The 144179-nt window shown below is 40.2% G+C and overlaps 1 long non-coding RNA gene across 1 annotated transcript; it reads right to left on the bottom strand.

Moving 5' to 3' along the window:
• Nucleotides 1–25006: 25006 nt before the first annotated feature.
• LOC143363599 (uncharacterized) lies at nt 25007–98200 on the bottom strand. Its single transcript, XR_013083855.1, has 3 exons — nt 98173–98200; nt 26620–26773; nt 25007–25470 (listed from the first exon to the last, which is right to left on the bottom strand). It is a non-coding gene; the product is annotated as an uncharacterized LOC143363599 (long non-coding RNA).
• Nucleotides 98201–144179: the final 45979 nt, after the last annotated feature.

Below are 144179 nucleotides of genomic sequence, written 5' to 3'. Positions count from 1 at the left end.
AAGGTGGATAACTCACAGACGCACCTGATGCGAGACCAGGGAGCTGCTAGGATACGGAAGAACCCAATGCGAAATCAGGGTTCCGCTAGGATGGTATAATTTTCGTGGACGCACCCAATGCGAAACCGGGGAGCCACTAGGTTGGAGAAATCTTCGTTGAATTGAATCTAAGATTAGTAAGCCTCGTAACTTATATATAATTTAATGGATACAATCCGAGCGGTAAGATTGTATCATGTGGGAACGTTCAATTATTAGATTAGGATATCAGGCAATAATTAAAGGTTGTAGATTACGCGAGTTAACAAACAAGACAAATATATTCTGATTTGGAATAGTTACAAGTGTGATTGTTTGTGTCGCGAGTGGATGTAGTAAGTGTACAATTAGAGAAATTGTTACCTAATGATGCACGGTGTTGACGCACTGGCAATGCGGGGTTAGATAGCGATTGTTGAATGCCAAATAGAATATATACCGAACTGACGGAATCTATAAGGTTACGTTTTGATTCGAAAGGGACTTTAACCCGATCTCACTAGACTTGACGCGACGTGACTGCACGAGTACTGAACCGCGTCTGAATCTTGACTGAACCGCTTCTCGACTAACCAAAGAGGATGAAAATGCATGGGTTTATATACCCTAAAAATGAGAGGGGAATGTATCTGTTTTATTTTGCGGTCGCATACTCGTATTTGTCGTTTCTAGTGAGTTTAAGGTTTGCAGCTGGATCTTTTGTTTATAGGGGTAAAACGAAGGGTTAGCCAGGATGTTTCCTATCAAAGACTATCTTGACAAAACATTCCAGAAGGGGATGTTTTGAAGATTTCCATATTAGGAAATCGTACGGTGCTGTTACTGAATCATGCTTCGTGCCAGCTGCGTCCAGCCGGAGTACAATTATTAAACAAGGGGCCTGTTGGGACGCTTTTCGTTCTCAGAAAAAGAGATTAGAACTTCTAATCGAAATGAACGTGGAGAAACGTCTCCATACGTAACATCATATTCGAACGATTTCTTTGAAGCTATACAAATTTTGATTTCATAATCATTCCGGAAGGCAGATATTTCCTACTCAAGAAATGGGTAGTATAGGCGAAGGCTCCTTGCCAATGTAATTTTTCCAGTCGTTTGTCTTCATGAGAGCCGTCGGGACACGCGAGAAAGGGCGTTTACGGCAACAGAATGAGCTCGAAGGAAAATCCTTTTTCCGCATTATGCTCGCAACCACTCAAACTAGGGCAAGGGAGCCAAGTACTGTGGGGGTGCCAATTACCGTGCCTATATTAATAATATTTATTTTTAAAGCATAATGAATATAGGTATATATTAACTAATTTTAATGAAAAAATTTAATATTTTGTTTTAATATTCATGATGCTTTCGAAATAAGTATAATTAATATCGGCACAGTAATTGGCACCCCCACAGTAATTGGCTCCCTTAACCTGTGCGTTGACATTTTGTCGAGTGTTTATACTCGTTGGAACGAACACAGGAACTTCGTTTCCTCGTCTCGCGGAATTATAAACTTTCTTGGGGAAGTATATTTTAGTATCGCCTCTCGACACACGTAGCAAAATTATCAATGAAAACCTTTTTCAACATTTCATTCGCTTGTTTCGTTACAGTTATTTACAATCGATTCGTGCTGTATCAATCGTGTATGTCAGTTTACTTCGTCTTTACTGGTCCGCTTCATTGTGGGCTGACTATACACGGTATAAGGGTCTCTTCATACTTGCCGGAACCGGAGGGTTTTACGTACGGACTATAGGTCCAAATGCCATGTTACCGATTTTCTGTCGAAGCTCGAGCGCCTTCGTTCCGGCCATTGGACTATTCCCAGAGACCGCCGTCGTCCGGCGGCAGAACAAGCGGCTGATCATTACCACATGGCCTTTCGAGACCGCGTTGACAGTTCCCTGCTGTGCGTGACACAAAAAAAAAAAGGTTTCTCGGGGCTCTACAGGTCCTTAGGTAAACTATCGGTATCTCTCCTCTAGAACATTATGGAAATAGGAATGGTTCCTACCTCTTCGTGAAACAGCATCACACATCCTTATATATTAACGTAAATTATACATATATTGTAAAAACGAGAATAGTTGTTTTTTTTTTATAGGAAGTATTCACGTTAGGAAGGGGATCATGCCTTGTGAATTCGATCATTTTTGGGGGACTATGTCTCGACTTTTGATGACATTGAAATGTATTGTGGTCCAAATGAAACTGGAAGAAATCCGAAACAATACACCCAAAAGTGTCCGATATCGCGTGTAATGACTCAATCACATGGTAACTTGTAGAATAAGAAGAATTAATTCCACATAAAAATTGCATCGTTTTGTCTTACGACACGAAAAAATGTACATGGAAACTTCTGAATTCTTGTCCATAATGACCTAAAAATGATTAGATGGAAGGTTCACTGGCAGGAATGCTATGGCGTATCTATATCTTGTCCAATGAGACGAGACAGTAGACGTAAACATAGGCGCTCGAGTGCGACAGAGTTGAAGTTACCCTTGCAAGACGATTAGCAAAGGACGCACGCTGGGTGCTTCACTGCCTCGGTCCCGTTGGTCAGAGCATAGGTACGAATGCGCGGCCGATTGGATCAGAGTGCAAGGGACAGGCCTCGTTTCACACGTACTTTCGGCTATAGTCGAGATTATGGCTACAGCGGTCACATATACTATGTAGCGTGTGACGTCGAAGCCAAAACACTAGGACTACGGGCGCGGCTGATATGGGCATTGGCGGACCTAACGATAGACCCCCAAAAATGGTGGCACTTAAAAAATGGCGAAATTAAAATGGTTTTTTTTTGGTTTTTATTGCGTCGTAAGACCTTACGAACGACGCGACAAGCGTGCGACCAAGGCCAGGTATAACAATTCCCATTGACGACGTACCGACCATTGACGTCATAAATCAAAAATCCTTCCGAATGTACCTACCACTTTCGTAATTTTTAAGCCAGCTAAAAGCAGCATATGCTGAACCTTGTTCACCGTTAACGTACTCAGATTTATAACCGTAGATGCTTGCGAACCAAATGTTGTACGTATATTTCCACTTTTCCAATTTTCCACTATTCCCACCACCTTTCGTACACACCTTGCAACCAATGAATTCTAATCATTTTAAATTTGTTCTCCGGAGTTTTGGCTTATAATCACTTATAAGATATAAGATATAATTTAACAATGCTAAAATTGATTTGTGAAGCTGATTTTCATCGTTCCATCGTTAAATTAGATTATAGTTTGAACCACTACTTCTTAACATTACAACTTAGATGAACAATATTCTTTTCTCTACTTCGAACATGGATTGTGTGCGGATGCTGTCGTGGCATCGGCGGCCGATGCCACGCGGTCTGTGCCAGGTGGCGGCCGCCGGTGCCAGGCGAGTCTGTGTCAGGCGGCAGAAAACGGATGCCCAACGGCTTGCCCAGCTCTCGGCGGATGCATAGGCATCCCCGGGGTGTAGAGGGGAGTAAACTGTTCGGGAGTTAGGTAGCGAACCCCCGCTGTGTGCGGGTCTTAGCTTTTGTTGCGAGCATCTCGAGCGCCTTCTCAGGTTGCTTTTTATGGTTCCGGTGCGTCTGGATTAGAAAATCGTGGTAGTATCCATACTAACGTTCGCTTCCGGCAAGTATGAAGAGACCCTAATGCAGATGTTACATTAAATGTTTCGACGCAACAATATTTCCAGTGTTCCAGTGAATTATGCAACGCTCATCGGCGAAATCCGATATTTGAGCTCGCAATGCCAAACAATTCTACCAAACTTAACATGCAGGTAGGTAAAAAGTAAAATACCGTCGAGTATAACGCGGTACGTGAATTACATGGAAATTCGTATCTGCTCAGCATTGGGCCACTCTCAATAACAAGGTGCTTCAGTTTCACGATTATTGAAATATCCTTGAAATGTAAATATATAATGAACTAAAATATGATGAAACAAGGTCAATTAATAAGTTCAAGAGCTACCTTGGGAACGAATTGTAAATTTGCAACGATATACTATGGAACTAAATACACGGAATTTCGACAGCGGCGTAAAGCGGCGGCAAGGCCGCCACAGCACCTAAATTTTCACAGAAAAACAAACTTAAAAGTCGAGACCTGTACTTTTTTCTTCACAATTACGACCAATAGCAACTTAAAAAAAATTATTTATGCATTACTCAGTAAATTAATCCTTCTAACACTTAGAACAAATTCAAGCAGTTTGGTCCAATTTTAAAAAAGTTATTTGTTTTAAAATGGTCTACAGGATTAACGTAATGGTCTTTTAACCCTTTGAGCGCTGAGTTGCCAGACGTTGAGCGTGCGCCGCACAGTGGGCAATTTGGACAAAATCGGATTCAAAAGCAAGGAACTTTCGATAGGAATGAGGTAGAGCGATGAAATTTTTTTTAAATGAAAGCTGCAACTTTGTAGAATATGGGAAAAATAGAGAGATTGTGGTACGAACGTTTTTTAACCTCGAGAAAATTGACCACTGTGTGCCGCGTGCCGCACAATGGGCAATTTAGACGAAATCGGATTCAAAATCAAAGAACTTTCCCATATTCTATTTTCCATATCCTATTTTTCCCATATTCTACAAAGTTGCAGCTTTCATTTAAAAAAAATTTCATCGCTCTACCTCATTCCTATCGAAAGAAATGGACGGTCGTCCGAATGGTTTCGTGAGAACGCATATGTGGGTTTATAGCCAAAACGAATGGTTATGTGAAAACGCATATGTGGGTTCATAGCCAAAAACGAATGGTTGTGTGAGAACCCATATATGGGTTCATAGCGCTCAAAGGGTTAATGGTTCTACAGGATTGCAATACGAAATGAGGTAATTTTTTCGGTGAAAAATAGGATTCATAAAGTGTTGATTTATAAATGATTGTTCTAAACACAATTTTTTATAAATCTCGTTAATTTCGCCGTTTTCGAATGTCATGGATATTTAAGAAGCAATATACATTCAATAAAAATCAATATGAGCAAGTTGCTTTTATATCAAATGAACAGCTAATTCCTCGATCTGGACCACTGTGCGACGCGACGCTACGCGGGACGTGACGATAGTATTATATAACAGCATCGTGATTTATGAAAAAATAATATTAATTCAATATTTCTATTGTATGTATTACATGTTGGCTCGTTTGTAGATTGTATGGACATAACAAACAAATAAATAAAAACATTCAACAATAGATACCAGAAACATGAAAATTTATCAATATATCATACAATATCGATTTGAGTCTTGTCGTACACGACCTCCCTTAGCAGAGTATCGTAAGAAACTAAGCTATCATAGACAACTTCCTAAGACCACACCCACATCCGAGCCTTCTTTATTCCAAAATATTGTAACAAGATCTAGAACTGTCTGATACACAGAACTGTCTGATACACCGAACTGCCTAGTACACCGAGCTGTCTAGAACTATCGAGAACCGAATTCCTTCAAACACCGAGCTGTTTAGAAGTTACCGAAGGCAAGCCGAGTCTTGCATTTAGAAATAAAGACTAGTTCTCCGGAGTTTGAAATTACACTCATTCGCCGTTAAACCTTACCCAGTCGCGAGCCGACTCTCCCCAATTCCGGGATCGACGCGACACCACAATAACTATTGAAAAAGTAATAAGAATGTAAGGATAGATCGAAATGTGCAAGATCACGAGAGTCAATGATTTTGAGTCGCAATCAAAGTACTGAGAATGACTCGGATAGCGAAGCAGCAGCAGCATGCTCGGATAGCATTTTGTTGAGTTTATTCATTTTATCCACTAGTATTATAATTTGTGTGGGATCAGGACCCCCAGACCAAAAGTATGTAGGAGATCGGGAAGAACGGGAGGGTTCCGTGGGTGAGCGCGTTAGTCGATCGGCTACCACCAGTGAGGTCGCGGGTTCGATTCCCGGCGGCGGTGCCCTCATTTTTCCCGAGATCCTACAATTGGTGTCAGAAGTGGGATTGGGGGAACACCGATCGCCGCACGAGGTGGCGCTGTGAGTTTCTAAGTTGTTACGACGAGTTGTGTTTGGTGGCTCTGTGTATGGCCACAGCACAAAAAAAAAAAAAGACGATGAGACGACGCTGTGACGGACATTCGAGGGCGAATGTCGTTGCAGGATGGCCGAGTGTGGGATCAGGACCCCCAGACCAAAAGTATGTAGGAGATCGGGAAGAACGGGAGGGTTCCGTGGGTGAGCGCGTTAGTCGATCGGCTACCACCAGTGAGGTCGCGGGTTCGATTCCCGGCGGCGGTGCCCTCGTTTTTTCCGAGATCCTACATTTGTTTAAGTATTTGTTTAAGTAAGTATTTGTTTGTTATTATTGTTAATTTTACATATGGTTCATTTATTATTAATTTTGTTCTAAACTTGTTAGTTTTTAAAAATAAATTTGTTAATTTTTAATAATAAATTTTTTTTTCTAAAAATTATTTTTTTTTTGTTAAAATTATTAACTATATTGGTAAATATAATTGTCTGTAAAAAATTTCCTCTATATATACAATAACCAAACTACGAGAAGTGCCGAAAACAGGCCGTTTGTCCGCACTGTGCAGCGGGTCAAAAATGACTCCGGCACAGCACTCGGAGAGTATTGTTATATGTCGAGGATATGATAGGAATGATGTTTGTCCTATCATAAAGCACAGCGTTAGTGAATAAGGAACTTTCTTTAATATAAAAACTTGATATATATATATATAACACAGGTATGTCCTGCCTAAACCGACTCTTGTGTCGAACTTATTACACGTACCAGGTATGTCCTGCCCAAACCGATTCTTTTATCGAACTGAACTTTGGGTGGACGTGCAGCTAACGTCTTCCCCACTCTAGTCTCGTGTCGATCGTCATTTTTCCTCCGATCGTCATTTCGACATATGACGCACACTCCATTAGGCTTTTTTATAAGTTGTTACATTGTAACAGCCAAAGCGACGCCGCGTCTACGCCCCGACATTCCCGGATGTGAGTTTTACTCACAATGTGACTACATTATTTCAACATTATAGTCTCGTAATAGTCGTAATTGAGTTTCGAACGTTATTCTTCCGTTATTGTGAGAAAGGACATTTTTAAGAATTTATTCGAGATAAATCGATGGATCGATTTGAGGTTTGTTCCAGTAGAAACGCACTATCTTGGTGACTGGTTACAAAAGTTGTCGGAGTTGTACGGAAATAAATATGGCTCATAAATTAATTTTTGCAATCATAAGCCTTCGGAAAATTTATTCTAATCCATTTCATTCTGGTCTTATTACAAAGAGTATACATTGTTGATTGTTTTAAAAAATGGTCGCAATTGTATGTAAACAAATATGGCCGAAAAATTTATTTCCGTATTAAATAGGTACTTCCTCTTTACTTGCTCTTAAAAATTTGATTTTATCGATACACCTGGTTTATTATTTTTTTTAAATTGTCCCAAATGTATATAAACAAACAAGGTCCAAAAATTTATCTTCCTTCTATGTCTGCCGCTGTTTTACCGATTTCTTTCTAATCGATTTCTGCTTCATCAAACGTGGCGTACCTACCATCTGTTGATTGATAGAAAAAACTTTTTCCGCGAGAGCCACAGCACAACAGTAGCTGGTAATCAAGGACAAAGAAAAATTCCCAAACATACACATGAACCGCGCAACAGAAATCCGCCATTATTCTCCCGGCACGTAATGTTTCCCAGCGTTCGTAGGATACACTACCACAAAGCGTACGGACGGAATAACAAACTCCCCGGGAATTTCTTTATCATACGCAACGAAGACAGAGCGATATATATATGTAAAGAGAATATACACTCTTTAAATTTAGCGCGCTTACGCTCCGCGCGCGCTTCTATGACAACGGCTAAATGTCGCGTCAAACATTAAATGAATAGATTAGAGAGAGATAGAGGAATTACAAGAGAGAACACGTGCTAGGATAAAGATAGTCAGTGGTTACAAACAATATAGGTGATTAAAGGAGAGACGGATAATCGACCTTAATTGTCGTTTCTCTTATTTACAGGTAACTTGTACATTCTGTATATATTGTAAATAGTAATATCGGTTATAATACAAAAACTCTTATTTACAGAGAAACTGATTTGGTTTATTAATTCTGACGATCCCAGTCTCCTATATAAACAAAGATATTATATATATATATATTTTCTTAACAAATATACAGCTCAAGCAGCCTCGATCTTACGGCGTGATCGAGTTTCGCGCGATCTCGCAAGATTTCGCTGCTCCCGAGACCCGTTTCTTGAAAGGGAGTGCTGTCGCATCAGCGACCGGAAAATACAGAGCGAAGATTTCGATTTCCGTGGAATCTCGGTCACTAAAAACAGAAGAGACCTTAGCGTCGCGGCCTCTTAGGATCGGAACTTGACATATTATGTATTTCTGCCCGTCTGATCACGAAATGGTGTATTTTGCAATACATCGCCGAGGAAACCTCGAATACTCGTCGCGGAATTGTTTCTCGTAAGAAGTTCCCAATCGCGGTGATGGGGGGCAACTTTTGGTGCAGAGGGTCTGCCATTTTGGTTCACGTTTCGACTCGGAGTATATTACATTTTATGCAGGATCGAAAAGGGACGAGATTCTCTTAATGCTTCGTATATTACCTGTTATTCTGCAGTCAGTGTTTCATGTTTTTAAAATTTTTATTTATTCATTTTATTTATTCATTTTATTTATTTTTGCCGCTATTATCTAACAGTTAAAACAATTCATCTATAATCTTCAAAATGAGAAACACGTTCTATGTATTTTGCTGTCGGTAAATGTATAAATTTTTTTAAGGTGGTAACAATATTGTTTGTAATTATAGATAACTATATTAACGTATTTAATTATTTTTGACGGACGTGTCCCGAATTAATAATGAATCGAAAATAAATTATGGAAGGTAGGAAACTGTCTTACAACAACAACTCCTTTGCAATACTTGCTTTAACTACTGTAACGATGTAAAGGAAACTATTGACTTAGTTTCCAGAAGTCTATTGACTTCTTCTGTGTTAAATTTCGAGCGTAAAATAATTTAAGATGCCAGAAGACTTTACGGAACTCTCCGCGCTATAAAGTTCGAGAGTTAATACTACAGACCGTAAGGTTTCACAAACTTATGTTTCCCAGACGCCGGATTAATCGTACTCTGTTCTACTTACTTCAATATCCACCAAACGAGAGAGGTTGGTAGGCCAAGTCCTTTAAAAATTCTCACTGTCTTAAAATCTATGTCGGTGATAAATAAATAAAATCATTTATTCAACCTTATGTTTGCGTAGCTCTAAGCACACATTTAATGTAACACAAACACGATAGGACATAAGAACAATCCGATAGTTGAGTTACCAATCCACCTTATCATCACACGCACCTTCCCGCTAAACACCTCACACTAAACCGCGCGACGACGATCGGTAGTACGTCATCGCGTCCAGCGATCCCCACTCCGAGCGTTAATGCCTCCTACCCCACCATTCATTCATGCCCTGACTCACCCTCGCTCCATTGACCCACTCCGCACCGCACTCCTGACCAACAGGAATAAATCACATGGAGGACGCCCCACAGTGGGCCAAAAGCGCCAAAACGTCGCCAAAATAGGAAGGAGTACTTCAATTTAGTTCAAAATTGATACTCATAGGTTTCTCGGGTCGCTGATTATAAATCTGATGTCAAAATTACAAAAACCAAAATGGCGGATTCAATATGGCGGATGCGTAACCAAAAAAATTATTGGACTTTCTTAAAAATTGGTATTCCTATATTTTTTGGGCCGGCGAATATGAATCTGATGTCAAAATTACAAAAACCAAAATGGCGGATTCAATATGGCGGATGCGTAACCAAAAAAATGATTGGTCTTCCTTCAAAATTAGTATTCTCATATTTTTCGGGCTGGCGAATATGAATCTGATGTTAAAATTGCAAAAAACAAAATGGCAGATTCGATATGGCGGATGCGTAACCAAAAAAATTATTGGACTTTCTCGAAAATTAGTATTCCCATATTTTTCGGGCCGACGAATATGAATCTGATGTCAAAATTGTAAAAAAAAAACAAAATGGCGGATTCAATATCGCGGATGCGTAAAAAAATGATTGGACTTTATGGAAAATTAGTATTCCCACATTTTTCGGGCCGGCGAATATGAATCTGATGTCAAAATTACAAAAAACAAAAATAAAATTTTTTTTAAACAATAAAAAAATTATTGTTTCAAAAGAAATTGTTGTATCAGAAAACTCTATAAGTGGAACCATACAATGCTTATTTAACAAATTTTATTATAACTTCTAAATTTCTTGAGGAAACATGCTTGTAACTAGTACCATGACTACCTCTGCGTCACAAAAATGGATCGCACTACGAAAGGGGCACTTTTGGGCAGCTACTTTTTCAAAATAATGTTAAATAATAGTATCTACTACAAGACTCGACAAGAATCTCCGTGGAATATTGTGGAATATACAACTTTTAGTATACATTTGTAAAATCTGTGCACTAAGTATTATCGTTCACATCATACATTCCAAACATTAATTAATATAACTCCAATGTTATTATTATGTATAGTATTTACTTCCAGGAACAGCATCCATCGTACACGCACAAAAATATATTCAATTTCCGTAAAACTGTAAGTTTGACACCTTTTTTTTCACAACGTAGTTCACCGCACGAAAACTGCGAGACGACTGTACGAGATATTTGTACTCCAACCATTTAGCAGGTATAGGTAGTAAGACCTTTTTACCTTCGGCTTCTTAACTTATACAGTCATTACCTGAGAATCCAATACGGCAAGAGCCATACCCCTAACGTGAAATTTATTTTTTGCATTTTGGCCACGTTTTGGCGCTTTTGGCCCACAGTGCGCCCGCCCGAATCACGCTGGCTCCTGTCGACCATCTTCGAGAGAGGGCCCAGTATCAGCCCGCCGAGCACCAGGAGAATCCTCTCCCACAGGACGAGCAGCGTCGACAACACCAAGCCTAAACGACACAGCCGGCGAGCGTCAGCCAAAGGGACTGCCTGAAGAGCGTCTGCCGAAGGGGTCTGGTCCGGTGAATGTCAGACATTAAATTACGCGCGTCCGAAAGTCTCATGTTCCGAGTCAGGCACGGTTATACTCGCCGTGTGGACTTAAAAGCTGAAATTATTATTAACGTCTTGTCCGCGATATATGCAATTCCGATGATATTTACGTGGGTAATGAACGATAGAAGTCTTCCCATAACAATTACATTAACGGAAAATTAGTGTAAATGTGATCCGAATTATATCGCGTTTGACATCATTTTAATCACAATAATGCCACAAATATATTGTTGAAAGTCTCATAAAAAAATAATTAATAATAAAGAAGTTAAATTTTTCATTTAAAGGCCTGCGCTCACGCGGGCTTTGATCTGTGCCGGCGGCCGCGACTCTCCGCGGTTCTTTCCTTCCCATACGCTGTCCTTCTCTGTGTTCGAAACTTTTATCGCTTGTTGGTTTTTATATTTGGTTTCATTTTAATCAGAAAAATGCCACGAATATGTTGGTAAAAGTTTCATAAAAACATAACGAAAAATAAAGAAGTTTTGATATTGGATTAGTAGTGGTCTTCTGGTCTCACACCGATATAGCCGACAATGTGTGGCACACTCCTCGGCGACGGCAGCTCTCGAGCTTCGCTGTCCGCTTCTCCGTGCAACATTATATCGGAGAAGGATATTCCTTTCGTTTGAACGTCAGTCGCGTTTGTATGTCATAGGTTTCTTATGACTTTCAAACGGTATGAATCTTAGGTTTCCAGCGTGCCCTGTGCATTTCAAATGGGACGCTCGGCGAGAACCACCGATTTCGTATCAGTGTCAGTAAAAAGAACGGCGGGACTGACATAAAACGACATTTCACTGTATTCGAGAGCCGAAGGCAGCTCCACCATTTATCTTACGGTGAATCCCGACAGATACTCGCTACGGAAGTGTATCTTTGATTTTCGACGTATGATTTTCAGCGTAACTTTGAGATTTATTCGAGGCTCGATGTAAGAAGATGATCTATTCAGTTTTTTTATTCGTGACGAGTATTTGGAATAGATGAAAATCACATGTTTCTTTTATTCGTATTTACAGAAAAATTGCGCCGAGGCAGCGTGGCCGGAGGTTCGAGGGAGACCGCGGGGTCTGGAACCTTCTAGACCCCTATTAACGCGTTATTGATAAAGTTAGCAACGAGTCCGTAAAAATACCGGTAGATTACCGCGGAGCAAGCACTCTTGCTGCACCTGTGGGAGAGGACGAGGTCCGCAGGGCCGCCCGTAGGATGGGAGAGTACGAAGCAATGATATCGGACGTTCAGCAGCCCAGGAGAGGACAGGGGTTGCACCTGGACGCCTCTCTGGATAAATGAGAGAGGACGGCCATGAAGGCCGGCTGCCGAATGGACATAAGAAAACAGGCGAAACGGAATCGTCGTCGTTTCCCCAGAGGGAGAGTACGGTTGAAATAAACCGGACGCCCCCGATGGTGATATCGCGTAGTATATAAAATCATTTCTTAAATAATTCGTTGCTAGTTAACACTCTCTCTCTCTCTCTCTCTCTCTCTCTCTCTCTCTCTCTCTTGCAAAAAATCTATTTTGTATAACAAACCAATCTCCCATCGATTGTAATCACATTTTGGAAAATATATCCTGTGTCCCCAGATTTTCCGATTCCTGTTATTCCTAAAGCATCTACCGTAATCCTTACGTTACAATTTCTATTAAACTGAAATAACATTTTGACATATGACATACGTATTCATTTGATTCTGTTCGAGATCATCGTAATGAGTCTGGTTTGTTATAGTGCACGGGGTTAAGAGTGCCTGTGTATTCATGGGAGTCGTATGTGAAGATTATGCAAGGTTTTCTTTTAAATTGTTCAGCTGGACAATTAAAAGGTACTGGTGAGCACCGTTCCGGAACATTCACCAGCCCTATATAAACTCAGTTTTCCTTGAAACTCGCCAGTATCAGAGTGTCTTCACCCCTGATGAAGCCAGCTGCAACGATGGCGAAACGTTGGGTACAAATTCCTTTTGGACACGGCTCTCTCCCGAAAGCCACTAATCATGTGTACATTCCAGGCCGTGAAAGCATCAAATCTACAATTATAATTTATTATTTCTCATTTCTCGAGAAATTTAAATCTAGGAAAATTCTTATGAATCTCATTTATTTTATAACATATAAATTCTTAAATTCTCTTAAATTCTTATATAAAACTTTAGAAAAACTGAATACTGAATCGAGTAATAAGTTTCTTGTTCTTATTAAAGAAGAAATATTTAAAAGAAGAGACAAGATTGTTGTATCCGTTATAAAATATCTGCATAATCCAGAATCTTTGCAAAAAGATTCAAAAGATACATTTTTTCAATTTAACATCCAAGGCAGAAATGTATAAAATGGCAAAACAGATTCTAAGCAAACTTTTTGGAAAATATAACAATGATTCTTATAAATATAGTGAAAAACTTTCAGATTCTCAGAATGAGAAACTATCATTGGAAAAACAGTTAGAATTAGAAATTGCAAATAGCTGTAGCGGCTAGCTGGGCGCCGGAAGATAAATCTTCAGCGCACCAGCACCAAGAAAGATTTATGGTTTACACAGCATAAGACGCTATTTGTGAGAAAACGTCTTTAACGTTTTTGGCCACTTAGCGGACAGATGTGTCCTTGTAGTTCCTACCGACGAACTCAATAGCGCAAGTGGACACCATAAATTTTGGGTAGTCGAAGGGTCTCCAGCCTAGAGTGTCCCAGCGACGCGTGCCTGGTTTCTATCACCCGGGAAAGCTGGGCCCGTTGACATAAGCCAGCAGTCACGTTCCTCGCAAGGACTTCCACCAATCAGCCGACAAGCATTTTTAAGAATATAAGGCAGAGACTACCGACGCGAGATGTTCAGTCACGAAGTCAGTCACGAGTCAACGCAGTCTCGATTCTCCGCCGAGTCACTTAGAGTCTAGTCGCAGTCCGGTCGCTGCTAAATCGTAGTCCAAGTTCAATCGCGAGTCGAAGCTAATCGCCGTTCTTGTTGAACCACTCCGGACGCTCTCGCGACATCACTCCATAATAAATAAACGACTCAGTCACGTACACCTGATTTGAACACTTATTCTAAGGCACCCGCCTTACATAACCCTGTTCCTTCATAGACTTCAAGAATTCAGTGTCAAGAGTGTAGCGACAGAAGAGAATAAATTTCGGACTCTAACAAAGGAATTCCAAATTTTTTAGTCCACTGAAAAAAGGACACCCAATCTTCAGCAACTTTTGGATGTTCTGTATACTATAAAGCCAACATGCACATAAAATAAAAGAAATTTCTCTACGGCTACAGATTTTGTTACAAAAAAAAACAAAACTTGTTTCACTTTATAAAAGTTTATACCGTATTAGTACCGTGACCATTGACCGGTTAAAGTCCGCCTATATCCTTGCGGAAGACGATGTCTCAGAGCCTGTCATTATACCGTGTTTAGATATACCTAGAGCAAACGTTGTTACGGAGGCACCGAATACGGAACATCGGGTTACCCGTTCTGGTAGGCGCGTACATTTTCCTGAGCGTTATCAAGCAGGCCTACGTTAGTTCGTATGCGTTTTAGACATGTTCATGTACATATATATCGTTCTTTCTTATTTTGTCTCTTTCCGCGTTCTTCTACAGGGTACATATTTCACGTAACTTGACCACCTTAAATATATCGCTTATATTGTATTGTTATGCCGCAGGAAGGGGTAAATGAAGAGAATCTTCGAATAAACTCCAAAGTCTTCCAGCAAAACTTAGGTTTACTTTGACTGACTGGTTACTTGTAACTTCTTCTTCTCTGTCTGCGCGCCCTTTCGCAGGGCCTTATGTAAGGATACATCTAACTATGGAAGTTTCGTGGGGAGTGGATGACGCTAGCCCTTAGAGATAGGGAATGACGTGGAAGTCGGAGTTTTCACAAGATTGGACTTTGGAATCTGTGTACCGGTGAGTAATTTGCCTTCGTCTAGTCTATGAGAAGGCCCGTGAGTCAGAATAGATCAGTATTAATGGCAGTCTCGCATAACAGTATGATAGAAAAAATATCAGTGGGAGAAAACATTCTGTTCGAAGGCGCCAATACTGTGATGGGCCGAATTTTTTCTCAAGGTCATTTTTTTCGAGATTTCAAGGCCACTGTATTTTCTTATAAATGGGGATGCATATTTTCACAACAACAGTCTTATAGCTTATAAAAAAACGAATCCAACGAGGTTCAATATGTTGACCTTCACGAGACCTTTAGCGAGGAAATTATGAAATGTTTGTCAGTAACTTCAGTACGCGTTCGGGGACGGTAAATGAAGGAATTTCAATTGGGTTTTTTTATATGGATTAAGTACACCGACTTGACTATTGTTACGTCTTTCCGTAGTGGGTTCTTTAATTTCGCAGGGAAAGGAATTTTGGCTTGTAGGAAAAATAATAGTTATTACTCTAAGATCTGTAAATATATAAGTATATTATAAAAAATAATGTTTTAAATTTACAATAATGAGAGTGTGTGTTATGTGTATGTGTGTTTTAAATTTAAGTATGAGTATGCGTGTGTGTGTGTGTGTGTGTAAAAGGGTGCGTTTTAGATTCTCGGGCGTTTCCAAGTTGGAACGTTACCGACCATCTAAGATATAAAATATACCGAGTTCGCACGACGAACGATTACCGAAAAAACGGGGAGAAGACGGGTGTTCAATAACCGATATCGTTTGCGGTGTGAATAGACGAACTAAGCGATCGGCGAAGCGCGTCGATCCACGCGCCCACTTCCCTCGTCACCCCGCGAGCAGCCGCCCACACGCGGCGTTCGCGGGGAACGGGGGGCACTGTCTGGGGACGGCGGCGCTCCGAACCGATCGATAGATCGATGTCAGTGTTTATTAGAATTGTGTACATGGTCTTTCTTGATGATTAACCACTTCCCGTGCCATTTAGCTCGACGAAATCCGGGCCCAAGCGATAGGGGTCAATGCGCGGTAAACAGACAAGAATGATGTTCGAAAACAGTTGCAATACTAGCCGAAATGTAAATACCTGTGATATAGTCATTTGTAAATCATTCCGCAAGTCGGACTCGTGATGTTTACGTTTGGAACGATTTTCAGTTCACGAGTCCTACTCATGATGTTTACGTTTGAGCCAAAATCTTCATCACGAGTCAGACTCGTTAAAGTACGGGAAGAAGTTAATAAATAAATAAATAGTTAGATAAAGATGAGGAGAATCTCTAACAGGGTGATATAGGATGTGGCGCTTGTTGCTCCAATAGAATAAAATATACAGGGTGGCCCACATAACTCTGAACAGCTCAATATCTCGAAAACTATGCCATCGATTTTAAAGTTCTTAGTCTTAAATTGCATGGAACTGAAGGGCCTTTCTGAATACATAAACGTGAAGTGGCCTCCCTTCCCCTTTAACGGAGGAGGGAAGGTACCTTTGTAATTTTAAATGGAACCCCCTATAAAATGTTACATATTTAGATTCTACCGGAACAAACAAGTCAATTTTGTCTGAAACATTTTTTTGTCAGATACTTCCATGATGAGATACAACAGATTGAAGTTTCGAGTTGTAGGTACTTGAAGCGCTCGGAAATAGCGTTATGGAATTATACGCGCTTGAGTCCTTTGCTTATTCATGAAGAAACACAAACAATAATATTTACAATTCTTGAGTTTGACTCACTTATCTATGAAAACGTTTTCAGTTTAGAGCTGTTATTCAAGCAGTAACATTGTGATTGTGGCTACTTTTGACACAGAGGTGAATATGTTATTAACGTTAGGTGAATGCTAAAAAAATTATCGGCGTGCAGCAGTGATGTTTTTTGAACGTTATGGGATCAAAAAATGTCATGCAACATTTCATAATTTAGAAAAGCGGCTCCGCGAGCACGGTGAATTGTGTAAAAAAAACTCGCAATAAACCTAAAGCTGTCACTAATGAAAATAATTGTGCCTGTATTCTTGCTGCAATTACATTAAATCCTCATATTAGTCAACGTACACTTGCACAAACATCACATATTAGTCGTTCATCAATTCAACGAATTTTGAAACGGCAAACGTATCATCCATATGACATGGTTTTATCACAAGAGCTTTCGATAGCAGATTACGATCACCGCGTAAGATTTTGTGAGTGGCTGCAGGGTGTTGCGGAAAATGACTTTTTGTGCAAAATACTTTTTTTCGATGAGGCCACTTTTATGAATTCAGGGCATGTAAATAGACATAATCTGCATTATTGGGCCGTGGAAAACCCAAATTGGATGCGATGTGTTCCCTTTCAACATCGATGGTCTTTAAATGTTTGGTGTGGCCTAATAGGAGATTTTGTGATTGGACCTTATTTTTTTCAAGAAACTGTAACATCTGCAAGTTATTGTGATTTCTTAAAAAATCATTTGCCTGCGCTTTTGGAAGATGTGCCACTGCACGTTAGAAGAGAAATGTGGTTCCAACAAGACGGCGCTCCTCCACATTTTGCAATCATCACCAGGCAATTTTTGAACGAAAAATTTGGGAACAAATGGATAGGTCGTGGGGGACCTCGTCAATGGCCTCCTCGATCCCCCGATCTAACACCATTAGATTTTTTCTTATGGGGATATGTAAAGGACAAAGTTATGTTTGAACCACCGACGACAAAAGAGGATATGAAACAAAGAATACGTAACGCTTGCGCTTCAGTGACTCCCGAAATGTTAAAAAATGTTAGAACAACTTTGATGTTTCGAGTAAATAAATGTTTACAAGCCCGTGGTGGACATTTTGAACATTTAATTTAAAGTACATTTAATTTCTTCACGAATAAGCAAAGGACTCAAGCGCGTATAATTCCATAACGCTATTTCCGAGCGCTTCAAGTACCTACAACTCGAAACTTCAAACTGTTATATCTCATCATGGAAGTATCTGACAAAAAAATGTTTCAGACAAAATTGACTTGTTTTTTCCGGTAGAATCTAAATATGTAACATTTTATAGGGGGTTCCATTTAAAATTACAAAGGTACCACCCCTCCCCCGTTAAAGGGGAAGGGAGGCCACTTCACGTTTATGTAGTCAGAAAGGCCCTTCAGTTCCATGCAATTTAAGACTAAGAACTTTAAAATCGATGGCATAGTTTTCGAGATATTGAGCTGTTCAGAGTTATGTGGGCCACCCTGTATAAAATATGGGCTGGAGGGCCCGGACAATCGGACGTGTGGAGGGCGTTAGCAGCGCCCTCCACTCCGAAAGACTTTCCGTCCGGGCCTGGCGATTCTGGCCCTCGAGCTCCAACTCCTCCTCGCGCGTGAGTTCCACCCCCGGCGGCGCCGCCTCGGTGGAGATGGTGCGTTACCCCCATATAACCCGCAAGGCCAGCCGCCGCCGCACTCTTTCTAAGAGTTTGCGGCTGGGCGTGCTGGCCTCGAGCGAGCGGTGCCATACGGGGGCATCACAAGGGCACCTGGGTTGTGTCTATCGAGACACGCTCGGGTTCGAGCCTAAGATCGCATCCCCTTGGTTTCGTGAGCGTACTGAGACCAAGGGGGTAATAAACCACGTTCGGCCCACTTGGGCCAGCCAGCACGCGGGCCACGCAGGCCAGAAATTTCGAAGGCCACTTAGGCCGAAAAACAGACGCACTGTTCCGAGGTCCTCAAAACGCGCATTTTTCGAGATTTCCCATTTTCGGCTGAGGAGGAGCTTCCACCTCCACCACGAGAAGAAAACCATCCTCCTACAGTCTAAGTGACGAATGGGGTGCTTTTTCCCCCAAAATTGGGCCTATGCCCACGAATTTCCTCGTTACACGAGTTGACGAGAGAGCGGACCTCGGAACAGCAAAATCAGAATCATCCGCGCATCTGAAGCATTCAGAACCCCCAGAACCATCGCGCATAACACACAGAATCACTCGCGCCTCTACACGATTTTTAAAACGCACATAGTCCGTCAATTTCCACACTGCGACCACTGTTACTAATTTAACCAATCACCTAAGGTTAATTCGGCAGGTGATAGTGCCGTGTATTGTTTACAAATAAACGAACATTGTTATAAAAACTCTCATTTATTAAACATACCGACACAAAACATTTCACTGACGTTACGAGCCGCGTGGCGACAAGTGCAAGGGTCAGAAACTTTTTCGGACTATCGCTTCAATATTGCAATCAGCTGTTTATAAATGGTCAATTGCCATTCCCAAAGGTTCAATACATTTCTGTACTGAGCCCAAATTTCGAATTTCTACCTCATCGGGGAGTAATTAACAATATTCGGCAGCTTGCCGCCGGTCGCGAGGCGTTCGAAACAAGCCTGACGTCACGAGCCGCGTGGCGACAAGTGCAAGGGTCAGAAACCTTTTAAAACTATCGCTTCAATATTGCAATGAGCAGCTTATAAATGGTCAATTGCCATTCCCAAAGGTTCAATACATGTCTGTACAGAGCCCAAATTTCGAATTTCTACCTCATCGGGGAGTAATTTACAATATTTGGCAGTATACATATCGTACTTACGTAAACGTGTACTATCGATCTGCATTATCGACCGTATTCTATCGCAACGTACGTGTTTGCCGCGGAGAGACCGTGGCGCTAGTAACCGGAACCGCAAAATTGTGCCTTTTTTTCTAGTCATTTTACGTCTTAAATAAGTAAGTAATCAATTAAAAATGCATACCACCGTGTTTGTACATGTCTTCGCTATGTCTGTATAGAGCCCTTTTTTCGATACGAACACTAAATCTCGCGAAATTAAGAGAATCTCTCAGCGGCAGCCATCTTGTGACGTCATACTTGCTTCAGAATTCGAATTTTCTGCCGAATATTGTTAATTACTCTGCGATGAGGTAGAAATTCGAAATTTGGGCTCTATACAGACATAAATTGGACTTTTAGGAAACACAAGTGACCACTTTTAAACTGCTCATTGCAATATTGAAGCGATAGTTTGGAAAGGTTTTGACCCATGCATAAGCATATGGATTTTAAACCCTGCCGGCCCCCTTAAATTGCGGCGAGAGGGTCCCGAAGAATCTCATAATTTTTTGCACAAAGTTAGTCCAATATCACACCTTGCCGGAACGATTAGTTCCAAATTGAAGCTTTACAAAGGATTTTATGTATTCCTCCATAAATAAAAAATGCGCGTAACATAAAGAGGATTCAGGTTAGTCCATATTAGTTAATGTTAAATAACTTCTTTTGAAAAATTTTTCTGCCAGTTATAGTTGAAGCCATTTGCAATAACCCGTATGATTTGTAGACCCCTAAGTATTCAATTAGAGTCGGAGTAATTGCATAACTATCGCACTGAAAACTGCTGAATTCCCAGGAGCTAAGAAATAGTTATTTACCATGCGTATATCTCCGTTTGCATTTGTTAAACAATAATTTTTTATTTATTTTCATTATTAGTTTTGATGAAAGGAAAATTGTTTAAATATAATTTTTCAAACTATTTTTAACTTTTAGGTATGTACTTTATATTTATGTTTCATACATGTAATGTTTTATGGGACACGTAAAATATAAATCCGAGATATCTTTTTGTATGTACCGTGTGCAAATATGGAATATCATAATTAAAATAATCACAATTCAAAAATAATATTAAACTTAAGTTATAATAATAATGGATAGGAAATCAAAGGGTCAAATCAAATCAAATGGAAAGGGTTATTAAATTGTTAATAGGTAAATGATAAACTTTTAGGCTGTTTGTGCAATACACCCTAAAGATGTTCCTACATCCTATTCACAAAAACATAAGCGAACAAAACGAAAAAAATAGAATATAAGGTTTAAGTAATAGAAAAGTTGTCTTGAATCTTTCAGAACGAGCCTCTCTGAATGATACTCTCTCAACTGAATGCCAATAGCAATTGCCTCCTACGAAATATAAACTTTTTCTGAATGTCGTGACAGGTAATGTTATACAATGTATACTCTATAATCTAAACTGTTTGTTAAAAGTGTTTAGAATCAGTTTCACGTTTCACAAACCTTCGACGATAGATATCTATAAATGTATGTAGCTGTACTATTAAAAAACTTGTATTGTGCGTTAACTTTCTTAAATAAAATAGTAAAAAAAAGAATTGTAGCGGTACGTGATTGGTATCGCAAGATGTTAGAGTTGACCGCCTACAGATGTTAGGGTCTAAGGTAATAAAACCTACCCTGACTTTTGCAGGATGGCAGAAATTATTTTATTTCCGAATGACTTTACGGGTGTAGAAAATGTAACTACCCCATCATAAACGTTGCCAGCCGAGTACCGCTGGGCCCACCGACCGCGCGGCACGCGCGGTCCCGACAAGACCTTTTTTCCAAACATTTGGCGACCACCTTTGCCAGTGACCATAAACAACAGATGCGGGATTTCCTACCTCTGCGAAGCATAGCTCCGCCTTCCTATCCTCGGAAAGGTAACGCCTTTCCGAAGATCAGGATATAAAGGGAGGAAATCCAGAAAATATACTTCTTGTACCTCTTGCACTTCTCGCGCTTCGTGTCTACGTACTTTGTCTGTCGGTCTCATTGTACATCGAACACGCGATTAAATAAACAGACTATCCTGTTAAATAAACTGACTCTGTTTTGTGGTAACATAACCACAAGAATTACCTCTTAAAATGGCCATATAAGTTACTTCTGATATAAACGTAAAATTATTGTTAAAATGTACATATTTCAAAAACATTTAAATATACACACAAAATCTATACATATACTGTAAGACGCGTCGCGAAATGAGATTCTTAAGACATTTGAACAACAATAATTTTCAAAGTGGTTTGAAGTGGGAAATGATTCTTGCATAATTATATAGGTAACAATATACTGAAAATGTTCCGATTGGTCCGTATGTGGAATTGTTTGGAACTTAGAAAATATGTCTTTCTGAATGTAAAAAATTTTACAAATGTTCACTTCTGCATTCAATATTATTTTTTAAATAGATTATTTACAGTAATCACTATCAAATGATATCATTTCCATCGCAAAAGTCTGCTCTTTAATTAAAACAAAAATCGAGAGAAAATATTAAATAGGATCGTCAGGACATAGGAGAGCGAATCGAAATCTCAACGAGTTAGTATCGAAAGAGAACATAGAGCCGCGAAAGTCTTTAAACGAACTTTTGAGTTTTAACTTAGCTTCTTACTTAGATCGTAATAAATAAGTAAAATATTAAAAGTGAGTGAAAAGCCAATAATAACGAAATATTTAGCCGAGACGCGAAAAATACGCGGTGCTTCGGGTAAAATCCCTCGGGAAGGGAGAATTTCAAGAAAAATCCGGAAAAAGAGACTGAGTAGAGTAGCGAATAAAAACACCATAAAACGGTCCGCAACTCGAACATTTTCACCGTGAAAAACCTGAAAAAGAAAAATAAAATTAGTATATACTTACGTGGAAAGACTCTTGCCATCGAATAAATCGGGAAACGAGTGCACAGAAATCCGCGCTTTTCGGGATAACCGCGTCACCCGGGAAGATAAAACCACCTAAAAGTAAAGAAAAAGAGAAAAAAGTTAAAAATTAGGAACAAAGTTAGAGAAGTTTACAAAGAAAAAGAAAAAATTAGTTCGCGATAAGAGACACCAAAAATATTGAATAGTGAAAAACACTGAACAGAGCTAGAGAGAGAAATAATAAATAGAAGTGGAACACTAGTGAATTATATCGAGAAAAAGAGTGAACTAGTTCGAGAAAAGGAATAAGCCGGAGAGTGCCTAGAGAGTGAGAGAGACAGAGAGAGACGGACTGGACTAGAAAACTTCCACCTGTAAAGATAATAAGAGAAGGGCTCCGCAACGTGAGGGGTCGGTCGAAAGATCTAAGAGAATAAAGGTAGGAAATATTAGAAAATTAAAGTGTCCAGACCGAGAGTGGGTATAAATAGGTACACGGTATATAAACACAGGAACACGTATAGTACGGATATCACGAAAAATAGTCCGATCACCGTGAAAATTTAGGACCTGCTATTTCCGAGGGTGGCGAGTAACAAGGGGTCGAAAAGGAGAAGTATTCTCCCCCTGAAAACTTTTTCGCGTTTCCCCCACCCGATTCCAAGATGTAGCAATAAGGAGAGTTATCTTAGGGAAATTCGTGAAACGGACCGGGGGAGAGTAAAGGGCTCGCCCATAGCTATCCAACGAGCCGCGGAACGTAAAAATCGGACAAAGTTTAATGTTGGCCTATATACCGAGTGTCCAAAGAATTTAGAATTTTAAAAAATTATGAGTACGTGGGTCGACTCGGTGGGGGATTCTAAGGGGTGTTTGTGATCTGGGGAACGAAGTTCCCCAAGACAAAAAAATTTTCAAACCCCCCCCCCCTATCCGAGATATCGATACCAACTAGGAGAAGGAGACGTTTTAGCGAAAAACTTTCAAAGGGACGAACGCCAGGCTCACCAAGGGCTATTCACTCCGAAAAGAAAAAGTGAGGGTTAATCATACCAAAACCCCCACTTCCCTCTTGTCAATTCCCCTAAAATCACAATTTTAGGCAATTTTCAAGCAATATTAGGCGTTTTCAAACGATTTTTTGGAGTTTTTATTCGTTTAGCGGCGTTCCCTGACGATTTTCGGAAAGCCAACTCAATTTTTGCGAACTTTTAAATCTTTTTAAATTTTTCCAAATGTTGTAATTGGTTCAGTACTAGTTAACACTGCGACAATTTTAGTTTTTAAGCTACTTTTTTCAGCAATTATTCTTGGGGATTTATAAATTAGAACTAGTTATACTGCTTTTGCAAAATTTTAGACTAAAATAATTATAAGAAATACCACGCGAAATAAGCGTCTCATGCAATTTTTACAGCTAAATATAATATAAGAGAATAGAACTCGAAATATATAGACTTAGGAATTTATATTAGGGCTTAGTTTTAGATTTTAGTCTTAGTATTATGTTTTATTATTCGGCAATAGTATAGGTACAATTAGATAATAAGTAAGAATATAATTTTTTAAGCGAAATTTATAAATTAATATAGGAGATACTTGCGGTACGCTAATTTTGATCAAAATTGTAAAATTTGAGATTTTAAATAGAGGCAAATACCTTTTAAAAAAAAAAAGGATCGTCAGGACATCGCATTAAAGAGAAGCAATTTTTGTGGTGATAAATCGTCCAAGTTTCAATGTTTATTGCAACTATAATATTTGTTAAATTGTACCAATTTCTTCATTTCCAAGGTCCATGGACGTTGTGAGAAATGATGTTCATTGATTAGATATCGATACCAGAAAGTTCGTTTTTAGACTAAATGTCACTTAATTTTCCGATCCGGGCAACTGTGCGGCGGTATATCACGGGTACTCGGGTAGTCGGGTAAATAAGATACTACCTGTAGCAGATACACGCGTATGAACTAGTAGCGGGAGTTTTTCAGGAATATCTCGATAATTATTAATTTGCGTCAAAAATGGGGGGAGGGGGTCCAAAAGTATAATCGAACAACATTTTTATATAAAACCTAAAAATTTACATACCTTTATCGAAGAACAGCTTCCGCTTTCGTCACCTGGATGATAGTTTTTAACTTACTTTCACTTTTCACAACTTCAACCGCCGACGGCTTAGGCAAGACTGACTCGCGAGTTTCAACAGCCGGATAACCTGACTAATTCAGTGAGGGAATTTTCGACGGGGCTTTTGCCCATGCGCGTCCGGCGCAGTAATGTACCTATATTGTGGCGAAAATAGAGGGGTACTATTATTAGTAGAAAAAAAAAACAAGACAAGCGTGTTACGTACTTTTGGTAAATTATTATTATCATTTAATTGGCATACACATGTTATGCATTCATTTTTCAAAGTCAAATCATACATTTTACGAAATTATACTTGGTGACTAAAGTACCCTATTTTAGCCAAACTTATATTTCACTGATGCTACAATCGTCGCACCTGCGTGAACAAATACGATCAATTTCCCATCAGTAGATCAACAAGGAAGCGAATCTTCTTCCAATATCTCTTTCTTTTTCCTTTCATGAATAAATATTTTTAATTAATATTTAAAAATTTTTTTTCATGAATAAATATTTTTTCCACCTCCGCACGATAGGATTTTTACTAGATGACTTTAAAAGCATATTTAAACTATTTTTAAATAATTTTACACGAAAACATTCTAGCTTACTGGCTTCATTACAGCTTTGTTTAACACTCTTTTACAACTCAATACCATCCATAGTACTATCCATATTTAAACAAGAACAGTTTTTTGCGACGATCATTGAAAAAACAAAAATGTTTCCACATTTCTGTCCTTTAGTACGTTGGTGATGTAGCGCCTCAAACAATGCTTCGTGTCATATTATCATTCACCTGAAACAAGTAAATATCATTGGAATTATATCATATTTGGTTTGAAAAATGGTTAAAAAAATAAAGAAGTTTTGTAATTGGATTAGTAGTGGTCTTCTGGTCTCACACCGATATACCCGACCGTGTTTGTTACACTCTTCGGGGGCGGCGCGGCGGCTCTCGAGCTTCGCTGTTCTTTTTTACGTGCAACATTGTACCAGGGAGAGAGAGAGAAAGAGGGAGCGAGGGAGAGAAGGGGGGGGGGGAGATTTTCTCTGTTTTCTTGTCCCTATCCGTCTATATGTCCCGTGTTTGGGACATTCAACGTGTAAGGTCATTTACGATTCTGGCGTACACTGTGTGATTCAAATGCAACGTTCGGTGAGAACCACCGATTTCGTCTAAATGTTCCTCGCCAGAATCGCGTAAGGGACTTATATCGAGAATTCCCTGTATTATCACCGTAACTGTTGCAATGGTCTCTATCGTAACTGTCCAAATTTTATCTGCACCACTGATCCCCTTGGAAGCATTTAGTCGAGCGGTAAACACGGTCTACGGTGCAGCAAAGGGCGAATATCGGCGAGACTCACACTAATGCAAGCAAGGCAAAAGATAATAATTTATCTAATTTTGTAATTTCTTTTATCAAACTTTTACCATCGAATTCGCCTTGTTTTTCTATTTCAAATGACACCAAACACGATTCAATTACGATTCTAATTACTCGTGTAATAGGCGATCAATGTTTCAGGCGCGGAAGATGTCGCCGAATGAAAAAGAGAGAGACGCCGAGAGTCGAATCGTCGAACGGCAGTCCCTCCTTATCTTTTAATCGCTCTCCTTCTCTACGTTCGGCACACTACAAAGAATGTAGCATCTCTACTAGAACTGTCGCTCGACAGACCCGACGATACGAAAGTTACGGGCAGACTACTGTAACACAATAACTGAAATCTGGGGCTCAAATACGGGCATACAGGGTCAATAAGTATGGGGATTGATTTTTTCCTGCCAACGGGAAGCTGTGGAAACCCGCTGGTAACTCTGTATTGATACAGCAAGGCCATATTTTGAAGATTATCAACCCAATGTAAATATATCTTCAATCATTTTTTTTTATGACTTCAGTCCCGATACTCATTGGACAGATATTAATCATTAGCTTGCCTTTTGTGACATTTATCCAGGATCTCTTGCGGCACAAGACGGGGAAACACCAAATATCCATTCTTCTCGTAAAACGCTCGTTGTTGCAACGACAGAGACTTATTCTCCCTCGTGAAACCCATGCTGTTGGATATTTTCAGCCATACGCGTCTGCCTGTTAACATACAGTTTGACAAATCAAAAGAAATTTTCAAGATAGACATGTTTGCAACACATGAAATAATCTTCATCTGTATGCATTTATGGCACATGGATATTTGTTCCTATCAATAAATGCAGAAAATGTATATTTTGTATAAATATACCTATGCATCATTAAATATACATATGCATTTTTTTCAAGTTTGAATATGTTGTAGTTTTTAGTAATCTATGAACTATGTTTAGTATCTATGAACTGTGTAGTTTTTAGTAATTTATATTGTAGATTTCGTTGATTTTACAGACAAGTAAAAGAAAGTGTCACTCTTTTTTTCATTAAATTATGTGACTAGAACTAACAAACCTATAAAAATAAGTTTTTAGGACCTTATAGTGATAACTAAACTGCGGATCTTTATGCATTTATGGCTTATGAAAATGTTTAAAAAATGCTATAAAATAAAATTCGATAGAATTTAGCATGATTTTCATTTGTTTTGGATGTACAGAGGCTGTTTCCATGAAAAGTAGTTTTTTATTTCATTTCATTTTCTGGAAATTTGTCTGCAAAAATTGGAAATTGAATAAACATCCGCAGTCTAGTGATAACATAAGAGTGTGTACTAAAAATGTTGTCATTTGAAAAAAATGTTTCTTTCACCATTTATTTTGCAATTGTTTCAAACAAATGCGATGTTTTCATGGCAGGAATATTCTTAAAAATTGAGGATTTGATTCTGAAAAAAGGAGGATATAGCCCAAAGTGTCTCCTTGGCAATTCTTTTTTTAAGAATTCAAATTATTTGAAGTGAATGCTGCACTTATGTTACCTCGTCCGGCCGCAGTTTCTACCGCCACCCGTCGGAGGCTGCATATCATGGTGCAGCGTTCATTTCAATAACTTTAATTTCGTCAATTTTAAACTGTCCGATGTTTCGGAAAAGGTCCTTGATCGTATTCTTCAAATTTTGAAGAATGTTCCTGCCACGAAAACATTGCATTTGTCTAAAACAATTGCAATAAATAAATGGTGAAGAAAACATTTTTTTTATTTCAAATGACAACGTTTTTAACGTACCGGACACTCTAAGACTGTGTGTGCATTTGAGAGTAAAACTGTCGCGAGTTACTCTCCAGAGTCAAATTCGTCAGTGTTTTATTATGCACGAAAGGAATAGCCCTCTCCGGTAGCAAATATTTCCGATGCTACCGGAGAGTGCCATTCCTTTCGTGCATAATAAAACACTGACGATTTGACTCTGGAGAATAAGTCGCGACAGTGTTACCCCTAAATTGGCACGCATCCTTAGAGTGTATGTAGACTAAAAATGTTGTCATTCGAAGAAAATGTTTCTCCACCGTTTATATTGCAATTGTTTGAAACAAATGTTCCTGCTTTCGTGGCAGGAGCATTTTTAAAAATTTAAGGGAAATGAGGAACTTTCTCATAAATTTCCGTAATTAAAGTTATTTCAAGTGAACGCTGCACCGTGACATACAGCTTCCGACGGCTGGCGCGCGGTAGAAGCAGCGGCCGGACAGTCTTACCTTATGTGCAGCGTTCACTTAAAATAATTTTAATTCTCATTAAAGGGTCAGTAATGGGGACACTTTGCCCTATCTCCCCATTCTTTTTCAAATTTTTAAGAATATTCCGGCCATGAAAATATTGCATCTATTTCAAACAATTGCGAAATGAATGGTGAAAAAAACATTTTTTTCAAATGACAACATTTTTAGTATACTCTCTTACGTTATCACTATAAGCTCCCAAAAACTCATCTTTGATCTTTGTCGATTTGTTAGTTCTAGCCGTATAATTTAATGAAAAAAGAGTGACACTTTCTTACTTTTCTGTAAAATCATGAAAATCCTTTGAGACTTGTTCATAGGTGACTACAATATATTCAAGTTTGAACAAAATGCGAAACATTGCTGCAACAAGAGTCCGATTTCGCGTGGAATGATCCTTATAAGAACAAGGTGAGAGCTTATCGTTTCATAGAGGACGAAATACAGAAAGTTTCTGATACAATCGAACGAATCAGTTCGAGGGAACGGCGAGAACGTCCGCGACGTCGGCCATTGTGGATGGAAATCATTTTCCTTAGCCTCCGCCGAGGAATAAAAAGTCATGTGCAGCTCTGAAGACGCAGGGAATCGAATCGCATAGTTATCGGATGCACCGGCCAGCCTCGTTTTCATAACTTACCTTGGCCGGGAAACCATGGCGTTGTGAAAACAATTAGTTAATGGAACGCGGGCGAAGTTTACAAGCTGTACTTTCCGACGGAGCGGGCACCTTTCGCGGCGTAGACTCTGTCGTAGAATCTATGAGGAGGCGTAAATTCCTCAATCGAGGGTGTTTCGACGACGCTACTCGGCGCGACCTTACGATCCTTTCGGATGATAAGGATGGTAAATATAAATTTGGAATTTAATGCTGCAAGGAGCAAACGGAACTATAGCGGCTGGTCCGCGTGTTGACGAGTTCCGGAGTCTAATCTCGATGTTGCCTTTGCGGGAGTTGCATTTAGACTAAAAGTTTTACCCCAACTCTCCATGCACTCGGGGTGCGTTGGCGTGGAGTGGGGGTATTCCATTTCGGGGTGGCAACGTCGCTGGATTTCGGCGGGCGAAATCACAGCTGTGGGCCCGATGTTCATCGGCCAGGGACCGTCGGATGGTCCCGCGATGCCACCTTTGTAGGTCCACGTTTTATGACAGTACGGTTGGCTGTTGAGGGCGCGAGGAAAATTCTAATGGGCAATTAAGAAAGGTTTCGTGAAGGCGACTTTCTCAAAAACAGCCCTAGAGGCCCGTGTCATAAAACGTGTATACCATCTGCACGCCAAATGTTGGGATGTGCCGATTTGTCAGTCGCGAGTAAAACTATTAAACTATTCTTGAAGGGATCGGTCCCTGGTCCCACCTTGAAATAGCGGTGCCGCGGATTTTCAAGGGGATCTTTTGTTTAACTCGCGGCTGAACATCCTCCCCCCGTTGAGAGACTCGCGATCAAAATAAATCTATATAGGATTAAAGATACGCTAGGTTTGAAGTACTAGAATGAACAAGTAAACTATCTTATGAGCTAAAGCTTAGCGATTACGATAAATTAGTTATTATCGGTTGAGGGATCGCGCGTTCTTGACGTCGATGTTGGATCCCGTGGTTCCTCCTCTGGCTGGTTCGGTAACGGTACAAGCCGTTTTACGCCCCGATCGAGTGTGGTTGTGGCTGTTCTCACTGTTGCAGCTCGAACTATGCCATCAGATCCGGGGTAGACCTTGATGACTCTCCCGAGTGGCCACTGCATCGGTGGTACGTTGTCCTCCCTCAAGAGCACGATGGTGCCCTCCTTGATGGGGTGTGTACCGCTGGACCATCTCGAACGACTCGTCATCTCGTTTAGGTACTCCTTGTACCATCGGTTCCAGAAATGCTGCTTTAGTTTCTGGATATGTTGCCAGGTTGAAAGTCTGTTTGATGGCACATCCCTGAAATCGCGCTCGCGCAGACTCGTTAACGAGTCGCCAATCAGGAAATGGCCAGGAGTTAGGACAAGGGTGTCATTTGGGTCTGATGAAATGGGAGTTAAAGGACGTGAATTTAGAACGGCTTCTATCTCAATAATTAAAGTGTTGAACACTTCAAATGTAAATCGTTCAGCACCTGCGATACGCCAGAAATGACGCTTGAATGATTTCACGGCCGCTTCCCAGATGCCGCCGAAGTGAGGTGTTAATGGAGGAATAAAATTCCACGTGATGGATCGGTCAGCAAGAAAGGTTTTGACCTTCTCGTTGTGGTCATCGGACTGCAAAAGTTCGCGGAGGTCTCGAAGCTTGTAACCGTACATTCCTCTTTTGACTGTGTTGATTGGATTTTTCCCTGTCCCGACGACTCAAGGGTTATTTATATTAAGACACGGGGGCCGGTTACTACCCCCAATTCCCTACGCGTGTAAATTCGCGAAGGAGATGGATTCGTGCCTCCAGGCACTGGAAAGCGGCGAGGTTTGGACGAGACAAATAAAGCTTGTAGACAAATTACTGGTAAAATTGGCAGTATATTCTTGGAAGAACTATTTTTGTTTTGACGAGCAATCTCTCCGGTATGCTCGGAGATGAGCTATTTGTTTACAGAACGACTCGTGATCTGTCCCGACGTACGGGGCAATAAATTCCTCAATGACGACGCGCTGAATACCGCGTAACGGTAATCCATACCGAGTTCTCGCAACACGTAAACACGCAATGTACGCCGTGTTACGACGCACGCAGTTCGCTCGCTTTGCCTCTACACCTGGTTCTTTTTTATGAACGATTCTAACGATTTGAATTTGTATCGCGCCTCACGATACGCGAATTCGTGACCTGTCTAACCAACCGTGCACTCGGCCGCGAATGCGTACGAGTAGTCCGGTTGGAGACACACACTAAAAACCCCTGGCACTCCACGCGACCGAGGAGTTTACTCTTCAGCACGATACGTGGCCTCCGAGCAATCTCCGTATCGGTAGCGGCAGAATGACAAGAATTGTGCACAGTCCGCTCGCTCTAATCCGACCCGTGTGCCTGACGCAGTGACGGTTGGACGACTCGTTTCGACCTCGTAACCGATCGAAGGCGAACCCGTCAGACCACCCAAGTATTTGTCCGAATTCTCGTACAAATAGCCCAAGTGGAGACACACACTAAAAACCCCTGGCACTCCACGCAACTAAGAAGTTTACTCTTCAGCACGATACGTGGCCTCCGAGCAATCTCCGTGTAAGCAGCGGCAGAATGACAAGGATTGTGCAAGGTTCGGTCGTATCGAATCGACCCGAAGGGAAATTATGAGTTCGTTCGAACAATCCGTATGCGTACGACGCACTGCACGATTGTGGACTTGTCAGACCATCCATACACTCGTCCGAATGCTCGTACGAGTGGTCTGGATGGAGACGCACACCAAGCCGTAGGTCACGCCACGCTACCAAGGACTACGCTCTTCAGCACGATCCGTGGCCTCCGAACGTGTTCCTGATTGATAGCGGCAGAATGATCACGACCATGCAAATCCTACCGAAGCAGTGATGGGCATTTCGAACAAGAACCCCGAAAGTTACGATGACGAAGTGTCCACTCGGTACCACGATTACGACGAAAGATTTATGAATTTTAAATAACCCGTGATAATTACACAGAACACAAACTGCGTCTTAATGCTCGGCAATGCCACAGCGCAGTTTGCACCTGTGACTCCTCGGTTTGAGGCGCGTACGTGTCGAGGATAGAACAGTCGGTTTGCCTGTTCTATCGGGTCGGTTTGACCCCTCGATCGCGTACCGTGTTTCGCCGACGGGACACTTCGCGAGACGCGTGCGGCTAGAACCGCTTCCAGATGTAGAGTGATCTATCTGCGGCACGCATCGACCTCCTTCGATCGGTATCGAGTGGGGATCGATGCGTGCGCATTACGACAAGAGTCGCGATATCTCGCGGTCCTTTTCTCCGTCCGAACTCGCGGGCTACGTCACGGAGCGTTATGGTGGGGTCGACATCGACGTTCGATCTATGGGGTGTATCAATATGTAACCTGTACGGTTACAAGCTCGTTGTTGGCGCCGACGAAATTGGTGCCATTGTCAGAGTAAATGTTAATACAATGACCTCGTCTAGCAATGAAACGACGTAGGGCTGCTATAAATGCTTCGGAGGTAAGATCGCTAACCAATTCTAGGTGAATGGCTTTTACTGAGAGGCAAACGAAAACTGCGACATATACTTTAATGTGGGTTCGACTTCGGTATCGTCGCTCCTTTATGAAAAAGGGACCGCAATAATCAACGCCGACGTTTGCAAATGGGCGTGAGTCGGTGACTCGAGCCTCAGGTAGGTCGCCCATCACGTATTGTGTTGGCGGCGGTTGGACACGGTAGCAGCGGACGCAGTTTCTGATGGTTTTCCCTACCTGACTCCGACCGTCGATGGGCCAATAACGGCGTCTAATCGCGTATAGGGTAGCCTGTGTACCAGCGTGTAATTGTATTCGATGCTCGTGTTCTATTATTAATGCCGTGATTCGAGCCTTTGGGAGGACGATGGGATGTTTTTGCGCGAATGGAATTCGCGAATTCTTCAGACGGCCTCCTACTCGCAGAATTCCGTCTTTGTCGATGAATGGGTTCAGTTGTTGCAGCTTACCCTTAACGCCTATTTCGCTTCTCGAGAGGCAGCGCAATTCTTCTGCAAAGTGTTGTCTTTGTATCAGTTTGATGATTACGTCGTGGGCGTATCTTAGTTCGGAGGATGTCAGACTTCCTTTGGTGGTGTTAGATCCTTTCCATCGGAGACAGCGCGCGATGATTCTTTGAAGCTTTCCCCATGAGGAGCAGTTGTCCAGAATCGTGGTGTCGCAAATTAATGCTTTGAGACAAATCGCGACCCTTTGTTCTGGGATTGTCTCTGGTTGAGGTAGTTCGGTAGTGGGCCAGAAAGATTCTTCTTCGTTGAGCCAAGTCGGACCGTGTTGCCAGATGGAAGGTTGAAGGAAGTCTTCTGGTGATTGACCTCGCGAGATAAGATCGGCCGGGTTGTCGGCAGTGGGTACGTGTCGCCAATCTGCGTTAGCTGTGCGCCTTTGAATTTCCGACACTCTGTTAGCCACGAAGGTTTTTAGAGTGTGTGGAGATGTCTTCACCCAATGGAGAACAATGGTGGAGTCGGTCCAATAGATGGTTTTATGTATTTCCACAGGTAGCGCTTGTTTTGCGGTCTCGACAAGAGAGGTTAGCAGAAGTGCTCCACATAATTCGAGTCGTGGTATTGAGATCGTTTTCAATGGGGCGACCTTGGATTTAGCGAACAAAAGAGTTGTCTCGGTGTGACCGCGTGAGTCGGTTGTACGCAGGTAGAGGCATGCTCCGTAGGCCTTTTCGCTTGCGTCACTAAAACCGTGTAGTTCGACTTTTCTTGGCGATTCAATGATTGTGCGTCGCGGGAACGTGATGTTGTTCAGCGCTGGCAATTTATTATAAAAACTTATCCATTCGGTATGGATATCCATTGGCAGCGACTCGTCCCAGTCAACCTTTATGGTCCAGATCCTTTGTAGTAGCATTTTTGCCGTAATAATTACTGGCCCGAGCAGCCCTAGTGGATCATATATCTTTGCTATTTCTGAGGTGATACTGCGTTTGGTCGAACGTGATGGTGGAGAGCAAGTTTCGACTGCGTACGTAATAGAGTCGTTTGAGGAATTCCAGACAATCCCTAAGGTTTTGAGAGTGGATGACTCTCCCAGGTATAATTTTTTGTTAATGGCCTGCTCGGGCAAGCCAGTCAGAAGAGTAAGGTCATTAGATGCCCATTGTCGTATTGTCAGTCTTGCGGTCTTGAGTATTTGTGTGAGGTCTTCGCGTAAGGATAATGCCTCTTCTATGGTCGATGTACCGGTCAGAACGTCATCCACGTAAAAGTCACGCAATAAAATCTTGCCGGCTTGAGGAAAGCGGTGGCCTTCGTCTCGACTGAGCTGTGTCAAACAGCGAATTGCAAGATATGGTGCAGCAGATAGTCCAAATGTCACAGTATTCAGCTCATAAGTTTTAATAGAACCCGTAGTATCGCGCCAGAGGATACGCTGAAATTTCCTGTCTTCCGGACGTACAAGGAACTGTCGGTACATCTTTTCAATGTCTCCCGTCAGTACGTATCGATGAATGCGGAATCTTAATAAAATGTGGAGTAGATCGTCTTGAATTTTTGGACCGGTGTGGAGAGCGTCATTTAATGCTATGCCTGAATTAGTCGTGGCAGAACCGTCGAAGACTACGCGGAGTTTGGTTGTGTCACTGGTGACCTTAACGACCCCGTGATGTGGTAGGTAATACCCCTCAGGTGACTGTTGTTCCTGTGGCAGTTCGCTCATGTGTCCGAGGTCAAGGTATTCTTGGATCACCGCGTGATACTCTTGCTTGAGTGCGGGTTCTCGTTGGAGTTTTCGCTCCAATGAATGGAGTCTTTTTTTTCGCTTGTACCTTGGAGTCTCCGAGACGCGACAATTTCTCGTTGAAAGGTAAAGCCACGACGTATCTGCCGTCACGATTCCGAACTGTGTGTTCTTGGAAATGGCTTTCGCAAATTATATCAGATTCAGACAGATGCTGTCTTTGTGGGCCTTCTTCAACCTCCCAGAAACGGGTGAGGTCGAATTGTAACGCGGTGGTCGCGTGGCAAAGTGTGCCATGAGCAGGAGAAGTGACTGGCGCGCTCCCCCCGATGACCCAACCGAGTTGCGATTTTTGAAGGTAGAGATCGGACTCATCTGGGCGTGACAAGACAATTTGGCCGACGCATAAGATTGAGAGGGCTGTTCCGGATCCTAATAACAAATCGATCGGTGCCGGTCGATGGAATTCCGGATCTGCAAGGTGCAGATTCGGCGGAATTTTTATTGTTCCGCGATCAATCTCTTGATCTGGAACGAAAGGCGCGATGTCGTTCACAATGAGGAACGTAAGCGAACGTTGGTAATTGCTTACTCGCGAAGCTATAGTAGCCTTCAGTGCGTGGGTTGCTACAGTGGTCATAGCGTTCAGAGAACCAATGGGAACCGAGCATTTCATCCGCGGGATGTTGATTTTTTGAGCAAGGCGTTCAGAAATTAAGTTAATCGATGCGCAAGTGTCGATTAATGCTCGACAATCTATCGGACGTTTATTTTTGTTGAAGATCTGGATTTGTGCCGTAACTAAAATTTCGTTTGTGATTGCGTTTATGGTGAACGCTCGATGGTAGCCCGTTCCGTTTTGTTCTCTGTGTCTTAGCCGTCATTCTGTATCGGATTGAGCGTTTATTGTTCCGCTTGTTGACGCTTGCTGCTCGAAGTGATGAAGCAACGTGTGGTGTCGTAGCTGACATATTCGGCATGAACCTCGATCGCAATTTTGCGCGCTATGCCCTGGGTGTAGGCAGTTGGTGCATAATTTGGCCCTTTCAACGGCGAACTTGCGTTTTTCGGGAGTCATTCCGCGGAATTTTTCGCAACCCCATGTGCTATGATCTCCGTAGCAGATCGGGCACTCCTTCGGTTGTGAATTTGGACGCGTTTCGTTAAAATTCGACGCGTTTTTTGATTTGTTATCGGCGGTCTGACGTGTTTTACTCGTTACGAAAGCGTGTGATCTGGCGGGTGGTCTTGTTGACTGCGGATGGCTTGTGAAGTTCGCGCTGGGGCGTGTCGATTGCGGATAGCTTGTAAAATTCGGTCTAGGGCGTAATGGCACCGCGGAGGCACTGGATGGTCCAGTTTGTGCGCAACTTGCGCGTTTCTCGAGAAAATCCAAGAGGTCCGTATACGACGGCATGTTTTTGCCTTTTATCGTTAGTTCCCAAAGCCATGCAGTGTCGCTGCTAACCTTGGATAATATCATTGATATTAAAGAGCCGTTACATCTTGTGAAGTCTTCTCCTAGATTTTTCAAGGCTCGTAGATGCTGGTTGACCGAGTTCACGAGATCGTCTAACGCCTCTGGAGTGTCCTTTACTAATCTCGGATAATCCCTAATTGCGTCGCAATGTTTTAAGATTATTCTCCGCGGACAATCGTACTTCTTTTTGAGCAGTTCTATTGCATCGTAATAATTCGCGTCTGTCGTGTTTAACGCGGAGATGCACTTCAACGCCTTTCCGTGTAAGGTTGAACGGAGGTACTGCAGTTTTTGCAACGGAGTCAGATTTTCATTCGAGTCAATCGTTGATTTGAATGTGTCGAAATATGATACCCAATCTTCGATGTTTCCGTCGAACGATGGCAACCGCATTTCTGGTAACTTGATTGCCATCGGAGCAGTTACCGATGTCGCGAGTGACTCGACTGTTCCGCGACGTTGGGGCAAAGTTGGTTGCGCCTTTTCTATTATTTTGTTGGCTCTGACAACTATCGCGTAGTACTCGTTTTGTATCTCGTATCGGCGAGGTTCCTGGTTTTCGTCTAATGCCTCTAGCTCGGATTGTATATCATCGAAACGCTTCCAAAATTCAATGAGACCGTTCAAATGCATTTTTATAAGATCTATGTCAGGTGGTTGTTCGGTATCGACGGAATCTAAGAATTTCGAGAATGCCGTAATCTGACCGATTACACTGCCGCGCTTACGCTTTAAAGTGCTGAGAGCCGTTGCTTGAGACAAGGATGGGTTTGTCATAGGCATTTTGTGATGAAGGAGATGTTTTGGGAGATTGACGAACGAAAAACGAGCCTACCTTTGATGCGCTGAATTCAGGATGGTGAACTGGTGTCAGACACCTGGCGTTGACCCAAATCGTCAATTGCTTGGCCCACAAACTGCGACCTTCCAGATGCTGGTTGGTCCAGCCCTTGGTAATCCGGGATACTGCAAGTTGTTGGGATGCTGGTTGGTCCAGACAGGATCTCCCGATTGCAGGTGTTGTCCCGTTGTAAACGATGCGCAAGGCTGCGTTGAATCACGTTCACAAAGTCTTTTGTCCACTGTAACTGTCACTCAGTGTCATTTATTTTTTTTTGGATCACACGGCACTGATGATCCGGCTCGAAGGACCAATGTAATTTCCGACGGAGCGGGCACCTTTCGCGGCGTAGACTCTGTCGTAGAATCTATGAGGAGGCGTAAATTCCTCAATCGAGGGTGTTTCGACGACGCTACTCGGCGCGACCTTACGATCCTTTCGGATGATAAGGATGGTAAATATAAATTTGGAATTTAATGCTGCAAGGAGCAAACGGAACTATAGCGGCTGGTCCGCGTGTTGACGAGTTCCGGAGTCTAATCTCGATGTTGCCTTTGCGGGAGTTGCATTTAGACTAAAAGTTTTACCCCAACTCTCCATGCACTCGGGGTGCGTTGGCGTGGAGTGGGGGTATTCCATTTCGGGGTGGCAACGTCGCTGGATTTCGGCGGGCGAAATCACAGCTGTGGGCCCGATGTTCATCGGCCAGGGACCGTCGGATGGTCCCGCGATGCCACCTTTGTAGGTCCACGTTTTATGACAGTACGGTTGGCTGTTGAGGGCGCGAGGAAAATTCTAATGGGCAATTAAGAAAGGTTTCGTGAAGGCGACTTTCTCAAAAACAGCCCTAGAGGCCCGTGTCATAAAACGTGTATACCATCTGCACGCCAAATGTTGGGATGTGCCGATTTGTCAGTCGCGAGTAAAACTATTAAACTATTCTTGAAGGGATCGGTCCCTGGTCCCACCTTGAAATAGCGGTGCCGCGGATTTTCAAGGGGATCTTTTGTTTAACTCGCGGCTGAACACAAGCTGATCGAGCAACGTTTAATAAAGTCAGAGAATTTTAAACTTTCGTCGCTTGCCCGGTTCGATCTATCGCTTGAAATTACCGGTCGAATAAACGGGGCTTTTAGGAGTTGTAACCCCCGACGAATTAGATCAGGTTAGATAAACGTGGAAGTTCGTGTCATCTATTAACCCTTAACACCCCAACGTGCTTCTGTATCATAACTGACCACTACTGTCCAAAATATGGCGAGTGTATAATCGATTAATAAAATGGCTTTTAGCAAACAAATAAGATCTATCGGTTTCTAGAAAATCGAAATATGCTCAAGTAGTATGCTCGACGATTATACGGTTCACACAGAATTACAGACGTATTTCGCGCGTCCTCGTATCTCCGGAAGATAAAAATGAATTTCTTCATCCCCTCAATCAAGAAAACCGCTTAGGATATCCTTCGTTTTTACGCGAACAAAGGTGGCTGCTTTGCGGGAAGTTTTTTGACGGGAAATTAGCGGAGATGTTGACACCGTTGTTGCTCGTACATCTTACTTTTTTGTAATAAGGAATGCCATTGTGCTTAAATAAAAAGAAAAATTAAAATCGACTTTTACGGATGTTGCACGCAATTTCGCGCAGGAAATAATTCCAAGATATAACGAAGATAGAAATGTTTCTGATCGGTATACGTTAGCGTACCGTTTTCATTATTTTCAACCGATCCGTCGGAAACTACCTTTAAGAAGTTCAGCTATCTTCTTTCCTGCAATAACCGCAAAGAAAATGATTATATCCGGCTTTTCAGATTGATTTCAATTATATCTACACTACAAAATTCAATAGAATTGAGTAGAATTTTTCTTGATTTTAGATCTACAAAGTTGCTACCACTGAAAATAAGATTTCGTGGGGTTTCTTAAAGTTTGACTACAGAAACTGAAAATTGCCCAAACATCCGCAGTCCACCGACAAGAATCACCCGCCATAATAAATAAAATATCTCGTTAAGCATCGCGTCCGTGATGAGAGGCAAAAAGCACATGAATTTTTCACGCCCCCCAAAATAGAAGGACTCGGCAGTTAAGGTCAAACGTCTCTCGTCGTTCTCATAAGGTCATCGAAGTTGAGATGAGTCGCAAGTGATCGAGGGCTGGTTTGTCGATCGCCGGACAATTTCTGAATTACCGAAATTTGGAAGTACAGTGAATTTTCGATATATGTCAACAACACGGGTCTTGCCAGTGTCATCACCATTGTTGCATTTCGATAAGAAACTTTCGATTCTTGTATCGAAAACCTTTATAGAAAATAAAATTGTTCTAAATAAATAATAAATTGATCGTAAAAAATAGAAACTAGATGAAAATGTGCCTGTCCTTTCAACAACTTTCATAAATTGAAAATAATATTCTCCAATTTTTCTAACACCTTCACAATTTAGCTTTCCAGTTTCCATTTTTCTATAAATGCACAAAATCCACAGCGAACAAAAATTAGAACTTAACGATGTTTGTTTATTGCCCGTTGTTCAATTCCATTTTTGACAATCCACTCTCGACAATCGCGTTCGATACGGTGTTCCACGGATTCCACGTCGCAATTAACACGGGCCGGAAGTCACCGCGCATAATTTTGCGTAAGGAGAGTTAGACGCTGTCAAATGGCGGAAGACGAACACTGCGGGCTTAATTGTGATCCTTATTGGGCCCACCGTGAAATATGGAACAAGAAGCGGATCGCGTGTAATTGTATGCGCCTCGTATTCGGGCGCACACGATCCCGGCCAACGGAATTACTATATAATACCCTGCGGGAATAATGATTCCCCTCTGTAACGCAAATTTTTCGAGCGGAGATTGAAACTCGAATTTTTACGGCTAATCAAGAAAGCCCGTCACGTGCGCGATTTCAACGGGAATATCTACATATGTCGGGTATGCAAACAAGAACTTTTTCATCCCATTTTTCCGTTTGTTTCAAACGCCAATGCAATTCGATGAATAAATATGAACTTCCCGGAGCAAGCGAAAAATCCCTCGGCGAAATAGTCAATCGAAGTTTTCTTGTGAGGTTTAAAGCAAACGCGAAGTATTCGTCAAACAATTTGATTATTTATTAAATTATTTCTTAATCTATTTAACAATCAGAATAATTATTGTTAGAATACGATAGAATTTCGTGGCTTGATTTCGAGAAATATTGTAATCGAATACCGTTGTCTGGCCCTCCGGAATTTTAATTAAAAATTCCGTAAAATTAACAGAGCTATGGCACGCGATCAGTTCATGCTCCTACGATACTCAGCACGACACGTAGAACGTAAAACGCGTTGTTTGGGACAATTCTAATTTCTTAAAATCTCTATTAACAGTTAGAATTTCTAACAACGATGATACTATTAAAATAAATTGTTTCATGGGATTTTCCGTAAAAATTGCTTTCTGTCGGAACGTTCACGATTCACAAGCTCAATTCACTGTTACAAAGGAAATCATGAAAAATATCAGGTCACTTTGAATTGTCACTTTTAGATAGACACAAGACGTCAGAAATGACGCTTTTATATCGACAATAACTATATTTTCCTGTCGAAGCAATTTTCTTTCGTTACGTCAACGGTATGACGAATCGCCCTAAAAGTTTCAATAGAATCGGTCGCACGGTCTCTGGGAAAGCAATTCCGAAAGATCAGCAAATTTCACAGTGTCCAACAATATCTTCTCCTGTCCCTTGCGGCACTATTTTATTTGATTCATCAAACGCTACGTCTGTATCACCTGTAACAGCTTTTTCACGATATGCCCAAAGAGAGACGGTTCACTCTATGACGTAGGTAGATTTTGCCTACAACCTTCAATTTTTAACGTTGAAATGATGATTTCACATCATTTTATACAAATATCGAGAACACGTTCAGTCAGATTTTCAACGATTTCGAGCGTATGTCCGAAGAAACAAAAAAATTAATTTATCCTCTAAAAATCTTCAGAAAATCTCATATTATATTATTTTATTAATTTTATACAAAAATATTATACAATAAATACGCCATTCTACTCTACTATAAAAATCAAAAATACAAGATAAAAATCCACAGTCTAGTTATTACATTATTCTCTGTTCATTAGAATTGTTGAAAGAAGGAATACATTTTTAGTTACCTTCTGTTCTCTGCAATTTTCAATAAAAAAAAAAAAAAATTGTAGAGAACAGAAGTCGATGTGTAATCATTGCAGAATATACTTTTTATAATAACTTTTATCATAACAATAAATTTTATATAACTTTTTCCTCCGTGAAAATGTTCTGCTCGGCTTCGTTAAGGAGTTATTAACGAAAAACGCGGGTCAATCAGAGCGCGGATACATTGAAAATTTAAAAAAATATTTATTTCAATTCTTCCGTAAATGACCATGGGATTTCGCGAGATTGGAAATAAAATAAAAATCACGTTCGCAACAAATGACGCGTTTATTTTATCGCGTTTCGTGTATAATCGCGTGGATGGTCTATTTGCCCGTTGGCCGGACATATCTGCGCTTATTAAAATCGAAAATTTAACAGATTACATGTTTACGGAGAGAGAAGAGTCATCGAGTCGTTCGGGCGAAATATTAATCAATATATTGCGAATTTTAATGCGAAAGAAATATCGCCTGCGTTCGTTGAAAAATACAGAGACCAAATTTATTTCCCTTTTAAATCGTTTATGCGTTTCTAGATTTTCTAAATGCTTCTATACTGTTTTGCGTTTGATCCATCCATTTTTAACACGAATCTATAAAATCCTCGGTCTTGTTAATCATTGTTCGTTTAGCCTGGGATGAATAATCCTTCAAAATATAATTTTTTAAATTCGATGCTCTCAATGGGCTGATACAAAAACCTTTTAAATTCCACGAATTTGAATGTGAAGATATTTAATCTCCCGATCAAGAGCTTTCGACAGAACGTAACAAATCCGATTTTACCGTTTCCATTCGCGGGAATGGCCAGCAGGGACACGGTAGGAATCAGTGTTAGGTGTGGCCAATAATTTCATTGTTACGTTTTCAGCGCCGTAAGGAAAAAATCGGCTTGATACTCCGCGTTTTCCAGCTACACTGAAATTTTATCTTCGACTTTTCCTCGTTTTTCATTCTACATTACCCCCGGTTCTGCTTGGTAGCGTTCACGTTCGTGTCGGCCCCACCCCCTCTGCCCTTCGCCGTTGCGTCAGAGTAATAAGTTTCAGGAGCCACTGCTCGATCACTGGTCGTTCAATCGGCTGCGAAATATCGGAAATTGATACATGCTTCTCGTATGCTGATTTATTTTATTTCTGCCCCCATCGATTGGCTGCCTCGATTTTACAATCACTAAATAATATAAATCCGTTTCGAAGAGGATACGTTGAGCAACAGTATCCGCTTCGTATTTTCCGCATTTCTTCACAGGTGAGGAGAGGTGTTAGCTCCACTTTTGCCAGTTCCACTATCATAATTTTTCCAGCCACGAGGCTCAGGGACAAACAGTTTCTCTGGAAATAAAGCATCGCCTCCGGAAAGGGCAAATTTTTTCGTGCAACACAGGCACGCGCGGTTTGCTAGAGTCTTACACAGAATGTATGTCGCGGTGTGTACCACCCACGTGCTCTCAGCAAATACCACCCTTTTCTTCAGTGAGAACAGAAGCATCCCGGTGGTAACAATATCGCTACCCACTTGTGGTGTACCTTTTCATAATTCGTGCGAAAGTACGTATCGTCCCTTTGACAGCGAAACTGTATATACGTGACATCCTTTCTTCCCACCCCTGCGACCGTCAGAGATGAGAACCGCGCCAAGGGAAGAGAATTTAGGGGGAGAATTGCTTACGGCGTTTTTAATACGCCTGATCGCCATACGGTTGACCCCTCGTGTTTTTGTTCTCTTCTGGCTACGACTTATTCCTCGTCGGTCACTCGTGACTCCTATTTAATCTGTGAATCATTGGTAGGATGATAGAAAACATGATGATGGGCTAGAAATAGTTAACGCATTGGTTACCAGCGGTTGTTTTGGCAATAGACTTCATCATATGATATTGTTTAAGATGTCCTTTTTTAAAATGTGGTGTCATATACGGTCGGTAAAATATCGATAGAAAGAGAAATAATTACAGTAGAGCCTCGCTTCGTCGACCGTCATTTATTGCTAGAACTCCTCGTCCCTTTCATACTCACAAGGGAACGTAATCAGATGCGAAAATCCGATTTTGATGAAACTTGTGGGAGCTTATAGTTCTTTGAAAAATATTTCACACTTGTTTTTTTTTATCGGCAACCATCCACTTTGAAGGGGTGAAAACAGCCCTCAAAGTTGGCGGTCAAAACCATATTTTTGGAGATATCTCGGAAACCAGAGGTCGAAAAAATTTGAATTTTTTTTTAAATTGTGTGTTTTTCAATGGGAAATGTAGTCGCACAAGAAAATTTTAACAAAAGTTTGTTGTTTAAACAATATATTAAAAATTTGATTTTTTTTTGCGGCGCGCCGTAATTATAATTAGCACCGCGTCACGCTGCTACCTGCGCCACCTTCTTTCGCTACTAATAAAATAATAAACGACACATAACCCAGTGGTATTGTTTAAAATACTATACAGGTTTATACTAAATGCTTATATTTCGATAAAACCTGCCAGAATTCCTTCCTACGCACGCCAGGCGCAAGAATATCTTCCATTATGCATAATTATTGTTAAATGGCAAAAAAAAACATGTACCCCCTATTTTGGATCAAAGATCACACACCCAAGTTTACATTAAAATGAACTAACAATAAATAAGGGAAACTGAAAAAAAATCAAATTTTTAATATATTGTTTAAACAAAAAACTTTTGTTAAAATTTTCTTGCGCGACTACATTTCCCATTGAAAAACACACAATTTAAAAAAAATTCAAATTTATTCGACGTCTGGTTTCCGAGATATCTCAAAAAATATGGTTTTAACGCCCGAGTGTATGGTTGCTGATAAAAAAGCACGTGTCAAATTTCTTTCAAAGAACTATAAGCTCCCATAAGTCTCATCAAAATGGGATTTTCGCATCTGAATATGATCCCTTGCCAGTATCGCCAGATAAGGTGAGGCAGCACAAATTGACGGTAAAAAGTTACCCTCGGTCTGCCAGTACCGGATTAGTCAGATATAAAACCCGTCATGTTACCGGGGGCTAGAACTTTCTCGTGAACAATATTTTTTAGTGTTGGTGTTAATTTTTAAAACATAAACGCATGCTCTTCTGTGTAAAAAAAGAGATATTGTACATACATAGTACAAATTAAAAAGTACTAACATAGCTATATTTCAGATGTTAGTTTTATTTCGGTATGTATTTCAGACGTTAAAACCACGTCTTGAAAAAGACGTCTTTAGGGGAGTCGTATCGTCGTCATTTATTTCAATAATTCATCATAGATTTGAAGATACGAATTTTGGCCACGAACTCGGCCGAATTCGCCACTGTGCGATGGCTGGCAACTTGAGGTTGTACTCACACCCGATTCGGAGCTTTCGTTGACACATGTTTAGAAAGTTAGGGGTTTTTTCTGTGGACGATACCTTGTTCTTAAGGGATCTGGCCGCGGAGTGGGGATGGGCGAGGGTGTCTTCTAGGAGCGCGAGTGACTTCTCATTACTTATCGTGGAACCATCCGGAGACGTATTCGGCACTTTAAGTAATTTTGCGAGTGAATCGATCTGGGAGCAGGAGCAAGTGTGTGAAGTGAGAACAACATAATTCCACATCGTCATTCTTGTAATATTCGGACAAGTAAGTATTTTTATTGTTACTATTTGTTATCGTTCGTGTTTTTGCTTATGCTCTTCCGCTATATTTGTTACATTGATATAACTTCTCTTAATTTTCGTATATATCTCTTTAATTAATGTTTAAATTAGTATGTTTTCTTATAAACCATGCCACAGAAATTTTGACTGTATTTTTCAATTCTAGGCAAGGAAACAATGGAAACTGCAACGTGGACGGTGGTTCAGTTCATCGAAGATGGCAGCATGGAGGCAGTGCCAACAAAGTGGTTAGAGGGCGAAAATTGTTACTGGCCACCACTGCAACGGGGTCGTTTGATGACCGCAATAAGAAAAATGGAGGCCAGTAACAATTTATGGACCAAGTACAAGGTCAAGATTTTTAGAAACAGCACTTTCGGTAAGTTACAATTTGTTCAGGATTCAAGCGTTGGAATTCGGCGGCTATTGTCTCAACTGGCGACCGCTGTATCATACAGTTTTTGTCTCGTATGTCAACACGCGGCAAGAACGCGTGTCGCCGTTGCTCGACACCGCGTAGCAACAGTTTCGTCTCTCATTGGCCGAATTTCAACGCTCGAATCCTTCAAATCGAGACAAACAAGGATTATCCGATTCGGGAGCACCAATCACGGTGCTCCACATTCGATGGTCCTTGTTATTTAAGGCACCTGCGTGTGCCTTCTCACTCTCTTAATGTTCGTCACTCGCATCACGCTGCTTAACGCTCTTAACGTTCGTCTTCAGTCATATTTCTCGCGCTAGTTTGCTGCTCGCGCTCGTCTCGCTCAGGTCAGATTTCAAAATCTCTCGCTCGGAGACTCTCGCGATCTCGAACTGCTTGTTCGCAGTATTTTCTACAATCTTCCGCGCCGCGTTACGTGCATTCTGCCGCGCGTTGAAGATCTCCGTCGCCCGCGTTGAACATTTCCGTATCGCGGCGGCACGCGTTTCGTGCCGCTCAAGATTTCCGTTTCGCGTTCCGACGGCAGAAATCTGCACGCGCAAGATATCCGTCCATCCGCCGCACAGTGGGGTATTTGCACCAAAAAGCCGGAAAAAAGTCATTTTTTAAAACTTAGTGTAAACCATATTATTTTTGTTGTATAAGATAATGGAATATGTATAGAATACCGTACCATAACTGTTTTTTTCATTTATGCACTCACAAAAGAGTGTACTTCGTTAGAAGTTAGAAGATTTTATGGTAACAGCTTATTTCCTTTCTATTCGTTGAAGTATCATTTACTTACTAAAGATTTTCTAGTATTTGAAATAACTTTGTCTGATTTTTCACTTTTCTTATATTTTGAGAAAAGTATGTACTACACTTTAGTACAGTTGTGATTCCTTCTCCGTATATTTTTTAATAGTTATTAATATTTGATGATATTCAATAGATCAAGAATAGTTTTTCTAATTTCAAAACTTCATTAATCATTTTGTTATGGTTCAGGGTGAGTCCCGGTACTCTTTCTTGTGTCATTTCATTCCGTGAAGGTTTGTGATTAAAATCCAATAAAAATTTATTCCAGATTCGTCCAATTTTCGATTTTATAGACAATTTAGATAGAAGTGAACTCCGCCTTTTCTCTCTCCGCCTCGCGTCATTGTTGCAGCCGCGGACGCGGCCGGGTGCCCTTGAGGTGTAATATGCAACTCTCTTCTGTTTCTGTTAAATGTTTATAATGAAAAAAATGAAGTACGCAATAAACAGTGGAAGAAGGTTTTTGTTTTATGTCTTCAGTCAGTTACAGCAGTGTCTTCTGAGACAACACATTCGACAAACGATTCAAAGCATTTATAACTACGTATTACTATTTTCCGTTTTTCTCATATATATAAGTTTTGTTTCATATAGTTTTAGCAGTGTAGTATATTCATATTTAATTATACAGTTTAGCGTGTTGTATAGTGTATTATTGAAGAGTTTATTATATAGTTGTTTGTGTAATAGTAATATTAAGTGTATGTTAGATATATTTATCATATCTAATATTTCGTTTTGTAAACAAAGTCGTTGTATAAATTGTTTTATAATATTTGGTAAGTACGAACATATTTCACGCTTCGTCATATTAATTATTTTCTACATTTAGAATTTTTCTGTTATGTATTTATTAGCTATTAAAAGAGAATTCTTCAATGGAGACTACAGCGGGAAAATCTAAAATTAAGGTGATCACACGGACACAATTATTTAATTTAATGCAAGAACAGAGAAATTTAAACATGAATGAAAAACTACAATTTCTCGAAAGATTTTTGTTAAGCCAAAATAGTTATTCAGAAAGTGAACAACAACAGTTTAAGCATAAAATCTCATATTTAAAATCAGAATTCAAACGCAGATGGTTATTAGCCAAATACATAGAGGAGGTTTTCAAAATAAAGAATAGAAATTGGCTTGAAGGAACAGTGGAGATACCTATTGCAAAATCTCAAGTAGGACGACCAACAAAATCTTTCTCGGTATCATGTGAACGTGCCAAACGAAAGAAAACGGAAGAACTTCGAAAAAATGTAAGTTTAGAGAAATTGGTGTTCGCCACGGAAGTTAAACTACGATTGTCCGGCTTGCTGGATGCTGCAGTTATATTGAAAGAGATTGTAAAATCTCCTACGTTTGCAGCCAAATGCAGGAAACTTTTAAATAGTGAACATGAAGAAAGAAAACAGTTACCAAAATTAAAAGCTCTCTCAATTTTTGTGGAAGCAGGACTATCTAGGGATGACTATGATGTGATTAGAAGTAGTGACAAAAAATTATTCCCCTGCTATTCTATTATTCAAAACTTTAAAAAGGAATGCTATCCTCCTCCAGAATCCTATATTATAACCACGACTTGTGCAGAGGTAAACTTACAAAATTTATTAAACCATACGGCAGGCCGCTTATTACTGTATTTAAAAGAGGTAGTAAGTAATTTAAATGATAGCAATACATTTGAATTGATAAGTAAGTGGGGGTGTGACGGTTCACAGCAGTCGCTATATAAACAAAAATTTGAAAATAGCTCTGATACTGATGCGAGTATATTTCAATGTTCGTTAGTACCATTACAATTAATCAATTCCACTGATAAAAGTGTCGTCTGGAAAAATCCGGTACCATCATCCCCGAGATATTGCAGGCCAATAAGAATACGATTCGTGAAGGAAACTATTGATATTATAAATCAAGAAGTAAATTATATACAAACGAAGATAATGAACTTACAAGAAACGAAAATTCACGAAAATAACAAATCCATATCTGTCAAGCATAATTTGATATTTACTATGCTTGATGGTAAAATATGTAATGCTGTTACGAACACTTCTTCAACAATGAGATGCTACATTTGCGGAGCTACTGGTAGAGAATTAAATAATTTAACAATAAAAAACGAAGTGACTCCGAAATCACTAGAATTAGGTTTATCAATTTTACATGCTCGAATACGGTTATTTGAACATTTACTACATGTATCCTACAAACTACCAATCATGAAGTGGCAAGTGAGATCTGCAAATGAAAAATATATAGTCGAACAAAGAAGAAAAAAGATTCAAGAAGAATTTAAAAAAAAAATGAGCATTATTGTTGATATGCCAAAACCAGGTTTTGGCAACACAAACGATGGTAATTGTAGTCGAAGGTTTTTTATGGACCATAAGTTATCATCGGAAATAACAGGACTTGACGCAGAATTAATTTATAAATTTAAAGTAATATTAGAAGTAATATCAAGCGGCTATAAAATTGATACACAAAAATTTGCAACTTATACCACAGGGACAGCAGAAATGTACGTTCGATTATATGGGTGGTATCCCATGTCACCCACAACACACAAGATATTAATTCATGGACCACAAGTTGTAGGAAATGCAATTTTGCCTATTGGGCAATTATCAGAAGAAGCAGCCGAGGCGAGAAACAAACATTTTCGCCAGTATAGACAAAGTTATGCCAGAAAATGTTCCAGGGAGGCATGTAATCTGGATGTCATCAATAGGCTGTTACTCACTTCTGATCCCCTTTTATCAAGTTTAAGACAACCTCGAAGAAAAAAAACAATGGCGTTCCTGAAAGAAAGTTTGGATATATTTCTCCCTTTTGAGCCCATCACTTCTACAAATGAAAGCGAGACCGAAGAAATATCTGAAGAAGAAACTTCGAACGCATTGTCTGAAGAAAATTGATTGAAAAATGTTATTTATATATTTTCTTATTAAAATGTTATTTCTATATATATATATATATTCTGCATTACAATTATATTGTGCCTCATTTGAAAATGGTTTCCATGCAATAGTAATTTTTTCCGACTTTCCGGTGTAAATACCCCACTGTGCGCCGGCTCGCGATTCTCGATCGCGCTTTCTCTCTCTCGATCGTGCGCACCTCGCGACGTCCTCGTTCTCTAGCGATCGCGACGTTCTCGTTTTCTCTCTAGCGCTCGCGACGTTCTCGTTCTCTCCATCGCTCGCGAGTGACCGGCCGGTCGTGCCGCCTGTGATCGGTCTGCGATCAATAAAGTGCAGTTTAATATCAGCTCCCTCTCCCCCTCTCTCTCTCTCTCTCTCTCTCTCTCTCTCTCTCTCTCTCAACCTCTCACTGACCCATCCTGTGGATTCCTTTGCGCGCTCAACTCTGAGTGGTCCCGGCATGAGGCTGCTCCGACCGTCGGTCGACGCCGAAACACAATTATTATACACTCTAAATGTACAATTGAAATAATAACGCTTGTAACGCTTTCGTTTAATGCTTCTAGATGACTACACGAAGGCCAGAAACAAGGCAAAGGCCGCAGAGGAGACGAGCGATCTGCAATCGGAGGCAGAGTCACCATCGGAGAGAAGAAAGAGGCCAGCGTTTACATTAGAAGACAGTACCTCCTCTGACGAGGCAGCAGTTTTCTACCCTGCTCCAGATTTGAAAAAACAGAGGAACATAGGTATGTAAATTCAAAAGAAAGCACTCTATAAAACATTATATATTACATTCATAGTTATAAATCATTCTGGTTCTGTAATTAGTATATCTTTTTAATCAAAATATATTTTCTTTTCAGCCGCTTGTTCGCACTCTGTTGGCGAGGAATCGCAGGGAGAGGGACAAGAGGATGAGATACATTCCGATAAGCAGTGTAGTATTGGTAAGTTAAGAAAAATATTTTAGAGATAAATAAGTTCACTTTAAAACATATAATATCTAACAAACAATTAATAGGAGAGCAAACGGAAAATAATTGCTGCAAGGGGTGCCAAAAAAGAGATGGGATGTTAAAAACACTAATACTGCAGAACCATTTGACGAGAGTTCTGCTCACAAAAGTATTAGCAGAGATGCGTGCGCTGAAGGAGATAACACAAATCAATAACGCAGGAGGATCACGCAGCGTGTCGTTTCTGAACAAATTCCCGAATTTAAAATTCCCGCTAAAATCGTTAGAAGAGGTTAGAATTGGTTGAAGAAATTCTAAGCAATCCGGAGGAATTTGATTATGGAGTAAGTACAATTTACAGATGTAATAAATAAACTAAAAGTAATTGATCTTTCATTTCCAATTTGCTTTTTTATAGTTGAGTCCCTTTTTCTCTAGATCATTTACTATTTATACTCCCAGTTCCATTATCACAGGATTATGATCTGAGCTTAGTTCGTGTAAAACCAGCATTTCGGAGATGTCTCGTATGTTTTTGTTTATGGCAATGTCTATTGTGGATGGTGGTTGTCCATTAGTGGGATAGTGTGTGTGTTCATTGGGGAAGAGTATGCCGTTATTATTGTTTGCAATGTAATTATATATTTTTCTTCCACTGCTATTCAGATTTGTATTGTTCCAAGCTGGGTGTCTTGCATTAAGGTCTCCAATTATTAGAACTTTGTTCCCTGTTTTCAGTAGATCATCAATCTCTTTTATTTTAAAGTGGTTCGAGGGGTTATTATATGCTCCTATTATGTATGAAATTGTACGAAACGACTTTGCTCTCTTCGAAATGTTAGAAGAATGAATTTTCTGAAATAAAAGAATCTTTTATAAAAAAATTGCAATTGGTTGGAACCGAATTTTTAAAATTTTGCTATGCAAGTAATTTTCATTTTCTGTGTGTTTTCTCTCGTACAAAAGAACTTTTAGTATTTTCCCCGCAATTCTTTCGAAATTTCTTTTTCCCTTCGCGTAGTAAACTAATTCATCCAGAAAAATCTTACGGTTCGGTATGACGAACTGACTCTTTAGTAATTGAAAGAGCGTCTAAAGGAGTAATTTAATTATAATTTATCAAAGCGTAATTCGGTTCGCGATGATATCGGAAATACTCGAAAACTTTTGATAGCCGAAAAGATTATTCCTAATCGTGGGATGTTTTCCCGATATCGGAGCCCGGACTATGCCCCGAAAGAAATTCCGATAGTTATTATTCAATCAAACTTGCCGCAGATTTTTTCATTACAGATTTATTATTTTAGAATAGAATAGATTTATAGATTTTTTTTCCGTCTAACCGTTCAATCTATTTCGGTGCATAGTGTAATGGAATGCCCACTGCGTTGGAATTGCAAAATAAAAATTCGCCGAGATAAATTACAGCGGTTTTGCAACGGCCTGGTAGCTATATTATATTTTACAGGGAACACAGTTTTTAATTGAAGCAATTATATTCATCCTTAGACAGCTACATGTTATATAACTCCTCCATTTTGCAATTTTACGTAAAAACAAAAATATGAGAATAAAGCTAAAATGTTGCTTAATATTCTCTAAAAGAATGTCTTTTGTTTACAGTATCTTTGTACGCGAGAGAAAAATGTTAGATTCACTCGATTTTATGAGGTCTACAAGGTTGCATATACCCTTAAGTTAAAGAGAACTATTTTAGTGAGATTGATGGCAACAGTAATAGAGAACCAACACTTTGCATACTCACACCCGCGGTGAATAGGTCAGTGCTGATTACTGGCTGCAACTTTGTTAACCGTTGAGTGACTTAAACGCAGGTGCTCTGTCATCGAATCAACTCAAGTGCAACCTACATTGCCGATGGTCAACTAAAAATCGTTAAAATTGCTGCACAGAATACAAGACTGTTTGTAAATATTATATCAAGGACAAGTTATAAGTAGTTTGCAGCAAAAGACGAACACCTCGAGGGCCTGTCTCCATCTTTTACAACTGATAATCAGAAGCTACGGCAGCCGCGTGGCCTAGATGCATTTGTTATTCCGTCTTCGCTACATTGTACGGACTTGATGCTCACCTATAACACGCGCTAATAACCATAATTTAAACTTTACCTACTCATTTTTTCCATAAACGGATAAAACCCGGAGTGTGGTGATTGCTTTAGAAGTGACATCATTTGAAACATTATTTCAAATAAAATATTAGTTTATTTTATAATTATTTCAGATAATTGTGAAATTATTTTCCAAAATTATATCAGAAACATTTGAAACATTATTTCCAATAACATAATTAGTTATATATCATTTATTGTTCCCCTCAGGGTTACAATTCCCATTGCATCTCCTTCCTTTCCCCGCTCTTATCCTAACCTTAGCCTAACTTACCAATTACCTTACCACGCAAAACCGCACACAGCTTTATACACAAGCGAGAGAGAGAGAGAGAGAGAGAGAGAGATATCTTGTCGACTTTCCATAAAATAGGATAAAAGTAACAATATAAAAATAAAATAACCAACGCCAGAAATACAATAACTTAACCTACAATAAGTTACATTATGCAACAAAAAACAACAATTAAATATCAAAAGCTTATCACAGAAAAAATAATGATACACAGCATACCTGTCTTTTCTCTCTCTCTCTCACACACACACACCTCCGCCCCTTCCCTAACCTCATAGACCCCCTCTTCCACTCATATTCTCCCACCATTCGTCCACCTTCCTCAACCATTCCTCCCCTTCCCCCTCGACCCGAGCACTTTCCGCCACCAGCCCCTGCCATCCTCTTCCGTCATCCCCTCCCATACACATTTCCCATACGTGTTCAATAACATAATTAGTTTATTTTATAATTGTTTGAGATAATTGTGAAATTATTTTTCAAAATTATATCTGGTGCCCAGATTGTCGCGTTTGAGTATACTTTATACCGACCCTCTTTTGACATATTTGAAATAAAGAAATATAAATATTGAAATAATATAATACTTGAAATTGCTAATGTATCAAATGAATCAATACTATTTTTATCTGCAAACAGCAATATGGAAATAAAGGTGGGAAATAAATTATTTCGAATAGCTATTTCTTCTTTTAACTAAAATTTTTCCAGGTCTGCCTAAGGGTACGTATAGTGAGCTCAAAGTTTCGGGACGAATAACAGTGAAAAGAAAAATCATTAGCTTATGGCAGACGGTGGAAAAATGGAAGTGTCTTGATTCGAGAATTTCTGTTTCCCAAGGGCTTTGGTACAGTGATCCCAAAATTTGGGAATGAGTGATAACCAATGGTAAAATCATTAGCTTACGAAAACTGCGTTATTTTATATTTACGGACACTAGGTTGTTCGAATTGGGCAGGAAACGGCAGTAATCGGACACTTTCGAAAAGACGATAACACTCATTGGGCTTCAATTTTTTCGAGATTTTAAAATTAGTTTCTTAGCTGATGTAAACAATTTTTTTGAGAACTTTACGTCAACCGCGGAGAAAATTTGTTGTCACATTTTTTAATTTTGCACATCATGGGTGAAGCTGAACCCAAAGAAGGTACTATGGCCCTCAATGTCAGCCGAAGGGTGGCATTGAGGGGTGTCGACGACCCGGCGAGGAGGGGGTAATTCGGTAGAGTGAGGAAAAGGGCTCAAGACCGCTGTTATCCTTGTCTCGGTTGGGTAACGGCTCACCGGAGGTTCGCTGTCAGCCATATTTTCAGTTATAATGGGGTGAGCACCATTCCGATTAGCTACGTACACGGTAAACTGTCGCCGGCAGTTCCTCTATTTCTTCGGAGTTTCGTATTTCCTCGGAGCGCGTTGCCGCCGGGCATTCGAGTCGGCGATTTGTAACGAAAGCCATCTTAAACGAACATGATTGCGAACTTTCCGAGGCACAAGTCGGCCTACCAGCTACGGCTCCGACCGCTATGTCTTCGCAACCAACTCGCGTCGGAATTCTTTTCGATTGTTGTCGGTCGCTTTACTGCAATTGTTCGATTCCACGAAGGGGTTAGGGTGACTAAATCGATATTTACTGAGGGCTCTTTCCGCAATAAGGCCGTGTCAGAATTAAACCGCGGTTGTAATTACATAAATATCGGTTGTAAACGCCACAGACGAGTAATCGAATTCAGGCTCAATTAAAAGCACCGCACATGGACGACACCACACCAACGTCAACGCGTTTGCATTATGGGATTTTACGCATTTATAACGAAAATGAATCGATCGAATAGATAACTTTTTGAAAATTATTTTCAGCTTCTCATTGTTACCGAGTGTTTTGGATCTTCGTTGGGTTCCGTAACGAGGAACCTTTAACTTACGATCCGAAGATCCATGATTTGAGAAATAAAATGTGATTTGTGGGAGAGCTAACTGATTTATTATTGTTACCACTGCGATTCTCGGAAAAGAGAGCGAGGGCTCGACGGATTGCAGTGCATATTGACGCGGCTCTCTCCCCTCGCCGCGCACCCCGAACTACCCTTGCCACCCGAAGTGTGCGTGGTGAGAGGGAGACGAACCGCGACGACGGCCGAGTCCTCAATACAAACAAAGTTCGGCAGTCGCTAATTTGCTGTGTGTGCGTGCGGACGCACAGCGGCACCGAACAGCTGATTGCTCGAACACTGAGAAAAGAAATAAATGTCAATGTAGCTTCCAAGGCTTGAAAATTTTTATTTTGCATAAAAATCACTGAGCAACAGTTCCTTTAATTTTTCTAAATCGACGATGTCAAAAGATGTGTGCATAAACGTTCGGAAGACTATATATAATATTAACAATTCCAGAAATATAAAAATTAAAATAACAAAATTGGATTTACACTGAAAGACTTTCGAGCCCTTCACGCGTGGTTCAAATTGTGAATGCGTGCACCTACGTATCTGCAACAGCACTGATAATAATAATTCGATAATTCTCTTCTTCGTTTCTCCTCTTTTTGATGGGAACGAATCGGTGTATTGGTCCGGTGCAGTTAGGTGGACTTTAGGTTAGGTTAGGTGGTCTTTGTTCGCTGAAGATACGTCGACGGAAATTGCCGTATTTCCCGCGTCTTCTTCCCGAAGCGCATAGTTCGGCGAATATTTATAGTGCTCGGGCGCATCAGGATGGCTGAATTATTTGTCGCAGTCGGGCTTTTTCCTTCCGATCGACCGTTCTGTTATTTGCGCTGATGACGCTTGAGCAGCGTCCGGAGAACATCTTGTAATTAAACGTGCTAATGGGGACCAGCACCTGGGTGAGGAAGACGCATTAATTAAAATCCATTAACGACCCCCAGTACGAGGTAGCCGATGCATCAAGCACAATACCTGTCGCGCATCCTTGCAACGAAGCCCGAAACTGATCGATCCTTGTCGTTAATTTGATCGCGATGCGTGATCAAGATTAATCTTGAGAACCACCATTTTGCGGGTCACTGGTCGAACCAGACTGGAACGCTTTTTGAGGTTTTTTAAGATGGTAATGGCAGAAAATATTGCAGGGTCAACTGCTCGTATGGAAAACTTGAATATATACGAATCTCTCTTTTTGGGATGTTATAAACAAATTTGCAGAGCTCCCTTCGCATCAATCTGCAATTCCAGACTGGTAAAGTTGACTAGACTAACTTCAGCTTCGACAAAATGATGGATTCAGTACAGTTCACAACTGGGTTACGAATTACCGCGAATTAAATTGTAATTAAGAGCCGAGGGTAGTCACGTGACTTTTTCAGAGTCATCAGATCGGTAACTGTTGTATAATTTCTGTTCACAGCCTTCAGGCACTGACTGGAGATCCGTCTTGGTATTGATCCGACGGGTCTTAAGTCTGTAACTAAACTTGTCACATTTTTTGCTCTGTATTATCGATATCATGAATTCTGACGGCGGAAACGTGCTTCAAGTTTTTCGGTTTATTTCGCAGAGAATCAGGACAAAATATAGCTCAATTTGTAGCTGGTGATATTTTCTAGCGCGCGCTACTCTCGACTTTTTGGCCTACTTCTAATGCTTATATTAATATTACCAAATATCTGCATAATCTCGTCAGCTCATGACCAGCGCGCGCTAGACTGAACCTTCCTCTTTCAAATAAGCGCTTTCCCAGCGAAAAATATTCTCATATAAGGACGAAAAGTTGAGGCACGTAAAACCATTTTTCGCCTATTTTTGTCGGTAATGTGGTCACTGTACCTTATTGCGAATCTGCGGAGTCTTGGCTCTTAAATGCAATGTAGTTTGGCGAGCATGCAGAGGTACTTGAATTCCCTTAACGAAGGAGAGAGGGAGAAAGAGAGAAAGAGAAAGAGTAATTCGAATAAAACACAAGGAAAGGGAGAAATGTCATTCCACTATTTCAATTACGAGATGGTAAGACCAAATTGGCGTATCTGTTACAATTTATCTTTGAGCCATTATACTGGCGACGGTCTGCGCGCACAGAGGAAATCGGAGGTACATTTCCGGGACAAAGGGCATCAGATATTTCGTTGAAGGGTTCGAGAACGAGGTCGTTGCGTTAAGAACGGAAAAACTGCATAGAACAAAGCGAAATGGCACTCGTCACAACAACTCAATTTTCACGGGAACGTTATGCAACACGCGTCGAAGGAAAAGTCGGGTAAGCGGTTGACAAACGGACGAATAAATCCGTCTTGATCTTGGAGGCGTTTATGCGCGACTTTAGATAGCCGTGTTAGGGAGCATAAGCACGTGGTTAGGATCTTTTCCAGCTGAACGAGCCGCAATCACGCTCCTAGGATCTCTGGTGTCCGAGCACGTGTCCTGTGCGAACTTCTCGCGTCTTCGATGTCGAAAGTTTTCCATTTCCCGAGGGTTCGCGGGGATGTAATTTAACTGCGATTGCTTGACAGTGTGGTTTCATAGTTGGTTGTGAAAGAGAAAGTTGTTACCTCGGGATAACGAAAATGGCGATATTCCTAGTAGTCAAATAATAAAATAAAATTTATTAAAATTTAGAACCAGCGAGGTTCTCAGGCAGTCGTTATTACATTTTTTGTCCATCGATTTTAAATAGAACACGCGCCATTTTGTTCCAACGCGAACTCCTTTTGGAAGATTTTTACTGCAACAGGAATTTAATCCCGTTAAATTAATGCGAATCGTCAATCCATAGCCTACGGCTTATCTGGAATATCAGTATAACGAGCAACGACGTGAGCGCACATTTCGTTCTAGCTAATTGTATTTGCCAATAAACATCGACGGTATATTAATTACATGTTCGTCATGCATTCGAACGATTTGTTAGCATTTCTCCGTATGACAGCTTGGGATGATCAATAGCAGGGCCCGCTCCAGCGGTTACGAAGCCCCGGGCAAAAAAACAAATTGCAAACTTACAGCCAAAATTGCGCCCCTAAATTTTGGCGCCCCGGGCAAGTGCCCGGGTTGTCCCCCCCCCCCCCCCCCCCCCAAGCGGGCCCAGGCAATAGTCATTACGAGGTTACAATCGGTTTGTAGAAATGGAAATTAAGAAACAGAATGAAGTGCGTTCAGCATCCCTGGTATGTGGAAAATTCGATCCTCGGATATTGAAGCGCGTTTCCGGTTCGACTACCGTTCGCAATGCCTCTTTCTCTGTAATCGTGACTGATTAAACAAACTTTATTACACGTTGATGGCCTGCTCGCTAATTTCACTCGCAGACTATCCGTGCAGAGCCGGACAGAGGGTCTTGCTGATCGATTCGCGGATATTAAAATGCGAGACCATGAACGATGCTTTTCATCCCTTAGCAGCCAGTACTTACAAGCTTGTGTACGAGCGCAATTAAGAGATTGCTGTTCCTTGGGACCGTATTGAATTTACTGTAATTAAATTGCGAACCTTTACACATTTATAGTGTGAGAAGATCTTCGAAAATTTCTAAAATTCAGAGTAAATTGATTGGACCTTGCAACATGAAGTTGGCATCATGACTTTGTCAGCGCTTGCGGCCATTTTGTTGTACGTTTGATGAATTAGTCTGCGCTGACCTGTCGAGCGGTATTGACGCGTCGTTAGCGGAAATGAAATAATTATGTAATTATGTAATTTGTCACAGACTTATCCACTAACGACACGTCAATACCTAACAGGTCATCACAGCAACCACTGACATAGTAATGTTGCCAAATTTAGAAAACTAATAAGACATTAAAAATATTGGTATGTTCGCGTTAATTCGCACACTACTGTATTTTAGTCATCTACAAGTCTAGTTACAAGTCAGCGAAAAAATTGGACAACAAATGACCAGAGTGTTGTAAAATCACGATTTTATATACTTGAATAAAACTAAAATGTCCGTTTATTGACAAGTCGCATCGATAGAATGCAGATAGAATTTTTCTTGTGCAGAGTTCTCGCCGGTCCGCAAACTTACAAATCAATTAATCCGATATCGGTGGAATCGACTAATTGTCTCATCAGCCTCTGTTGCTTGTATAAAGTGCATAACGAGCGATCATTCAATTTCGCAGTGGACGAGACTCGCCCCTCTCGGTTTCGCAGTTTCATAATTATTGTTTCCCGGGCGGGCTTTGTGAATTTCGCGCGCCGCTGGGTGAACCCATGTCTGTTAACTTTGAATGAACATCATTTTATCTCTGTTCATCTTCCCTTTTCTCTTTCTAGTATTTTGTAATACAAAGTGATTTCTCTATATATGTCGCCAAGGCCTGCATGATAAACGTCGCGGAACTATCCCCACTACGGGGTATACCCCGTGAGGGACCACGGAGCTCGAGAGGCCTCGGACGCCGAGGAGTGTAAACATGTCTCCTGGACGATACTTGACGCTGGCAAGTCCTGTCACGTATATCGAGAATTCACTGTATTACGATTTTATCTCTGTCGTTAACTTGGACTAACACGTCGGTCACATGCTAGTGACGTAATATTTCTTTATCGAACTTCAAAATCAATTTTTATTACCACCTATAATTTTCTTTCGATGTAAGACGATTGGTCGGGACTTTCGAAATTTTTAGGTGCATCTCCTGAAACGTTTGCTTTTACTGTGGTTATTGTTGCATTTTATTTTGACGGCGAAAATGTGACCGGGTCTGAATGGCTCTCGAGTGGCTTTCAAGAGAATGCAGTGACGCACGAACGAACACGAAATTTTCATTCCACGCTGGAACATTTCTACAGAGAGAAAATCGTGTTATTCCCGTCAACACCGCGTAGCTGCTGAGTGAGATAAATCAATTCCGTGTTTTGACAGCAGGTTCTTCAGCAACTCAATTGCTTTATTTTATATCGTTATTTAAGTACCAGACGCATGAATACCCATTCGAGTGTTTTGTTTCGATAAATGTATCGTAAACATATTGAAATATATTTATTGAACGTGAATCTCTTGAACGTCTTGCGTGAATGCGTTTGCGCAGTCTGTCGACGCTCGTGAATTATACAATTTTTAATCTTTAGGCCTCTAGTTCCAGTGTCTATTCACGCGCTTTTTAGACAAATGAAGATTTGAGAACATTGTTTAGACTCGTTTCAACGGGTCCCGCCGTTTTAGTGTTATTTTACGTAATTTTTGAACAGATCGATATTTGGGAACGTTTAAGGGATTAAATTGACCATTAAAAAATATTCTTCTTGACAATTTTCGTGTAGAACGAATTGCTTCCACTAACTCTTGAAATGAAGTAGCACACGGGAGCCCAGGTTCCAATTTCAAGAATGCAAAAATTTTGCAGGAAGTTAAAATTGCCTGTCGATCCATCTCGATCACGATTTCTGGGTCACAGGTGATGCATTCCGAATTTCGCATTTACCGTGGCATGTTTCCCGCTGATCGATTAAAATTATTCGATGTGCCCATTCCCCGTTTCTTCGAAATAGTCAGGATTCCTTACGCCAACCCACCCCCGTTGGTGATCACGCGAGCAGCGTGTATGTACGTTGCTTCTTTCTTCTCGTCGTTCATACACCCGAGGGCTGTGTTCTATTCATTTCCGCCACCATTTTGTTCGTTCGATCGTTGTTAATTTTGTCCGGCTTGTTTCCGGACGACTACACGGTGAATCAAATTGAGAATTTAATTCGCGTCGGAACGTACAGGGGTGCGGACCCCTTTGTTTGTCCTCCCCCTATTGATCGTATCAATTCAGCCTCCGAGGACACGTGTCGCCCTTCGATTTTTGACCAGCGCCCGCTGGCATGTTTTTGCCTATCATTTGTCGGCGTACTTCGTGTCTCATCTTTTTAATCCGGCCCTTGATTCAGAGTAGACGTTTATTAACTGGACAAAATCGATTCCTGACCGTTTTGTTGCAAAAAATTATTTCGATAATATCTTATTAAATATATTAGATTTAGAACATATGAAAGTCTGGTTTAGGTAATCTGCATATTTTCTGTTCTTTTTTGAGGATTTTGATTTCTTACAATAGAATGTTCTACCTAAAAATCTGAATTAATTACAGTATGTGTATCTAGGTTTTCTAGATACAAATACTAATACTAATAAAAGAAATTAGAAATGAAGAAATTAAGAAATAATACTCTTTTCCGTTTTATGGCATAACTACCCTCCCGGTTAAGATATAGGATTAAAATTTTGCACATGATCTTTCTTGACGCCCTATCCAGCGGCCCATTACCTTTTGAATCAGACCTGGGAAAAATTTCAAGAAAAAATATTTAAAATGCTATTTTAAATAGTATAATTTAATGTGGTTCAAATAAAATACTACTTTTAATAGAACGAAAAATTTCGGCAAATAAAATATTTTTATTTTGATAACCAGATACACAGAATAATTTACTGTTTTACTTCAAATATGTATTCCAAATATTTCCTTACAATGAAAATAAGTTGAGCAAATAGATAATATTATAAATTATAATTTTTAACATAAGATATTATACTATAATAGTTAACAAAGTATTTGTTGTAGGTGAATTACGAATATTTGCATGTAACATGTTAATAAACAGACGACAATGTCGCAGTAATCAACTATTTGAAATACTATTTTACACACTCCTTAAAATAAGTCTCACTTTTTCAATATGTTCCAAATAAAATACTATTTTTAAATAGTACTTCAAAAACTTCTTCTTATAAATAAAATAATTTATTTGCATGATTATACGCGTGAAAAAGGTCGGCGAATGGAAAGGAGAGAGAAGCAGAGAGCTGAAGTCCCGTCTTCTCTTTGAATTACTATCCTTCTCTGCGTTCGGGATATTACAAAGAATGTAGCAGCTCTGCTAGAACTGTCGGGTTGCAGACCAGACGACAGGCCTGTTACGCAGGCATCGCTGTAGTTTACACAAATTGAAGTCGTTTCCTTATCGATCTCCGGCAACGTTCAGCCCGCGATTCCACTCAGCGGGCTCGGTGTGTAAAGTGCTCTGCGCAACAAGTATCTAACGATACATGACACGCGACTGGGATTTCAAGCATTCCAACAAGCTGCAGCACAATCAAAGGAAAGCCGACACGACGCGGCGCACAGTGGTGCCAAATGGCCAAAAAGCGGCAAAAAATCTGTAAAAACGAAACTATCCAACGAATTTGTTTGAAAATTTGTGGAGAGATTGCCACAGGTACGACGCTTATTTGGCAAAAAATTTTTGTAAAAAGTTGTCAACATTAAGTAATATGTGCTAATCGAAAATCTCTGTTTTCTGCCCATTTTTTATTTATGGAAGCATACAACAAATCCTTTAATAGATTTTGGTCTGGAACTAATCGTTTTGGCAAGGTGTAATATTGATCTAGCTTTGTGTAAAATTTTAAGAGATACTTCGAGATGCTTTCGACGCAATTTAAGTTTAAATATCAACTTTCGGAATTTCCGAGAATGAATCACGCGGATGTCACGACTATTTTGATGTCACGAAGTATCTCTTAAAATTTTGCACAAAGCTAGATCAATATTATAACTTGCCAAAACAATTAGTTCCAGATCGAAGGTATTCAAAGGATTTTTTGTATTCCTCCATAAATAAAAAATGAGCGTAACGCAAAGAGGCTTCAGGTTAGTCCACATAAAGAAATTATTTAAAAATTTTATTTTGTTTAAACAATTAATTCTAACTAACTATTTCACTTTTTCCTTCATTATAAATGATATATCCCTAAAAAATTTCACCTCAAACATCAAACGAAGCAGGGTGTCGATTCTGTTAGATCAGTTTCTTATTAGGCCCTGCTTGGGGAATATATTCCATGGAGCAACGGTGCTTTATGTAAAACAATTAACAAGAGAAACGTTTTAGGTGAATAATTAGTAGACCGTGGGTTTTATAAATTCATAATAAACACGAATAGGTGAAGTTGGAAGCAAAATTACAATTTCTAATAATAATGTTGCCTTATAAAAATGACAGGATTGAAATTATTTACACAACTCGAACTAGACCCTTTGTTGCGGATATTTAGGGGTGCCCGTCGAAAATACTTTTTCGAGTGGCTTTGCCCTTCATGATTTACCGTCGAGGGTTGAAATGGTCGAGTGTCATTATTCATCCCTGTAGGGTTCCCGTTCCTCTTCATGCTGGGTACATTCAACTGAAAAAGTGGCTGGCCTACCACAAAAACATAAAAATCTTCGTTGATAAAGTCCTCAATAATATCAGATTATTTTTATCCGGAATGTCATCCCATTTACTAATATAACATTGAAATAAAAATATACTTTCATGTTTAGAAAATGAGTGCATATGTCTTCTGTACAGTTAGTGTTATTAAAATAATTTCATCCACCGGTTAGACTACCTCAGTCTGATTAAAACAAACTATACGTAACTTTTAACACAGTACGACGATTTCCACGAGTGTTCCAGACGTTCACACTGAATTTCTGGCACGTTCAATGTCTGCCATATTGTTTCGCTGAACAATAGCTTGGAATCGCTAGCTCGGCGCGAAAACGATGGTTAAGTTCTCGCTAGTACGTGTGCGGAAATCCCGAAATGTTTCGAAGACCATTTGAACAGAATGTAACATTTAGCATCCTGCTGCTCCGAAATAATTATTAACTCCACTCCGTCAATCAGTACTCCACTTTCTACGAAACTGTTTACATGGAACTCTCTATGTCACTTAACGCGGAATAAATGTTTGCCAGCGTACACGACACGTTCGTTGATGCTTGAAACGCTAAATTTAAAGTTTTGAGATTGTAACTGCCATCCGCGAGTAATGAAAGGTTACATCACTGCAAAAAAGAAATTTTTTTTAAATCAAATACTCTATTTATCTTGTTCCCATGTTCGTTATTGAAAATTTCTGTAGGCAACGGGAGACTGAATTTGTGAAAAATAATAACACTCTCTTGGAGGCTCTGGGCACAACAATTTTCGTCGAGTTTATGTTAGGCAGTTAAGCAAGTAGAAACTTAATTACAAATTAAAATTTCGAAGTGTCGAAGCTTCGGAAAAGTAACAGCCCTATTCGATACGAGGAATAGTAAATAATTCATAATTGACATCGATCGAGTATTCGTTTACTTTTTCTGTAAAAATCAACTGACTTTAAGGAAATTGATTTTGAAAGTGCCCGAATATGACTGTAAGTCGTTGTAGTTATTTAAAATCGGAAAAATTGTATATTTTTCGGTTCAGTTGTAGTTAATCAATCAACGAAAAATAAGCAGAAATGGATGATAAAACTGGATACAGTGCGTTCGGAAACGTTGCAGCTTCATGTAATAGCCCCTGCAACGTTCGTTTCACAGAGAGATCTGTTAGCCCAGGCAATATTATCCGACCGTAAACATCCAAATATAAATACCAGCTTTGCATGTTCGTGGTTTTGCTAACCATCAAAGGGCTTTTGCACCGTTATCCGGACAATGAAATTTCTCTCTGGCTACGTAGAACTGTAACCACGGTCATTGCTTTTATGCTTCCCCGGTTGATGCATTGTTCGCAAACTATTCCATCAATCCTCAACTCGATGGATATTATTGCAGAAGTGCGGTACGATTGCAGTAGAACCTTTGCCTTTCAAAGGCACAGAAACAATTTTATTAGTTGTTATTTCAAACAAAACGCATTTCAGCCTGTAATGAAAATGTAAAAAAACATAATAGAATGGAAGAATAAACTTCGTTTCGGAGGAAGGGTGCACGTGTCTGTCCCGCATCAGCGAGCACATTATTATCACGTTTGTCAATACTGCGGAAGAGAAGCGCCGCGGCCGGATTACGAGCACTTTGCGTACACCGTGCACACGAGTAATTTTATGGAAATCTCATTGTTTCATTTGTTTCGTACCGGGGACATTTGCAAAGAGAACAAAAGCGCGCGCACAGCTGCGAGCACGTATATTTTAATTCTTGAAGTGATAACGGTCGGTTAATTAAAAACCTGGCACGCCTCGGGCTCCGCTTAATTGATCATTCGCCGTATGATTCCCCTTCCGCAAACAATCGAGAAATCGATTCGACTATTCATCGAAGCGGTGGAACGGGACGATGTGCGTCATCCGATCTAGGAGCTAAGGGTAGTCTCGTGACTTTTGCGGAGTCAGAAAACTCGGAGCCAGGAAAAACGATTTTTCGCCTATTCTTGTCGGTAACGTGGTCGCTCTATCTTATCGCGAATCTACGGAGTCTTAACCTCAGATCCACCTCCATAATCCGCAAATTGTCCTAAGAAGTGCACCGTTTTGCTAGCTTTTGCTACGGTCAACTAATCCTTTTCGGAGAAAGGAAGATTTTCATTCTATTCACTTTAACCCTTTGCGGACGGGGGCGCTCGACGGGCGAGCGTCGCTGTGGACGATAGGTATTGGAGCGCGCAGTAAATAAAGTGTTCAGGTCGCACGTTTGTGTTATAAAATCTAAAGCTTTATTCAAATAACATTTTTATAAAATCACAAAGAAACAAATTTAGTCGTCTTTACATAGGCGATGTTTTATATTCGTGCTTTGTGTGATATAGTTCGAAACAATCACCTATGTGCAAGGCCGGCTTAGCCGAACAAGTAGCACAATAGTACCTCGACTCTCTCCTTCCGTGTTTTATTTTTCGATTAGAGCAGACGACGCAATCGTTACTTCTTCCTGTCTCATCTCGCCTAATAATATGTAGAAGGCCGTTGAGCCTTTCTGCTGTTCCAGAAGTCGCAGGAGCCTTGCGATTAGCGTCTCGAAAATCGCCAATCAATTGACCTACCAAGTGACGTACAAATTGTAAATGGGATAACTTTTTTTATGTTGTATGTCTTGTGATGTTCTTCATGTAATAGATAGGAATTTATCACTGAAACTTTCAATCCCCAAAAAAATCATTTTCGCCACCATTTTTGAGACTTTCTCATGAAACAGTACGTGCCTGTGTACTGATCTGCTTTATCTACCCCACCCATATATTTATTATAATTTATAACCACGTCTGGCTTCAGATGTTATAAGATGTGTTACGTATGGAGACGTTCTCCACGTTTATTTCGATTAGAATTTCTAATCTCTTTTCTGAGAACGAAAAGCGTCCCAACAGGCCCCTTTTATTAACGAAAGATACTGTATGCCTTCTTTATACCAAAATCTCTAAACACTCCCTTCTGGCATCCGTTAATCAATATTCTGATAGGAAATAGCCCGGATAACCTTCATTAACCCCTTTCAACGAAAATCTAACTGAGCCCTGCTTTTCATTAGAAGTGACAAAAAATGTGACTGTGACCCTACGCGATATCAAATCTTAAACAGAGTACCCCTTTCATTTTCAAGGTATATAAACCCATTCGTTTTCATCCTCTTCGGTTAGTCGAGAAGCGGTTCAGTCAAGATTCAGACGCGGTTCAGTACTCGTGCAGTCACGTCGCGTCAAGTCTAGTGAGATCGGGTTAAAGTCCCTTTCGAATCAATTCATAACCTTATAGATTCCGTTAGTTCGGTATATACTCTATTTGGCATTCAACAATCGCCATCTAACCCCGCATTGCCAGTGCGTCAACACCGTGCAACATAGGTAAACAATTCCTCTAATTGTACATTTATTATATTCATTCGCGACACAAACAACAACACTTGTAGTAATTTCAATTCAGAATAAATTGTCTTGTTTGTTAACTCGCGTACCCTTAATTATTGCCTAAAATCCTAATATAATAATTGAACGTTCCCACACGATACAATCTAACCGCTCGGATTGTATCAATTAAATATTATATAGAAGTTACGAGGCTTACTAATACTTAAATTCGATTCAACGAAGATTTCTCCAACCTAGTGGCTCCTCGATTTCGCATTGAGTGCGTCCACGAAATTATACCATCCTAGGCGGATCCCCGATTTCGCATTGGGTTCTTCCGCATCCTAGCAGCTCCCTGATTTCGCATCAGGTGCGTCCGCGCTCTTATACAACCTCCTTTCGTATCGGGTTCGCCGCGTGTTCCCTAGTGACTCCTCGATTTCGCATCGGGTGCGTGCACGAAGTTTCATCCTCCTAGTAGCTCCTCGATTTCGCATCGGGTGCGTCTGCGTTTGACACCAACCTCCCAGAGGTTCCCTGATTTCGCATCAGGTGCGTCCTCGACGTCAACTATCCTAGCGGCTCCTCGATTTCGCATCAGGTGCGTCCTCGACGTCAACTATCCTAGCGGCTCCTCGATTTCGCATCGGGTGCGTCCGCGTACCTAACTAACAATTGAAACCATATTCCTGGGGTAAAAATCCCCTCGCCGGCCTCTCGCGCTGCTCATAGCCCTGGCTCGTAACAGATGTAAAATATGTGAAAAAATATGTGAAAATGTATAAAATGTATGAAAACTTTGCTGGTTTCTCTGGTAGTGACACTGAAAGACTGACGCGGCAGACTGAATTCGTTCTGAACCTACCATGGTCTCGCATCGTAAGTTTACACTATACGGAAGATAAGATCTTATCAATACAAAGACTATATGCCGACACTCGTCCGCAACGGTAAAAAGACTTGGGCGGCTATTTGCCGACACTCGTTCGCAAAGGGTTAATCTTCGACCGTGGCAAGGTCTGCCTGTCGGGGGAACGTAATCCCGGTGAACACATTAAATACAACGAAGCGTTTAATTCATACGACCGTGAGCCAGGTGCGGCAGAAAATCCGGCTAACATTTTTTGCTGGCAGAACTGCAATATTTGTAAGAGCAAGAGTGCTGCTCTTCGTTTGTTCAGTGGTGCTGTTCAGTTCACTTGAATCTCAAATTATTAATTCGAGCAGAACAAATTTTAAAACAGACGCTAAGAGCGCACAAGGTCTCACACTGACATAGAATATTTTTCACCAATGGACGCCATGATAACCAGTTGCGTAGCAATGTACACACAGTTCGAACGTGAATATCGTAAAAATAAACACTGGAGAAGAGCCAGGTACCTTTTAACCCTTTGCACACGAAGCCATTTTAACTGCAAAACGAAAAATTTCTTCTAGAATATTTCCCTTCTATATATATTTTTTCATGCTATACATACGAAAATGGTAGAATTTACTGGTGCAATACTGAAATGTTTAGTAAGGCTATAGCCGGTTTTGGGGGTCAAATGTGCCCTGGAAGGGATTTTATTCCAATTTGCGCCATTCGATAGCCTACCAAAAAAGATACCTTTCAGCCAAGTTTTAGCCCTATAGCACATCTGTAAGGGTAGTTACAGAGGAAAAACGAAAATCCAGTTTTTGGCCCATTTTCCCCATTTAAAATTCTGAAAAAAATCTGACACGTTTCGGACACCAAACCACATACTTTGAGTCGTTTTCAGATTTTTCGGTTGCAAACTCTGGCTGTAAAAATCGAAAAAATGCAGATTTCATATGGAAATCGAAGAGACACTAGAACAGAATTAATTTAGCAATGAGATATTGCCCTAAGTATTATGCTCAATTTTTTTCAAATTCCTGCGATTGGTGCGTCATAGTAGGAAAAAATAAAAACCACTTTTTTCGGCGTTTTTTCCGTGAAAAACTAAGTTATGATTATCGTAAAAATATATTATGTAATATTAAACATCTCTAAGTTCAGGGAAACATCGTCCAGACTTTAAAAATTGCGTAATACAAAAAACAACAATTATACTACGCAGGATATATCCCAATATTTCGAAGGTATTTTCAACGGCGCCGGTTGGTGCAGTAGCTATGGACCAGGTTCGGATCTCGCCCGGGTCCAATTTTTTTTTTCTTTAATTAGATGTTTTTCGATTTCTAACCGTATGATTGTTGTTACGCTGTTGTAAAAACATTTTTTAACTATGTTTAAACTATTTTTTAATAATTTTCCGGAAAAATATTTTTGGAGTACTTTCGGCCTTTAGTCATCTACGGGCTGTATTACTTATCTCCTTAACATTTTTTTTACATGGATTAAGTGCATCGACTTGTCTATTAAATCTTTTATCTTTAGTCGGCACATTACTTATTGTTAATAATAAATCTAGTGTTATATTGGGGTCGGGAGGTATTGTTGTATATGTTTCTGTCAAGTAAAAATATTATTAGGGATATTATGAAAACGAGGTTTATGCTTCAAAATTTGCCCACGTCCCCCCCTTTTTTCCGTGGGGAAAATGACGTTACGCATACCCCGACCCCCTGGGGGGAGTCGGGGTTATGTGGGACTACCCCTTGGGGAAAGATCCCCAAGGGGCTACCCACTAAAAAACCCACGCCCACCTAAGCTAAATGGAAGGTGCCTGGATCGCGCGTGTACTCAACAGGACACCTCCCAGCTATCATCATACCCCGGGGGAGGTTTTAACCTCCCCCACTGCCTACGCTATAAGACCCCGGGCGGAGGGGCCCACCCGGTGTCCCCATCCCTGGAGCCTTCGGATTGAGCTTCCCGAGGCGGCTGCCGTTCCTCTCCAGTCGGGGGGCGAGGAGCCCGAAGTGTCCTTCGAATCGCCAGCGGCCGTCTATGACCAGGCCCAGGTACCTCATCCTGGGCCCGATCTCGACGGAGGTTTTAGCGACGCGAATCCGGAGGTCTTGACCACGGGGTAGCCGCCACGGCCGAGGCGATCCATACCACCAGATCGCCTCGGTCTTTGCGGCGGCCACGGTCAGCCCCATCCTCCGAATTCGCCCGACCATGCAGTCCAGGACGGCCTCACCGTGGTGCCTGGTCCTCCTCCAGTCCTCCCCCACGGCATAAATCAGGGTGTCATCTGCATCTCGATCGCTCGGCGGTCGGGTCGGCGCTTCGGGAGGTTCGGCACGCTGCGGCGTGGCCGGTGCTGTGGTCTGCTGACACACGTCGGTGCACTCCTGGGGATCTTATCGGCTATTTCGGTACGCGGAATACGCGTGTTAAACTCCGGCGATTTCGGCGTCGCGGCGGAGCGGTTTTCGGCAGGATCCGGCGGTTCGCTTCGGTTTCGGTTCGCAATCGTATTCGGATACGTCCGTACTCGCGCGTGGCGGAAAGCCAAAGGGACCGTTTTCCGGCTCGTCTCTCTCGTCTTCTAGGCGAGGGGTGCGGTGCGGTACGGTTCGCGGCCGGCTTTTCCGGCGTCGTCCTGTATCCGGCGCGGCGGTACTTCGTCATGGCGGGTTCCGGTTCCCGCCAAGATCGGTTCGGGGGAGCGGGGATCGTCGGCCGTGTTCGGCTCGGAACAGGCCTGGCGCAGCCAGGTCTGTTACAAAAATTAAATTATTGATTAAAATGTTAAATTAACATATTCGTGTCCAGCGACCTCAAAAACCCTTGCGCACGGTTTTCTTTTGGAAAGGTTTCTAATGTTTTCTTGGCCGGCTTTTGGGCCTTTGGACGTTGTGCTGCGCGCTGGAAATTTAGTCAACGAAACCTATGATATTGGTTTTTTCCTTCGTTTACGAGTTATAAACGTTTGGGAAAAATTGCAATTTTTAACGAATTCGACTTATAATTGACAAATATCGATAACATTTTCAGCATGGATATAATTTGTTCGAGTTAATGGAACACATTTTTTGAAGTTTCAATAGAGGCCCAGATAAAAACGTAAAATGTAACTTTTCCTACATCTTCGACTAATAAAATAATCCTTGTAGCTTCTCGAAAACACTCAAGTCTTTTGGTGTGAATGCTGTTCAAAACGGTGTTGATTCAATTTTGCTCTTCACTGATACGTCTCCACCCCGTGGATTTCCGACCCATCCCAACGATTATGTACCCGATTCTTTCGAATTATTACACACCTGCAGTCACTTAGAATCTTTGTTCACGAATCCGATACGGTCACGAAAAAACCGTTCTCGCACACTTCCAAATTCTACACAACACCATAACACGCGTCCAACGAATCAAATCAACTATTATTTCATTTGTATATTAGTTTTCTTCTGGACGCTATAAGACGTTTTTTTACATATATACATTTCACTCCTTCGATAATCTTATAACATAATTTTTTTTTCTTTTCCAGAATAATGGAACCTACTCGAGCAAAATTTGAGAGGCTGTCGGTGGAACATGATGTGGAGCTGAATCAAACAGCCCCAAAACCTCGGGTATCAAGGATCCCAATAAGGGTCGGTGACACAACACCGCCCACCGCCTCCCACATCGCGATGCCGGCAACTTTCAGCATACTAGCCCACCGCCCACGGCATCCGCAACGCTGGAAGGGAGAGCGCTCCCGAGATTAGATGAATATTCATACGTAAGTCACTATAGAATAATCAATAATGAACAGTCTTAACAATTATACATACTAACATTATTTTTCAGAACAAATTAGCGAAACCCATAAAGCGGGCGGAATACCGCCACAGAAACCGTGGCCAACGCAAGAAGAAGCGGCTCGACGTGGGAGGAGCCAGCGGAGGAGCCAGCGGAGGAGCCAGCGGATTTTTATTATGGACATCAACAATAAAAAAAAATTATTTTTTAAAACAGGGAGAGTTTATTTTCCTGCATCCCTTCTCTTCCTTTCCTATAAGCTTAATTAAAATGTAAATAAACGTTACTTCTATATCATAAATTTTCAATCTTGTACATAAGCATATTCTTGTTATTTCATTTTACAGTTACATACAATGATTATTATTTAAATTTTTTTATGGAAAGGAATTATTTTTTATGAATTTGAATCTAAATTATTATTTACACGAACAATAATCAATAAGAAATTTAAATAATAAATATTGTAGGAATTGTTGGAGGTCAAGCGGTCAGGTATTGCAGTGAAGTTTTGTATTGCAGTAACGTTTATTGGACCTGTATAAATATTCCTCTTGACGCTCACCCACGTGTTCTCTCACTCTCTCGTCTGTTTCGTACGAACGGCTCTCTCTCTCTCTCTCTCTCTCTCGCTCTATCACTCCCGCAAATCTCGCGACTCGCCGAAACTCGGACAATAACTCTTGCACTCCCGCGACCTACCGCATATTTATATTGGTCTAGTTACACACACATGCATACATACATACTACACGGTCATTTTCCTTCTAAGATTCTTTCTTTCTTTCACTCACGCTCTCACTCTCTCACACTCGCTCTCTTGGACATTCACCTGTCGACCGTTGTTTTGGCGACTCGCGGGTGTCCTTTGGCAAAAACGCTTTGCGTTTTATCCTTCCCCACAATATAATTCAATTTAGATTCAAATACTACTTAATTTAATTAATAATCATTGTATATAAGTATAAAATGAAAGAAGAAGAATATGCTTATGTACAAGATTGAAAATTTATGATATAGAAGTAACGTTTATAGCTTCTTATTTACACGAAAAAGGTATACCTTTTTGTAAGGAAGAGGGGGAAAATACCGTACGCACACCTCAGACTGGGGTAGTGTGGGGCTCAAGTATATTGCAAAGAGCAGTTTATAAAGGGTCAATTGTGTTTCCTAAAAATCCAATTTATGTCTGTACAGAGCCCAAATTTCGAATTTCCACCTCATCGGGGAGTAATTAACAATATTCGGCAGCATGCAGCCGGTCGCGAGGCGTACGAAACAAGCCTGACGTTACGAGCCGCGTAGCGGCAAGTGCAAGGGTCAGAAACCTTTTCAAACTATCGCTTCAATATTGCAATGAGCAGTTTATAAATGGTCAATTGTGATTCCCAAAGGTTCAATACATGTTTGTACAGAGCCCAAATTTCGAATTTCCACCTCATCGGGGAGTAATTTACAATATTCGGCAGCATACATATCGTACATACGTAACCTGTACTATCGATCTGCATTATCGACCGTATTCTATCGCAACATACAGTGTTTGCCGCGGAGAGACCGTGGCACTAGAAACCGGAACCGCAAAATTGTGCCTTTTTTCTAGTCATTTTACGTCTTAAATAAGTAAGTAATCAATTAAAACTGCATACCACCGTGTTTGTACATGTCTTCGCTATGTCTGTATAGAGCCCTTTTTTCGATACGAACACTAAATCTCGCGAAATTAAGAGAATCTCTCAGCGGCAGCCATCTTGTGACGTCATACTTGCTTCAGAATTCGAATTTTCTGCCGAATATTGTTAATTACTCCGCGATGAGGTAGAAATTCGAAATTTGGGCTCTATACAGACATAAATGGGACTTTTAGGAAACACAAGTGACCACTTTTAAACTGTGTAGGGATGTGAGTGTGACTGAGTCAGGATGTATGGTTATGAATGCGACTGTGTGTGGTGCGAGACGCTGAGCCGCGTCGATAGCGTTTTGCTTTTCGAAGGAACGTTTTTGTTCTTCGTAGCGTTTTTGTTCTTCGTAGCGTTTTTGTTCTTCGTAACGTTTTTTGTTTGTTCTTCGTAATGTTTTTGTTCTTCGTTAACGTTTTTGTTTCTTCGTAACGTTTTTGTCCTTCGTAACGGAGCAGGGTCAGTTGAGCGAGAGTCGCGAGCGAGTTAGTGTCGAGACAGCGAATATCGAATTGTAGCTTCAGAACAGAGACGTTGAAGTAAAATAAAGTATTTAGTGAAACCGGTGTCAATCATTTCACCCGATACGTCACACCCGAGACGTAGGAGTTCAACATATTCCTACAACTGCTCATTGCAATATTGAAGCGATAGTTTGAAAAGGTTTTGACCCATGCATAAGCATATGGATTTCAAACCCTGCCGGCCCCCTTAATTGGTGAACGAGGGGGTTTTCCAATGCCCAGTCCACAACACCTACGGACTGTTTCCTTCGCAACTGATGGAGTTAGGGGTAGAGAGCCTAACATGAACGGCTGACTTTTCCGGTATGGGGCGAATCCCCGAGGTACGGAACTCCCCTCACGGGGAGTGGTCAATACTGCATGTTAGTCTGGGTTCCGATTAAGCGCAAAATGTATATTAGCCGTGTTAACATCATCGGGGACGACGATGACTTTAAGGAGGGAGGACTGTTACGTTCCGAACAATTATTATTAGTTTCTGAAACCATTTTGGCTTTGTCCGTCGGTATCACTGTGATTGATAATTCTTGTAATTGTGGGATTTCTCTAATTGATCACAGTGTGGCCTTTGACGATGTTTAATATTTTAGATTATTCCGCGGTGAATGTATTAATGTAACGAATACCCTTCTTGGAGTCAACGCCGTTCGAAAATATTTAGTTTTATTTAGCAAAGCGTTTCTGTGAATAGTAGATCGACAAAGGGAGAGGTAGCGGCGCCCTGCTCGTCACCTTGTTTAGTATTAAGCGACCTCGTCAGTCGGGCCGTAACATAAGGCATGTTGCACCAATGGTCGGGGGAGAGACTGGCTTATGTGGTGTTGAGTATGGGAGCGTGAGGGTGTTCGGTAATTCTTTGCAATTGTGGGGCCACCCTAACCGAACGCACCGAGCGTCGTCTCAGGTATGTTGACCGTTGAAGGTTTTCCTTTGTTTACACGAGCTACGCCGTTCGGCGACCGTTGGTGTAGGCATGGGTGTGTGAGAGAGAAAGAAGTCGCAAGAGTGAGAGAGGAATGCGTGACGCGCGTGATTGGGCTGTCAAACTGAGACCCAAATTTTATTGGCTAGGCGCGTAGAGAGGGGAGCTGGCCAGCGGGCCGAGCTAGCCGAAACGCGGCACGGAGCGATCCTTCTACGATGTACAAGCGCGAGGTGCGTGTCGTCGAATCCGTGAGATCCGTATTAGGCAGAGTTTCGTCTTAGGGTTTCAATAGCGCCCGGGCGGAAAGTCCTAGATCTCTCGTTAAATAGTTGTAATTTGTTTTAAACATTAACTCGTCTTGCCGAGCCCGTTGTGCTCGTAGTTATAGTTCAGTATCAGTTTTACAGTAGCTCGTTAGCCCCGCGGTATCGTTATTCGCGTGGCGGAGTGTTTAACGATTTAGGGTGTCTTCATACTTGCCGGAGGCGAACGTTAGTATGGATACTACCACGATTTTCTAATCCACACGCACCGGAACCATAAAAAGCAACCTGAGAAGGCGCTCGAGATGCTCGCAACAAAAGCTAAGACCCGCACACAGCGGGGGTTCGCTACCTAACTCCCGAACAGTTTACTCCCCTCTACACCCCGGGGATACCTATGCATCCGCTGAGAGCTGGGCAAGCCGTTGGGCATCCGTTTTCGGCCGCCCGGCACAAGTCGCCTGGCACCGGCGGCCGCCACCTGGCAGAGGCAGCGTGGCATCGGCCGCCGGTGCCACGACAGCATCCGCACACAATCCATGTTCGAAGTAGAGAAAAGAATATTGTTCATCTGAGTTGTAATGTTAAGAAGTAATGGTTCAAACTATAATCTAATTTAACGATGGAACGATGAAAATCAGCTTCACAAATCAATTTTAGCATAGTTAAATTATATCTTATATCTTATAAGTGATTACAAGTCAAAACTCCGGAGAACAAGTTTAAAATGATTAGAATTCATTGGTTGCAAGGTGTGTTCGAAAGCTGGTGGAAATAGTGGAAAATTGGAAAAGTGGAAATATACGTATAACATTTGGTTCGCAAGCATCTACGGTTGTAAATCTTAGTACGCTAACGGTGTACAAGGTTCCGCATGTGCTGCATTCGGCTGGCTTAAAAATTACGAAAGTGCTGGGTACAATCGGAAGGATTTTTGATTTATGACGTCCATGGTCGGTAGGTCGTCGATAGGGATTTTTATACCTGGCCTTGGTCGCGTGCTTGTCGCGTCGTACGTAAGGTCTTACGACGCAACCCAAAAAAAAAACCATTTTAATGTCGCCATTCTTTCAGTGTCACCATTTTTGGGGAGTCTATCGTTAGATCTGCCTATGCTCATCTCCGCCGCGCCCGCAGACCCAGTAGCTTGGCTTCGACGTCACACGCTACATAGTATATGTGACCGCTGTAGCCAATATCTCGACTATAGCCGAAAGTACCTGTGAAACGAGGCCTGTCCCTTGCACTCTGATCCAATCGGCCGCGCATTCGTACCTATGCTCTGTCCAACGAGACCGAGGCAGTGAAGCACCCAGCGTGCGTCCTTTGCTAATTGTCTTGCAAGGGTAACTTCAACTCTGTCGCACTCGAGCGCCTATGTTTACGTCTACTGTCTCGTCTCATTGGACAAGATATAGATACGCCATCGCATTCCTGCCAGGGAACCTTCCATCTAATCATTTTTAGGTTTTAGGTGACGTGGGGTAAATGAAATGATATGTGACGCGATGGTTTCACGGGTAACAAAAAATATAGTTTATTCACGAGAACTGGTTAACAATTAACAAATAATAAAGACTATAAAACACAACGAGAAAACTTGAGTCCATGAGAAAAATGCGAAGACCAAAATATACGGAAACTCTACGTCGCGTATAACAAAACCGTCGCGGGTGACTCAGACTAAAACTCTCTGGAGCTATCGTTCTCCGCGAGAGTCCAAAGCTTTCTGCCCTTCTCGTTTCTGAGGCGCGTTAAATAATGTCCCCGAAAAACCGTTAAAATTGGGAGAGGTTCTCCACCCCCACAAGGGCATGGAGAAAGTTTCCTCCCCCACACATTGCATCCGGGGACTTCACTCTTAAGGGTACTGTAACGGTCGAGCCGAGGTTCTGGCAATCGTCACTTAAATGACCAAGCCCTCAACCCGACCTCCCATGGTACGCACTTGAGAAGGATGGAATTTCCGCGTCCGAAAATTCCACGTTCCCACGCACCATGGTCGCCACAAGGTTATTATGGACAAGAATTCAGAAGTTTTCCATATACATTTTTTCGTGTCGTAAGACAAAACGATGCAATTTATGTGGAATTAATTCTTCTTATTCTACAAGTTACCATGTGATTGAGTCATTACACACGATATCGGACACTTTTGGGTGTATTGTTTCGGATTTCTTCCAGTTGCACTTGGACCACAACACATTTCAATGTCATCAAAAGTCGAGACATAGTCCCCCAAAAATGATCGAATTCACAAGGCATGATCCCCTTCCTAACGTGAATACTTCCTATAAAAAAAAACAACTATTCTCGTTTTTACAATATATGTATAATTTACGTTAATATATAAGGATGTGTGATGCTGTTTCACGAAGAGGTAGGAACGATTCCTATTTCCATAATGTTCTAGAGGAGAGATACCGATAGTTTACCTAAGGACTTGTAGAGCCCCGAGAAACCTTTTTTTTTTTTGCCAGGCACAGCAGGGAACTGTCAACGCGGTCTCGAAAGGCCATCTGGTAATAATCAGCCGCTTGCTCAGCCGCCGGACAACGGCGGTCTCTGGGAATAGTCCAATGGCCGGAACGAAGGCGCTCGAGCTTCGACAAAATATCGGTAACACGGCATTTGGACCTATAGTCCGTACGTAAAACCCTCCGGTCCCGGCAAGTATGAAGAGACCCTTAACCGTTTTAATTTTAGCTTTTAGATACATTACTCAACGGCATATTGTATTCTCTCTTTGCGAGTTATTTCCACCGTTGTATTGTGTGGAGAGAGACATTGTAATGGTGAGTGGTTTTCGTTGTGTTTTTATATTGTTTATATTCATGTGTGATATATTGCTAAACTGTTGCCTTGCCGGTCCCTTTACAGCCGTGCGGGTTATGTTAACCGATTTCACTCGCTTGTTTTCTCTCCGCATTTGCGTAAATATATTCATACGTAGTTCGTTCATCTACTCGAACCCATAGTTTGTCATTCAAATCCTCCTGTTCCTTTATGATGTAACCGTCGGGAGAGCAGCGGAACAGTGGGTAGTAAATCTGGACGATTAGAGATATCCCGCTCTCTCGGTTTAGGCTTATGCCCTTCCGGGAGTTCGCGTAGTCGTCACACTGGTGACCGAAAAATGTGTTTAGTTATTTATGTTGATGATGGGCTTTTAGCAGCTACGCGGAATTTCTTAATAGATCAATTCTTTACTGAATTAGCGAAGGAATTTAAAATAACTACCACAAAAGAAGTAACGAATTTCTTAGGCGGAGAAATTGTCAGATTAAAGGATGGTTCTATATTTGTACACCAGACAAAATATATTGAAAGCATTTTACAAAAATTTAATTTAAACGAAGCAAATAGTGTCTGTTCTCCAATAGAGGCAAGTTGGGATGCAGGTAATTCAGAAGGAAACAATTGTAAAGCGCCCTATAGGGAGGCCGTAGGTAGCCTTATGTATCTTCAAGTATTTAGCCGGCCCGATATAAGCTATGCCGTAAACATTGCTTCGAGAGCTCTAGAAAAACCAAGCGAAGGACATTGGCTACTCGTTAAGCGAATAATGAGGTACCTCAAGGGTACGTTAGACTTAGGATTATTTTATACTAAAGGCGGTAATTTTAAGGTATATAGTGACGCAGATTATGCGGGAGACAAGGAGACGCGTAAATCAAGGTCGGGTATCGTATGTCAATACGCGAATGCAGCCATCTCATGGCAGAGTAAGAGACAGCAATGTGTATCATTGTCTACGACAGAAGCTGAGTATGTTAGCGCAGCATCAGCCGTTAAAGAGATTGTGTGGCTAAAGAAATTGTTCAGTGAATGTGAAATTAATGTACAATACACGTTATTAGTAGATAATATGAGTGCGATCAAATTAATCAAAAATCCAGAGTTTCACCAGAGAAGTAAACATATCGATGTAAAATATCATTTCATACGTGATCTACATAATAAAAGCGAAATTGACGTAGAATATGTTAAGAATATGTTAAGACCGATAAGCAGTTAGCTGACATTTTTACGAAAGCACTATGTAAACCGCGATTCATGCATTTAGTAAAGGAATTAGGACTGTTCGGTGCCGTCGCCGCAACAGACGCGGTCGTCATGCGACACCACGAAGACGATGAGCACCACTGCTCTCGCCGACTCCGCGGAACAATAGACCACGGGGACCTCCAGCGAAGACGACTGTTTAGGTCACGTTTTTTGGAAACCCCCACCAAAGGAGAATCGACGCTCGATACTCGTCGCGAGGTCGATCGCTCTCTCGCTTTCCGGATCGTGAATCGTTCACACCTTCGTTTTTCGTATCCCGAGCAATCGGTAGAGTGTCGGCCGTTCGTGAAATTAACCGCTCGTTTAACATTATACCGGCGATCCTAAGATTATTGTTACGCGAGTGCTTGGTGCCCGCCAAGTTTCGCGATCAGACGATATCAAAATAAACCTGGTCATTTTTCGCACCACCCAGTGACTTTTTTCATATCCACGTGGCACCCATCTCGCCGTCTCCTCACTCAACTCCACCAGCCTTCACGAAACACATGTTAATTCGTCTTTCGAGGCCTCCCGAGAGGCCAAGGTGTTCCTACCGCAGGCGCGGAAAAACTAATAAAAAGACTACCGCAAAACCAACGGTGAGTCGTCTCATTTTCTGTTCCGACCAGGCCCAGCCCAAAACTCGGTTCACATATTCCAGTGTGAGTATTCCGGCGGTCACGTCCGGCGGTTCGCCGATAAACGCCTAAACAAAGACCATTAGTATTATCACACGGGAAAACAAAATAAAATCGAAATATACGCGACAAGCCGACGCGGTTAAAAATACGCCGACTTATCTTCCTGCAAGACACGCAGATGAAGACCAGATTACAAATTAGACGCAAAAGAGGAAAATATCAAATTACGCCGAACCATAAGAAAAGACGACGACTTCATCTTGGCGACACACAGCTGACGAAGCAAGAAACATCGAGAAGATCGGGAAGCAGAAACGCCTAAATCAGCACTTCAAGAAAACAAAGGACCGCCCACACTATAAAAAGGAAACCAGCTCTTCAATTCGGATTCACTCAGTTCAAAATCAGTGCTACTGCTCAGTTCCGTTGACAGACCCTTGTACCACACACGCGTCGCGCCGGCAGTAAGATAGTGTCGCCGAATTTCGAAACCCCGTTGCGTGAAGTGTCCGCGTGTGTCCCAGCGTCCAGCGGCCACAACCAGCGAGCGCCCAAAAACTCCACAACCACGACTTGCGAGCGCCTACCAACGACTCGGTAATTTAAACGTACTATTAAGCGAATTGTTTATAAGTGCTCTAGCTTATGCGCTATGAGAATTCATCCTTGTATAATCTGATTCAGAACTAGACTCTTAATAAACCAAACCTTTGCCGTTTTTATATAAAATTTAAGGTACAATTTATTTAACCAGCCCTCAATCTCCCGAACCAAAGCCGGTGAACGCAGGTAGGTTCAAAACTGCGCCTTATCCCCGGAAAACTATAAACAGCCCCATCTGGGACGTAACAATTAATTCATATTTAAAAACACGAAGGCAGAATTTGAAGTCTTCAAATAGGCTACTCTTCAAGTAGGGTAGGGAAAATGCCGTCCTAGTCTTGCGTAAGCCGTCGGAAAAAGAACTACTAATCTGCGAATTTAATTCAAAATTCAAGATTTTGGTCTACGGTCTGTAGCGGACGAAAGCGGAGCTATTCTACGCGATGAAGGTACGTAACTTTTTGGGTTTTATACAAACTTTTCATTTCGATAAGACTTTGGACCCCTCCCCTATCGGTCTTTTCGAAATGTGAGGGGTACAATTGAATTTACAGTAAAACGCCATAAAAACCATCATTTGTACCACCTTCGGAAATGCGTCTGCCGAAAAAACGGTTGGGCATTTTATGAACACGGAATAAACTTCGGGACGACCAAAATTGTTTTATTGCCGTAACCGTCAACTACCTGCGCTGACGAATCGGGCAATTCCCAGCGTTAGTCCACCCCCACAAGGAGCGTCTTCCAAAAAATATTCCGCCAATCGAATTTCGAGAAATCAACCCCCCGCCAACGCTCGGTTCACATGCCAACCAGGAAAGAAGAGACTCTCGAAAACCGGCAAAGCAACAACATCTAGCGTCTAACTCAACAACCTGTAGCATACTTTCTGACCAGTAATGCAGTAAAAATTAGCGATTTATCATCCTTATTTGATGAAATAATAGAAGCAATTTTCAGCACGGGATTAAAAGTACGTGCTGCTGTTTCCGATCAAAATGACAGTAATCGAAGTGCTATTAAATATAGAATTTCTGTAGACCGTCCATATTTCATGCCTGGAAATCAAAAAATGTACACGACCTTTGATATACCGCATATTTTTAAATCTATAAGATATCAACTTTTGAGATATGATATTATGTTTGACGATCATAAAATTGCATCGTGGAAAGACGTACGTTCGTTATGGAAATTGGAAGGTGATAAAGCAACGAGAGCTGCTTGCAAATTAACGGAGAAACACGTTTATCCAAATAACTTTGAAAAAATGAAATGTCGTTTAGCTCTGCAAGTATTTAGTCGCAGAGTTTCAGCAGCTCTTTTAACCGCGGGAACGGTGGGGGGAATTCAAAGTCAAACAGTAATGCATACTGCTGAATTTTTCAAAATTCTTAATGATAGTTTTGATTCCTTAAACAGCCGGAGTTGCAACGATTCGAATCCAGATAGATGTAAATTGTCGGAAATTCGATTAAATTCACAAAATAATTTAACTGCATTATTAGAAAGATGTCCCAAATGGTGCACCATTAAAACTAATGGTCAGAATATACCACCATGTTTCGAAGGCTTGGAAATTTCTGTGAAAGCAATTTTGCAATTATGGGAAGATCTCAAGTGCGATGGAATTAATTTTTTGTGTAACGTCTAGAGTGAATCAAGACCCATTGGAAAATTTATTTTGAATGATGCGCACTTATGGTGGAATTTATAATCAAAACCCGTCTGCAAAAGCTTTTCGCTTATCATTGCAAAAAAAAATATTGTATTAAATTTATCAAAACCGGCTCAATCTGCCAATTGTTTATATGATGAGGACGAAACATTACTTCCAAGCTCGAAATATGATGCAACATCTAATGTTGCACTAATATCGACAAATACAAGTCGTGAATGTGAAATTGATCAAGAAACGTTTATTGATGTCGAAGAAGTTGTCATTGATGCGTCATATATAATTGATAAAACATTAGAAGTCACTGCGGTTGAATATTTTGCAGGATTTGTGGCCATGAAATGGGTTACAAAATCTGGTTGCGAACAATGTTCGATCTCATTAATTAGCGAAAATCACGAATTCCTGGACGCTACAGATACATAAGGGACAACGCGCTGATCCCCACTCCAGTGCATACCAATCAGCATGCATTCTAGGTGTCCCCTTAGGCATCGAAGCTATGGTTCTGTAACAGTTATTTCTCGATTCTGTATTTTGGTTCTAGTTTCGGTTATATTTCGATTCTGTTATTTTGTTCGGCCATATATCAGAATATACAATGTATACAAGCAAATGAATCATCGACGATCGACAATCGTATTTATGTAAGTAATTGTTTAAGTAATAAATACTAATAAATAATTATTGAAATAAGACAGTTTTGTTCCGTTATAAGGCAACGGTGTTTGTTCCAAAATAAGGAAATCGTTATCCCCTCCCGCCGCTTAGTGTCGTTACACGAGGGTATGTTACATTTTATCGTTTTAAACGGAAGATACAGTCTTCCTTCCACGAGTGATAAAATTGTATCCCCACTACTATGGGGGAATTTCGATTATACTTACTTATTTAAGAAGCAACGAATGTTTAAAACGCAAAGAAGAACAGCGTGTGGAAAGAAGGAGATGCACAGAGTCGTAGCAGTCGACATAGATACAAAACTTTCTTTTTTTCCTTTTTTTTTTTTTTCTAGAAATTTTAATAGCATATTTAGATGATTTTTCTGATTAAAATGTGTCTAAACACGGCATAATTTGGAATTTTTTTACTTTTGTACCAATTCATAGTAGCTCCTCTTTAATCTTTATCTCGGGGTTTTCATCGCTCAGCTGTCGTAGTGGTCGACTTCGTGTTCTTCAGTACTGATGAAAAACATGTATGATGGATTCTTGAAAAGAAGCAGAGAAGACACAAATTTCCTATTCACGAAACGAACATTGGTGCCGTTTCTCGAGACAGAATATATCAAAACATCTTTGCGGTCGATATTCTTCCGATACCGTTTACTGCCAGAAGGAGAAGGACAACTTTATGATCTTGCGCTACCTCTCCCCTCTTGCTGACTCTCCATCTTGCTCCTCTCCCGACTCACAGGAGAACAAAGTCAAGCCAAATACAAGATGTACATATGCAGCAGAATGAGAGGGCATGTTACACTTGTACCACTGCTCGGCCGACCACTTTATAGTTATAGTCGCTACATTCGAGCCTCTCGCAAAGTCAAGCCGTATAGGTAGTGTGATCCAAGAAACGGCAGAAGCCGTTCTGATCCATCTCCGTTTCTTCAACAAAACTGTATTATGTTTTTGTAAGTTTTGTTTATCAAGTCAAATATTTCCAAGGCCTCCAAATGTAATTGTAGAGAGCATGCCAATGCCCGTTCGTGTTCAAGCTGAACACGCTGTTTTTGAGTATACATTTCCACTCGCACCAACATCTTTCTTCTTGATATCTTGCTGTACTGGTCTCCGCAATTCGTTAACTTCTCTCTAATCTTCATCTTAACTTCTCTGTAATCTTCATCTTCGTTTTCATTTTCCTTACAGTTGTTTTGTGACAACAGTAAAACTGTGCATTACAGGATGATCAATTAGTAATGCATCAGGTTCCATTAAACCATCAATTCAATCAATGTGATGAGGCTTCCACTGTTGCAGAAGTGGTCAATGTAAACATAATGTTTTAAAGGTCTAGTGAATGACCTACACCGCCGACAGCGGTCAAAATTCGCTACCACTATCCCGACAGTGATCACTGTTAGCATCCGAATCCCCTTCGACAATTCCAAGAGTGATCAATAAACAAGACATTGTAATTTCTTTTCAGATTTATGAGATTTATATGGTTGAAAAAAGACCAAGCTCGATAGAGTTTTAATGATATTTACTTGTATTCTAGCGAGCTATGGTCACTCATTAAATAAGTATACAACATCAAAATTATGCCGTGATTACACTCATTTTAATCAACTCCTCTTTGTAGTCACCGCGCTATCCTTCTCTATCGTCGGCAAACTTCAAATAACGTAGTAAATACCTACGACCTATACGATCATTGATACAGTTTTCTTTCGAAATAAGACGACGATGCTTTTTCGCAAGAAGAAAATGTTTATCCCCTCTCTTTCTTTTGAAGTTGTCTGCTCGACACCGGCCAGAACGAGAGGGTATGCCATATGCTATCGTTTTTGCAACGAAAGATATGACTGCTCGGCCAACCACTTTGTAGTTTGCCGCCACATTCAAACCTCTGGCACATTCTCCTTACTCACTCGCGGTCCGCTCAAGAACAAACCGAAGCGACATAGATACCGTTATTCATAATAGGTCGAAAGTCGTACCGAGCCATCGACTTATAGCAAAAGAAAACTGTACTCCAGAGCCCGGAGGTTTTATCACTTTCGGAGGGAATACTGTATTGCTACACGGCTGACAACTGTATGGTCTGCAACTACCTCTCGCCTCTCTCATTCTCCGTGTTCACTCTCGGGCGACTCCATAACAAAGTCAAGTCGCATAGGTAACCTGATCTGAAATACGGCGAAAGCAGATCCCGAGCTTTCGCCCTATATAGGAACAAAACGATAAATATACAAGTGAGTTTTTACAATTGTGTTCACGATGTTGACATCTACAACATATTAAAAAATCATCGAAATAGGTGAGGTGAGGTGGTACAGATATCAATAGTTGACCGACCTCGTCGAACAGTTTTGTGTTTTGTCAGCATACGCTAACCTTTCATCATGGTATTTTAGGGTCGCACTGACGATGATTTAGTTGCTTGCACACATTGTATACTCTACGTTCTATCACAGAACCGAATTATAAATGAAACTGGAACCAAAAAATAACAGTTATAGGATCGATATAATATTGGTACTTAAGAACCATAACCGTAACCGATATAAGCCAGAACCGTTGTCCTCATAACAGATAGTATTGAAACTTCGCACACTTATAGATCTCGTTCTCCTGTTCACGAATATATACCATGTCACGTCCGGTGGTTCGACCGTCAATGAATAAACCCTCAGACAAAGAATTATTATGAACTATTATGCTGTGACGTGGCACATTTATTCACGTCCCTCCTGTAAGAGCGCGCGAGCGCACGATTTGCCACAAGGGGTAGCAGGGCAGCGACGACGTCGATGGAATTCGACGATCGCGACGCAATCTGACGATCCGCGGCGCAGTTCGCCTAGACAATCAATAACGTTAACATGTACGGGCGAGAATAAATAAAGTTTCGTTGAAATAAAGTTTCGCGATTACACTCCGATCAAAGATCGAAAGACCGGGCCGCCCTTTGACAGTGTTACGGTGAAATGGCTGGTTTCGCGAAGGAACGCCGTATTTCACTTTCGCGATTGAATACTCGAAGATTTCGGGAATTTGAACTTGCTTTTTATTTTGAAAGTTGGATCGGCGAGACGTGCCGTAGCAGAGGTGATCGTCGACTGCTGGGTACACGGGTTTGGGGTCTTATATATTAATGGGTAATCTTCTTTGGGGTACAAAGGTTTGGGACTGTTTAATGGTTCAAAGTTGTCGGGTGCTGAATCAGTCGTGAACTTGGGCCTGGTGACGTGTTGCGAGGGTTGTTGTCTTGGTCTTATCGGGCCGTGACATTCCCCCCTCATTAGACTTTCGTTGCTCCGAAACGAACTCGTTTTCTCCTGACAGGTGCGATGTCTAGTTCGATGTCGTTCATTTCTTGTAACCTGAATTGTGGTGGTAGGTCGTAACTCGGTGGAGGACTGCTGTTGTATGGTACCGGTGCGGTGGCTTCTATGGTTCTGACTTCGGATACCTCAGTGTAACAATTTTTACCTTCTGTTGGTTCTATAATTGATTGTAATTTATTTTCTTTTAATATTCTAATGTATCCATCTAAAAATACTTCGTTGGTAAGAATGTCTGGGTGAACTATTCCTTTTTTTTTTCTATCAGTATAGCTGTGTTAAGTGTGTCTATTTGTTCTATACTTTCGAATACTACTGCTTCTAATGCCATTATCTGTGTTGTGATTTGATTAGAATTCCTTATGTGCTTCTTGAGTAAATTTTGCGAGTTTTGTACTTCATAATTTAAGATTGTTTTTATGATCGCTGTTTGGTTCTGTAGTATGAGGTTCATTGTATTCTGCCGATCGAATAGTTTGTCTTTGTTTTCATTAACTAAATTTAAATCGTCCTCGTCTAATGTACCGAATAGTGTTTTGGAAATACTTCCTACAAAGTTTAAAACTCCTCTTTTAGTTCTCATGTGTAACCAAGATTTTAAATGAATTATTTTTGTTTTCAGTATGTTAAGTCTAGAAAGTATGCTTTGGATTTCTAAACTTTGTGTACAATTTTCTTGTTCGCATATATTTTTAATTCTCGAATAGTGTTCTACAATGTTCTCATCTAGTTTTACGTATGGTTTTATATCTATTCCTACAATTATCCTTACTTCGTTATGGTATAAATACGTTTCTTGTATATCTTCTATGCTTTATTGTTGCCTTTTCATGGTAAGCCAGTTGTGTTATAATATCACCTATAGTCATTTCACAGTCTTTATAGGAATGTTTAATATTCTCTTCTATTTTCTCGATTGGAGTTATCACTTTATTCTTTGTATCTTTCGTATTTTCTACTGCATTGTCACTTTCTTCCTGATTGGTAATAACAGGTGGTGATCTAGAACTGTCTCTATCCGACTTAGAATCAAAATTTAAAGCAAACTCTGGCACTAATAATGGCATATTATCTTCTTTTGTCTTTGTTTCGCTTGAACTATCATTCGGTCTTTGATCTTGAATACTATTTATTGTTTTCTTTTCTGATTTTTTTTTTTTTTTTGTAAGTTTCTATGTATCCTGTAGGGTATCCAGATTGTTCGAGGGATTGAGCGTATTAGTTTCTATGTTCAAAGATTCTTTGCTGATAGCAATTTGACTGAATTTTTTTTTTTTTTTTTTTTTGTTTGCTTTTAAAGAAATTGTAGCTAACTCAGGTACGCTGGTAGATCTACACGTAGAAGCTGTAGGACAGTTGTAAGATGTTTCTTCTTGTGACTCTTCCCATTTTAATTGTTGTCCCTTAGAAGAATGTTCATCTTGTTTGGTATGGTTTTCTTCAACTTCTTTAATATCCAGTTGCTGAACAGATTTATATTCTTTCTTTCCTGTGCTTGTAAATTTCTTATCTTCCGATTTATAACATGATTTTTCGAGATTTTGAAAACTAAAACTTAAACCCTGTTTCTTTTCTGCTACAGTTTTAGGTCTTGATACCCTTTTCTCCTTATTTTCATTTTCAGATTGAGATAGACATTTCTTCAGTGTTTCCTTAGCAGCTAAGACTTCCTTAACTAATAAGTCATTGCAATAAAAATAATCGTTTGATTTCTTTTCTGGACTTTGCACTTTGTTTTTATTAAAGGCACTTTGCGGAGAGCATTGTAAATCATTGAAAAATGTTTTTGATGTTCCAGTGTCTACACATTCGTTTTTAGAATGTGATGCATGCTCATATTTATCAATATTTGCGTAGTTTAACATATTAATTTTTGGCGTAAGCGCATCTGAATGTTGGGTATTTCTGAGATCAATGAGATCTAATTCCAGCTCCAATTGAGTTGGTATGGCATCATCTAAGTGCATTCTAGATATACTTTCAAATTCACGGTTCTTTGATTCATTGTCAATGTCACTGCTATCAGGAGATGCTGGTAGAAGTTCTATAGTAGTTTGGCTTTCGTCCGAAGAATCAACTTTTCTTTTTAAGTTTCTATTCTCATCATCGATTATTTTAAGATTATTTACTTCATTAGCATTCGGTGGTTTACTTTTATTATCTTTTAAATCAATATCAGTTAAAGTTGATTTCACATCTATTTTCGTGTAATCAGGATCAGAAAATCTTCTCTGCTTATATTTAATAGTCGATAAATTGGATACTGAATTAGATCTACATAATTTAACTCTTTCGTTATAATCTGAATCGTTTTTATTAATATCATGTTCGACATGTAATTTATCACTTAACAAGAGTTCTGGTTCCTTTGTATCTTTCGCAATGTGGTCTAGAATCTTCAGTCTTTCTAATTGAACTTTCGGTTGCCACTTTGATGCATCAATATTAGAAAACTTTTTATTCTTACTAATTTCGCATTTAAATTCTGCGCCAACTTGTATTCTTTTTATTATCACTTTAGGAATTTTTGCAGTAATATATTGCGGACATTTTTTTCTTATTTCATCATCATTAAAGTGTTTAACGCCTTCTTCTTTGGATTTTTTAGATTTCTTGATAAGTGTTTTTGAAGTATTTGTATCATTTTCCTTGGTTCTTTCTAACGATAAAATCATGTCCTCATCTTGCTTCTTTAATTTTAATTTCGGTATTTTCTCAGCTTCATCATCATCAGAACCACTAATTTCTGCCTCTGAACTGTCTTCTGTTCCATACTTTATTGAGGAATTCTTGTTTTCTGGAATTTTAATTCTTTTTACTTTACTTCTTGAGACGTTCTTTTTAGTAGCTTTTCGTTTCACATAAACCTTCAAATCCTTAGAAAAAATGTTGTCCAACTTTATTTTCACTTTTGGAACTTTGCTTTCGTAGTTTTTGTATTTTAATGTATATGATTCAGAATCGCTATTATCTACATCCATGCTAGTATCATTATGCTCTGACGAAAAGCTTCGAGACTTTTCAGATTTATTTTTTTCCAAGATTTCAGTAGTAGGAGTTGCTGAACGTGATCTGCTTTTCACGATTATCATTTTAGGTATTTTTGGCCGCAAACCAGGTAATAACTTTGTATTATATTTATCAGAAAGATTTTCGGATTGTGTAGAATCCAATAAGTATTCTGTTTTAGGAATTGAAGCATCAGTCTTCTTTATGACGAGTTTGGGTATCATTTTTTCATTTGTGTTGCTTGGAGATGAATCTGTTTCCAAGTTTCTACAAGAATCAAAGGAAGGTAACTCACACTTTTCTTCTTCTTCCTGTTTATACTCTTCATTATCTGATTTCCTTTTCACACAGGTTTCAGGTAAAGAGTTTTTTGTTTCGTCATACATGCACAAATCAGGCATTTCACTTTCTGGAGAAGATTCTCGAGTAAGATTAGCTTCATTTTCATTTTGTAGTTTTTCAGGATAACTAGCATTCGAATGGTCTTCTGAATTATCGAAACATACCATTGCATCTTCTGTTAAAACGTCTTTTATGCTTTTCATAGTATCACCCTCATTATTTCCCAGAGGTACCACTGATTTGTTAGTGGCATAGTCTTTGTCAACATGAGTAGTAGTTTCCGAAATATCTGTTGATTCAATATACTGTTTTGTCGTTAGATTATCTACTTCTGTACTGAGATCAGTATTCACAGCCTCGTTAGTCTTAACTGTTTCAACAGAATACTTTGAGCTTTCTGAATTAGTTGTAACTATATGCATCAGTTGAGATTCGTATTCCTCTTGTTTTGTACAAATAACATTATTTACTTTTGAAACATTGTTTCTTGAGTCATCTTTTTCATCTCTCATGGATATAATACTTTCTTCTGCATCCTCGGTTATATTGTCTTCGTCTTCATCGATGGCAATCTTCCTTGCCGCTGGGTTGTTGTGTTTGTACTGGATAGCGTATTTCAATTCGTTCAGGGATTGTCTGAATCTCAGATTGAAACTCATTACGCTCTCCATTTGTCCTTGTCGCGTGTTTTGCAGCTTATTTCTGCTGGTATTGACGGTATTGGGCGAGGTGACGTATGTCCTGAGGGCCTCGTAGAGCTGTTCGTAGGTGTCTATACGTAAGTATCGGATGGCTCGCTCTGCTTTATCCGTGATTTTCTCCGCAATTACGAGTTTCAGAAGCATATGCTTGTCGCGACATACGGATCTGGCGTACCTGACATCACTTATGAAGTCTTCTACTCCTAGGTCGTCTCTTCCTTTCAGCGTTCGGATAGTACGAATGGCGTTTGACGCCGTTTGTCCAATTGTTGCATTGGAAGTTGCAGTTATTTCGGGTTCATCATCTTCCGAGTTGTTCCCTGATGAATGTTCCCCGTGTCTTCTTGAGGAGTTTCTTTGGCCTCTGTTCCGAGATGCGCTGTCGTCGGTCATAGTAGCGGTGATGTTCATTAACTTGGATAATTCTATAATTTCTTTCTGTCGGTTTTCGTTTTCTTTAGCAGTAGTTTTGCTTAAAGAGGTAACCGCGGATTGCAATTCTTTCATTGAATTGAGAATTCCATTGAGTATCTCTTCGCTTACCATTACGGTTCCGTTTGGTTTAGCCATTTTCTTGGTTAACGTAGGGGAACTGTTCGATTCTATTCTCGATAACTTAAGATGTCGTACTGACCTTGGTTCGTCGATACCGATGTATTGCTTCGGAAGGGCTCTCGTAGTCCGTCTTCGTGGTCAAACAGCCGTGGTTGGTTGCCGTTGAAGATTTTCTTCCAGCAGATGAACCGGTATCCTGGCAGGATCGCCAAAATGTTACGGTGAAATGGCTGGTTTCGCGAAGGAACGCCGTATTTCACTTTCGCGATTGAATACTCGAAGATTTCGGGAATTTGAACTTGCTTTTTATTTTGAAAGTTGGATCGGCGAGACGTGCCGTAGCAGAGGTGATCGTCGACTGCTGGGTACACGGGTTTGGGGTCTTATATATTAATGGGTAATCTTCTTTGGGGTACAAAGGTTTGGGACTGTTTAATGGTTCAAAGTTGTCGGGTGCTGAATCAGTCGTGAACTTGGGCCTGGTGACGTGTTGCGAGGGTTGTTGTCTTGGTCTTATCGGGCCGTGACAACAGCACCGCCGCGATAACGGCTGTCGTGATCGCTCTCCCTGGGCACATCCGAGATCCCAGATTGGAGATTAAAGGTCAATGCATATCTGGCAGGCCCGGCCAGCCGGCTCAAAATTACAACCCTGGTTTTGGTCCTAGCGTTTACTAGCGGCAACCGTGTCAGACTTTGGAACCGAATTTCTTCTCTGGCCTCTCGGCCCTTTCCAGATGGCCTTTCGAGAGCGCGTTGACAGTTCCCTGCTGTGCGTGGCACAAAAAAAATGTTTTTAGGGGCTCCACAGCTCCTTAGGTAAACTATCCGTATCTCTCCTTTATAACACCATGGAAATAGGTAACGTTCCTGGCATTTAGTGAAACATCATCGCACATCCTTATATGTATTTTATCATACGTAAATTATACATATAAAATTCTTCTTAAATAATTTATCATGTTATACGCAAATGTAATTTCTTAATGAAAATATATTAGAAACATCTTTGTTCTGGAAATTCTCCCACCGATTATAAAGTGTAAAAAATTTTTTTAAGATATGGTCGTATTCTACGATTCTTCCTGTTTGAAATTCCGTTTTTTAATTCGCGGAGCATCAAAAACTGCAAATATTTGGTACTTGAAACTGTTATAAAAATATATTAGATTGGAGGGAAAGTTCTGTCGTATTTTAAAGAAAACATTTGAATCAATTTATAAAAATACGTGTTTAATATTATTCAATGATATAATTTCCATTATTTGTAAGGACTTGTTGCCATCTTTCAGGTAACCTGTGCATTCTTGTTTCCCAATTGTTCCGTCGCAAGGAACAATTCAAGTGGTGCTTGCCTTCGGACAATTGTTTATGATACGCTCGTAACTAAGTGATCACCTTCAACGATTAGGCACGGCGCAACAGTGACGACCATCCAGGCTCGCATCACAGCCTGCCTTTCGTTTGTGGTCACTTCCTATGGTTGCGGGATGTCATAAATTAAGTCCTACGAAGGACCACCCAAAACAAAAGGGCACTGTTCAAAAGTGTCAAGGGTCAGCCTTGTTGAGAGACCGGCATCAGCTTATACTCTCCAGGGCAAGCCCATCCAGATTACCCAAACAGGGTGACAATCAGTCAATGATGCGCTGATTGGGTAACGCAACATTCAGCAGAACCAATCAGTGCACTCCCTCTTCCATGAGGACTACCCTTTCAATACATAAAGGAGTCTCACCTAAAAATCAAACGCTCACTAGTTTGATTCAAACGTGAAACATTCAGTTTTGCTTTGACGGGGTTCCGTCGTCGGGCTATGCGAGCCTGGCAAGCGATCAGCTTTTGTCAAAACAATTCTCGTGAGGACGAACGGTTTTTGTCAGAAACAATGCTCGTGAGGATCGCTCGATCTGAGCTCACTTCTGTTCGTGATAGCGTTGCAAGAACATCTTGCATCGCGCGTGCAACCAAGATCCGACGCGGAACGCTCTCGCGATCGAAACCAACAATCACACGAGACGAACCGACGCGTCTAAGGCAGGGCCTGCTAAGATCAGCCTTACTGACGAATCCTCTAGCAGGTCTGGGATGAAACGCGCTTCCGACTAAATTCAGCAAATCAACATTTGAAACAGCTGTCCAAAATTGATTTGGCGGACAGTAAACCGCGGCGGTATCGGGAGTGACGCGTCCGCGACCACCGGGCCCAAGATTTACGACCTTGGGCGGAACAATCGTCCGCGTGTCATTTTCAAAAAATCCGCACCGAACACCAATGACTCAATAGATACTATTTTTACTAAGAAATTCCCGTGTGATTAACTCCATGATATTGGATGTAAGCTGTGTGTTGCGACGGCAACACCGAAGGTCGTACCGTACCGTTCCTCCAGGCGACAAAGGGACATACCTGAAGGGGATGTCCCATTAAAAACACGTGCGAACTAGGTATAAACGACCGAAAAAATAAGTTTACGACCACCGCAATTCGACAATCTTGACCCCGACAGATGGACAGCACATGCGACCAAACTAACGAAACGACGAACGAAACACAGTAATAAATCACGCCATTGACGAACGGAGACAAAACCAGGAATCCCTGACAGTCTCCCACTCCCATCAACTCAAAACTCCTCCCAATGCACCCACGTCCAATTACAAAACACTATATTTTCCCACCTAAATCCAAAATCATCCAATCACGAAAAAACCGAACTGACGATAGACAGGACACGACAAGACCGAGCAGATACAAATCGAACAGGCAGACGGGCGAGACGAACTCTCCGAAATAAACATATATCGCGAACCACCAAGTACCATTTAAGAAATCTCGAAACGAACAGTTATAACGCGAACCATCGTACCTGTAGAGACTGGTTCAATAACACGCGGTAGGAAAGTCGCTTGGGATGTATACACGGTGTTTATTATTTCGGTGATGATACAACGTTTGACAGGAGTGGTCCTGAACGGCAGCGAGCAACCAACTGAACTCGGTAGGCTTTTTGGCGCTATTTATAACAGTCTAACCGCGCAGAGGAAGGTACCAGGTATGTCCATACCGAGGTCACGCCGGTGTCTCCCTGGAAAAACCCTGGTACCCTTCGGTATACAAGAGGGAGCGGTGTGGCGGCAGCCGGGCCGCTACATACCATAGAGGAATAAAGTTATTATACCAAACAGTGTACAACCTATTCCTCACCAAGGTGCCCAATATTATATACTACATATTGAGAGAAGGCATCGGGGAAACCATTCATCGCCGCCTTCGTATACAGTGTGGATTATAGGAGTGGACTAAGATATTAAACTGTTACCGCCCACTACTACACGATTGTAGAGGGTGTCAAGACGCCATTTCGTATGGGTTCGAAGTGATGACATTGTATTGATGCGAAGCTTAGAAGAAGGTTCCCCGGCAGGACTGCGGTGACGTATCTAGATACGAATGCGCGGCCGATTGGTTCAGAGTGGAAGAGACAGGCCTTGTTTCACACGCATTTTCGGCTGAATTCGAAATAATGGCTACAGCGGTCACACATACTGTGTAGCGTGACGGTCTTCGGCCTCAAAAATTGGGCCAACAGCCGCGGCAGAGATGGGGATAGGCATACCTACGATAGACTCGGTTTGTTTAGGTACCGTCCCCCGGCGCTGCTCTGTATGGAGCGGTTTATGACGGATTATTACTATTGAGCTGGAACGTGTAACGACTAGATGACTCAGGACCGATGACACATTGTATAACAAACAAGCAGCCACCGATCGCCCCTGTACCTTGCCCTTAGCAGATAGTACCCGATGACTGTATCCACCCACCCCCAAAAACCAGCGCATCCATAGCGATAAGAAATAGTACTTAAACCGGAGAACCCCCAATAAAGAACCAGAATATTCGTGTCAGTCTTAGACTAAATTCTGTGTCTCTTTTATTTTAAACCCCTATTCGACCGAGTATCTACGGAACGCGATCGCTAGGCGGTATCTTTGTTGAAGTTACGTTTTTCCCCGTAACATTTTGGCGATCCTGCCAGGATATACACAAGAGGACGACTGGAAAACTCGGGAGACAACCGGATCCACGGAACCTGTTGAAAGCTGAGGGACAAGTCCAGAAGGTCGTCACGATTTGTATAACGGACCAAAGAAGGGAAAAATCAGGATGTCCAATCCTCTCGAAGAAGCCATCGTGGCGTTCACGAAATCTATCCAAACCTTGACCACGCAACAGGAAAAAATTACGCAAAATATTGCGATACTGGCAACTAAAAACGACAAAAGAAGACAGGGAACACTGCCATTTCATAAAGTATTAAAACCACTGCTTGTGGACGACGAGACTACAGCTACGTATGGTGACATCGCTGCAGGCAACCCTACGCGGGACATCCCGCAGAGGAAAGGGAAATGGACGAAGGAGACGGATCATTTAAGAACCACTTCCGACTACCGTTAGCAACGGGTTAGCAACAATACGGAGCCCAGGTATGACGAGCATCGTTTTAAAAGGGCCAAAGACCTGGTCGACACCATAAAACCTCTCAAAGGACGGGATGACTCCGGGGTTGAGGATTGTATACGACTGGTTAAGCGCGCTAGATCTCGTTGCTACGAACCGGATATTTTACTTGACATAATACTTACTACTAAAATCATCGATCAAGCGGAAAGAAGCATTCGGTATTTAGAAATTAATAGTTACGACAACTTATACGACGCGTTGCGAACATACGTGTTCCCAAGTGTTTCGCCAGACGCCGCGAGAGATAAATTGAATAATATAATTCAGGGAAAGACGGAAGGCGTGATGAACTATACTCTTCGCTTTAGACAGCAGTTAAATGAATATCGGTACGCGACACAAAACGAGAATTCGCGCCCTACGACCAGGCAAGTTGCTCTTAGCATTTTAGATAAGGAAGCCGTTAGAACATATGTTAGGAACTTGCGTTATGAGCTTGCCGTCCTCGTGTATCCAAATAAACCGAGTAATATTTCGGAAGCACAAGGCTACGCCTTAGACCAGGCAAGTTGCTCTTAGCATTTTAGATAAGGAAGCCGTTAGAACATATGTTAGGAACTTGCGTTATGAGCTTGCCGTCCTCGTGTATCCAAATAAACCGAGTAATATTTCGGAAGCACAAGGCTACGCCTTAGAAGCCGAAATGTGGGAGCGAGACTCCAGAAATAGACGCGGAATCGGTAGACCGACAACCGATAGGACATGGACCGGACAAACAGAACGGCCTGTTAATCCTAGACCGACAACGCGACCGTTTGAAAAACCAGTAGGAAGCAATCCATTTAGACAGAACACACCGATAAAATGTAACCGATGCGGGAAGATAGGGCACTACGCGAATCAGTGCCAAAATTTTAACATACCACCTCAACAGAAGCCGCCTCCGCGAATAAAACTTACTTTGCAACCGCGAATTACCAACACTAGATTACAGTCAGGAAAATTGCGATAGAATAGAGCCGGGTGTAAGAAGCGCGAGCGACCGTCCAACTGTCGTACATTTTTGTAAAACCGCGCGGGCTTCGTTTCCATCGCTGCCGGGCCTTCCCGGCAGCCGCCTGTAACAACCGGACTAAATAAATGTTCGTTCCAAGCCCATACCCGTGTTCGCTTTTCTCATGAGAAATCTTTCCGCCGCGGGAAACGTCCCGTATTCCCTCCGCGTAGAATCCTGGCCCAGGCTGTCGCTATTCAGAACCTAGCGCGGCTCTCGTAGGTTCGGTGTTATAATTCGCGTCTCGCGTTCGTTACGAATTGTTCGTGTGACACTTGCGAGTGTCTGGCGCCCGTTTCAAGTCTCGAACCTTGTAAGATCCGTCGGGAAAATCGAGCCTACGAGATACCGTTTGTCACGGGTGGACCACGTATCGCGCGGCCGAGCGTGGCCCGGCCTCACTCAAAATCTCAAAATCCTCAAAATCAGGGCAACGTGACAATGCAAACCCAGTGATGTCACGCGAGGAGAAATAAATAGAATTAAGATACACGTTAAAAATTCTACGCAGTTAGGTAGCGCGCAAAACGACTCCAACTTATCTTCCTGCAAGACACGCAGCAAAGATCAGTTACACCCTGAGAACGAACAGAAAGGGTGTCCAATTATGCCAAATTGCAAGAAGGGATGCCGACTTCATGGTAGGTGTTCGGTCCCACACAGACCGAAAGTGAGTTATAATAAACACGGTCGGCTGCGATAGCCAAAACACTTTAGGCGAAGCGACGGTCCCAAGATTTGGAGTGTCATCGGACACCACTTGGAGACCTCCGTGAACGAGCCCATTGAAGGGGCAATACACAAACATTTAATTTTCCAGACCATCTTTCCCATATCTCTCACACCTAATCCATTCAGATCATCTAAACACAATTCCACCAAATCGCATCCCCACTCCGACGACCAAATGCACCACCCATTAACCAATAGAAGAAGAGCCCGAGTTGACTTTATAGACGACACGACACCGAACCGCAGAAAGCTAAGATACCTCGAAGAAAACACAAATCGATCGCGTCTAGAAAACTCGTTGTACGCGTCATACCTCGCCAACTGACTTGTAAATGTTAAGTTAAAATATATTGAAGTGTTGTTCCAAAACGTCGAGTTTCATTTCAACTAGACGTAGCTATCCCGTAACTCCGTCAAGGCCCGAATATCGTCCGCGAGCAAGCGAAACGGGATTTACGACCCCGCGGAGTAGGACAGGCGGACTGACGACACTTTCGGACGCCTCAATAGGAGTGTCGACACACTAGCCAGAAGACATCAAGAAGGTAAAAAGATGCAAGGTAGAGACTCCTGTGCTAGCATCTTTGAAAAACAAAGGACTGTCCATCTCATAAAAAGGGGGACCAACTCCTCAAATTCAGTTATAAACAGTCAGTCGGTCAGACAATCGTCAACAATCAGTTATTCAGTCATAGTCAATAGTCCAGTAACCTCTTTTGAAGTTAAAATAGTTCATTCAGTTGTTTCGCGACAAACCGTTTCAAAGACCAGTGTCAGCAGTCGGAGTATATTGTAACCGAATTCGAACCCGTGATCACGGTAATATTAATATTATTATTATTATTATCAAACTATTTGTAAGCACTCCAGTATATGCGCTATATAAACCATATTTGTAAAATCAAATTTGTAATCTCTGATTCAGAACCACACTTTGAATAAATCAATAATATTGTTGTTTTCAAAATAAGGGTACAAAGTTATTTAAACGATCCTCAATTTCCCGAACCATAGCCGGTGTATGCAGGTAGGTTTGAAACTGCGTCCTATCCTCTTAAAATCGTAATTCATCCCACTTGGGACGTAACACTATCAAAGCTTGCAAAGGAGTATCTTTGTGTTATGGCAAGATCTGTTCCTTCCGAAAGAGTATTCTCAAAGACTGGCGAAATAATTAGTAAAAAAAAGAAATAGATTAAAAGACAATATAGTGAATAAAATATTGCTTCTTAATATGTACAAAATAAATCCTTTATTATGTCTATTTCGTATATTTTCGTTTTATCTACGTTTTTTTCTTGCCGAAATGTTCCAGTATTTCCACTCGCGGCATTTCTATACTCATGTCAGGTCGGAACTCACAGTCAAATTTAAAGCATCGAGATATTTGAAGGAATCATTTGGCAATCGATACATATAGTACAGAAACAGCTTATAGTGATCATGAAAAAATTACTGTTCCCGCCGCGGCTAGACCGTAGCCTCATTTTAGTGATGTAATTATATCGTTCTATAGTTAGTTATCGTTCTATCATTCTGTTATGGTTATACATTGGTTCTTGGATTCCGGGTACCCCATTGTGCTCGGGGACGGATTATAAAATAAAACACCGAAGCATTGTGCCCCATGGTCGGGACCGAGGTTTGCCGGTCGGCGTGAAAAGCCGCTACGACCTGGGGACAAATAAGTCGGTAATCAGACCAAAAAAAGGGTCGCGATCGAGGTTTGCCGATCGACGCGAGGTTTGCCGCGCAGCCACGCGAGGCACACAGTCTCCTGCGGCAGTCTTGCATGGTTTCTTGTAGAGATCGGATGTACAGAATAAAACAGTGTGTGATAAAGAAACCATTCCAATTATTAAAACCCATTTCCTCTCGCGAACAATTACTTCTGTGAATTTGATTGCAAAGTGGAAGAACATTGACCCCTTCGACTCGATACTTTCACAGGGTGTATTAACGAAAGTTTGTTGTGCATTGTAGGTATTAACGAAAGAACCCTCCCCCGCCCTAAAGAACAAAGTCGGTCATTCAAAATAGGCAGAATTTTTCATCAAAATAGGCAGTTTTTTGCAAATATCTCGGAAAATAAAGATACCGCAGTACTGTGCGGACTAATGGCCTGTTTTTGGGCACTTCTCGTAATTTGGTTATTAATGTGTATATATATATATATAAGGCGCTAAAACTCAAGGAACGTAAAGAATATATTTCGCAGAAGTTATAAGGGAATAGCAATCCCTAAGACCCGCATCCTATAAATTCCAAATTCAAGAAAACAAAATCTATTCAAATTAAAACATTGATAAAGAAATAATGAGGAAATACCTGCAAAATTACTTCTTAACCGTTGAAAAGGAAACAGGAGACCCTGGGGTGACCGAGGAACCAGTGCGTGAGGTAAAGAGCGAACCAGCATTGCATCCGTTGGCCAACCTCACCCATTTGAAAACACTGGAAATAAATAATAACATGTATCACTCAATGAATACATATATAGAAACAACTTATAGTGATCATGAATAAATAACTTCTGTGAATTTGATTGCAAAGTGAAAAAACATTGACCACTTCGACTCAATAATTTCATACCTCCCTTCATATATTAATGTATATATATATAAGGCGCTAAAACTCATGGAACGTAAAGAATATATTTCGCAGAAGTTATAAGGGAATAGCAATCCCTAAGACCCGCATCCTATAAATTCCAAATTCAAGAAAACAAAATCTATTCAAATTAAAACATTGATAAAGAAATAATGAGGAAATACCTGCAAAATTACTTCTTAACCGTTGAAAAGGAAACATGAGACCCTGGGGTGACCGAGGAACCAGTGCGTGAGGTAAAGAGCGAACCAGCACTGCATCCGTTGGCGAACCTCACCCATTTGAAAACACTGAAAATAAATAATAACATGTATCACTCAATGAATACATATATAGAAACAACTTATAGTGATCATGAATAAATAACTTCTGTGAATTTGATTGCAAAGTGAAAAAACATTGACCACTTCGACTCAATAATTTCATACCTCCCTTCATATATTAATGTATATATATATAAGGCGCTAAAACTCATGGAACGTAAAGAATATATTTCGCAGAAGTTATAAGGGAATAGCAATCCCTAAGACCCGTATCCTATAAATTCCAAATTCAAGAAAACAAAATCTATTCAAATTAAAACATTGATAAAGAAATAATGAGGAAATACCTGCAAAATTACTTCTTAACCGTTGAAAACGAAACATGAGACCCTGGGGTGACCGAGGAACCAGTGCGTGAGGTAAAGAGCGAACCAGCATTGCATCCGTTGGCCAACCTCACCCATTTGAAAACACTGGAAATAAATAATAACATGTATCACTCAATGAATACATATATAGAAACAACTTATAGTGATCATGAATAAATAACTTCTGTGAATTTGATTGCAAAGTGAAAAAACATTGACCACTTCGACTCAATAATTTCATACCTCCCTTCATATATTAATGTATATATATATAAGGCGCTAAAACTCATGGAACGTAAAGAATATATTTCGCAGAAGTTATAAGGGAATAGCAATCCCTAAGACCCGCATCCTATAAATTCCAAATTCAAGAAAACAAAATCTATTCAAATTAAAACATTGATAAAGAAATAATGAGGAAATACCTGCAAAATTACTTCTTAACCGTTGAAAAGGAAACATGAGACCCTGGGGTGACCGAGGAACCAGTGCGTGAGGTAAAGAGCGAACCAGCACTGCATCCATTGGCGAACCTCACCCATTTGAAAACACTGGAAATAAATAATAACATGTATCACTCAATGAATACATATATAGAAACAACTTATAGTGATCATGAATAAATAACTTCTGTGAATTTGATTGCAAAGTGAAAAAACATTGACCACTTCGACTCAATAATTTCATACCTCCCTTCATATATTAATGTATATATATATAAGGCGCTAAAACTCATGGAACGTAAAGAATATATTTCGCAGAAGTTATAAGGGAATAGCAATCCCTAAGACCCGTATCCTATAAATTCCAAATTCAAGAAAACAAAATCTATTCAAATTAAAACATTGATAAAGAAATAATGAGGAAATACCTGCAAAATTACTTCTTAACCGTTGAAAACGAAACATGAGACCCTGGGGTGACCGAGGAACCAGTGCGTGAGGTAAAGAGCGAACCAGCATTGCATCCGTTGGCCAACCTCACCCATTTGAAAACACTGGAAATAAATAATAACATGTATCACTCAATGAATACATATATAGAAACAACTTATAGTGATCATGAATAAATAACTTCTGTGAATTTGATTACAAAGTGAAAAAACATCGACCACTTCGACTCAATAATTTCATACCTCCCTTCATATATTAATGTATATATATATAAGGCGCTAAAACTCATGGAACGTAAAGAATATATTTCGCAGAAGTTATAAGGGAATAGCAATCCCTAAGACCCGCATCCTATAAATTCCAAATTCAAGAAAACAAAATCTATTCAAATTAAAACATTGATAAAGAAATAATGAGGAAATACCTGCAAAATTACTTCTTAACCGTTGAAAACGAAACATGAGACCCTGGGGTGACCGAGGAACCAGTGCGTGAGGTAAAGAGCGAACCAGCATTGCATCCGTTGGCCAACCTCACCCATTTGAAAACACTGGAAATAAATAATAACATGTATCACTCAATGAATACATATATAGAAACAACTTATAGTGATCATGAATAAATAACTTCTGTGAATTTGATTGCAAAGTGAAAAAACATTGACCACTTCGACTCAATAATTTCATACCTCCCTTCATATATTAATGTATATATATATAAGGCGCTAAAACTCATGGAACGTAAAGAATATATTTCGCAGAAGTTATAAGGGAATAGCAATCCCTAAGACCCGCATCCTATAAATTCCAAATTCAAGAAAACAAAATCTATTCAAATTAAAACATTGATAAAGAAATAATGAGGAAATACCTGCAAAATTACTTCTTAACCGTTGAAAAGGAAACATGAGACCCTGGGGTGACCGAGGAACCAGTGCGTGAGGTAAAAAGCGAACCAGCACTGCATCCGTTGGCGAACCTCACCCATTTGAAAACACTGGAAATAAATAATAACATGTATCACTCAATGAATACATATATAGAAACAACTTATAGTGATCATGAATAAATAACTTCTGTGAATTTGATTGCAAAGTGAAAAAACATTGACCACTTCGACTCAATAATTTCATACCTCCCTTCATATATTAATGTATATATATATAAGGCGCTAAAACTCATGGAACGTAAAGAATATATTTCGCAGAAGTTATAAGGGAATAGCAATCCCTAAGACCCGCATCCTATAAATTCCAAATTCAAGAAAACAAAATCTATTCAAATTAAAACATTGATAAAGAAATAATGAGGAAATACCTGCAAAATTACTTCTTAACCGTTGAAAACGAAACATGAGACCCTGGGGTGACCGAGGAACCAGTGCGTGAGGTAAAGAGCGAACCAGCATTGCATCCGTTGGCCAACCTCACCCATTTGAAAACACTGGAAATAAATAATAACATGTATCACTCAATGAATACATATATAGAAACAACTTATAGTGATCATGAATAAATAACTTCTGTGAATTTGATTGCAAAGTGAAAAAACATTGACCACTTCGACTCAATAATTTCATACCTCCCTTCATATATTAATGTATATATATATAAGGCGCTAAAACTCATGGAACGTAAAGAATATATTTCGCAGAAGTTATAAGGGAATAGCAATCCCTAAGACCCGCATCCTATAAATTCCAAATTCAAGAAAACAAAATATATTCAAATTAAAACATTGATAAAGAAATAATGAGGAAATACCTGCAAAATTACTTCTTAACCGTTGAAAAGGAAACATGAGACCCTGGGGTGACCGAGGAACCAGTGCGTGAGGTAAAGAGCGAACCAGCACTGCATCCGTTGGCGAACCTCACCCATTTGAAAACACTGGAAATAAATAATAACATGTATCACTCAATGAATACATATATAGAAACAACTTATAGTGATCATGAATAAATAACTTCTGTGAATTTGATTGCAAAGTGAAAAAACATTGACCACTTCGACTCAATAATTTCATACCTCCCTTCATATATTAATGTATATATATATAAGGCGCTAAAACTCATGGAACGTAAAGAATATATTTCGCAGAAGTTATAAGGGAATAGCAATCCCTAAGACCCGTATCCTATAAATTCCAAATTCAAGAAAACAAAATCTATTCAAATTAAAACATTGATAAAGAAATAATGAGGAAATACCTGCAAAATTACTTCTTAACCGTTGAAAACGAAACATGAGGCCCTGGGGTGACCGAGGAACCAGTGCGTGAGGTAAAGAGCGAACCAGCATTGCATCCGTTGGCCAACCTCACCCATTTGAAAACACTGGAAATAAATAATAACATGTATCACTCAATGAATACATATATAGAAACAACTTATAGTGATCATGAATAAATAACTTCTGTGAATTTGATTGCAAAGTGAAAAAACATTGACCACTTCGACTCAATAATTTCATACCTCCCTTCATATATTAGTGTATATATATATAAGGCGCTAAAACTCATGGAACGTAAAGAATATATTTCGCAGAAGTTATAAGGGAATAGCAATCCCTAAGACCCGCATCCTATAAATTCCAAATTCAAGAAAACAAAATCTATTCAAATTAAAACATTGATAAAGAAATAATGAGGAAATACCTGCAAAATTACTTCTTAACCGTTGAAAAGGAAACATGAGACCCTGGGGTGACCGAGGAACCAGTGCGTGAGGTAAAGAGCAAACCAGCACTGCATCCGTTGGCGAACCTCACCCATTTGAAAACACTGGAAATAAATAATAACATGTATCACTCAATGAATACATATATAGAAACAACTTATAGTGATCATGAATAAATAACTTCTGTGAATTTGATTGCAAAGTGAAAAAACATTGACCACTTCGACTCAATAATTTCATACCTCCCTTCATATATTAATGTATATATATATAAGGCGCTAAAACTCATGGAACGTAAAGAATATATTTCGCAGAAGTTATAAGGGAATAGCAATCCCTAAGACCCGTATCCTATAAATTCCAAATTCAAGAAAACAAAATCTATTCAAATTAAAACATTGATAAAGAAATAATGAGGAAATACCTGCAAAATTACTTCTTAACCGTTGAAAACGAAACATGAGGCCCTGGGGTGACCGAGGAACCAGTGCGTGAGGTAAAGAGCGAACCAGCACTGCATCCGTTGGCAAACCTCACCCATTTGAAAACACTGGAAATAAATAATAACATGTATCACTCAATGAATACATATATAGAAACAACTTATAGTGATCATGAATAAATAACTTCTGTGAATTTGATTGCAAAGTGAAAAAACATTGACCACTTCGACTCAATAATTTCATACCTCCCTTCATATATTAATGTATATATATATAAGGCGCTAAAACTCATGGAACGTAAAGAATATATTTCGCAGAAGTTATAAGGGAATAGCAATCCCTAAGACCCGCATCCTATAAATTCCAAATTCAAGAAAACAAAATCTATTCAAATTAAAACATTGATAAAGAAATAATGAGGAAATACCTGCAAAATTACTTCTTAACCGTTGAAAAGGAAACATGAGACCCTGGGGTGACCGAGGAACCAGTGCGTGAGGTAAAGAGCGAACCAGCATTGCATCCGTTGGCCAACCTCACCCATTTGAAAACACTGGAAATAAATAATAACATGTATCACTCAATGAATACATATATAGAAACAACTTATAGTGATCATGAATAAATAACTTCTGTGAATTTGATTGCAAAGTGAAAAAACATTGACCACTTCGACTCAATAATTTCATACCTCCCTTCATATATTAATGTATATATATATAAGGCGCTAAAACTCATGGAACGTAAAGAATATATTTCGCAGAAGTTATAAGGGAATAGCAATCCCTAAGACCCGCATCCTATAAATTCCAAATTCAAGAAAACAAAATCTATTCAAATTAAAACATTGATAAAGAAATAATGAGGAAATACCTGCAAAATTACTTCTTAACCGTTGAAAAGGAAACATGAGACCCTGGGGTGACCGAGGAACCAGTGCGTGAGGTAAAGAGCAAACCAGCACTGCATCCGTTGGCGAACCTCACCCATTTGAAAACACTGGAAATAAATAATAACATGTATCACTCAATGAATACATATATAGAAACAACTTATAGTGATCATGAATAAATAACTTCTGTGAATTTGATTGCAAAGTGAAAAAACATTGACCACTTCGACTCAATAATTTCATACCTCCCTTCATATATTAGTGTATATATATATAAGGCGCTAAAACTCATGGAACGTAAAGAATATATTTCGCAGAAGTTATAAGGGAATAGCAATCCCTAAGACCCGCATCCTATAAATTCCAAATTCAAGAAAACAAAATCTATTCAAATTAAAACATTGATAAAGAAATAATGAGGAAATACCTGCAAAATTACTTCTTAACCGTTGAAAAGGAAACATGAGACCCTGGGGTGACCGAGGAACCAGTGCGTGAGGTAAAGAGCAAACCAGCACTGCATCCGTTGGCGAACCTCACCCATTTGAAAACACTGGAAATAAATAATAACATGTATCACTCAATGAATACATATATAGAAACAACTTATAGTGATCATGAATAAATAACTTCTGTGAATTTGATTGCAAAGTGAAAAAACATTGACCACTTCGACTCAATAATTTCATACCTCCCTTCATATATTAATGTATATATATATAAGGCGCTAAAACTCATGGAACGTAAAGAATATATTTCGCAGAAGTTATAAGGGAATAGCAATCCCTAAGACCCGTATCCTATAAATTCCAAATTCAAGAAAACAAAATCTATTCAAATTAAAACATTGATAAAGAAATAATGAGGAAATACCTGCAAAATTACTTCTTAACCGTTGAAAACGAAACATGAGACCCTGGGGTGACCGAGGAACCAGTGCGTGAGGTAAAGAGCGAACCAGCATTGCATCCGTTGGCCAACCTCACCCATTTGAAAACACTGGAAATAAATAATAACATGTATCACTCAATGAATACATATATAGAAACAACTTATAGTGATCATGAATAATTTGATTGCAAAGTGGAAGAACATTGACCCCATCGACTCGATACTTTCATAGGGTGTATTAACGAAAGTTTGTTGTGCATTGTAGGTATTAACGAAAGAACCCTCCCCCACCCTAAAGAACAAATTCGGTCATTCAAAATAGGCAGAATTTTTCATCAAAATAGACAGTTTTTTTCGAATATCTCGGAAAATAAAGAGACCGCCGCACAGTGCGGACAAATGGCCTGTTTTCGGGCACTCCTCGTAATTTGGTTATTAATGTATAAATATATATCGGAAATTGTTTACAGAAAATTAAATTTACCAATATAATTAATAAATTTAACAAAGAATTTATTTTTAAAAACATTCAATGTAAACAAAATTAGCAAACTTAACAAATCGCTATTCACTATAAACAATTTCGATCTATCCTTACATTCTTATTACTTTTCCAATAGGTGTAAAACATATATTAAAAACAAATTAAGAATACATAAAAATGATTGATATATAATTTTTACAAAATTGTATTATGCATAAAAATGATTATTATATGATTATTCATGTCAATTTTCATCCTAATATAAATTTTTTGCAAAAGAAATATATTTTATATGGTGATATACACTAACATTGAATTTTGCACAGTAAATTTTGAATCTAACTCAAGACTAACTCAAACCTACCTCGAAAACTAATCCAAATGTAGTCCAAACCAAACCCGATAATACGTACTTACACCCGGCACGTCGAGAAATGGCGTTAGTAGCGAGGTAGGTCGAAACAAAAAAACGCGACGTCCGCGACGCGACTTTCAGGGGAAAACAACCGAAGAAATCGATCGCCGCGACGCACTTCGTTGTGACAACGGCCGCCGAAGGGCACAAACACCGTGATATATCTGTAGAAATAGTCGCGCGATCGTACCATGCTGACACATACGCACCCCTCGGACGTACACATACAGGCAAAATTCAATGTAGTAGTAACTCCAGTTTTTCGCGAATATTTCATAAATTAATGCTGAACAGCGGTTATATGTATAGGAGAAAGTTCAGAATATTGAGTTTTACAGTATATTTAAATTTTATCAAAATCGGTGCGGCGCGGGGGCATCTCCTGGGCACTCGGGTAGCCGGGTAAATAACATATATTAAATAAATAAGATGACATTTGCGCCAAAAACGACAACATTTCGTGTGCAGCATGTAAAAAAGGACTAGAATAATCTATGTCATATTTCGAAAAGAGCGGTTCGGGGTGGGGGTGTCCAAAAGTCTTATTAACCCTTAGCACTCGAATGATGACTGTAATGCACCACTAAAAATTGTTGTATCATTATTCAAAATATTTTTTACATTATCAAATTTGTTTGTATTTAATAAATTACTAAACATTCGGTATTGTACGAGTAAGTTGCACTATTTTCGTATATATAACATGAAAAAAAAATATATAGGAGGGCAATATTCTAGGTCGGAAGAAATGTTTCATTTTGGAATTAAAATAGCTTCGAGTGCAAAGGGTTAAACAACATTTTTATATAAAACTTAAAAAGTTACATACCTTCATCGCGTAGATCGGGTTCGACGGTTCGACGGCTTAGGCAAGACTAACTCGCAAGCTCCGTCAGCCGGACGACCTGACTACTTCAGTGGGGGGATTTTCGTCGGGGTTTTTGCGCATGCGCGTCCGGCGCAGTAATGTATCTATATTGTGACGACAGTAGTGGGGTACTATTATTGGCAGGAAAAACTGGAAGTGTCCAGGACGTGACGACGAAACAAGCGTGTTACATATTTTTGATAAATTATTATTACCATTTGATTGGCATACACATGTTATACATTCATTTTTCATAATCAAATCATTTTGCGAAATTATACGGGATGACTAAAGTACCCCATTTTAGCCAAAATTGTACTTTACTCATGCTACAATCGTCGCGCCTGCGTCAACAAATCCGATCAATATCCCATCACTAGACCAACAAGGAAGCGAATCATCCACCAATATCTCCTTCTTTTTCCTGCATACGATCATGTCCCTGCGCAGACCAGGACCTTACAGAAGTGGCCCCTTACCTAGGCGGATTGCAATTTCCAGGAAGACCGTCATGGACCCAGATTTAATTGAATATTTGTGTTTTAATGTTTTGATGGTCGCCGATTACGAAATTGAACGCAAAATTTAAAAAAACAAAATGGCAGATCCAATATGGCGAACGTGTACGTTAAGAAATTGTTCGTTCTGTTAAAAAATTAGTATTCTAAGGTTTTCGGGATCGCCGGTTACAGATCCGCACTCAAAATTTAAAAAAATGGCGGTCGTGTATTTGCAAAAATTATTTGATTTCCGCAAAAATTTGAAATATAACGTTTTGAGGTCTCTGATTGTGGACGTAAATTTTGAAATTAAAAAATATCACTGATTCAAATTTTTTTAATCACAAGGAAAACTTTCCTTGTAAAACGAATTTCGGTATCGCACGATGCTGAAAAATTACATTAAAAAAACATAAGTCGTGTCTCTGAGAGTAAAACTGTCGCGATTTACTCTCGAGAGAAAAATTCGTCAGTGTTTTATTTTGCAGGATAGGAATAGCACTCTCCGATAGCATTGGAGAGCTCAAACGGCCACGCACCCTTAAGGGGGCCGGCATGGTTTGAAATCCATATACGTATGCAAGGGTCAAAATCTAGACAAACTGCCGCTTCAATATTGCAATGAGCAGTTTAGAAGTGGTCAATTGTGTTTCCTAAAAGTCCAATCTACGTCTGTATAGTGGAGTAATATGTAATATTCGGCAGAAAATTTGAATTCTGAAGCAAGTATGACGTTACGAGATGGCTGCCGCTGAGAGATTCTCTTAATTTCGAGAGATTTAGTGTTCGTATCGAAAAAAGGCTCTATACAGACGTAGCAAAGACATGTACAAACACGGTGGTATGCATTTTTAATTGATTACTTACTTATTGAAGACGTAAAATGTCTAGAAAAAAAAGGCACAGCGTAACATAGCGTGACAGTCAAGGCCAAATGCCTGCCGGCCCCCGAATTAAAAATGTCTTGTAACTATGCGAATCCCCTTTCTGATGCAGCTACCTGAATCCCCTGTCTCGTTCCCTTTATTGTTACTAAGCAGAATGGCGGCTAGCATCGAACGATACCCCTATTACCTTTGTATGAAGCAGATTATGTACAGGGTGTACAAATAGTAACGGTCATCCGTCCTAGGGATGAATCTACATCTCTCGATCGGTGAACGTTTGTAAGAGAAACTTGCCGTAAAATTGTTTATAACGAAGAAACTTGTTGTTACAGTTTCTTTTTTACATTGACACCTTCTGCTTATCGAGAAGAAAAAAAAAGATTGAAAGGAACAATATGTCGCAAACAAATAGTTATAGAGATAGAAGCTGTTAAAGTTTTTGCAAAATTGGATTGTGTGGAGTTTACACATATAGGAAATATGAAAGTGATTACTAGGTGACATTCTAACAAAATATCAGAATTTAAAATTACTTTGGAAATTATTGCGATATTTATAAAATAATGATTCTTAAACAAAAAATATTCTGTAATAATTATAGAATAAAAAAAAACAGAATAAATACAATCTACAAGTACTGACAAAATTCAATCGTTCTTATCGAGATCCTTAGTAGAAAACGCTGTTTTTTTCTTCGTCAACCGATTTCGATGAAATTTTCAGTATGCGTATCAGTAACGTTGATGTACTTGAATAATGATGCAGAATAAAACAATTACGCTGCACAAGAATGTGCTGTGAAAACATGGAATGGCGCGGTAGGAGCCGCTTGCTTCCCCTACCAAATCTCTTTCGCGCAGCTCGCATCTTCACCGGGCTGCGGTGCCCCTTCGTCTTTTCCCTCGTACGACCCAGCGTAGCCAACCACGTTGGTGGGAAAAGCGTTTTGCCAGGGGCAGCCATCCGTTCCCATAGATAACCTACATGACGTTGTTCGAAATAAAACAGCGAAGTACCTTGAAACGATCAAGTAACAAGAAATACAACCCAGATATTTTCTTTGTAGAAATGTTCTAGCGAGAAATGAAAAATTCCGTCTTCAGGACAAATATTTACCAAATGCAGTTGTTAAATATTCAAGACAGGCCCGAATAAAAAAAAGTAATAAAAAGTAACCCTCAAATTTTTCTCTACGATTTTGACCAATTGCAATTTTTTGAAAAAAATTCTGTTGGTTTGTGACACTAATTTTTCTAATATCTCGAAAAGATTAAAGTCGTTTGGTCCAATTATTAAAAAATTGTCTTATTAATTGACTGTATGTCTTTAGACGTTACAGTTGTGGACATTACACGACGCTGTAATACTGGTATAACACTATCATCGAGTAGGGGGTGGAAACGCAATTATCAGGTAGCATCCTCGTAACAGGCTCTGCTCTAAAGACAGAGGAAAATATTATTTCAGTAAATGGTTCAATTTATTCCAAATCGTTTGCATACTTGGAGAATTACGCGTTCGATTTTAGTGACTTTTTTGTTATTTCAATAAGTCGTCGTTTGCGAAAAGTCAGAGTATTTTATTTGAACAATAAAACAATTCACTCGTTCGATTCTCACTCTCCTTCAAAATACTACTTCATCGGAACTGTGCAATAACGATCGCGTTACGAACGCTGCAAACAATCTTGTTTTATCTGCATTTCGTTTTTCTTATTTGATTTTCCGCAAATGAATTCACAGAGTCGGTCGTTGAAATTGTCGCGCGTGTATGGCAATCGCGATTTCCGACATTCAATATTACATATGAAGCATAGAACGATTCAGAGAGAAACTCTTCGCGTTTTTGTAATCATATATTGTTCACATTTCGTAAGAGGATGTGTTGCGTTTGATAAAATGTTACAGCTTAAAGAAATATTGCCGAAACAAACGCTGGTAGCGAACGCGTTAATTATGTATCTTTCTATCGCAAAATCGAGGGTGCGCAACAAGACCCAGCAACTCGTAATGGCGTCCCTGACAACGGACATAGTCGCCAGATCAATACTTGTTGCCGCTCGAATTTCCTCTCCTACAAGTCTTCTCCAAACAGAGGGCAACTTTGTCCCGTCAATTCGTGCTCTCCCTCCTCATCTGGGGACACTGAACGTGGAACGGACGAGGAGTTCTTGCAATAAATGAGGTTGCAACAGGCGGGGTTATACTGTAATTATTTCTATTTCCTTCGATATTTTACCGATCGTATATGATACCACATTTTAAAAGAGGACGTTTTGAAGAATATCATATGATGAAGCTTGTTGCCAAAACAACCGCTAGTAACAAACGCTAGTAGCAAACGCGTTAATTATTTCTCTCTTCGTCATCAGGTTTTTTATGATCATATCAATTGGTCACAGATTAAATCTGTGATTAAATCATCTGATTAAATCTGGAAGAGTTCAAAAACTGTAAGCAATTCTCCCTCTAAATTCTCCTCCCTCGAACTGGTTTCTCTGTCAAAGAGACGATACGTAGTTTCCCACGAGCTTTGAAAGCGTACAACACAGGCCGGTGGAAGGGGATAAGGCCACTGCGACTGGAGGTGACCCGATGTGATGCGCCTCCCAGCACCCAGGAGTAAATGCGAACAATAGGACCCTGGGTGCTGGCGTATCGGGCTTGGCGGAGGATTCGGACGGTAGCCCTGGGCGGTGGGATTTTAGTGGGTAGGAGCCAGGGAGTAAGTCCCGTTCGCCCCAACCTTCACCGGGGGCGGGGGGGGGGGGGGGCTGAATCCCACACTACCCACCAAACTTCAACGTCGGAGGTTGTACGTAAAGGCATTTCCCCACCGACACAAACAAAAAAAAAGGCCGGTGGAGATATTGTTACCATCGGGATGCTTCTGTTGCAACTGAAGAAAAGGGTGGTATTTGCTGAGAGCACGTGGGTGGTGCCCACCGCCACACAGATTTTGTGTAAAAGACCTATGTTGCGCGAAAAAATTGCCCTTTCCATGGGCGATGCTTTATTTCCAGAGAAACTGTTTGTCCCATGATTATACACAAAACGCAATGAAATAAATGCGTTATTTGTTGCGGACGTGATTTTTATTTTATTTCCAATCTCGCGAAATCCCATGGTTAATTGCGGAAGAATTGAGTTTTAATATTGCTTGCTACGTTCGGAAATTCATGCTTGACGGTGAATCAAATCAGGTGTCAGAAACAGAGCGTAGCTCGCCATTGTAGATGCGAGGAAGAATGGAAATTGAATTTTTATGATAAAAAACACAAGAAATCGTTGAATATTAAAAGTTTCGATAACATTGTTCACCTCTGGTATTTTATATTCGAACGATTTCTTCGAAGCTGTAGAAATTTTGATTTCATAAACATTCCGGAAGACAGATATTTTCTACTCGAGAAATGGATAGTACAGGCGAAGGCTCTTTGCCGGGGTCATTTTTTCAGACATTTGCCTTAATGGGAGCCATCAGGTCACGCGCAAAGAGAAAATACGCACTGGACTCGCGAGAAAGGGCGTTTATGGCAACAGTAACGTCAGTACGTCAACTATGTACATATCCGTTGACATTTCGCCGAGTTTTTCGGAATTATATCATATTTGGTTTCATCTTAATCAGAGAATGCCACGAATATGTTGGTAAAAGTTTCATTAAAAAATAACGAAAAATAAAGAAGTTTTGTAATTGGATTAGTAGCGGTCTTCTGATCTCACACCGAGATATAGCCGACATGTGTGATCCACTCCTCGGCGACGACGGTTCTCGAGTTTCGCTGTCCGCTTATCCGTGTTAACATTATATCGGAGACGGATATTTTCTCCGTTTGAATGTTAGTCATTTTGGTGTGCCATAGATTTTTTATGACTTTTAGGTTTAGGATTAAAAGTGGTCAGTTGTGTTTCCTAAAAGTCCAATCTACGTCTGTCCAGAGCCCAAATTGCGAATTTTTACCTCATCGTGGAGTAATTTGTAATATTCGGCAGAAAACTCGCTTTCTGAAGCAAGTATGACGTCACAAGATGGCTGTCGCAGAGAGATTCTCTTAATTTCGAGAGATTTAGTGTTCGTATCGAAAAAAAAGGCTCTGCACAGACGTAGCAAAAACATGCGCAAACACGGTGGTATGCATTTTTAATTGATTACTTACTTATTTAAGACGTAAAATGTCTAGAAAAAAGGCACCATTCAAACACTGTACGTTGCGATAGAATACGGTCGATAATGCAAATCGATAGTAGAGGTTTACATATGTATAATATGTATGCTGTCGAATATTGCAAATTACTCGACGATGAGACAGAAATTCGCATTTTGGCCTCTGAACAGACCTAGATTGAACCTTCAGGAAGGACAATTGACCACTTATAAACTGCTCATTGCAATATTGAAGCGGCAGTTTGAAAAAGTTTCTGACCCTTGCACGTTTCGCAAGACGCCACGACCTTCGAGTCACCGATTCTGTTGAAACTTTGCACACTTATAGATCTCATTGTCCTGTTCACGAATATATATCATTATAGCGGCAGATACTGAATAGTTTTCGAGTTTCATTATTTCCTGTGTAATGCCGTATTTTTTCTACGGTACAACAAGATTTGGTTTGCCAGCGTGCCAAGTTTTCAGCCGGACGACCAGTGTTCAAATTCTGTCGACTAACGCATTTTTTTTTTAATTTTATTATGTTTTGTCACTGTATCTTTATATTAGCAATTTCGCATCGGAAAGTAGTAAAATATATCACCTCGCAATTCTAATTACGGATCAGACAGAATTCCAGTATCAATGAACGTTCGAAAGGACAATATCATATAAGGTAGAAAAGACCGCACTTGTTCAAGAAAAGGTATTTATTTTTTTAAAATTAATTTACAGAATAATCATTATATAATTTATGTAGGGATTTGGTGTCAGGCTGGTCGAAATCAATATATATCGGTGTATGTGATACGTTTAGTAACTTAAACGTTGAGTCGGCTACACTTGCTCCACAAGATCGGTCCTCTACCGAAATCTCTCTCTCTCTCTCTCTCTCCCTCTCTCTCCCTCTCCCTCTTTCGCTGTCAAACTCTGACTCTCTACTTCCGCGACCGCGACCTACCTCGCATATATAGGCCGATGGTCCTTAATACATACACCCGAATCGGATCACCTACATCGCTCGCGGTCGTCGCACCTTCCTTACTCTCTCACATTCATTCGCACGCGCCCGCTCGGGCATTCACCTGTCGCCGTGTTGATGTTTTTCGGCCATCCGCGGACGACCTGCTCCACAAAAACGCTGGTCGTTTTTGCGTTTTCGCTGACCTAATCGGCGATTTCCGCCAACGGCTCCGTCCCCTACGTTTATGTTAAACAAAAACGAACAAACAAAAAGAAACAAAGAAACAACTGACAAACTAAAACATGAAAATAAACAAACAAACAAACTTATATTTTATATATATTTATTTTTTATTTATTTATTTTTATTTCCTTACAGAATATTTATTATATAATTTATGTTAGGGGAATATTCAAAGTAAAATTAAAATTAAACAGAAACAAACAAACAAAACAAACTAAAACATCGAAATAAACAAACAAACAAACAAACGAAAAGAAAAGAAATCATCTATAATAATAATTATGATTAATATTGATGCCGCGGCCACCTCCCCGCGGCCTCTTGGAAATAACATTGTAGCGGCGTGAAGTGAGCGTGAAGAGAGAAAGAGAAAGAATGTGTCAGTACGCGTGAAGTGAGCATGAAGAAAGAGAGCGAGGATGAACAAATGAGCGTGAAGAAAGAGAGCGAGTATGAACAAATGAGCGTGAAGAAAGAGAGCGAGTATGAACAAATGAGCGCGAAGGAAGAGAGAGAAAGAATGAGTAAATACGTGTGAAGGAGCGAAAGAAAAGATAGAACGTAGAGACGCGTGCGTGTAGTTTTCACCAGAAGCAAACGAACCAGCGTGTGAGACGGTTGCAAACCGCGTGTAAAAAAGTAATAAAAGTGAATTCCAAGAATACAGCGTGAAAAGTGAATAAAAGAAGCCTAACAACATTATAAAAATAATTTATAATTACTTTGTATTTAAATTATATAATAAGAATTATATTTATTATTATTTTAATTTATAGTTATTATTATTTATTTTAGTTTATTTTATCGCCTGTGTGTGATGAAAGCAGCCTCTCTTTTTTTAGCCCCGCATCCGCTGGCGGTACTCCGCCCGCTTTATCAGCTTGGCCAATTTATTCTGAAACATAATATTATGCTTTATAATTTTTTAATTATTCACCATTTATTTATTATTTTATTATTTCTTCATTTATTCTATATTTACTTACATAAGAATCATAATTTAGCCTAGCCGTGGAGGTGGGCGGGGGCCCACGTTCAAATGGCCTCGGGATGCGGGAGGGCGGAAAGTTGGGCGGCAACAATTTTACCGCAATGGGCCACGGTATCCGCGAGGCCCGTGGCGTTGGGGCGGATGGCCCCTGTTCTAAGGACATTTTCTCAAATTTGATGGTGTTTGGTTCCATAATTCTGGAAAAGAAAAAAGAATTACTTCATGCGCCGTCTCGAAAATGTCGGATTCAAATTGACGCGTATTATAGTGTTGTTTGGAATTTGGAAGTGTGCAAGAACGGTTTTTTCGGGATCGTATCGGATTCTCGAATAAAGATTGTAAGTCATTGCAGGTGTGCAATAATTCGAAAGAATCGGTTACCCAATCGTTGGGACGGGTCGGAAATCCATAGGATCGAGATCAATCACTGAAGAGCAAAATTCTTCACTGATTCGTCTCGACCCCATGGATTTCCGACACGTCCGAACGATTCAGTGCACGACTCTTGCGAATTATTGCACACCGGCAGTCACTCACAATCTTTGTTCGAGAATATGATACGATGTCGAACAAAACATTCTCGCACACTTCTAAATTGTATATATCACTATAACACTTCACGACGCGTCCAACGAATCAAGTCTATTCGTCTAATGTAACAAAAATGTTTATATCTCAGAAACGGTTGACCTTTCGACCTATGTTTACTATAGCTTTTTCACTCAGCACTGTGTATCCTATATACCATATAAATATTGAATGGTTTTTTTTTAACACCCTGTATATATATATATATATATAACATGTATCCAACGGCAGAAGGTGAAGTTTTCAAGCTACTACACGCTGTAAGGAAAATAAATTGTAGGGACAACCTGAGAATAAATGAAGGGATCGTTTGCGGTGCAATTACAAAATTGTCTCTACCTGAAATACTTGCACTTGTGAAGACCATTCAACGTTTATGAACTCAATGGATACATATATAGAAACAACTTATCGTGATCATGAATAAATTACTTCTGTGAATTTGATTGCAAAGTGAAAAAACATTCACCACTTCGACTCAATAATTTCATACCTCCCTTCATATATTAATGTATATATATATAAGGCGCTAAAACTCAAGGAACGTAAAGAATATATTTCACAGAAGTCATAAGAAAATACCAATCCCTAGGACCTATATCCCATAAATTCCAAGTTCAAGAAAACAAAATCTATTCAAATTAAAACATTGATAAAGAAATAATGAGGAAATACCTGCAAAATTACTTCTTAACCGTTGAAAAGGAAACATGAGACCCTGGGGTGACCGAGGAACCAGTGCGTGAGGTAAAGAGCGAACCAGCATTGCATCCGTTGGCCAACCTCACCCATTTGAAAACACTGGAAATAAATAATAACATGTATCACTCAATGAATACATATATAGAAACAACTTATAGTGATCATGAATAAATAACTACTGTGAATTTGATTGCAAAATGGGAGAACATCGACTCGATAATTTCATAGGGTGGATAATAAAAATCTCCTTGTACATTTTAACCAAAGAACCCTCCCGCGCCCTAAAGAACAAATTCGGTCTTTCAAAATAGGCAGAAGTTTACATCAAAATAGATAGTTTTTTGCAAATATCTCGGAAAATAAAGAGACCGCCGTACTGTGCGGACTAATGGCCTGTTTTTGGGCACTTCTCGTAATTTGGTTATTAATGTATAAATATATATCAGAAATTGTTTGCAGAAAATTAAATTTACTGTGGCGGCCCGTGCAAATAGCACGCCGACGAACCGCCAATATACATTGTAAACGCGGCAGCGACCGTCCTCGGAAAGCCGCAAAGAAACACGTGAAGATCGGCTCCGGGGACGGTCGCCATCTGTTAAACAATTGACTGACGCGAGGGAGAGGTGGTCAGTCAAAGGTATGCGATCGACACTCGGTCGCGAACGTCGATACACGGCAGTCGACGGTCCACCGACCAATAAAGACGTATACCAGCGAACACGGCCTCGATCATTACACCCGACACCCACATTTACCAATATAATTAATAAATTTAACAAAGATTTTATTTTTAAAAACATTCAATTTAAAACGAAATGAATAATAAATGAACTATATGCAAAGTTAGTAATAAGAGACTTGAGCAAATTATAATAGTAGTAAACAAAATAAGCAAACTTAACAAATCACTATTCGCTATAAACAATTTCGATCTATCTTTACATTCTTTTTACTTTTCCAGTAGGTGTAAAACATATATTAAAAACAAATTAAGAATACGTAAAATGACATGATGCGAGTTACATGATGCGGAGTAGACATGATGCGCCTCCCTCGGGTCAATCAACGAATGGGGATGAGTCTTTCGGGATTTTCGGGTCCATCCCTTGGAAGAGTTGGACACCAACGAGATGGCCAGCAAACGGACCCCGGGGCAGTCTGTCAGAGTCTTCCTTTCTTATCAAACGCTCGCACAGCAAACGCAGCAGTCATTCCGTTGTTATCAGACTTTCGCGATCGTACGCAACCACAGCACTTTCAATCGGATCCCGTTACCCAATATTAAATTGGCGGGTAACTTCTCGGCGATACGGGTACGCGGCGCGTTCACAACGGTGAATCCGAGCCTTACAACCTCGGGTGGATATACAGTGGAAATCCGCGCGGCACACTCGATAGTCGCATCGCAAAACACTGGATCAGGTTATTCGGCTATCGAAACTTGCCAGTTAGTCGTTCCTAAACCATTCGAGAGTAAAATATTATTGTTTTCATTTATTGAAACAGCCCCTTGCGGGCCACACGGGGATACCGCTCCATCTCCGTCAAGGTGGTGGGCCTCCTCGCAACGGTTCCATCGTTCCATTTGGCGGCGGCAGAGCGTGGGAAGTTATACCACATCGCCTGCTCGTTCCGCCGCCCGGCGGAGGTGGAGCTTATGCGCGGGGAGGATGAGGAGCTTGTGGCTCTGATACGCCAAGCCCGGGCGGATAAGTTTGCTGAATGGGGGAAACTGCTCGCTACGGAAAACACTTCAACAAGCAAGCGCTTTAAGAGAAGCTTTCCTAGGCGTATCAAGCAGAGATTGGTGCGTGTCACAAGCACATTCGAAGCGAGATCACCGTCACAACGCTAAACTGGTGCGGATACCTACACAGACTGAGCCTAATCAAGATGCATGGGGTACTAAGTACCAAAAAGTGGGATCCGATAATCTCTGGGGATTGAAATGTACAGAAGTGAATGTGTGGCCTACCCATGTTGTCGGCGCTAGTATGTATGAGATACATCCTGACATAGAAGCAAATAACCCCAGCGTTAGGTGTTATGGAGCGACTGATACATATTGGATGATCTCGACAACTGTTGCTGGGGCTAAGGAGCAGTTTATAATTATGCCGAAACAGCCGTTTATATTTTTCTGCAAAGGACTTGTTAGAGTTGTTTTAGCTCATGTAATTGTTAGCAAAAACAAACTTCCTTCAGGACAGTGCATTTATGCGTTGTCACGTCCGGTGGTTCGACCGTAAATGAATAAACGCTTAGATAAAGAATTAGTATTAATTATTATAGAAAAACCCGATGATGTCGCGCGAGAGGAAATAAAATAAGATTAAAGTATATGTTAGCAATTCTACGCAGTTAGGTAGCGCGGAAAAAGACTCCAACTTATCTTCCTGCAAGACACGCAGACGAAGATCAGTTTACACCTTGGAAACAAACAAGAAGAATATTATGCCGAATTACAAGAAAAGACGTCGACTTCATAAGTAAAAGAACCCTGGCAACACACAGCTGACTAATCAGGAGACATTGAGAAGATCAACTCCTCAAAATGAGTTCAGTCAGTTAGTAAAAGATCCATACGTTAGACGCGTCGTGAAATTATTAACAGTTCTTTTTAAAATCTACGAGTTTCGACGTATAAGTCCCGCGAAGTGCTCGTGAAAGTTCAGCAACTTCGACCTGCGAGCCACTGCGGAAAACCAGCGACTACAACCTGCGAGCGCCCTCCCGAAATCAGCGACTGCAAACTTGCGAGCGATCTCCAAGAATCAGCGACTCGATAAATTAATATTATTATAAAGCGAAACACTTGTAAGCCCTCTAGCTTATGCGCTATACAAAATCCCTGCTTGTAAAGTAAAGTCAAACTTCGAATATCTGATTCAGCACCTAATTCTGAATAAATCGATAATTTTGTTGTTTTTTAAAAATACGGATACAACTTATTTAATCAATCCTCAATTTCCCGAATCGTAGCCGATGAATGCAGGTAGGTTCAAAACTGCGACTTATCCCCAAAAAATTATAATCCGCCCCACCTGGGACATAACAAAAATTGGTGACAGCGGTGGGATAAAGCGCAGTGACAAAGACCTTTGATCAACAAAATATTAGAAAGTTTTGGAAAGAACCTTCAATATATGAGTATGTATATCGGAAAATTAGTCCAGAGAAGCTGCTATCAATCCTCAGCACATCAACTTGTATGGGTAAACCAGTGATAAATTACATCAGAAACCCTGATATCCCAGAGACCAACTATATAAAATCGATGAAGGTAATAGCGGGACAAAGGATCAATTCAGAAAGACAACAATGCCCGTCCCAAGGCCGAATTATCGCCCAGAGGAAGAGGTGTTAGAAGAATTCTACGGGCCTATAGATGGGATAGTACCGACCCACTATCCAGAAACATACCGGAACCTCCTGAATCTGTACTGTGTCGTCGCACCACGACAAGAGACGTCCTATATACCTCACTGAAATAGGATATGTCGTGCGTGTTATGGCCGCCTGATCAGAAGGGAACAATGGTATTGTGAAGAAGGAGGCTGGCACATCTTGTGTCAGCTAGATCCAGCCCAAACCTACTCCAAATATGGACTGCCCGCCGGGAATTTTCCGGACCGAGACGTACGGAGGAGACGTATGGACTACCGCCCCGAAGAGGAGGTATTGGAGGAATTTTATGGGCCGATAGATGGGGTAATACCACACCATTACCCTGAAACGTACCGGAATCTTCTAAATTTATACTGCGTGTGTACATCACAGCAAGAAGCATCGTACGTGTACCACCAAAATAGGATATGCCGGACATGTTATGGCCGCCTAACCCCAAGAGAGCACTGGTACTACGAGCAAGGGGGCTGGCACATCGTGTGTCAGCTGAACCCGGCCCACACCTACTCCAAATGCCAAGACTGCGGTCGGCAACTAGGAAGGGTCCGTCAGGCATGGGAGTGCACGGAATGCATCGAAGAGAACTTCGAAATGAACGTGGACGAGTGATGACCTGATCCACACTGGCTACGCCCAAGAAGTAGTCACCCGATGGTGACAAGCGCACCCACACCATGTACACATTTTTTTTCTTCTCATCCCATTACATTTGGATCCTTCAGTGCAGGAATATTAGCAGTCCTTATAATCCTCAAATTTATAAAGGTGTCACGTCCGGTGGTTCGACCGCCAACGAATAAACCCTCAGATGAAGAATTATTATGAATTATTATGGACATCCGATGATGTCGCGCGAGGAGAAGTAAAAATAGGATTAAGATATATGTTAAAAATTCTACGCAGTAAGGTAGCACGAGAAACGTATCCAACTTATCTTCCTGCAAGACACGCAGATGAAGATCAGTTTTCACCCTGAGAAGAAACAGGAAAGGTGTCCAATTATGCCAAATTATAAGAAAAGACGCCGACTTCATGGTAAAAAGATCCTGTCGGCATACAGCTGACTAGTCAGGAGACATCAAGAAGATAAAAAGATGCAAGGTAGAGACTCCTGTGCCAGCATCTTTGAAAAACAAAGGACTGTCCATCTCATAAAAAGGGGGACCAACTCCTCAAATTCAGTTATAAACAGTCAGTCGGTCAGACAATCGTGAGCAATCAGTTATTCAGTCATAGTCAATAGTCCAGTAACCTCTTTTGAAGTTAAAATAGTTCATTCAGTTGTTTCGCGACAAACCGTTTCAAAGACCAGTGTCAGCAGTCGGAGTATATTGTAACCGAATTCGAACCCGTGATCACGGTAATATTAATATTATTATTATTATTATCAAACTATTTATAAGCACTCCAGTATATGCGCTATATAAACCATATTTGTAAAATCAAATTTGTAATCTCTGATTCAGAACCACACTTTGAATAAATCAATAATATTGTTGTTTTCAAAATAAGGGTACAAAGTTATTTAAACGATCCTCAATTTCCCGAACCATAGCCGGTGTATGCAGGTAGGTTTGAAACTGCGTCCTATCCTCTTAAAATCGTAATTCATCCCACTCGGGACGTAACACTATCAAAGCTTGCAAAGGAGTATCTTTGTGTTATGGCAACATCTGTTCCTTCCGAAAGAGTATTCTCAAAGACTGGCGAAATAATTAGTAAAAAAAAAAAGAAATAGATTAAAAGACAATATAGTGAATAAAATATTGCTTCTTAATATGTACAAAATAAATCCTTTATTATGTCTATTTCGTATATTTTCGTTTTATCTACGTTTTTTTCTTGCCGAAATGTTCCAGTATTTCCACTCGCGGCATTTCTATACTCATGTCAGGTCGGAACTCACAGTCAAATTTAAAGCATCGAGATATTTGAAGGAATCATTTGGCAATCGATACATATAGTACAGAAACAGCTTATAGTGATCATGAAAAAATTACTTCTGTGAATTTGATTGCAAAGTGGAAGAACATTGACCCCTTCGACTCGATACTTTCACAGGGTGTATTAAAGAAAGTTTGTTGTGCATTGTAGGTATTAACGAAAGAACCCTCCCCCGCCCTAAAGAACAAAGTCGGTCATTCAAAATAGGCAGAATTTTTCATCAAAATAGGCAGTTTTTTGCAAATATCTCGGAAAATAAAGATACCGCAGTACTGTGCGGACTAATGGCTTGTTTTTGGGCACTTCTCGTAATTTGGTTATTAATGTGTATATATATATATGTTAAAGATATCCGATATCTCGTGAGGAGTCAGGAGATTCTCTTACTACCGAGGTTCTGGGGTAAGTGCTGCGTGGTTCCTCACAGTCCTCATACCAGAAGGCACCCTCGCCTTCCCCACTCCGTGGCCAGATCCTTGGGACACAGGGCCCCACTTTCTAAGTGAAAATTAAGGGGAGTTTAGACTCTCAGCCTCTCTCGACTTTCCCTCATCTGGTTGCAGTTAAACAACCCCTCGACGGTTGACGGCGGAAAGACCCAACGTGGTCGCCTGCCATCGTCCATCGATGGTTCTGTTTTATTTCATTCGTCTTCTTTAAGGGCCTCACGTAGCTCGGGACACCCCATCATAAATCCATCCGAGCTTAAGGGTCGGGTCAGCGCGGACCCCTAACTTGGCTCGCACGTGTTGATGCTAACATATAAATATGGGCACTTTGCTACGTGTGCTATCAGTCTTTCTGCATTACGGTTTGTAAAGCAACGTGCATATTAAGAAATTAAGGCTACTTCTTTCGGATTTTTAAAACAGTGCCACATAAAACAAATAATTTCTGGCGATAATCAAAAAAACATCCGATAATTATATTAATTTTACTTTTGCTGATTGTCTATTTTTCTTGTTAGATTCGTTTTTATAAATATGAAGGTCAATCCGACGAACGTTATAAACATTTTGATGGAAACATATTTTATTAATTTCTTCTTCCCATCTGTATAAATTTGATTGTCTCATCAATTTCTTGTATTGGTTTTTTACTGTTTGGATGTTTAGTGGTCTTTTTCTTCCACTCTTCCCATAATCTCGTTTCTCTCGCGGATACATATTCATCACAGTTTATCCGTCGGATACTTTTCACGATTTTCATTTGTCGTCCGTGGGTCATCCGAATCGCGCAGCAACGGCTATGCGTATTCGACGCCTCTAGCGGCGAGAATTTATTTGAGAGAATTTATTCGAAGATACAGCTGATGAGTTGCAAAGTATCTTTGATTTTTATTCGATAGTTTTTGGCAGCGCCCCCATGTATTCGACAGTCAATTTCGGGCAGATACTCGCAACTCAGAATGTGTCTTTGATTTTCGACGTACGATTTTTGCGTGGCCTTGAGATTTATTCGGATGCTCGATGTAGGAATGATGATTTATTCGATTTTTTATTCGAGACGAGCATGAGGAATAAATGAAAATCAAATGTATCTTTTATTCGAAATTGTATTCGAAGTTCGGATAAAAGACCGAGCGACGTTGCCAAGTCATAATACTTACGTTGTAATATGCAAGTACGTACTATGGTATAGTGACTCCCATTAATATTCAAACACTATTTATTAATTAAACGATTGTTTAAACCAATGAATTTGTATTATTTAAACGAATGTTTAAACACATACATGTTCATTATTTAAACGATTGTTTAAGCAAATAGATTTGTATTATTTAAACAGATGTTTACATAGGTAAATGTTTATTATTTAAATGACTGTTTAATAAAATGAATTTTTGAATTTTTATTATTTAATCAGATCTTTCAACCGATACATTTTTATTACTTAAACGATTGTTTAAACAAATAAATTTTTATTATTGAAACAAATGTTTAAACTAATACATTTTTATTATTTAAACAATTCTTTAAACAAATAAATTTTTATTATAGAAACAAATGTTTACACCAGTACGTTTTTATTACTTAAACGATTTTTTACACAAATAAATTTTTATTATTTCAACAATTGTTTAAACAAAGAAATTTTTATTAGTGAAACAAATGTTTAAACCAATACATTTTTATTACTTAAACGGTTGTTTAAACAAAGAAATTTTTATTATTTAAACAATTGTTTAAACAAACAAATTTTTATTACTTAAACAATTTACGTCACCTTTTGCAATGAGTAAAAGTCTTTATAATAAAAGGAAATGTCATTGGGTTTCACCATCGGTACTCTGCTGGATATTAAGGTATTAAGACAATTTTATAAAGAACTCTTTACATTATGTATAGATACATGTACATAGGCATTTCATGTAATGAATGAATTTTTCTGCCTACGGTTCTGAATTACCGACTCTGTAAAAAATGCAGAAATTTAGAATCAAAGACATCGATGATTTAAATTATCTGGAACAGTACTAAATAAATAACAAGTTAACCATTGAAACAATGAATTAAAAAATTATTACTGAAAACATATATTTATGACGACAATTATCAGTGGATAGGCATAATTTTTTAATGAAGTTTACTGCAAATTTCATCCTGATATCTCTTACGGGTCAACATTTATTGTAAAATGTCACGAAATTTCTCGACCCAGCACAGTGTCCGGCCGTTCAAGGCTGTGTATCGCGATGCAGCATTCGCTTCAGATAATTTTAATTTCGTTAATTTTAAAATGTTCATCTTTTTAAAAAACAGGTCTGTAAAGAGGACACTTGGGGCTATATCCTCATTTTTTTGCAAATTTTTAAAAAGTTCCCTTCTATGAAAAGATTGCATTTGTTGAAAACAACGCACACCTTCAGCCAAAAAGAAAGTAACACATGTTCGTTCTTCTACTCTCGGAATCATTCGGCAGGGATCGACGTCTGTCGTTGCACACATATGCATATGTATATCGTCGGCTGTGATTGCACATATATATGCATATATTTGTAGCCGCTTCGACTGCGGCGACCGTAGATAGAAAAGGACAGCATGCAAACACGGCCGCGTGGCCGAAGACGCAAGAAAAAGGCAGCACAACCCGATGATATTATTATCCGATTTGTACCGTGTTTGGGCTTATTTTGTTCAGAAAAACATTTTCAATCGGTAGGTAATGATATCATTATCGTAACGTTAATAAGAAATAATATTTGATTTAGTTGGTAAACGACAATACGCTACTGGTTACAATGTTGCCTCTGATACTGAATCACGACCATATGGAACGTCGCGTCACGTGCCGCCTGGAGACAACAATGATGGCGTTTCACCATCACTTATTAATAACAATGAAATGTTTGTTACAATTCATAATTCTGCCATGGGAAAATTATTAATCGATTGCAAATAGTTTGCCGATGAAAACAAGTCTAAACACGTCACAAATCCGATAAGCTAGACGGTGCCAGTATTGAAACGTTTCCTTCGAAGTTCATCAACGAATTTTATTTCACTAGCTGACCGTTCCATTTCGATAGAGTCCGCTGCCGTACCAGAGCATGTTCTACAGAGTCGATAATTCAGAACCGTAGACAGAAAAATGCCATTGCATGCAATGCCTATGTACGGGTACCTGTACATAATACATAATCTAAAGAGTTCTTTATAAAATTGTCTTAATAACTTAACATCCAGCAGAGTACCAATGGTGAAACCCAATGACATTTCCTTTTCTTATAAAGACTTTTACCACCGACGAGATATACAGGGTGGCCCACATAACTCTGAACAGCTCAATATCTCGAAAACTATGCCATCGATTTTAAAGTTCTTAGTCTTAAATTGCATGGAACTGAAGGGCCTTTCTGACTACATAAACGTGAAGTGGCGTGCCTTCCCCTTTAATGGGGGAGGGGAGGTACCTTTGTAATTTTAAATGGAACCCCCTATAAAATGTTACATATTTAGATTCTACCGGAAAAAACAAGTCAATTTTGTCTGAAACATTTTTTGTCAGATACTTCCATGATGAGATATAACAGTTTGAAGTTTCGAGTTGTGGGTACTTGAAGCGCTCGGAAATAGCGTTATGGAATTATACGCGCTTGAGTCCTTTGCTTATTCATGAAGAAACACAAACAATAATATTTACAATTCTTGAGTTTGACTCACTTATCTATGAAAACGTTTGCAGTTTAGAGCTGTTATTCAAGCAGTAACATTGTGATTATGGCTACTTTTGACACAGAAGTGAATATGTTATTAACGTTAGGTGTTTTTTGAACGTTATGGGATCAAAAAATGTCATGCAACATTTCATAATTTAGAAAAGCGGCGTCGCGAGCACGGTGAATTGTGTAAAAAAACTCGCAATAAACCTAAAGCTGTCACTAATGAAAATAATAGTGCCAGTATTCTTGCTGCAATTACATTAAATCCTCATATTAGTCAACGTACACTTGCACAAACATCACATATTAGTCGTTCATCAATTCAACGAATTTTAAAACGGCAAAAGTATCATCCATATCACATGGTTTTATCACAAGAGCTTTCGATAGCAGATTACGATCACCGCGTAAGATTTTGTGAGCGGCTGCAGGGTGTTGTGGAAAATGACTTTTTGTGCAAAATACTTTTTTCCGATGAGGCCACTTTTATGAATTCAGGGCATGTAAATAGACATAATCTGCATTATTGGGCCGTGGAAAACCCAAATTGGATTTGATGTGTTCCCTTTCAACATCGATGGTCTTTAAATGTTTGGTGTGGCCTAATAGGGGATTTTGTGATTGGACCTTATTTTTTTCAAGAAACTGTAACATCTGCAAGTCATTGTGATTTCTTAAAAAATCATTTGCCTGCGCTTTTGGAAGATGTGCCACTGCACGTTAGAAGAGAAATGTGGTTCCAACAAGACGGCGCTCCTCCACATTTTGCAATCATCACCAGGCAATTTTTGAACGAAAAATTTGGGAACAAATGGATAGGTCGTGGGGGACCTCGTCAATGGCCTCCTCGATCCCCCGATCTAACACCATTAGATTTTTTCTTATGGGAATATGTAAAGGACAAAGTTATGTTTGAACCACCGACGACAAAAGAGGATATGAAACAAAGAATACGTGACGCTTGCGCTTCAGTGACTCCCGAAATGTTAAAAAATGTTAGAACAACTTTGATGTTTCGAGTAAAAAAATGTTTACAAGCCTGTGGTGGACATTTTGAACATTTAATTTAAAGTACATTTTATTTCTTCACGAATAAGCAAAGGACTCAAGCGCGTATAATTCCATAACGCTATTTCCGAGCGCTTCAAGTACCCACAACTCGAAACTTCAAACTGTTATATCTCATCATGGAAGTATCTGACAAAAAAATGTTTCAGACAAAATTGACTTGTTTTTTCCGGTAGAATCTAAATATGTAACATTTACTGTAGTCAGAAAGGCCCTTCAGTTCCATGCAATTTAAGATTAAGAACTTTAAAATCGATGGCATAGTTTTCGAGATATTGAGCTGTTCAGAGTTATGTGGGCCACCCTGTATATCTCGTCGGTGCTTTTACTCACTGCAAAACGTGACGTAAATTGCTTAAGTAATAAAAATGTGTTTGTTTAAATAATCTTTTAAGTAATAAAAATGTACTGGTTTAAACATTTGTTTCAATAATACAAATGTACTGGTTCAAACATTTGTTTTAATAATAAAAATTTATTTGTTTAAACAGTCGTTTAAATAATAAAAATTTGTTTGTGTAAACTAGCGTTTAACTAGTAAAAATGTACTGGTGCAAACATTTGTTTCAATAAAAATTTATTTGTTTAAACAATCGTTTAAATAATAAAAATTTATTTGTGTAAACTAGCGTTTAACTAGTAAAAATGTACTGGTGCAAACATTTGTTTCAATAAAAATTTATTTGTTTAAACAATTGTTTAAATAATAAAAATTTATTTGTGTAAACTAGCGTTTAACTAGTAAAAATGTACTGGTGTAAACATTTGTTTCAATAACAAAAATTTATTTGTTTAAACAATTGTTTAAATAATAAAAATTTATTTATGTAAATGTAGGAATCTTGGGAAATGGGGAGATTAATCTCTTCGAAACACATTACTGAATATTAATATATTTAGAAGAAATAACGATATATAACGCTGACACGATTAAAGGTCGCCCCAAACAAGACGGGCAAGATGCCGAAGTTGTTTGGGCGGCCAGATTCAAGAACACGGGCTAGAAATTTGCCGGTCAGGAATTGGTCTTCGTGCTCGAAATCTTTCCGGGGTCGCCCCGACGTCGTTGGGGCCATAACTTTGAACGTCCAGATGGCCTTTCGAGAGCACGTTGACACGTTCCCTGCTGTGCATGGCACAAAAAAAAATGTTTTTAGGGGCTCCACAGCTCCTTAGGTAAACTATCGGTATCTCTCCTCTACAACATCATGGGGATAGGAATCGTCCCTGTCGTTTGGTGAAACAGCATCACACATCCTTATGTTATACGTAAATTACACAATTTTTTTTAAGGAAATCACCAAATTAGGAGGGGGATCATTTCATGTGAATTAAATCTTTTTTTTTGGGGGGGACCATGTTTCGAATTTGGATGAAACTGAAAGATTGTGCCATCATTTTGTAATCTTCGAAATTGTTTAAAGGATACAGACCATCAAAGTTTGCTATTTGGGACGAGTTTTACGAAAACTGCCTACACAACACACTTTATACCACAGTTATTATTAAAGATAAAAAAATTCTTTTTTCAGTCATCATCGCAAAAGACTGTTCTTTTTAAATAATTTATCCTTTTATATTCGAATGTGATTTCTTAATGCAAAAATATTACTAATATCTTTGTTTTGCAAATTTTACCATCGGTTGAAGTATTAAAAAATTTGAAAAAATATGGCCACATTTTACGATTCTTCCTGATTGAAATTCTGCTTTTTTCCGAACTATTTATTGTTTTGTGTCCATTAAGTTACTGGATATTCTTTAGACATTTTGACGTGAGGGTCGACAGCGTCTGTCCTAAAATAAAAATTTTCACGTAGTGAAAAGAAGAGCACGGGGAAGGTCATTTACATGTTTTACCTAAACTGTTGTTAGGGTGTTCTACACTCCGAGTGTACAGTAAAGGTTAATGCCATCCATAGTACAAAGGACATTGGTTTTTCCAAGCCTACCGGTGAATAGCGGTCGATCAGTCGGTGCACTTGCAATTAGCTACCTGAATCGCCGAACGCCGCACCCTTCGCCGGTCTTACCTGGCCGCAATTTTTTAATTTTTGCCTTGCTATACGAAAAAATGTACATGGAAAACTTCAGAATTCTTATCCATAATTACCTAAAAATGAAAAATATACAGCATTCCATTTAAAAAATTGAAGGTCGCCTTCATATCTGGCAAAATAGTATAAACAAAAAAAAAAAATTACACACGCCATTGTGTTGCGTATAAAAAACAGTACCACTTTTTCCTCTTTCATTTTTTTCTATTATTCACTATTTACGAGAAAAATGCTGGCTAGTAATAGCGTGAACAACCTGTATATTAATAATTTCATTTTCTGTGAATCATTACACATATATAAATAATTTACCAATATAATTAATATACTTGACAAGAAATTAACAATTTTTATAAAAAAATTTATTTTTAAAAACTAACAAATTCAAAACAAAATTAATAATAAATGAATGTTATTCGCTATCCGACTCATTCTCAGTACTTTGAATGTGATCCCTATTCACGTTCTTCCAAACAATCTCGATCTATCTTTACATTCTTATTATTTTCAGATAGATATAAAACATATAGTAAAAGCAAATTAAGAATAAATAAAAATGATTGACATATAATTATTGCAAAATTGTTTATGCATAGAAATTATTATTATATGATTATTAATAACAATTTCCATCCTCATATACATACGCATCTAATATCATACGCATTCTATGCAAAAGGAATGTATTTCATATCGTGATATACACGAATATTCAATTTTTCCAGTAAATTCTGCACCGTGACTGCGTCCGTATCCGCAGAGATTTCTAACGCTGCTCAATCTTGTCTGTGGGTTGCCCGTGGGCAACACGCTCCAGCATAGGCATCTCGGGGGTGTAGAGGGGAGTAAACAGTTCTGCGGTTTTCGGCACTTGGCCTTTGTTGCGAGGACCGTCGAGCGCCTCTCAAGTGGCCTGTCAGTTCGCTCGGTCCTTATGGACAGCGACTTCGGCCGTTCGAACAACTTCGGCATCTTGCCCGTCTTGTTTGGGCGGACCTTAACACTCTTTCCCGCAAGGCAGTTGCAACTCTACTCTCTCCGCTCTCCCCGAACATCCACGCTTTAAGGTCGCCCCAAACAAGACGGGCAAGATGCCGAAGTTGTTTGGGCGGCCAGATTCAAGAACACGGGCTAGAAATTTGCCGGTCGGGAATTGGTCTTCGTGCTCGAAATCTTTCCGGGGTCGCCCCGACGTCGTTGGGGCCATAACTTTGAACGTCCAGATGGCCTTTCGAGAGCACGTTGACACGTTCCCTGCTGTGCATGGCACAAAAAAATGTTTTTAGGGGCTCCACAGCTCCTTAGGTAAACTATCGGTATCTCTCCTCTACAACATCATGGGGATAGGAATCGTCGCTGTCGTTTGGGGAAACAGCATCACACATCCTTATGTTATACGTAAATTACACATGTTTTTTTAAGGAAATATCCAAATTAGGAAGGGGATCATTCCATGTGAATTCAATCTTTTTTTTGGGACCATGTTTCGAATTTGGATGAAACTGAAAGATTGAGCCATCATTTTGTAATCTTCGAAATTGTTTAAAGGATACGGACCATCAAAGTTTGCTATTTGGGATGAGTTTTACGAAAACTGCCTACACAACACATTTTATACCACAGTTATTATTAAAGATAAAAAACATTTTCTTTTTTTAATCACCATCGCAAAAGACTGTTCTTTTTAAATAATTTATCATTTTATATTAGAATGTGATTTCCTAATGCAAAAATATTACTAATATCTTTGTTTTGCAAATTTTCCCATCGGTTGAAGTGTTAAAAAATTTGAAAAAATATGGCCACATTTTACGATTCTTCCTGTTTGAAATTCCGTTTTTTTCCGAACTATTTATTGTTTTGTGTCCATTAAGTTGCTGGATATTCTTTAGACATTTTGAATAGAGGGTCGACAGCGTCTGTCCTAAAATAAAAATTTTCACGTAGTGAAAAGAAGAGCACGGGGAAGGTCATTTACATATTTTACCTAAACTGTTGTTAGGGTGTTGTACACTCCGAGTGTACAGTAAAGGTCAATGCCATCCATAGTACTGTTATGTCGCAGGAAGGGGTAGATGAAGAGTATCCTCGAATAAACTCCAAACTCTTCCAGCACAACTTAGGTTTATTTGGGAATAGGTCGCCAAGCAAGAATACAAGCGATTTTTGTACACGACGAATAACTTTGTAACAAACGAGTCGACTGACGGGCTACTTGTAGCTTCTTCTCTGTATCTCTCTCTCTCTCTGTCCGTGACCGTGCCCTTTCGCAGGGCCTTATATAAGAGTACAACTATGGAAGTTTGGTGGGGATGGATGACACTAGCCCTTAGAGATAGGGAATGACGTGGAGGTCGGAGTTTTCGCAGGGTTGGACTTTAATCTGAAACCTCTGTACCGGTGAGTAATTTTGCCTTAGTCTAGTAGATGAGAAAGCCCGTGAGTTCTGACTCATCTATTTGTCTGACTTATCTATAGAGAATAGATAAGTCTGGTAGTCTCGCATAACAGTACAAAGGACATTGGTTTTTCCAAGCCTGCCGGTGAATAGCGGTCGATCAGTCGGTGCACTTGCAATTAGCTACCTGAATCGCCGAACGCCGCGTACTTCGCCGGTCTTACCTGGCCGCAATTTTTTAATTTTTGCCTTGCAAAATTGTTTATGCATAGAAATTATTATTATATGATTATTAATAACAATTTCCATCCTCATATACATACGCATTTAGTATCATACGCATTCTATGCAAAAGGAATGTATTTCATATCGTGATATACACGAATATTGAATTTTTCCAGTAAATTCTGCACCGTGACTGCGTCCGTATCCGCAGAGATTTCTAACGCTGCTCAATCATGTCTGTGGGTTGCCCGTGGGCAACACGCTCCAGCATAGGCATCTCGGGGGTGTAGAGGGGAGTAAACAGTTCTACGGTTTTCGGCACTTGGCCTTTGTTGCGAGGACCGTCGAGCGCCTCTCGAGTGGCCTGTCAGTACGCTCGGTCCCTATGGACAGCGACTTCGGCCGTTCGAACAACTTCGGCATCTTGCCCGTCTTGTTTGGGGCGACCTTAATAGTCTTTCACCCCCTTGCATTCATCTCGCTTGCACTCTGTTCCTTGCATCCATCGCTTTCATTCTTAGAAACACACAAACTCTCCTATCACTTAGACCTAAACACTTTTCATTCACGCCTCCTCAGTCACTCGAGTTTTCCAAACATACCGGCGCCGGACCGTCGCAACATGATCCGGTCGCCCGCACGCACGCACGCACAATGAACCATTCATCCCACATAAACAAGCGTTTAATGTTTAAACGATAAAAAGTGTACGATTATTAATGGTAGTCACTGTACCGTGGTACGTATTTACGTTTTATGGCTTGGCAACGTCGGATAAAAAAGTCGGCCATCCGAACTTCGAATACAATTTCGAATAAAAGATACATTTCATTTTCATCTCTGCCAAATACTCGTCCCGAATAAATCCTCAAATAAATCGTCTGGCCAAATCGAGCTTCGGATATCGAATAAAAGTTACGAATAAATTCATTCGTTTATTCGTTATCCGTCATTAATTCGTTTCCCGTTCGTCGAATGCCGTATTCTCTTTGTGACTATCGAAAAGATCTCTATCGTAATTGTTCAAAATTTATCCGCACCGTTGGAATCTTATAAACGTTTAATCATGTGTATGAAATATTCAAAGACGGTTAGATTTTCAGAGTGGAGCTGTTAACGCTTCAATTGCAACATTTTTTAACGTATTTTTGAAAATTAAGAGAAACTCAGAAAAATAAAATTAGCTTAACCAAGTAATTATTTACTCGAGTAAATGTACAAGTTTTTGATGTGCAACGAAATAGCAGTGATTCGTTTATAAAAATTGGTCGAATAAATAATATTGTTTATTTGTCACCGACAAAGATTTTGAGACAGTAGGGATTTTTGAAGGACTTTTAGGGCCACTTCGAATGTATCGACCAGTATCCTGACCTGCCAACCTCTCTTGTTTGTTGGATATTGAAGCAAGTAGAACACAGTACGATTAATCCGGCGTCTGCAAAACAGAAGTTTATGAAACCTTACCGTCTATAGTATTAACTCTCGAATTTTCTACCGCGGTGAATTCCGTAAAGTCTTCTGGCTTCTTAAATTATTTAACGCTCGAAACTTGAGAAAAACGAAGTCAATAGGAAGTATCGCTTCCTTTACATCGTTACAGTAGTTGAAGACGAGTACCCCAAGAAGTTGTTATGCTAGAATTTTTTGCCTCCCGTAATTCATTTTCGATTCATTATTAATTCGGGATACGTCCGTCACAAATCATTCAATACATTAATATCATTTTCTATAATTACAAACAATACTATTAATACCTTAAAAGAAATTATTTTACCGACAGCAAAATTCGTGTTTCTCATTTTTAAGGTTATAGATTAGTTGTTTCAACTGTTGGATAATCGCGACAGAGATAAATAAAAATTTTAAAAACATGAAACATTGACTGCAGAATAACTAAGAGAATAATTAAGAAAATCTCGTGCCTTTTCTCGGTCCAGCATAAAATGCAATAAACTACGAGTCGAAACGCGAGCTAAAATGGCGGGCACTCCGCGGCGAAGGTTGCCGATTATTTTTCGAGAATTTTCGAGAATATGTCAATTTATGTGTTGAGAATATGTCAATATGTGATAATGTGTCCTTGGAACGCTGGGAACCATTTCGTGTCGGTAGAGAAAAGGCGGTTTCCTGTTGCGCGGTTCGTGCGTATTCCTTCGCGAATCTGTTACGCGTTTAATCATTTTGAGGATTTTTCTCTCTCTCTCTCTCTTTGGTTATCAGCCACTGCCGTGCTGTATTTCTCGCGGAAATAGTTTTTCAAACAATCAACAGGTGGTAGGTACGCCGCGTCTGATGAAACGGCGGCGGATGTAGGACGGAAATACATTTTTGGACCTTGTTTCTTTATACACAATTGCGACAATGTTGTTAAAATAATCAACAAGGTATGTACCAATTAAAATCAATTCTTCAAGAGCTCACAATAAAGGGGAAGGATGAGCCTGTGTAATACGGAAATCAGTTTTTCGGCCATATTTGTTTTTATAGAATTGCAAGGATTGTTTTAAATGTACAGCAAAGTGTACTCTTTGCAATAATACCAGAATTACATCGATTAATTTATCAGCCATATTTATTTCCGTAGAACATCGAGAATTTTTCCAATCAGTCACCACAAGGTAGTCCGTTTCTATCAGAACAACCCTTAACCTCTTAACTGAAAAGCCCGAAAATACTCGGGTATTATACACACTATTACAAAATAATTGTTAAGTTAAGAGGATAAATCGATTAGTTGATTTTTCTCGAATAAATTCTCAAATATGTCCTCTTGCACAATAATGGAGGAGTAATGTTCGAAACTGAATTATAACTATTCAGAGACTATAGCAATATTTTCTCCTATTTTTTGCCCGTAGGAAGTTCTGAAATAAAAGAGTGGAAATGATTGAGAAATTATCTTGTATAATTAGAAAATTTTAGAGAAACCAGAAGATTCAAGAGACGGGTCTGGCGAGCTTGCGAGTTGTAATTTGCTCGTCCGACCGCGTCGATCAATGTCGTTCCGATTACATGGAATTTTCGCTATCGATACAGGCAGTAAAACCGTTCAGAAGGTGCAAGCCTCCAGGTAGACTGCTCCAAGGGTGCCAAGGTCACACGGGAGAATCTACCAAGGGTTCCCGGCGCGTCGAGTAGATTCGTTCGAATAGGTGCATCGGTTTCTTCCAGTTTCTCTTATACCCTCCGTCCCTCTCTCTCTCTCTCTCTCTCTCTCTCTCTCTCTCTCTCTCTCTCTCTCTCTCTCTCGCTGGAATTCATGGAATCCCCGAGCGAAGTCCACCAGAATGTTCCAATTTACCGGAACACGATCGCCGACAGTCGAATGGCTTCCAATTGCTCCAAAAACTAATCCGTCCTAGATCAAATATCTCTGACCAGGATTCCGCGTGCTCGGCAAACTGTTGCTCTCCAGCCCCCATTTAGCTGCGATATTATTCATTGGCGAGCTTATCTTCTGTTTCGACGTCCGAGCCACTTGTTTAGCCTGCGTGTAGGATGAAGGGTATGAAATCACCTTCCTGGATGGCCATTCATCTAACAAATTCATTAGTTGATGTCCGGTTCTCGGAAAATTAGCTGGATTAACAATTGCGAAGCTTGTTGGGACCGTTTATCATTATGTAAATTGAAATATCTGCTAAACCAATCATTTTTCGACACGCTCGACACTTTTTGAAATATACAAACACGGATAGATTCGCGTGGGTTGGCACGAAAATATCCTGTTGTACAATGGCGAGGCACGATTTTTTCGTTGCATCAGTTTTGATAAAGTCGGTGATCTTCGCAGCTCGTGAAGAGTTATATAACAATCGTTAAAAAGATCGTTAAGGGATGTGCTTTGCACATACGATTTTCGAGGTTAAAAATAGTATGTGTAGACCGCGGGTTTGTATGCGTTCATAGTATTTATACAATTCAATTCGATGCAAAGATAATCGCAGAAAAAGGTTGTTTCTTGAATACGGCATTCGCCATATGTAAGTTCATTTTACATTTTACATTTCAAGGAAGCACAATGCTCGAGCAGATACGAATTTCCATGTAATTCACGTATAGCGTTATACTCGTCGGTATTTTACTTTTTACCCACCTGCTCGTTAAGTTGCATAATTGTTTGGTATTGCAAGCTCACGTATCGAATTTCGCCGACGAGCATTGGATAATTAATTGGAACTCTGAAAATATTGTCGCAGCGAAACGAATAACGTAACATTTTCATCGTATCATGTGTGTAGTCAGCTCTTGATTAAGTCGACCAGTAAAAGGACCAAAAGAAACCGACATGCGCGATCGATACAGCGCGAGACGCTTGTAAGTAACTGTAACTAAAGAGGTGAATGAAGTATTGAAAAAGATTTCCATTCATAACTCTGCTACGTGTGTCGAGAAGCGATACTGAAATACACTTCCTCAAGAGAGTTCATAATTGCGCGACACGAGCAAAAGTAGTTTCCACGTTCGTTCCAACGGGTATAACCTCTCGGCGAAATGTCAACTTATGGGGTAATGGAGCCAATTACTGTGCCTATATTAATTACACTTATTTCTAAAGTGTGAAGAATATCAAAAAAGAGATGTTAAATTTTTCTCATTAAAATCAGCTAATATGTACTTAGGTTATACATATCTCTTTTTTAAATATTCTTTATGTTTTAAGGATAAGTATAAATAATATAGGCACAGTAATTGACACCCCCACAGTACTTGACTCCCTTGCCCATAGTTCGCGAGCAACGCTCTGTTTTTGACACCTGACTTGATTCACCGTCAAGCATGAATCTGCGAATGTAGCAAACAATATTAAAACTCAATTCTTCCGTAAATGACCATGGGATTTCACGAGATGGGAAATAAAATAAAAATCACGTCGCAACAAATGACACATTTATTTTATCGCGTTTTGTGTATAATCGTGTGGATGGTCTATTTGCCCGTTGGCCGGACGTATCCGCGTTTATTAAAATCGGTGAGTCGCTCGGTCGACATATTGATCAATATATTGCGAGTTTTAATGCGAAATAAATATCGCGTGTGTTTGTCGAAAGATACAGAGACCTTTATTTCCCTTTTAAATCGTTTAAGCGTTTCTAGATTTTCTAAATGCTTCTATACTGTTTTGCGTTTGATCCATCCATTTTTAACACGAATCTATAAAATCCACGGTCGTGTTAATCATTGTTTGTTTAGCCTGGGATAAATAATCCTTCAAAATATAATTTTTTAAATTCGATGCTCTCGGGGGAGGGGAGGGGGTGAAAGTGGGGGAAAGAAGAGTATACACCTTAGCGTATGCGGACGATATAGCGATGCTGGCGGAAGAGGAGGAAGGAATGAAAGGGATGATAGGGGTGCTAGAGCGCTGTATGGATAAGAAAAGGCTGCAGCTAAACGCAGAAAAGTCAAAGATAATGAGGTGTAGGAGGGGATGGGGAAGGTGGAAGAAGGTGCGTGAAGGTGGAAAGGTAAGGCACTAGAGGAGGTCAGTCGGTATAGGTATCTAGGATATGTAATAAAGAGGGATGGGGGTCAGGAAGAGCAAGCGGCGGAAAGGATAAGGAAGGGGCGGCAGTGATGTGACAAGTGTGAGGAATAGGGAAGAGGAGGTTTGGAAAGGACTGGGCTAGGAGGATTTGGCTTTTCGATAAATTAGTGTGGCCGGTGATGAGTTATGGAGTAGAAATATGGGGGTGGAGGGAAAGGGAGGGTATGGAAAGGATGCAGGAGAGATACCTAAAGTGAGTGTTAGAAGTAGAAAAGTGTACGCAAGGGTACATGGTTAGGGAAGAATTGCAGAAAGAGTTAATGAGGGGCAGGGCGGGGTTGAGGGCATGGGGGTATGAAAAGAAGTTAAGAGAGGGCAAACGAGGGGAATTAGCGAGATTGTGTTGGGAAGAGATGAGAGGGAGGGAAAGGAGGGGAGTAGTAAGAGAAGGGTGGGACAGGGAAAGACGGGATTTCTTTGAGGATAGGGGATGGACAATACAGGAGGTGGAGGAAATGATCAAGGAGAGGAGAGAGGAGGTAAGTGGGGAGTTGGCAAAAAGGGAGAAGGAAAAGCAGAGGGAGGAAAGGTGGGAAAAGATAAGGAAATCAAGATATAATAAATGGTATGGGATGGTAAAGGGGGAGGGTCTGCCGGGCTACTTAAAGAAAGGATGGGGGGAGAGTAGATGGCAGAGGGTGGCAAAGTTTAGGTTAGGAAATGGTATGAAAGATGGAAAATATTGGATGGATGGGGAAGAGAGAAAATGTAGAGTGTGTGGATCGATAAGTGAGACATGGGAGCATGTATGGGAGGAATGTATGAGGCTGGATGAGGGAGGAGGTGGGCAGGAAAAGATGGGGGAAGTGCTGGACGATGAGGGGGGAGTGGAGAAGTGGATGAGGAGGGTGGAGGAATGGAGGGAAGGTGCAAATGGAGGATTGGGATGAATGGTGAGCGACCGGAAGAGGGGGTCCGCTGCTTAGGGAAGGAGGAGTAGGAGGAGGAGTGTGTGTGTGTGTGCGTGTGTGTGTGTCTAATATATTATGATTTTATTTCTCTTTAACACTTTCACCAACACGTCGGTCACATGCTAGTGGCATAGTATTTTTTTATCTAACTCAAAATCAAATTTTATTACCATTGTTACGTCCCAGGTAGGACGGATTATGATTTTTATGAGATAGGACGCAGTTTTGAACCTACCTGCATTCACCGGCTACTCGAATAATTTTTGCATTTGCTTCTCCCAGCGATGGAATTCCAAAACGTTTCCATCCAATTCGCCTACCAGTTCTTTCAGCTCCTGCCATTTTTTAACCCTCGTCCGTGTTGTCCAAACTCGAACTTCATCTTCTGAACGCGGTAACATCGTTCGTGCAACATCAAGTTCTCTTCTTAAAAGCTCAATCTCACGTGTGGCTAGGTCTCTTTCTCGACGGAGAAACTCAAGCTCCGCGTCTGCAAGAGAGAGACCTCCAGATGTGACAACGGCTTGTGGGCCCTGACCTGTAACGCGTGATTCGTCTTCTATGGGTGAAACAGTCACCATCAGTTCTTCAGGTGGAATCCCATTCCCGAGTAGCCGCTTCAGTAATTCATTTTTGGATCCGTGTGTAGGAAGATTCAATTCCTTTAGCTTCTCTTTCAGTTCAGTCAGGGAAAATAAACTCATCGTCGGTAACAAAAAAAAAAAAAAAATCACTTAGATAATAGTTCACTCAGATAATAAATTTCTCGGACATAAAGACATAAATTCATAAATCGATCCCACTTCTGAATTTGTAAGGAGGCTTGACGCATCAATGTCCTTTGCTCACTCAGAGGAAACTGTTTATTTAACTAAAACTCATGGTAACATCAATTTAACCAAATGCTAATGCCACGCATAAATCAATAAAATTATATATAACAGTATAAATCAATAACAGGTAAACATATGAGTAATACGAACGGTGATATAAACATTCTTACAAATTTAATTGCCTTTTCAAGTTCAGTTACAAAATATATTCAAAATGGTTGCGTATTAACCCTTTCGCTTCGAGCGCCGGATATATCCGGCATCCGCGCGACGACTTGTGCGTACGAGTGCCGGATATATCCGGCATCTATACGAGTGTACATAAGTACCATCTGTGCCTTTTTTCTTTAGAATAATTAATATAATATCGTATAAATCTTTTCATTTTAAAAATATAAAGAATACGTGTGCTATATAAGAGCAATAATTGTTTTATTAAGCATAGTAATTATTTAAGACTTAGAAGAACGTATATACAAAAACCACGCGCACTGTGCACATCTCTGGCGCATGCTTCCGTTCGGTGACGGCACTTCGGCGGACTGGACTGCCGAAGCGAAAGGGTTAATAAAAAATATAATTTGAACATATAGCCATAACATTAGATATGTACATAACTGGTCAATCATTTGTATTTTACCAGATCTGATCATTTTTGTGGATCTTTGGTGATTGGTCTACTCCTGTACCTCGTCTGTGGTAATACGTAAGTATCACTCTTCTTTTTATGTTATTGTAATAATGATGATTCATATAAAACTTACTACAAAAACAAATGCTTATTCCAGATACTGCAGAAAAGGCAAATATCACTGGAAGCAGGAGGGAGACTCAAGACTGATCTTCAGTCTTCAATCAATTCAATAATGGATGGAGAGGGCCAAAGATGGGGGTGGCCGGACCTGAAAACTATTTTAATTTTTATTGTAATTACAACTTCAATTGTAATTTTGATTATTTTTATTGCGATTTTTATTCTAATTTCAATTTTCATTATTTTTATTTTAATTGTAATTTTCTTTATTTTAATTGTAATTTTTATTTTTGATGTATTTTTTATTGTAATTATAATTTGTATTATTTATATTTTTATTGTCATTTTAAGGGGAATTGTAACTGTAATTTTAATTTTAATTTGGTATATAATTGCTATTGTAATTTTTTATTATTTAGTACTTAATTTGTATTTGCATAATTTATATTATTAGGATTGGTTTGGTATGTGTGGTAGTTTGGGTGTTAAATTGTAACAGACCTGGCTGCGCCAGGCCTGTTCCGAGCCGAACACGGCCGACGGATACCGAGATCCGCCGGCACCCGCGAGCGCCCCTGCGATCCCAGCACCGCCGTACCGATCTTGGCGGGAACCGGAACCCGCCATGATGAAATACCGTCGCGCCGGATACAGGACGACGCCGGAAAAGTCGGCCGCGATCCGTACCGCACCGCACCCCCTCGCCTGGCAAGACGAGAGAGACGAGCCGGAAAACGCTCTCTTCGGTTCTCCGCCGTCATAGCGATAAGACGTACTTTCCCGATCCGATCTCTAGCCGCCGATACCGACCGCCCGATCACGACCGGAATCGTCCTTCGCGACGCCGAGAAGCCGCACGTAAGCTACGACTCGCGAGAGTATATTTTACCCGCGGAAATTGTAACCGCGAGTGTGCCGAAATTTCCGCGCGACCCGCGAGTCCAGAATACGCCGCTGCGTACGGGCATGACCCCGCCGTGATACGACACGCGCGCGAGACCCGAATCGCGACCGCCGACCACCGAGATGCGAAGCCGGGACAGTGACGAACACTTGAGAAACTCGTGCCGTTAATCTCCCGTTCCCGACCGCCCGTATCCTGCCGTAACCCTCGCGTTATCCCGCCGCGAACCTTGGCACGGCGAGCCAAATCCGGCCGCGAGGAACCCGTTGTCACGAGATCCGCCGGGAAGCGGACCCGTTACATGGCGCCCGAACAGGGACAGTTTAACCACGTGGGACAGGCAGGATTACGCCCACGTGGGAGTTTCGAGGTTAATTGTGCCGCGAAGTGAGATGCGCGTGCGCCACCCAGTGCCGTTCCACCGCGACAGTGCCGATACACGCGCGCCGCCTGCCGCCGCCGCGACGAAGCGGGACCGCTGACCGAATGGCGGACGGGCGCGAAAGTTCGAATCGCCGCACCGAAGAAACCCGAGTGGGTGCCCCGAGGGACGCCCACGAAGAGCCGCGCCAGCAGGACCGCCGACGGATCATCATCCCCCGAGACACCGGACCAGCGGGGCCGACGATGGGCCGAATGTATTAAACGCCTGACGAATGATCTGTACGCGGTGATGGAGCCCGGCGTACAGACGAGAAAAATGTTGGCCGCCGCCGCGACGGCCGAGACCAGACCCACTACGTAACGTCGACCGGATCCGGAAAACAGGATGCACCACCGACGGGAAAGACCCGCACGCGTTCCTGGAACGCGTGGAGGAGATCCAGGTGGCCGATACGATTCCGGACGAGGACGTGCTCCGAGCCGCACCCGAGATGCTTCGTGGAAGAGCACAGGCGTGGTACCGTAATGAGCGGGAGGAGATCGCAACCTGGGACGAGTTCAAGCGGGCCTTCCTCAGAGCACATACTTCGTCGCAGACCCGATACCAGCACGAGCGCGCCGCCCACGACCGACGACAACGACACGACGAGAAATTCGCGGAGTTCGTGACCGATATCACCACGCTCATGCGGAGAGCGCAGATCCCTCCGACCGAGCGGCTCGATCTACCGTAGGTTAAGTTAGGTTAAGTCGCGTTAAGTGCGGTGCGTTTAGTGTAATGTGTGCCTAAGTTAAGCGTAGGTTAAGTTACTTTAAGTGTACAGTGCACCGTAGGCTAAGTTAGTGTTAAGTGCACAGTCTCGCGTAGATTAAGATAGGTTAAGTGTACAGCTTCGCGTAGTCTAAGTCCGTTAGGTTAAGTGTACAGCCCCGCGTTAGGATTAGTTAGGTTAAGTGTAGCCAGTAAGGTCCCGTCCTGCCGAAGTAAAAATAATAATCAAATAATTGAAACAAGTACCCGGTCGTACTTTTTCTATCGGTTTCATCGTGTCCTCCCCAATCAGCATCAACATATCCACTTATTATATTATTATAGTTACCTCTAATATAATTTAGTTTGACGTTAATTGAACCTTTCAGGTATCTCAGTACTCGCTTCAAATTTAGCCAGAGTTCCTTATTATTTTTATTTGTATACCTGCTCAAAATATTCACTGCTACGCTTATATCAGGTCTTGTACGTATCATAATATACATTAAGCAACCGATTAAATTTCTACACGGTGCTTCACACTCTTCATCTGAATTTAATGCTTTATAATCCAGTTTATTCGGAAGAGGCGAACTAACAGCTTTACATTCATTCATTTTGAATTTTTCTAAAACTGCTTTTATGTATGTACTCTGATCTAAGGTTATTTTGCAGTCAATTCTTTCAACTTTAATTCCTAAGAAATGTCTAATCTCATTCAAATCTGTCATACTAAATTTTTGCATCAAATAATTTTTAAAATTAGTCATTGTTTCTTTATATCCAGTAGCAATCACAAGATCATCCACATATAACACAACATATATATTTTCGGATACATGTCCTCTATCCAGAAAATATATACAACGATCTACTGATGAACTTCGGAATCCTTGCTCAACAAGATTTTTCTCAAAAACTTCAAACCAGCATCTTGCTGCTTGTTTCAAACCATATATTGCTTTATTCAATTTACATACTTCATTGCTTTTACTTTTGACTCCTTCAGGAACTTTCATATATATTTGTTCCTTTAATATACCGTTAAGAAAGGCAGTCTTTACATCCATATGACGTATCAATAAATTAAATTGATTTGCGAAAGCAATTGTAAACCTAAAGCTTGAAATTCTAGCAACTGGTGCGAATGTTTCATTATAGTCAGTTAAATATTCCTGACTAAAACCACGCGCAACCAGTCGTGCCTTATATTTTCTTGGATTTCCGTGTTCATCATGTTTAATCGTAAGTATCCATTAACAGTCTACTATTTTAGTATTATTCGGTCTTTCTACTAATTCCCATGTTTTGTTTACTGCATGTGAATTTAATTCATAATCGATAGCTTGTTCCCATAGAACTCTATCTTCTCTTAATTTTATTTCTATAAACGAACTGGGAATTTTTCCGGCGAACGATTGTGTATACATAAGAAGATCGTCTTGTATATTACTTTCGTCGTAAGAAATATTAGGTTGATTCTTGATTCTATCACTCCTCCTAAGATTCTGTTTTTCTGGCATTTCTACTTTATCATTTTGAGATAATGACTTTTCGTGCGTATCTGATTCTTTTACAGATTCATTAGGTTCATCTCCTAATTTCTTTTCAGGGATTGTACTCGACTTTGATATATCTGATTTATCATTATCAGATTTATGAGGCTTTTCATTCAATTTTGCCTCGCCCCAAAATACTTTATTCAAATCAGCACCACTTATCATTGTGCGTGCTTTTTCAGTTATTGTTCTAACCATTCGTTCTGAAACACCGTTCAATTGAGGGGTACGTGGAACTGTTAAATGGTAACTAATACCTTTTTGCACGCAATAGTCCTTCATCTCATTTGATAAATATTCTCTACCATTATCAGAATATAAGTTTACGATTTTTGAATTAAAATGAGATTCACTCTTTGCAACAAAATCTTTAAAAACAGAAAAAACATCTGACTTATACGAGATTAAATATGTTACACAATAATGAGTGAATTCATCTACAAATATTACATAATAATTTTTATCATCAATCGTGGGCGGAGTGATAGGCCCACAAACATCAGAGTGGACAATAAACAGTGGTCGTTTTACATGACTTTTATCTTTTAATTTTTCAAATGGCAATCGTGCTTGTTTTCCTTTTATACAAGCTTCACATAAATCATCATTGGGTGCAATTTGATTAAGATATTCTATATCATCGACCATTTGTTTATTCTTTAACTCTAAGAATTTTGATCTTCCTATGTGTCCCAAACGCTTATGCCATAATTCATAATTATTATCATTTACATTATTTATTTGTATATTAGTCTTTCTTACCCTCTGTTGAACAGTCTTGAATTCAATGGCAATTAAATTGCTTAAGGGCTTACCGGTCGTGATGGTCTTTCTGTTCTTTAAAACGGTCGCACCATTTTCGTCGAACACTATTTTCATACCGGCCTGCTGCATCCTTCGCACAGACAAAAGATTGTGCGGTACGTCCGGGCAGAATAGCACGTTCTCCAAGGTCCCCGGGACTCCGACGTTGCTGATCAGGTTAACACTTCCCTTTTTCCTTGCATTTATATGTGCGCCATTCTTAGCCACCGAAATTTTTATGGGTGGATTTAGATCTTCATAAGGGGTGAATATATCATCCTGTTTGATTATATGGTCCGACGCTCCTGAGTCCAGAAGGAAAGTTATCTTGTTCGTTGTTTGTATCGTGTCTCGTCCTGCCATAAATACAAACCCAGAGCCGCTTGCCTGAGCTGCTGCCGGCTCATTCATTTCTACGTTTACGGTTTGTGCAGACTTATTATTTTCGTTATTGTATTTGAGGCTCTTTTGATAATAGTAACAGTCCTTTATCTTGTGACCTTTTCGTCGACAATGATGGCATTTTGTTTGTTTGTCTGTTCTTCCTACTTTGTAGGATTGATTTCTCTTTTGTTTAAATGCTGTTTTAAACTTCATCTGATTATTCGTAGTAAATCTTTTCTGATTTGTCAATAAAACTTTAGCGCTTGTGTTCGCACTTTCGGTTTTCAATTTTATCTCGTGGTCCAGTAACCGCGTTTTTACAAAATTCAGGGTGAGGTTGTCTTCTAACAATGTTTCAATTGCCGTAATTACTCCATTGTATGAAGAATTGCAAAGAGAGTTAATGAG

Source organism: Halictus rubicundus, unplaced genomic scaffold, assembly GCF_050948215.1.
Source record: "Halictus rubicundus isolate RS-2024b unplaced genomic scaffold, iyHalRubi1_principal scaffold0071, whole genome shotgun sequence".
Classification (NCBI taxonomy): Eukaryota; Metazoa; Arthropoda; class Insecta; order Hymenoptera; family Halictidae; genus Halictus; species Halictus rubicundus.
This window is presented reverse-complemented; position numbering and strand designations above follow the sequence as displayed.